This window comes from Ascaphus truei, chromosome 3 (assembly GCF_040206685.1).
Source record: "Ascaphus truei isolate aAscTru1 chromosome 3, aAscTru1.hap1, whole genome shotgun sequence".
NCBI classification, from domain to species: domain Eukaryota; kingdom Metazoa; phylum Chordata; class Amphibia; order Anura; family Ascaphidae; genus Ascaphus; species Ascaphus truei.
Window position 1 is genome coordinate 206,933,064 of NC_134485.1, and position 121,896 is coordinate 207,054,959.

At 42.7% G+C, this 121,896-nt stretch overlaps 3 protein-coding genes across 7 annotated transcripts in view; 1 reads left to right on the forward strand and 2 right to left on the reverse strand.

Moving 5' to 3' along the window:
- The window catches only part of CASTOR2 (cytosolic arginine sensor for mTORC1 subunit 2), a 256,646-nt gene extending 243,185 nt beyond the window's left edge, over window positions 1-13,461 (forward strand). For all 3 annotated transcript variants that reach the window (XM_075589965.1, XM_075589962.1, XM_075589963.1), the window contains 6 exons: window positions 363-495; window positions 900-1,023; window positions 2,182-2,292; window positions 3,769-3,851; window positions 8,160-8,254; window positions 12,600-13,461. In XM_075589965.1, the coding sequence (XP_075446080.1) occupies window positions 363-495; window positions 900-1,023; window positions 2,182-2,292; window positions 3,769-3,851; window positions 8,160-8,254; window positions 12,600-12,665 (612 nt within the window). In that variant the 3' untranslated portion in view covers window positions 12,666-13,461. The remainder of the gene's footprint in view (window positions 1-362; window positions 496-899; window positions 1,024-2,181; window positions 2,293-3,768; window positions 3,852-8,159; window positions 8,255-12,599) is intronic.
- Window positions 13,462-46,054: 32,593 nt separating this feature from the next.
- Window positions 46,055-76,021, reverse strand: RCC1L (RCC1 like). 2 transcript variants are annotated; one of them, XM_075589967.1, is made up of 12 exons: window positions 75,885-76,021; window positions 72,611-72,927; window positions 66,459-66,588; window positions 64,540-64,668; window positions 63,515-63,581; window positions 62,407-62,458; window positions 59,994-60,078; window positions 57,891-58,072; window positions 53,467-53,554; window positions 52,223-52,396; window positions 51,475-51,560; window positions 46,055-49,254 (listed from the first exon to the last, which is right to left on the reverse strand). In XM_075589967.1, the coding sequence occupies exons 2-12, from the start codon at window positions 72,890-72,892 to the stop codon at window positions 49,177-49,179; spliced, it is 1,353 nt and encodes a 450-aa protein (XP_075446082.1). In that variant the 5' UTR covers window positions 72,893-72,927; window positions 75,885-76,021; the 3' UTR covers window positions 46,055-49,176. The 2 variants fall into 2 exon arrangements, with proteins under 2 accessions (XP_075446082.1, XP_075446081.1); XM_075589966.1 differs by having other exon boundaries at window positions 75,811-75,994.
- A 15,096-nt stretch (window positions 76,022-91,117) lies between these two features.
- Window positions 91,118-120,883, reverse strand: NCF1 (neutrophil cytosolic factor 1). Of its 2 annotated transcripts, XM_075589968.1 has the most exons (11): window positions 120,413-120,883; window positions 118,305-118,385; window positions 115,476-115,551; window positions 105,819-105,984; window positions 104,776-104,834; window positions 103,019-103,141; window positions 100,525-100,632; window positions 95,322-95,439; window positions 94,544-94,651; window positions 93,055-93,188; window positions 91,118-91,524 (listed from the first exon to the last, which is right to left on the reverse strand). In XM_075589968.1, the coding sequence occupies exons 1-11, from the start codon at window positions 120,482-120,484 to the stop codon at window positions 91,400-91,402; spliced, it is 1,170 nt and encodes a 389-aa protein (XP_075446083.1). In that variant the 5' UTR covers window positions 120,485-120,883; the 3' UTR covers window positions 91,118-91,399. The 2 variants fall into 2 exon arrangements, with proteins under 2 accessions (XP_075446083.1, XP_075446084.1); XM_075589969.1 differs by lacking the exons at window positions 118,305-118,385; window positions 120,413-120,883 and adding an exon at window positions 106,084-106,191 and having other exon boundaries at window positions 115,476-115,541.
- Between the last annotated feature and the right edge of the window lie 1,013 nt (window positions 120,884-121,896).

A 121,896-nucleotide genomic window follows, 5' to 3' on the forward strand; every position in this document is an offset into this window, starting at 1 on the left:
AAAGTTTAGTACTACATTTGTGCTTTACACCGGGTTTTTGTTACGTATTTTGGGAATATTAACTGATAATCCAAATATTAGCTTGTTTTATAAAACTGATTAACATTGTTCTTTTATTTTCTATAAATAAATATGGAAACTGCATGTATAAATTAAACATTTGCGTACAACAGATCTGGTAAATATTCTGATCAGAATAAACATTTCAACACGGCTTATAAATAAAATAAATGTGTGTGTGTGTGTGTGTGTGTGTGTGTGTGTGTACATGAGCCTCGCTGCATAGCTGAACAAAACTGGAGGTCCATGTGAGCAAAGCTACGTGACACTGAGACCTTTTGCAACCCTTCTCTCTTTCTCAGGTACGCGAGCGGGATCTGCCGTTTGTGATGCACACACTGGCGGCCGAGTTTACCATCCTGCAAGTGGTGAACGGAGAGGCTGTAGCTGCTGATAACCTTGTAGTAACAAATGGATTTGTGAAACCCAAGCTCGGTACGAGTCATGTGGCCTTACCATAACATGCCAAGCGCTTTCAGCTCAGAAGAGTTTACATGTGATATAGCGCTATGGAGCGGTCAAACATTTAAACACACAATTTGAATGATTAGTATTCATGCACCTCTGCTAATTATGTGCAACTGTTTGTGTAATAATATGATTATTTTACAAACAGAACAAAAAAATAAATTCCTGTAGATTTGACGACTGACAAAATCTTATCACCAAAAAACATTACATAGAGATGGTAAAAACCCTTTAAAGCATTTTTGTTAGCCATGGGAATGCGGGTATTTATGTACTTTTACTGCGCTTGTAGGGACTGCTCCTTCAAATGACATAAACATGTGAGTGTTTTAGAACAGTAAGTCTAATTGTTATTCTTCTTTGTCTTGTAGTTCAGAGGCCGGTCATTCATCCGCTCTCCAGCCCCAGTAATATGTTTTGTGTTACTAGCCTGGATCCCTACACCCTTCCGACTGTGGCGACACTCCTGATGGATGTTATGTTTTACTCCAATGGGTAGGTTTAAACAACACAGGAGCCCATGCAGAGAAAACCACACATCCCCTGTCACCGGCGACGCAAGTCGTAACAGCCCCTCTGCAGGCCACAGGGCTAGAACCTCAGCTCTCCTTGGCAAAAAAGTGTCTAATTAAAGAGTAGAGATACTTTGATGGCCTGGGCGCCGGATGATATAAGCATGATCCTGTTAAACATTGTAACACCACATTTTGTGAGCTCCATTCTCAAAGGAATTACACTCTGTTTATTCTTTAACATAGGAAAAGGAGAGTCACATTTTAAAATAAATCTTATTTCCTTTCCATAATATTCACATATGTATATATGTAAATAGAAACGTAGTGGTACTCTGTTTCCACTGATGCCATGACACCAGAACTATAGGTGAAGCTACCAAATATACTGTACCTACCTGGTACAATGCCGGTTGGCACTGGTCTGTAGAAAAGCCCAAGCAGTGACAGTAGACAGTATAAAATGCTATTTTAAAATCGCCAAAATGTTATTTTCTTTAAAAAAAAAAAACACAGATTGCATTTTTTTTTAGCAGCTCTCTACAATATATTTCTCACTTGTGTAAACCTGTCTTGGTGGAAGATTGTAAAAAGGTTCAGAGTAATTAGTCTAATTTCCATATTTCAGATACCAGAGTAACTTACTTTGAAGCGCCAAAACACGCTCTTGTTAAATGTTAAGCATACTCCTATTGATCTTATCCTGTACCATGCCTAACAAACTCGTCACAAAACTACAGCAAAAGTAAAGCACAAATCATAAGTACATATTATTGGAAGGAGGCGTGGTGTAATGGCTTAGGTGTTGCTGTTCATTACATCACCGTTTGATTTCAGCCACATCTACTTACACTCCGTGCGATCTTGGGTAATGCTTTGGTCACCGAGCTGTATCTTAGCCGGCACAATGTCCGGCAGACTGAAATGTCCGATACTTGTCGATTTAGCATTCTGGCGTATGAGTATTTCTGTAGTACTGTTATGGATTGCTATGGAATTTGGGCTCATAGCAGAAAATAAATACATTCCCCAAAGAAATCAACACATTTAGAAAACCGGTCTGTCCTCCCCATTCCCCACTACATGTCCATCCACAGAGAAACTATTGCATGTTACAGAGATGTATGTTTTGTTTTTCCAGAGTAAAAGATTCGGTGGTGGGCAGCGAGGAGTCTGGTCATATACGCTTCTTCTCCTTTTCCCTCATAGAGGGTTACATCTCCTTGGTAATGGATGTGCAGACACAGCAAAGGTGAGGCTCATTTGAGCTGATGTGGCCGCCGACCCACATTGGTCAAGCATCCAACTTCTTACCGACTAGAGATGTGCAATGCTGCCGACATTCACGTTCCAAAACTTACTGCAAAAGGGCCCAAAAAGCTCAAAATTTGCTATCTAGCTTTTGTAAAATAGTAACTAGCGTAATAATGTCAAATAATGTTAAAATGGTCGCCTGAGACTTTGACACTTTTTTTTTTGTTTGTTTGTTTCATTGAATTTTGAAAGTGGATACGTTTTAGTAGAATACAGAATAAGTGCAGAAAGCTGATCTGGATGGAAATCTGCAAAAGAGTCGAGGTGTTGATGTCTTTACCAGCGCTTTTTGACACGTTTCCGTAAATTATGCATTTTTGCAAAAGTTCACATTGCTCAAAAACAAGCAAATTGTCACCAGAGTTCTGATGGCACTTGTGGTGCATTTGCATGTCACAGACAGGTCTGCAACCCTGTCTTTCCCCATTATCACTTAGCATACAGTGCTTCCACTGCAGCCAGGGATTCTGGGTAATGACATGCTAATGAGCACACACAGTGGCTCACCTTTTACTTTTTATCCATTTTAACATGAACCCCTATAAGCTTATGCCTGCCGTATTACACAGCGTTACAGCACCGGCAGGGTTAATGAAGGGGCAGTTTATAAAGGGCCAGGTGACCATGCTGGCCCTTATCATTGACTTTGAATGCTTAGGGCTGGGACCGGCGGCGCGAGCGGCCGCTTGAGCGTTCCCCACCAGCAGGGGAATCCTCCCGAGCAGGTCCCAGTCCTCCCTCGCTGCTGGCTCACTACGCGCTGTGACGCGTCAGCCGCCAGGGGATGCAAGAAAATTGTGATCCCGAGCGGTGACGTGTCACGTGGTGCGCTGATGAGCCAATCAGCGGCGGGGGCGGGAGCGGGAGCTGTCATCAGGCAGCTTCCTACACAAGGTAGTGTGTGTGTGTGTGTGTGTGTCGTTTGTGGCAGAAGGGGGAGGGAGCTGCTTACCTTACAGCAGCCCGCAGCAGCTCCCTCCTGCAGCCCGAGCCCGTGGAGGGAGGGGGGGGGGAGTAGCGGGTCCCTCTGCTCAAACCACGCCCCCCTCCGGCTCCCGGCTCACTACAGACCGCATATCGCGGTCTGTGTCTGTCAGCGCCTGTCTGCAGTGCGGGCGCGCTGACTGAGGGAGCGGGGCCTTAGCCTTAGTGAATTTTTAGACAAAGCGTGCTGATTTTATGCAAATATGTTCCCCCCAAAAATGGCAGAATTCGTCAGGTTTGCAAACCCTGGCAAAAGTTTTGCACATCTCTATTAAGGAGATAGTTAATTGTCCCTTTTGATACTGTTGTAATCAGCAGAAGAATAAGTCTCTTGGCTTTCCCATATGCATTTTAAATTTGGTCTTCACTTGAGTTAAACAGAATCAAGTGCTCTTTTCTTGCCATTGTAAGTTTGTTTTTTTGTGTTTAGGTTCCCTAATAATTTGCTGTTTACAAGCGCGTCAGGAGAACTCTGGAAGATGGTTCGTATTGGTGGGCAACCTCTTGGATTTGGTATGTATCTACAAACTGCTGTTTGCACTTAAACTTTCAATGTTCAATCAGTGGGCTATAATTATGTTAACAGTTACCAGTCACTGCCTGACTACAGTCATAGCTGCTGTCATCAGGTAACTCCTCATTGTTATGCCATTGTTAGGGCACACCTGCTTCTGCATTGCCCTGTCACAATAGTAGTGTTTTGAAGTAGTAATAATAGCCGATTTCGACTTTTTAAAAACTCTTGTTGCACAGTGACAGCTCTCTGTGATAATCCAATATAATTGTTGTGTTGTTTTGATGTTGAAGAGTCATCCTGATTTCTAAATCAAATAACTTGTTTTGTACGCTCAGTGTGTTAATTGTGTCATTATTATTTAGCTGAACTAAGGTTGCAAAGAAGATAGGAGGGGGCAAGAGATGTCTAAGCAAATAGGCGCACAACAATTGTGGTGGACTTGTCATGGTACAGTAGGACAGGGATTTGCTTTTCTACGGGGGGGGATGCGGCGCTTACAGAGGCCCCGCGCTCTTTCCGAAGGCATTTAAATGAAATGCCGGGGGACTGCACGAGGCCTTTGTAAGTTGTCGTGTCGCCATGGCCGCGGGTTCACGTGACGGCAACGTTTCATTTGACGCCGGAGACAAGGTAAGGGAGGGGGCAGAGCAAGTAGGTGCGCGCAGACTGAAAAGTTTGCGCACTCCTGCAGTACGGGATGTGAGGTTTTACAAAAAATGGAACACACACAAACTTTCCCAGGACGTTACATGTGCAAAAGCATTTAGGTCAAAAATGGGGAATGGTCCAAAAACTATAAAATTCCCACTCACGTGGTCTATGGGAAAATTAGAGGCAATTTAAACAGCTTCATTTTTTTTAAAATTATTTTTGTTTTAATATGCAGCCTTTGATTACCTTTTATTGAAAATTAATGACCTAAACTGCCGACCGACTGGTTCTCCCGCGATCGATCAGCAAAGATCCTGCTTCCCAGGGATCACTAAATAACTGCCTCTCAGTTTCAATCCTTCCGTCAGCGTAACTCAGCAGCTACAATGTATTTTTATATTACTAAGGAAACATTATCTATCGTTACAGTTTGCAGCTCAAACTTGTTGGAAATATTGGCAACAAATGATCACAAACAGGAAAGTGTTGCAAAGATCTCGCACTGCTGGGGAGATGTGCTAAATGACCTGCTATAGAAATCCAAGGATGCTCAGTATGTTAAAACTCATAAAAAATGGCATTAAGAGAACAATTTTAAAATAAAAATGTAGTATTATCTAATTTTATTTAAAATAACACACGTAAGATATTGCTTGGATTGCTCCCTTAAAGCGTTTTCCAACACAAAGTGGACTCCAACAGAATCTTTATCTTTGTATGGGTGCAGGGCAGGATCTCCTGCATATGAACGTGAGATACAGTATAAATGAACAGTGGAAAGGCACTCGAATGCTCCCAAGGGATGAAAAGCATATAGACAAGCGGTGCCCAAACGGGGGGGGGGGGGGCGCGAGACTTTATTGGGGGGGGGGGCACGGTTACAGAGGCCTCTGTAAATTTACTTACCGATTCCTGACCACGCGTCTACGTGGCAACGCCGCATCAAATGACGCCCGTTACCATGGAGACGTTATTTCAAATGACGCCGTGGGTCACATGATCCTGCAGCGAAATTTGATGCTCCATTGAAGGAAAGGGGGGCGCGATCGTGAGAAGAGCAGGCAGGGGGGGGCGCAGCGCAAGAGGTTTGCGCACCCTGATATAAACAACCCAGGGTCTGAAGCCTGTCTGTCCGTGGGTTCCGCTGCAGCAGGTACCAGCTCACTCGTCCTCCTATCTCAGCGTGCAGCAGGTACTAGCTCACTCGTCCTCCTATCTCAGCGTGCAGCAGGTACCAGCTCACTCGTCCTCCTATCTCAGCGTGCAGCAGGTACCAGCTCACTTGTCCTCCTATCTCAGCGTGCAGCAGGTACCAGCTCACTCGTCCTCCTATCTCAGCGTGCAGCAGGTACCAGCTCACTCGTCCTCCTATCTCAGCGTGCAGCAGGTACCAGCTCACTCGTCCTCCTATCTCAGCGTGCAGCAGGTACCAGCTCACTCGTCCTCCTATCTCAGCGTGCAGCAGGTTCCAGCTCACTCGTCCTCCTATCTCAGCGTGCAGCAGGTACTAGCTCACTCGTCCTCCTATCTCAGCGTGCAGCAGGTACTAGCTCACTCGTCCTCCTATCTTAGCGTGCAGCAGGTACCAGCTCACTCGTCCTCCTATCTCAGCGTGCAGCAGGTACCAGCTCACTCGTCCTCCTATCTCAGCGTGCAGCAGGTACCAGCTCACTCGTCCTCCTATCTCAGCGTGCAGCAGGTACCAGCTCACTCGTTCTCCTATCTCAGCGTGCAGCAGGTACCAGCTCACTCGTCCTCCTATCTCAGCGTGCAGCAGGTACCAGCTCACTCGTCCTCCTATCTCAGCGTGCAGCAGGTACCAGCTCACTCGTCCTCCTATCTCAGCGTGCAGCAGGTACCAGCTCACTCGTCCTCCTATCTCAGCGTGCAGCAGGTACCAGCTCACTCGTCCTCCTATCTCAGCGTGCAGCAGGTACCAGCTCACTCGTCCTCCTATCTCAGCGTGCAGCAGGTACCAGCTCACTCGTCCTCCTATCTCAGCGTGCAGCAGGTACCAGCTCACTCGTCCTCCTATCTCAGCGTGCAGCAGGTACCAGCTCACTCGTCCTCCTATCTCAGCGTGCAGCAGGTACCAGCTCACTCGTCCTCCTATCTCAGCGTGCAGCAGGTACCAGCTCACTCGTCCTCCTATCTCAGCGTGCAGCAGAGGTGGAGCCCATTGGAAAACGTTTTAATATTCCCATAGACCACGTGAGTGGAAATTTGATTTTTGAAGTTTTTGGGCCAATCCCCATTTTTGGCCTAAATGTTTTTGCACTATATCTTTTCTGTTTTTCCATGTAACATCCTGAGAAAGTTTGCACTTTGGACCTGTTGCTGCTCTGATGTGAGGTTTTAGCATGCAGAAAATAGACTGGATATGCAAGGTAGGTGTGGGGAACTCAGTGTGCATATGTAGAAATCTTTCTGCACACATTCATGGACATCACTGACTTACAGAAAGTATAGTCGGTGAGAGAACTCAATGGATGCCTGTTACCATCAACTTATCTGTCTTAGGCTAAGGCCCCGCTGCACACGGCCGCCTTGCTTGGCGGCGGCACGTGCAATTCACTGCACCGCGATCTGTGGTCTGCAGTGACATTTTTCCGGCGCGGGGGGGGGGGCGTGGCCAAAACGGGTGGGGGGTGCGGTCATGACGTGAGGGGGCGGGACCATCACGCAGCACTGCAGACAGCCCCTCAGCCCCTCAGCCCCTCTCACACACACAGGCACTTTCTCTCTCACACACACACGCACTTACACACGCACTTACACACACACACACACACACACACACACACACACACACACACACACACTCTCACACGCACTCTCTCACACACACACAAACACACAGGCACTCTCACACACACACACACACAGGCACTCTCACACACACACACACACACAAACACACAGGCACTTTCTCACACACACACACACACACGCACTCTCTCACACACACACACACACACACACGCACTCTCTCACACACACACACACACACACACACACACACACAGAGGCACTCTCTCACACACACACAGGCACTTACACACAACGGGAGGGGGGGATCGGAACAGGGGGATCGAGCAAAGAGGGAATCAGAACGGGGGGATCGGAGCAGAGGGGGGAATCGGAACGGGGGGGGATCGGAGCAGAGGGGGGAATCGGAGCAGGGGGGGATCGGAGCAGGGGGGGGAAATCGGATTGACTGCTGGGATCCAATCCGTGATTTGTTCTCTTGCGTGTCACGTGACGCAGCACTCGCCGAAACCACAAGCTCCTTGTAGCTCTGGCTGGCTGACACTTCCCAGCACGCAGTCAGTCACGCCGGAAGGAGCCAGCGGGGACATCCAGACCGGAGGTAAGGAGCTGTTGGCCCGCGGCCGCGCGCGCCGCCAGCCGCAGCGGGACCAAAGCCTTATGTATACAAATAAAAGCACTGCTATCAGCAGATGTTACACCAGCTATACAATGGAGTAGTTGAGGATACAGTAATGCCATCAATAAAGATATGAGTAGACTAAGACTAAACCTTTAACCTCATTGGCTACCAGAGCAGCCTGCAACACCTCCAATGGTTAATGAGGCATCTTAAGACACTACCATTGCACCTCTGACACAGTAATGTTGTTTCTTTTGTGTAGATGAATGTGGAATAGTTGCCCAGATCTCAGAACCTCTAGCTGCTGCTGATATCCCGGCCTACTACATCAGTACTTTTAAGTTTGATCATGCACTGGTAAGTTTGATATCTGCAGAGCCATGGGAAAGCTCCCTGTAATGGAAGGGAAGTTTCCAGCCTAGATTTGCTAGTACAGCTGTGCTGCATGTGATCTGATGTAGTGTGAAGTGAAGAACCTAGACTGAGTCATATTCCAGTTACCAGACATGGTGCAAATCTTAAACAAAGGCTGCCCCGTGCCCAAACACTGGCTGCTCTCATCCATTCACTGATTTTTCTTTTAATGGTGTATTTATAGGGAATATTCCAAAGGGTCACATGTAATTATTGTCAGGGCACGTCTCATTCACAGTTGATTTATAACCTTATTACATGCAATCTTCTTTACGCTGGTGTCGGTCTCAAGCATCAGTTGCCCTACATTTGTAGCAGCCCACAGAAGAAAAACGCGAGGAAAATTGCATTAAAAGCCCTATATCCCATCATTATGCGTCTTCAATTTACATATAAAAATGTTTATGGCAGATGATATCTTCCCCCTTCTAAAATATTGTGAATATGCATATTGTTGCAGCCACCCAAAGTTCATGTAATAGATCATTTGTTCCCTACAGAAGGGTTTTCTCTGTCTGATTGTGGATTAGATTTGAGTGTATTAGGTGTTGGTAGTTGGGATAAGACGTCATACTGTGTCTTCTTCCTGTAGTCTCAATTGTCTAAGTAGAGGATAGTTAGTAATGTGCGCTCAAGCTCAGTATTGCTTTTTATTATTTCTGATCACCTTCATCTGGATGGTACCATCCAATTTAATTAATCTTTCAAATTCATATAGCCTGATATCTCACAGTTCCCAATTTCCTTTTGTTCCTCAATTTATCTTGTGCATAATAGTAGTTTCAGAAGCATCAGATAGGAAGGAAACTGAGCGGAAGGCCCAAGGGTTGTCTTTATTTATCTCTTCTTCTTTTTTCTTTTTTTTTTCTTCTTCAGACCAGTCCCCTTTCTGTCAGATACCCAAAACTTGGCTACCGATCTTTCACTGCAGTAACATCAGCAGTTTAATTGTGTATTGTATCCGTTTGGCTGTGTTTGGGGATGGCTTGGATTAGGATGTTAGTTTTGCTGTGCTTGCAAATATATTTCTTTTTTCTCTTTCTTTTTTCATTCATTCTTTCTCATACTGTATGTATATATATATATATATATATATATATATATATATATATATATATATATACTGTATATATATATATATATATATATATATATATATATATATATATATATATATATATATATGTATCAAATTGAAATATTACTGTATGCTCAAAAAAAAGTGACAAAAACCCTCCACAGCAAAGCATATAGCAAATAAAAATATTACTGTATGCGCATGTCATTTCCCAGAATCCCTTGCTGCAGTGGAAGTGCTTGGTGATAATGGTGAAAGGCGGGATTGCAGACCTGTCTAAGACATGCAAATGAGCATACATTAACATTTCCATTTGCTAATGCTTTGCTGTGGAGGGGGTTTGTCACTTTTTTTACCCACCATAACGTGGGTGTATATATATGCCATACTACACACCCAGAGCCCATCCCCTGAAGAAGTCAGTCCATCTGATGAAACGCGTAGGGAAGGTGTGCACTGTTAGTGCTACATTTACTCCCCAAATACTGGACATATTTGTTTGGACTCTCTAGGACTATCTGCATTGAGCAGACAAAGGAAGGTTCACAGCACCACGTATTTTATTTATATTTTTATTTTTGAGTTGTTTGTTTATTAGACATTGATTTTTATGCATTTTTGGTATTTATCCATCATATATTTTATCAAATACATATTTTCATTAATTTATATTTATTTAACATTTAATTATACCATTAATTTCTGGCAATTCACACAATAGCGCAGTCCTCTATTGTACATATTGCAAACAGATATATATATAGATATATATATATATATATAGATATACAGATATATCTATATATATATATATCTATAGATATATCTGTGAACAAAAAACAAACAGAAGCGCAAGCTCCATAGCATGTAACTGATTAAACAAAAGAGTACATTTATTAAAAAAAACTGCAGCCCAAAGGAAATGCACATACAGGATTAAAAAAAAAGCAACCATACGTGGGAGAGAAATCTCTGTGTGTAGTCATCTGCGGGGGTGAGAGGGTCCCAGGTAGGTAAGGTACATCTGCACAGCTTGTAGCCACCACCAACTCCTTTCACAAGTTGGCGCCAGGAGACTGAATCAATCAGTGCCTCCACGTCCTCTGCTCCTGCATAGGATAGTTGCCAGCGCTTGAAAATGCAGCTAGTAAGATCGCAGGGACGCCCAGGACTCAGTGTAGACACACCATCAGCGCGATGACGTCACCAACCCTACGCGTTACGTCACATAATATTTTAACTGCACCCCAGCTCTCTCTCTCTCTCTCTTTCTATCTTTCTCTTTAATCATCCCCACACTTAAGGGGTTATTTCTTTTTCTGCAACAGTGCCGATTGGGGCACTACCACACGGAAACGCCATTGAAATCAGTGAGTGTTTCCGTGAGATAGATATGAATAAATATAGATAGAGATAGATTTGAATAAATATCCCACCTTAGAGTCCCGCTTGCAAATGAAAACAGCGAGACCTTTTCATTCTTTCAAATATGATTCAAAAGAACTTATATTGGTTATTCTTTTTTCATCCCATTTAAAGATGTCACTGTCATGAGTTCAATTTGGGCTACGTGAGACATGCTAACAAATATTTTGCTTTTAAAAGTTTCTCCTTGGAATTCGCGGAAATCAGGACATTGATTTCCTCCATCATTTTCTGTGGAGGAAATCTCCGCTGTTTTTATTTATTCTGCAGAACGCAGTTTATTTGGACTAAAACTGCACACGAAAAATACAGAAGTTACTGGGTAGAGACTGAATATGTTCATTAAGAGTTGATGCTTCTTTAATTAACTACCAGAAGAGCCCGTAGTGCTGCCAGTTTTCCAGGTTCACGACTGGATCATTTGTGGTATCAATCCCATGTTGGCGACCAGCCCCAGTGTGAATGGAGGTGGAGTGGTGAACGCAGTCACTCACTAGAAGAGGAGCAAAATGAGCTTGAAGTTCCCTGAACAGTGGTGAATTTAAAATGGCGCCCTTAAGCACTTACCTGATGCCGCCCTTCTGTTCTAGCACCGCACCGTCCCATTGCCATGGCAACATGACATCACATTGCCACCCGCGCTTGCACAGAAGCAGCCGGCGCCACTCGTGCATGCACACAAGCGGAAACCACCGATCATGCATGTGCGAGCGGCAAGCAGGCACGCCAACTCCAAATCCTGCCGCCTTGGGCCTGGGCCTAAGGGGAAATCTGCCACTGGGGCCCCTAGAGTTCAGACCCTTCAGGGAACATCAGAAGGAAATATGTGACACTGATGGTCGCTTTCTAGGAATCTTGTTGGCACAGTGATTTATAAAACCTGTTCTTACATTGTTGCATTTAGTCTTAAAAGAAGGAGGTCACATGATGTTTGCAGGCTGGCAGACTCCAAAGTTGAAGTCAATGGGGACCTATGCTTTCCCTGCCAGAGGCCGAAAAATATCACTTTTTTTTAATTGCGTATGACTCCGAAAATACTTATCTTGCATTATTTAGTTGAAGCCGGTACAAAATTAGGCCTTTAAAATATAAGTAGAGGCCAGCCTTTCGGGTCTATAACCACTTCACATGCAGTATCTCAAACAAAAGAGTCAGCCATCTTAATATTCGTACACATGCATATGTGTAGACCAAAAAATGTAAACACTGAAACTAATGTAATATAAAAAAAATTGCATTTTTTCCCTTAAGAACAATTTATCTTCTTAATTACTTTGAGTGAATCCCTGTAAAGCTTCCTGCAGTGTCATTAAATTGTCACTGATGTCATCATCTTGTTAAGTCAAGTGTCAACATGAGGCCTCGTTGCATATTTCCTGCACTCAAATGATCCTTGAAAGCAATGATATTATTATGTTATTATATTTACAGTGGTATTCTCATTTATTTATAACGCGCCAACATTTTTCGCAATGTGTGGTAGGCAATAAATAGTAGAACAAAAATGAAAGATTACAATGATTTGATGCAAAATGGGAAGGAGGTGGGAAGTAGGAGTTGGTTACATGCAAATGGGAAATATCCATATGTTTCTTTTAATACAGAAGTATCCTCTGTTCCTGCGCTGTTATCTGTGGTCACGTCTGTGTAGTTTACAGTGATTTGTACTAAACAATACTGTATTGGTAATAAGAAACCATTGATTAGTGCATCAAATTTGTTTTCCTCAGCATCTCTGAACAAGAGACATTGCCAAGTTTTTAATATTCTGTTTGGTTCCTGCAGGTACCCGAGGAAAACATCAATGGTGTAATCAACGCTCTCCAAGTCAGTCAAGCAGAAAAACATTAGAAATCTTTTTGGTTGACTCCATTTTCATTATCTGCGCAGTATTTCATGAGAAGCTGAATCTCGAGATGTGCCATGAAGGATGAGAGATACTGAAGTGGAGACGGGCAGAAATAGCTCCAGCAAGTTTTGTTTTCTTTTATTCACATACATTTCCTTATGTTAGTTTCCAAAGTGATCTGTAGCCTTCCTGCTAACTTGGTATATATAAAAAAAAGAAAGAAATGTATTTGCACAGTCGCATTGAGATGTTACCGAGATGCAGTGAAGCCTGGAGTGGTCACTGGCTGTAGATAAATGATCTACATCTTACAGATGTGTGAGAGTTTCTGTAATGTCATTGTGGAAAGCATTGCAAGATAAAATGAATGAACGTCGCACAGAGGTAAAAGATATTGCACTGTACTAACCATTCGAATGGCATCAGACTACATAAAGATTGTAATACAACAACTAGTTCTGCATATTTGAATAGATCTTCTTTTGCTTCTTAGCTGTGTCTGTTCTGGAGAGGCTCACAACCTTTTGCAGGCTCCTCCTGGTTCTTAAAAGGATTGAAGGTGTTGATTGAAACATATTCACCCGTGTAAGTTGGTTTCAGTGCAGTCTTCATGTTGAGATGAAAGAGGGCGTCTTAGCAGCTTTGTATAGTTCTCTGCACCTTGACCCTGCTTACCCCTTCTTTTTCTTTGAGTGGTGAACTGTGTTGGTTTACTCTTCTTTGCCTTGCTCTAAATGCTGTCTCTAAGGCCAAAAAAATGCATCTTGTTACAAAAATAAAGAAGCTGATTGATTTTAATTCCGGAAGGAGACAGAACTGCTGCTTATTAAGGGTTCATCATTTTAATTTCCAGCTTGGTATTTCAACTTTTCAGATTCATCAACCAGAACTTTTACTGTCCTACGCACTGTTACACTGCAACAAGTACAGACTGGGATTTGGTATGCTGTATAAAAGCCTTTATTTAATCTTGTGTAAACATCTTCATTAAAGCTGCTGTACCACTCATTTGGTAATTTCAAGTTAAGACGCAGAGTATATGGAATTGCCCTTAGATATCTTGAGAACCTGAGCCCAGTATATACAAGGGCTCCTGCACCTAAGGTCCGGCTTTGACATGCTACATTTTCATCTCACTTCCACAGTACTTAGCATAAGTACGAATAAGATGAAGGAAAAGGGGCCACAGGAATAAAATAAAAATAATAATAAATGACCTGTGCTTATGTCAAACTGCCCAACAATGACTGCCGTATAAGCAAAAAACAAGGATAAGAGCTCTAGGTATAAAATAAACTTTAATGACAAACGAAAGAAATGTACAAAATAAATACTGGGAGAGTAAAGTAAAGGAGGGAAGGAATATCACCCAACGCGTTTCTCCTGGGCTTTCTCGGGGGTTCTGAGCAATCCCGATTGGTGGACAGATGGAAGAATGGAGGCACTTTAGAATGTTGCTGCTCACAGGTCTATTAATTTGGCCTTTTTGCTGCCATATGGCCCAGAAAACCATTGCTTAGCATTGTGCTGTGGGCCATGTGTTGAAGAGGAGTAATGGCAATTTTCTGTGAACCACAACAAGTCACGGACAATTCACATGTTGATAAGCTTTACTCAAAGTACATTTTCAACGGGTTCATATGCAGCCCCTACACTTTAACTACACGTTATAATAATCTTTTATTAGATTAAATTGGTATTTTACTGGAAGAGCACAAAAGCCATATAATACATTTAGCAGAATTATAATGCAAAATTCACAATGGTGGCCATGAATATGAGACCATGTAAAAAAAAATTTTAGATCAGTATTAGGATACAAATGAAAGGTGATATTTTAATTAAAAATTATTTTGAACCATCTAATTAAGACTTGAGTTGTATTCTCCTGGTTAGAAGTTTGCTTAAACCAATAAGTGACTTAAAGATAAAGACATATTTCTGTTAAAAATCTTATAAAAATTCAAGAAGTTCACTGTCAAAGTTTAACCCAGAAGCATGTATGAAATTCTTAATACCCACGAGTTCACTCCAGGTTAGAAGTATGATAATGACCATGGATGTTTTTTTTCAGCTCATGCTCTCTCTCATACCAAAATTACTAGAGCAGTAAAAGGGAATATACAATTAGATCATTATCACGCTATTGACCTGGATTTAGTTGCGTCAGGGTTTCGGTTTTACCGACACAACAATAAAAGTAAATACTGGATAAAGTAATGTGCAAATACGAGCTTTAAGTGGGACCGTTTGAAGCAGCGAGATGCTCTTTGGCAGATGTTCATATGATGTTTCTACAGGTTATATATATATATATATTTTTTTTTTTTATATATATATATATATATTTCATACAATCACACCTTAAATGTTGCACATACTTTTGCATGGTCTCTAATAGATTTGGGATGTTTGCATTTAAGGAGTCCTCGCGTTTTCTAAACTACAGCTTCCTCGCCAGGTGGGGCTGAAGGCTTTGCTTGCACGGGCAGAGTTAAATGGAGAGGGGAACTACTGAAATGCTAATGATTTTCAATATATATTTTTCTTTCCCCAGAGGAACCTTTCTCAGATTTTCCCTGGTTTCATAATTGAGGATGATGGCTATTAACTAAGTATTTTTATATTTCCCTTTATTGATGTTTCTGTAGTTCATATATGTTTGAGTAGCTGCCAGCTGGATTTTCTAAGAGCACTAGAAACTCGCCAAGATGATGCCAACTCTTAAACGTTGTGCCTTGACACAACTACCGTTGTGGATTAATGTTGCACAGTACAGAGAGGTTTTCATAGATAATAATGAAATGTTTATTTGGCGATCTGACCCCCTCTCCCTCCTCTTTATTATAATTATGCAATATGCACTGGTAGCACAGAGCATGCCTTGAATAACATATTTCTAAGATACAATTAAATGTCCATAGATGTACATGGAGCCATGACAGGAGTGGTCAACTCCAGTCCTCAAGGGCCGCCAACAGGTCAGGTTTTGAGGATATCCCTGCTTCAACACAGGTGGCTCAATCAGTGGCTCAGTTGGCGACTGCACCACCTCTGCTGAAGCTGGGATATCCTGAAAACCTGACCTGTTGGTGGCCCCTGAGGACTCGAGTTGGCAACCCCTGATCCATGACATTTCAGGGCAGCATATTTTGCTGTGCTGAAACCTGCTCTTGGGAAGGTTTGTGTGGGAGATACCAGAGGAACGGTAACTGTTACATTTGTGTCCCAGCAAGCAGCTTGTCTTCCTCGTTAAATGCCACGGCCTTGAAGGACCATGAAATAGGGGATTACTTGAATCTGGCAGCAACTTTATGGAACCTGAATGAAATGGGGGGGGGGGGGGGGAAACCTGATCGCTTTTATATTTGTAAACATTGCACTCAAGCCATCTATTGATGCAGAATGTGTTTGTTACAGGATGCTGAACTGTAGGTGGTTTTTCCTCACAAGGTTGGACAGCCATTTTGTTTCCCTTGGGAACAGTTTTTTTAAAACCATGAATAAATACCAAACACCAATAAGTATCTGAGGAACCCCAGAGATGAAACTAGCACAGTTCAGCTCCCGAGGAGCCCCTGGCTCCCATGCTGTCAAAAACAAATGGAAAAAAAAAAAACTCTGAAAAATGAACAGCTAGGATTGCCGCTTCAAAGTCAATGGCCGTTTCCGTGCGATAGTGCCGATCAGGGCACTAATGCAGTCTAATGAAAACACCCCCCATAGACCAAGATTTATTAAACAGTGCAAAGGGGAAGGCTTAGTTCAGTATAGTAAATCTGGGCCATAGCTTATTAACCCTTTTTAGAAATATGGTTGAAATGATATAAGGAAGCCATTTGGATATGATGTGCAGGGACATAGTATATTAGCCATGCATCAAGTTTCAGAGGGAGAATTCCAGTGTTGTGACGATATGATTTGTAGGTGTAGGATGTCCTGTTTAGGTGATATAGTAAACTGCAGCGCTCTCGGTGTGCTATCTCTGCCTATTTCTGTGCGTGGTGTCCAGGGGTAAAGTAGTGTATAAAGAAATACTCCAGGTATATTCGCAATAGAGGCAGCGTCATAGAAGCGCCGTCTCATTCATGGGTCAAGTAGTATAGAGAATGAGTTTTGGTGTTCTGGGTGTATTATTAACTAGCTTAGAGACCCGGCGTTGCCCGTGAGTTAAATTTGCCGCTAGGAAAAGGTGGGGGGAGGGACAGTGGACAGGAGGAGGGGAGGGACGGGGACAGTGGACCGGAGGGGACGGGGACAGTGGACAGGAGGGGGGGTAGTGGACAGGAGGGGGGGTAGTGGACAGGAGGGGGGCAGTGGACATGAGGGGGGGGCGGGGGACTGGACAGGAGGGGGGGACAGTGGACAGGAGGGGGGGACAATGGACAGGAGGGGGGGACAGTGGACAGGAGGGGGGGGACAGTGGACAGGAGGGGGAGGAGAGTGGACAGGAGGGGGGGGCACACACACTGTGTCCCCCCCCCACACACACACACACACACACTGTAACACACACACACAAAGTGTCACACACACACACACACACACAGTGTCACACACACACAGTGTCACACACACACAGTGACACACACACACACACGTCACCTCTCCTTCCAGCCGCCGCCATGTTACTTAGTCCGCGAGGGAGGAAGGGGGTCCTTCCGTCCACCACCATCTTAGGTGCCGCGTGGCAGCGGCAGGCTGCCCTGCCCACTGCCTGTCCCCGCGCCGGGGAGGGAGGTGAGTGGAGCGGGAGGGAGTGGAGCGGGAGGGAGTGGAGCAGGAGGGAGGTGAGTGGAGCGGGACCTCTCCTTCCGGCCGCCGCCATGTTACTTAGTCCGCGAGGGAGGAAGGGGGTCCTTCCATCCGCCGCCATCTTAGGTGCTGCGTGGCAGCGGCAGGCTTCCCTGCCCACTGCCTGTCCCCGCGCCTGGGAGGGAGGTGAGTGGAGCGGGAGGGAGGTGAGTGGAGTGGAGCGGGAGGGAGGTGAGTGGAGCGGGAGGTGAAGGGAGGTGAGTGGAGCGGGAGGGAGGTGAGCGGGAGGGAGGTGAGTGGAGCGGGAGGGAGGTGAGCAGAGGGGAGGCGGGGAGGTGAGTGGAGCACCGGGGAGGGGGGGAGGTGAGTGTGATGGGGGGGAGAGGACAGCGAGAGAGGTGTGTGTGTGTTTTTTTTTTGGACCTTTGGCCCGTCACTCCGCCTCAGGCCAATGAGAGGTGTGGGGGCGGGCCAAGGGGGTGGTGTGAGTGTGAGAGGCCAATGAGAGCTGTGCGGGGGCGGGCGGGCCAAAGGACCAATAAGATTGCCGCTAGGGACAGGGAACACAGTGAAACATACATACATACAATGCTTTCAGAAATATATAGTAGATTATGGGTCATGTCAAGGCCACTGCAGTGTTCTGTTTGGCATCAAAAGGTATAGACAGATTTCCTAGACTCCTGAATGTGCCTCAAGTCTTAGCACCTTTTAGTAAATCTGGGCCAAAGTATCATGAAGGAAGTAGTTTTGGTGTGGTATCCACCGTGACATTACAGGGCTTTGAATGTGTTACCCACAAATAAAGTGGCATACAGGAGGCATTTCTGTGTCTTTGATGTGGAATCCTAGGACTGTGCGTTATTGAATTGTTCAAGGTCAGGGAGCCATGGGTGGCATGTTTATTTTTTAGGAAGACTGTTTTACTCAACTCTGTTGCCGTCTCCAGTTCGGTGGATCTCCGTGCTGGATGCTTTGCAGATATGTCATAGATAATGGTAGGTACGGACACAAAAGCTTTTATGTATGTAGAAAACAAAAGCTTTTGGGAATTGTCAGCCCATCTCGGTTGTCACAAAACATAGAATTGCTAGTGTGCTTCTGCATTTATTCTTGCAGAACATTGTCTGTGTTATATTGTCAGCTTGCCCAGCAGCAGAGATGGTTAAGGTACAAAGGGGACTATATTTTATGGCAATAAAAGCGTATGTTGCCGGCTCTTTTAAGTTATTTACAATTTGTGTTTTGCCGTTGCAGCAGCAGTGTAAGGAGCCTGTTAATCATGTTCTAACACCAACAGTAGAGAGGTTTATGTCACCTGGAAGACATTGTGGATGCCAGGGGAAAATAAAAATAAAACCTAGATCTTGTTAATGCAACATATAATATATGTGTCATGATTATCTGTCTTTTATTTTCATATAGACTCTTACCTGTAAAACCTTAAATACTAGCAGGGCAAGGCCCACTGACCTCTTTCCCATGACTGAAGTCTTGACCTGGGTCCCGGGTATTTGAGGGTTCTCTGGGTTCCTGCGGTCTCTTCTGAAAAAGCATCATAGCCCAACAACCAGGGCTGTTGGGTAGGGTTCCATGTGGACGCGACAATGGAAGGGGCCTGGCCGGCTGATCAAGGAAGTTGCGCCCGATTTCCATCCTGGCTAACGATCGGACGCCCCTCCGATGCCCTGCTTTCCCCCTTTGTATTTGCAAGGCACCTTGATAAACTGATGCTGAACCTTTTTTTGGCATCAATTCAGTGGAAAAATTGACTCCTATGAGGGAATTCACTAAACTCCGCTAAGCGGTATTGGGGATTAATCCTACGTTAACTGGCTGAAGTCTTTGGCAGTTAACGCCAGCTCAAGCCCAGATTCCTCCTATCATAGCTTGGTAAGTCCTGGCCATAGATCCCTATAACCTTCCTCTTGCATGGGGTCTAGACCTTTTTTTTTTCTTTGTAATTTTATTAAACAAATTTGTGAAATTCAATTTTAAATCCTGTTATCTTTATTAAAGAAAAAAAACAACTTTTTTGTTAATTTGCACGAGACGCGAGTCATCGAAAGAAATTACGTATTACTCATTTCACAATAAAGGCAGAGCTTTCTCTGAATAATTAGTTCATTCTCTTCGTATTGGTGCCTGTCTCATACCGCCTTTTGAAATGAAGTGTTTTTATCTTTAATCAGACTCCTGGACACAGTTGCAACGTGTAGGATTTCTGAATGATCAGATACTTCAATTTTTTTTTATGTGTACTAAGATTTTTACTGTATATGTTGTACACACACCACCTACCTGTAATGTGTATTTCAGACACGGTACACCATACCTATAGGTGTAGCCACTGGAAGATGTACTGTATGAGGTATCCTTTCATTACATATTTAGCCTCACTGTATAGTCACAGGACTAGGAAGTGCTTTTGCAGCTGAGAAACACAAGTGTGCCTAGATCTTGACATCATCCTTTTCATGTATGCGCCATCAAGTATTTCCAATACTCACTTTGCAATAGCCAACTTCCAAAATGTACAGTACTTATGTCTGTTTCTACAAAGGCAGGTCCATTGGATAGCTAGAGCAGTGTTAACTCTTGCAAATGTTGCCTGATAGGAGAAGCGATACCATGAAATGCCATCTACAGTCTAGCTGCACACTGCTCTCACGATGGCATAAAAGCCTTGTAGAAACGTGTAATCACAGATGGCACGAAAACCAAATCGCAAAAGTGCCTCTCCATCATGTCAATTGCAACAAATAAGCAACATTTCCCCACCGTCGGCTGAATAACCTGACCGCTTGCTCAACCCCATTGTGCTTTCGGAGAAAAAAAAGAAGCCGAATTCTGTCGTCGTCTTGTTTTTTTTATTTTGTGCGTGACATTTTGGGGACGGGTGGAAGAATAGAATTAGACGGTGCACTGCTTGACGAGGTGAATGGGTAGTGGGCGGATAATAACGCAGTGATGGGCTGTGTGATTTGGTACAGAGGGGTTAAATAACCCACTCGCTTATCTCGGGATGCGGCAGAGCTGTTGAACCAAATAACAACAGTCGCTCTCATTATGACATGTCACGCTGGGAAATATCTCTGTGCCATCTGTCTCAGCGCAGCGTGTGTCTGCAGAAAAACAAGAGGCCGCTTCAGTAAATTATCAACTGCTGTTTAACCCTTTCAGTTCACAGAGCCACTTCTGTGGCCTTGGTCTATTTATTTCTGACATGTGAACTTTCATTACATTTAGGAAAAGGTTGCCGCGCTGATGATGGCAATAAGAAACCACAGGAGATGGTGAAGCGTTTGTCAATCCTTAAAGGAGCAGAACATGTTTTCTTTTAACAGGTGGTAAGCCGGGGGTCTCCGGAGCTGGACCGCATTCACTTCAGCTCAGAGGACCCCATGCTCCCCGAGATACCTACCTCTGTAGTGGCTGCCAGGAGCAGCTCCTGAGGTTTAAAGGTTCTGGGCACGCGGGCCAATAGGAAGCCGCAAGGGGTGATGTCACAGCTTCCTATTGGCCACACACAAACCTGCCAGAGCTGCTATCTGCACCCCCTACGCAGGTACGTATCTTAGTAAGCAGGGGGTCCCCGGAGCTGAAATTAACACCGTTCAACTCTGGAGACCCCCTGCTTCAAACCTATTTTTTTTTTTTTTTTTTTTAAATAAAATTAAAAAGGAAATTAGGACTGCTGCTTTAAATAGTGCTAGACCCCTTGGTATCAGAAGATTGTCTATTCATTAAACTCAAATAAGTGCATTTCCAGACGCAAATGGACATTTTCACACACATTTGTATCCCGCCCTTTTTCTAGCGATTTGGTACTGTGCAGTATGCAGGGGCAGCAAACTTGCAAAAGGACACATTCATGGGCACTAGGTTGCGAGTTTGCAGATCGCACGGAAAGTTAGACGCCCTTCTTTGCATACTTAAGGGAGGTGAGATGTCTGTCAGGTTCTGGCCAGTACTACAGCAAAATCTGGTGAAAGCTGAATGCAAAAGAGATGGCAAACAGTGCGATTTTTATGCATCGATCGTTTTTAATGTACATGATGAAAACTGGATTTAAAAAATATTCATTTGTGTAGCATTTTTACCTCAAAAATATGCAATACATTACCTTTTATTTATTTTTTTAACTTTTCAAACATATCGCCAGTGTAATTTGGTGCCAAGGTGATAAAATTCTAATGTGAAGGAGTTCACACTAGATAATTATAACATCTTATATACTTAAACAATCAAATCAATACATGCTTAATACTCGTGCAAGTCTAATAATAAGACACTGTTGGTACAATAGCACCTTTATTTGTTGTGTCTCTAGCAATGTAGCTAGGGATGTTTTACTATGGTTCCCCTTAGCTGCTTGTCACTTGTTCAAAATGTTCAGAGCTCAAGTGGATTTTTATGATTGCTGTGGTTTCCAACCTTTTTTTGAGGTACTCTATAATTATGTTGTGAAACTCTGCGGAACCCCAACCCTCTCTAATAGCGCGTCTGAGATCAGATGCATTGTATGGACACTCAACCTTCTCTAATAGTGTCTGAGATCAGATGTATTGTGTATTCTGCATTGGGAACCATTTTCAAATGATCTGAAAATTGCAGGGAACCCATTAGGGATGTCCGGGGAACTCAAGACTTCCCTAGGAACCCCGGTTGAAAACACTGTACTATTGCTTGAAACCTTAGCTAGTTAGAATTGTTGGATTAGGACACTGTATATCCAAATAATTGCTTTTAAAAGAAGGATGCTTAACCACTAACGTTTGTTTAGTGTATGTACATGTTTTTGTATCCAGTCATCTAGGTTGTGTTATGAAGGAATATGTTGCTCCCTTCCTTTTAGGCTGAGTCCATAGAGACTTCAGCCGTGCGGAGGCTGAGGGAAAGCGGGTGCTTTCCCTGGCCTTAGTTCGTGCGCCGTCCGGGTGCGTGTCGGGGGGCGCGCCAGTGACGTCACGGAGCTGGTTCGCCCTCATTGGGCGAACCACTCACGTGACCGGTCCTGCGCTCCCGTGATGGCTTCAACTAAAAAAAATTGTTGGCTACGCTTCCGAACGCCTGCAGAAGCGTGCGCGAGCCCCTGCTAAAGCCGCTCTCATTGCGGCTGCAGGGGCTCACTGCCAAGTGTGAGCGCGGGTCAACGCCTAAGCGCTGACCATGCCCGCGGCATTAGAAGCCTGCCTGTTCCCTTAAGTTGGCAACTATTTTGTTACAAAATAAGTGGGACTACATTTATGGAGTACAATTGCTGGTACCATGACTGCAGATTACCAACACTCATTGGCTCTATTCATATGCTTTGAAGCCACTCTCCCTTTGCTCGGGAAGATTTCAAATAAATGGAGTCTAAATATTCCCGAACAAGCGGATGTCATTTTTACAGCATAATGAATAAGGGGCCTTGTAAAACAGACCCTGAAAACCCAGACATTGTTTCTGAAGTTCTGCCTTTCCTGGCTACGGCAACCAATAGAAGATGCTCTATAGCTGCCTCTAGTATTCCTTTTAGGGCCTATCTCTAAGATGACAGGGCTGTGCCTTGTGTGTAGAGCACCACCAATGTCTGAAGGCTGTCTTGTTCACTTAGCAAATTAACGCAAAACTGCTGAGTGCGTGTCACTGACGCTTGGCTTCACTTCATGATTTGCTGTAGGCCTGAAAAGGTATCCGTAAGAAATGTTAAATGGAAAGTAACATGGACACATGCTGCTCTCCCTATTTAAATATCCATATTTGGAGTATAAAATGCATTTGTTATTTCCCTTATCCCAATGCTCATAAATTGAAGATTTATAGAACTCACTCCCAGACTCCACTGTAGCAACTCAAACATAGGCATAAATGCTAAGTTAAGACACTGAGAATTAAGAATGAAGCCCCAGTGCCTGCGTTGCCTGTGAGGCTGGCGGCGCGCGCAGCTGAATTCCCCGGTCTTCAGAGAGCTGCAGGGGGAAAGACATGGTGGGGAGTGACGAGGGTGCGGCCGTGACATCACCCGGCAGGTTCGCCCTCATTGGCTGAACCGCCGGGGGGCGTGGCCTAACGCTCCGTCGCGACTCCTGATCTCAATTTTCTTGAGCACGAGTTTCTGTCAGCGCAGCACGGCGGCCCCCCTTGCAGCGGGCCTGGCCTATGAGAGGGACAAATGTACTAAGTGGTGCTAATAACAAGCCACTTTATGCCCCATATGAGAGCTTAGCACTGCTTATAATATAATCCATTGTCCTTCTTTGCATGCCAATATTGTAGCCCATCTGGCCCCTCCGTAACACGGCTGCTGAACATTGTATTCCTAGTTTATAACAGAATGGGGAATAGTTGCAAACGTGAGCCTTCCAGTCCACATTAAGCTAATTGCTAAAGTCAGTGTAAGGTAATCCGAAAGGTAATGGATTTCTATGCAAACAAACTACATTATTAGAGAAAATAAAGAGAGCCTGTGGTAGCTTATAAAGAGGGCTTTCTAGATCTGCTTCTTATCAAGAGAGAAAAAAAGCAATGAAGCCACAAATTATTCACAAGAAAATAATCCATAAAAATCCCGGCAATGGCTTTCAGGGAGGGAAGAAAAACACCCCTGCAATGTTTGGTAAACGACTCCCCTGGAATTCTAAGGCCCGGGCCATAGAGGGGTGGGGAGAGCGGAGGCGCGCTAACGCTGAGGCTCGCCTGCTTCAGTCAGCGCGATTGCACGGACTTGCAGGCGAGCCAGCGTGCGCGAAGGGAGCCGGGGGTAGGTGGTTGTAGGCGGGGCAGTGACGTCGCTGGGCCAATCGCCCGCGACTCACTGACGTCAATGTCACGGCGCCGACGTCACGGCGCCGTGACGTCGACGCTGCTGTGCTGTGATTGGAGGTTTTCAGCCGACAGCGCGCTGAAAAACAGCTTGGCGCTCGGCTGAAACCTCCAGCGCCTCAGCACGCCTGCGGACGCTCGCGTGAGCCCCCTCTCAAGGCATCCTCATTGAGGATGCAGGGGCTCAGCGCGGAGCGTCCGCACGCCTCAGCACGGCTTCCCCTGCTATGGACGCAGCCTAAGATGTGCTTTGATGGAGGCCCAACTAATGCGCCGCAATGTTTTGTTTTTTTTATCGTATGAATAATACACTTTGGACTTTTTCAACATTTCTATGCTGGGGTTTTCCTTGGGACGGTCCTGCTATATGCCATGATTAGCAAATTAACGCAAAACTGCTGAGTGCGTGTCACTGAAGCTTGGCTTCACTTCATGATTTGCTGTAGGCCTGAAAAGGTATCCGTAAGAAATGTTAAATGGAAAGTAACAGGGACACATGCTGCTCTCCCTATTTAAATATCCATATTTGGAGTATAAAATGTATTTGTTATTTCCCTTATCCCAATGCTCATAAATTGAAGATTTATAGAACTCACTCCCAGACTCCACTGTAGCAACTCAAACATAGGCATACATGCTAATTTGAGACACTGAGAATTAAGAATGAAGCCCCAGTGCCTGCGTTGCCTGTGAGGCTGGCGGTGCGTGCAGCTGAAGTCCCCGGTCTTCAGAGAGCTGCAGGGGAAAGACATGGTGGGGAGTGACGAGGGTGCGGCCGTGACATCACCCGGCAGGTTCGCCCTCATTGGCTGAACCGCCGGGGGGGCGTGGCTTAGCGCTCCGTCGCGACTCCTGATCTCAATTTTCTTGAGCAGGAGTTTCTGTCTGCGCAGCGCGGTGGCCCCCCTTGCAGCGGGCCCGGCCCCATTGTGGGAAGGCTCTTGTCCCTGCAGCGTCCGCCACAGCGGGCGCTGCAGTAGCCTGCGAGAACCTGTCCTATGAGAGAGAGGGACAAATGTACTAAGTGGTGCTAATAACAAAGCCACTTTATGCCCCATATGAGAGCTTAGCACTGCTTATAATATAATCCATTTCCCTTTCTTTGCATGCCAATATTGTAGCCCATCTGGGCCCTCCATAACACGGCTGCTGAACATTGTATTCCTAGTTTATAACAGAATGGGGAATAGTTGCAACGTGGGCCTTCCAGTCCACATTAAGCTAATTGCTAAAGTCAGTGTAAGGTAATCCGAAAGGTAATGGATTTCTATGCAAACAAACTATTAGAGAAAATAAAGAGAGCCTGTGGTAGCTTATAAAGAGGGCTTTCTAGATCTGCTTCTAATTAAGAGAGATAAAAAAAGCAATGAAGTCACAAATTATTCACAAGAAAATAATCCATAAAAATCCCGGCAATGGCTGTCGGGGAGGGAAGAAAAACAACCCTGCAATGTTTGGTAAACGACTGCCCTGGAATTCTAAGATGTGCTTTGATGGAGGCCCAACTAATGGGCCGCAGTGTTTTTTTATTTAATCGTATGAATAATACACTTTGGACTTTTTCAACATTTCTATGCTGGGATTTTCCTTGGGACTGTCCTGCTATATGCCATGATTAAGGCAAGTCAGAAGATCTGAATATCTTAATGAATGTGCCTAGGAAAATGTAGGGACAAACAAATCTGTCTTTAACAACATTCAGATTGACCATGCAGTACTGCTCTGTATCCACTTATAACCAATTTGTTGCATTGCGTCACTATAGGAGGAAGGTATTTGAAAGCATGTCTATGGTTAGTTTGAGTGTACTAGTGAATACTATGAAAAGATTGATTTCAAATGATCATATGTTGTTTATAGGAGAAGGGTAAATAAATACTGCACTACAGCTATGATTTGTTTTCTGCTATAGGGACCTTCCTTCTTTTTTAAATTTTTTTTTTAACCCTGATCTGTGCTGAAAAGGCCAGAAATATATTACCAAATCTATGAGCAAGGAAATTATAAACTAGTATTTTATTAAAAAATAATGTAAACAACTGCTAATTAAATTTAGATTGAGATAACAGTATGGATTTTTAAAATATTTTTGGTTTATTAATTTTTCCATTGAGTTCAGAATGGCCATCAGGAAATTAGCCATTTGAAGGTCTCTATATCAAGGGATAAGAGGTGCAACTGTAGTGAAAAAAACATTTTGCACCAGATGTATTGAAGAGAAAAATCCTATAGCTTTTTGTGAGGACTTTTTTCCTTGATACATCTGGATCGTTTACATTTTTTTTTAATTTTTTTATTTTTTTTTTACACTTCTTGCCTTGATGTTTATGTCCTTATAAAACCGGAGTGACGCCATATTGTGGCATGCTTTTGGTTCATACTATGAAGCACGACTTGTGACATCACTGCCCTTGAAAAAGAAGTACATTTTTGAGAATATCAAATAAACCCCTTTCTACCGACTACTATATCCTGATAGTATCAAAGTGCTTCTGCCTTCAGATAACCTCCCTGTAATCTGCAAATGCTGCCACATAGGTGTGTTACAATGTTTGTAAAGTACTTGGCACGCATTCAGCACAGAGCGATATTGATAATGTTGAACTTGAAAAGTTCATAGAGCGGACACCAAGAGTTGGCAGCTGCTCAATGACAGAGTTAACTGTTATGTCATCTGCGTAAGCCTAGAGCTGTTGTCTGTGCCTGATGGCCTGTCAAAAGAAAGGTTCGTTTGATATCCTCCCCTATTTTACCATGAAAACAATATGTTGATCTGGAGATCTAGGTTTAGAATATAAATGAAGGACACATTTCCGTGGTACTTAATTTATCAAATCTGTAAAGATAACAATAGTTGTCTGGGATTTGCACGTGAGTTCAGTGAGAAGATGACGGTCCCTAATGGTGGTAATTATACAGTGGTAATCTGTCGCAGTTAATTACCACAAAACTCAGGGATGATGTGTTTGATGTCTCAAAATCCCCTGATCGCTAAAAGATATGGAGGTCTACTGAAGTCTCCCCTGCTGCAAAGCTGTGCAAAAACAATTTATCAAAGCAAATTAATCCAGTTGGAAGCAATTTGGGGCAACTCTTCTGCACTGGTTTAGAGCCGAGAAACTTTTAGTAAATAACCCCCTTTGTTGTTTACTTTCTTTTGCTTAGTTTGGCCAGTTGCCCACACACGTTAATCTTTGGAATTTCTTCCATGACCTTTTGTCAGCTGGATAACATGCATAGCCACTGGCAAATGAAGGAGTGTTCTGTAACTACAGATGTACAGCTACTGTGAACAACATATTTATACTTGAGGGGAAAGCCTTAGCCTTCTAATGTAATGATACACACAGGAAAAGATTATAAAGATAACACAGACTACTACTTGTGCTTATACGGCCCACCATATAAAAGCTGCTTTTAGAGTGATTTGGGAGGGGGGGGAAAGGATGTTTCTTAATATGCTATTGACTTGCATATGGCTGAGGAAAATATGATCAGGAAGAAAAGTCAGCGAAGTATTTCTCAGTAAACATCGTGAGTTGCCCAGTATGCACATGCTCATATGCAAAATTGTAACCAGAATCCTTTGTGTTAGGACAAGTGTTCTCTCATTCCCTGTCCAGTTAAACTGGGAAATATTCAGGTGGATACAAACAGCTGTTTAATAGGCTGTATTTGTGGTGCCAAAAATTGGGATCCACTAGTCATTTCATTGTTTTATAATGGGGTCAAGGTGGAGCAGTGTTCTTGCTTCTTTTAGGGAATTTCTTAACTACTTCAATACATGTCAAACTCTGCATCTCATTCGCATACAGTGGCATATCAGCGATTTGTCTTTTCAGATACCCCACCTGGCTGTATGGAGAGATCAAGGCAGCCTGGCAGCATTCTCAGGGTGACCATGCTTGGCCCTCTGTGTGCTAATCCTTCAATGCTTTTGGGATCATCATTAATATTATGTAGTTAGGACTGCAGTCAGTGCTTTTAAATGAGAAAAAAGATTGTTTACTTGTCCTAGTCCATCTGACTTTCTTTTTTTAGATGGTCTTACTGTACAATTTGGATTAACAATGTGATTTCCTTAACCAGCTTAGAAGGATCTAGGTTATTCTTAATATTTTTCAGAGGATTACAAGTAGAAATGTCAGGATACATTTGTTAACATAAATGTGTAGTAATGTTTTTATCCATGTTCCACACCAAAGCAACTAAAAAATGCTGTGTGTGTGAGTGTGTATATGAAAATGAATGGCTAGTTTTCTAATTCAATTTATGTTTCCTGTATGTTTCCTCGGTCTGTAATATTTTGGGCCCAGATTAATTCAAATTAGCATTCAAGGCCATTTAGAGTGACATTAACCTCAATTAGAGGCCACGTTAATGTTAACGTTGTAATCACTAAATAAAGCAACACCAGAGTTTCGTTTTGAATTCGTATTGCTTTTTTAATTAACTCTTTTAATGAAAAGGCTCCCTATGGCACTGTTCTATATGGGAAAGTATTATGTGAAGGCGGCTCAGAGTAGTAATGTGTGCTCCATAGGGGCAGCAGTCATTTGTGAGGTAATATAGTTTTAAACCTGAAAAACCATGTATGATTAAAAGTATGTACAAACTTTGCCACAACATTATAAATTGTAGGTGTGTTCTCTCACTGGATGTACCGTGGAGTAGGTTAGAATTAAAGGGAGTGCTATTGGGAACAAGATGCTAGACTATTTTTCCTTCTGGAGTTTAACACATTTTCCTATAGTGTGACATATCTACTAGAATAAATTGTCATTAATTACTTTACTCCTGGTTTTGACAACTACAAGACTAAATAGTCGGGAACTATAGGGATATGAACTGCTCGATCATGGCCTCATCATCCGAGCCCTTGTGTGATGATGTATGACGGCGACTAATTTTAGTGATGATAAAACAAATTTTAAGCAAGAACCTGTGAGTTTCTTAAGTTAATTAGAAACTGAAAACAGCTGTGACCTAGAAATCACTGATATAAGCACACCAAGCTGTTTTCATTTCTAGGGCAACGTTCGTCAGTGTGGACGGAGGTGCTTCCAGGTTTTTAGTGCACTCATTACTCCCAGCATTGAGAGAGATGCTTTCGTTAATTGCTGTAGGTTGTGTAGTTCAGCAGTTTTGTGTGCAGTGTTCCCTTTTCTAAGGGTAACTGAATGTTGCTGCCACACCGAGAGGAATGCCAGACGCTCCCCCAGAACAAAGCCCGGCTAGCAGCAGAATCACCCGATGAATAAAAATGAAGCCCATCAATATTTGCACAAATCCTTGCAGCACTTCTCTAGCATGTAGCAAAAGGGTCTTGGCAAAGTCTGCTGCCAGAATACGTGAAAACATCTAAAAACTATAAATGGGGTTGAACTTTTTATACCTTGTTTTTGTTTGTTGCATATTGCATTCACATATTCATCAGCAAAAAGCAATAGGCTACAGGGTCTATGTTCTTGCCTCACTAACAAAAGGGAGCAATATTAGAGGAAGCATAATGCCACCACGTCTCCTACATTCCCATTACCACAGTAAAGATGGAATTTCAATGGTTGTTAGCCACAAACCTATAGTTAATTTGTTAATTACATTCCCAGACATCATAATAACTTCCTTTTTGTTGTGCTCTGTATGGACCAAATAGATCATCATAAGAGAAGATAAAGCACAGTAAGTTAATAATTACCCTTTCTAAAATGATCCAAATAATAAAATGTAGAACTTTAACCTTTTTGTAGGTGGATACTGCTTCTCATTGATGTATTTAGTCAGAGTTCATGTGCAAATGGCAAAGGTCTCGCTTTAGTGTGAAATGCTTGATTAGATACTTGAGGTTTTACAAATGTAGAGACCGTCTTGGAGAGAATTCCGAATTCCTCCGGGATTATTATTCTGTTTGCATGCATTACCAAATTGCCAAACATCCATCTGCATAACGTACTTGTGTTAAATGTGGCAGCTGTCAGGTCATAATAAATGTCCGTACAATACGATCATCCTAGATGGGTAAAAAAAAATCTAAGCTAACACTTAGATGTCAAAAATTCTTCCTTGTCACGTATATTTTATTGTACAGTCCGAGACAAAAACTAAAACAAGAAATGTTGGGGGAAACCATACATTGGGCTGCAGATCGCAGTGAGATGGTGGGAAAGTTGACATACAAGTCAATAGCAGTTTTCCTACGATCACATTATAGATCAGCATTACTCCGCCATCAACGGTGTCATAATTTAATGAATAAGTGCTATTGAGTGAAATAACCCAAACGGATATCTTTTTAGAAGAGTAGTAACTAGTAAAATACATTTCAAATAAATATACAAATTGTGAGAAGCAGCAAGTACAGCAGCAATGAGCAGCAAATACATAAATAGTGAGGAGCAGCAATATATGTAAATAGAAAAAAAATAAAACATTTGCAAGCGTTGTGAAATTGTTGTCATCTTGCCATAATGTGCTAGATGGCTCTTATTAGAACATTGCGCTTCCTACTGAACCATCTTGATTGACAGCTGAGAGGTCAACTATAAGGCATAAATGAGTGATGTTTGGCAATTCTGGTTCAATAAATGTAATTTTGATGTGTGATGGTAAAAATCAGTGAGACGGAGCCCAAATTAGTGAGACTCGGATAACATCAGTTCGAGCTGGCAGGCCATCTCCTTTAGGTCCTTGACATCTTCGTAGTTATTCAAATGAAACAACTGTCAACTGATACTTGGATTTACACTGTTTGAGCTGATGCACAATTATACTTTGGTAATTTAAACCTTTAAATAGGAGCTGGGGATGGTCCATTGGATGCAAACGTGGGAGGTGGAAGGTTGCAGAAAAACCTCACTATAAGTAGATTGCTCCTTCAGATAATGCCCTGGAGATATTTCATGTATGAAAATGGAATACAGTAGTACATAAAACTCCTTCAGCATAATTACTGACCTTGAGTTAGGAAAATGAGCATGCTGGTTCAGGAAACTGCTGAATTTCTGTATGAAAATTCCTGAACTGCCTGAGCGACATTGTAATAAAGGTGCATAGAGCCCCAAATCCTATTCACTGTCTGCGGGGGAGGGAGGGGTGTTAATCAAAATCTCCACGTATCAAAACCCTACAGGCCGAGATTTATAATAAAAGATTCCTATTTAAAGTGGATATATTTTTTTTTTAAATGTGTTGTCGTCGTTTGTTTGGTTTTTTTTTTTGCTGCAGTTTTGTAGCGAAGAGATTTTGAAAACGATGAAACAGAAATTATTTCACTCCATGCATGATTATTGGTCAGTTATAGGAATACTGGGACTTGGGCGCCTCCTCTGTCCTTTGACCTAAAAAAAAAATACATTACAAATCACAAATGACTTGTTAGAAGAACTCGTACCTGTATAAGTGCAGGCATTACCGTTACATCTCAGCCTAAGGTTGTCTCAGGCTGACTTGAAGGGTTGTTCAAGCGGAGGCAACATGTCATATGATTTTAGAGAATTGTTGATGGATATTGTACTTCACATAACAATAATATATGTACTGTCTATAAACGCTGTCATTCTGCTAACACCGCTGTTGGAAATGTACTATGTTTTCCTTTTAGTTTCTTACCTGTTTTATAGGCACTTTATGACCATTAGGTCATATAAGTTGGTAGGAAAAAAGGTCAAAAATCTCTGTGCTGAACTATCTGACAACAAGGGAACCAAAACATAATGTGAGAATACATCTTCAAATAAATTCCTGGGTAACAGAGAATACACGACAACTGAGAGACAAATTGGAGAACTGGCTTATTCGTGTTTATTTAATATTGCCCGCAAATCTTCTGTTTAATCCACTATCACTGATATACATACTTTCCCTATATTTGACCTTATTTGCATATTATTTTGTGATTTCTATGGATAACACTACAAAAGATGTCGATGTTTTTCCCACGGGCAAATGGTTCAAGTTGTAAATTAGCTGCTAGGTTGTCGGTTTTACTACTTAGAAAAAAACCCTGCTCTAAAAGGGCATTTAAAATCTTTACTCAATATATAAACACTCATAACTTCATTTCCCCAATACTTAAACGCCATCTGAACGGCTGCATCCGTGCTCTCCACACACCCTGGGTGCACCTTAATTTGACAGCGTAACAGCTATTTTCCCAGGAGAAATAATTATCTGTCTTTGGAACCTCTTACTCAGGCAACGTGTGGTATGATTTGGTTGGTCATATTGCCACAATGCCGCATATGTAACTATTATTATGCAGAATTGATGATGTCACATGACATTCTCATTTTTAATAACATCCTCCAACTAAGCATTGACCTGTGGGGGACTTCTCTCTGGGATGTACAAGTGATCATTCAGGAATGTGTAGTTTCCTTTGAGGCTGACAGACTGGTATCTGGTTATCGTGTATTGCCTTCTAAATGGCACATACTTCACTTTTAGTGATAATTAGGTCCTCTTTGTAGGTCTGCACAGTCCCAGGAAAAGTTTTGACCTGTCAAACCCAATATCTTGTATTTTTATTTAAATCAAACTACAGCTACATTAACCACTGAAGCACCGGATTGATTAAAATACTTAATCTCATGATATTATCATGACAGACGGAAATATCTTCGTCAGCGTTGGAACGATTACCAGTATTTTCATTAAGATGTAACAACAAAAAATTGCGATCTTGTGAATCATATAGATTGTTCACATACACACCTTCGAAGTCATTTACTGACAGAGGAGTGCCAACTTTCTGAAATACTTCCCACCATATCATGAGAAATCAATTAGGTTGACTTAACAAATTTGTTTCCCATCTGGTTACTGTCGGAGCTTGATGTAACATATACCATCTTTCTGATGCAGCCAGATGCTGTAAGGTCTACGATTCGTCAAAGCTTTGTTGACTTTACAAAACGTGCTTTGCAAATCTCTTCTCAAGCTCGGGTGCTGTTGAAAATACAACATGCTATTCCAGTTTTATTCAGATGTTTCAACATCCGCCAAACGTGTCTGTTTTTGTACGAAGAAAAAAAAGCCGCACCAAGTATTAAAAAAAAAAAAAAAAAAAGAAATGTAGACAAATACCATAAAACCTTTCATTGTTATAAAAAAATATTTTTTTAAACCTAAGCTACACTTTTTCAGGGGGTTGTAAAACTGATGCAGTGTATTCACGAATCAGTCATGTTAAATATTGCCTGTATCGTTTGCTTGTCCATCATTTATCTTGGTAGTGAACTTTTCCAGCCAATGTTTGTCTGGAATCAAGGGATTATGAGAACGCAGGCTGAGATTTGCAAAAGCGTGTAAAGCTGTGTGTGATGAACAGCTCCACATTAGATCATTGGTGGCCTCAGTACAGATTACTGTGCTGTTGTCACAATTGTATATGGGTTACCAAGTGAAAAAGACTTCTTGTATTACAATTGCAGACTGTATGTCCCATTATTTAGCACATTGCATAGTGTTGAAACTGGCCAGCAACATATATCCACACTGGAGGGAAAGAACAAGCAGAATCAATAGCATTGTGGTTAACCTTTATATGCTTTTACGTCAGGGTGTGTGAAATATAATGGACTTTTGTGTGAGTGAAACTTGACACTTTTCAGTCCACCAAATAATAAAGTTTGAGGAGCTCCACTGATTGTGTTGCATAGAAGTTCTATATAACTGCTAGATCCTTTCTGCAAGTGGTTTCCATGTGCAGAGTACGTGACAGAAGCCTCTTACAAGATATGCTCGTTAGGCAAAAAATATGTTTTTAACTTAAATGTGGCCCATGTGGTTTTATAGCACTGTAAACCTTTTTAGTGCTTGATGGTTTTGCACCATAATACTTTGCTAGCTGCTCCAGGCCCGAAGGGCTCAAATACCCGTGCAAGTGTACAAGCAATTACATTCTTATAACCTGTGATAGAGCAAATAAGTCATTTGTACAAGTGCATTTGGGGGGTATATGAATATTAACTTCTTGATGCTTGGCCATGATAGTAAAATATTTTTTCATTGTTGTATCCTTGTCAAGTGCACGGAGCTTGTTAATAAAGTTTCTGATATTTTGCTAAAGATCTACTAGCGTAAAAGGTTTCTGCCACCTCTGACCAAGAGTAATTTTGAATGCAGAACACAAAATGATAAAACTTGATAAGTCCCGATTATTAAATGCAAGTCCGGTAGCTTTTCTCTAACTCTTTCTATTGACATCCTGAATAATGCGTTATATATACACTTTAATTTAAAGGCAACACAGGTGTAATCGATGCACTTCTAGTCCAAAACATATCTTTTACTCTCTGAGGACAATTCTAATTTGCAAACTGTAGGTACCTAAACAAATGACTTATCGTTGCGTTGTGATTCAGGTTACACTCAAGTGTCCTTTAAAGTTGTGTGTGTGTGTGTGTGTGTGTCTCAGTTAAGTTATGGTGGGTAAAAAAAGTGACAAAAACCCTCCACAGCAAAACATATGGAAATTTTACTGTATGCTCATTTGCATGTCTTAGACAGGTCTGCAACCCTGCCTTTCACCATTATCACGCAGCACTTCCACTGCAGCAAGGGATTCTGGGAAATGACATGCAAATGAGCACACAGTGCCACCTTTTGCTTCAAAACCATTAAACATGATTCCCGATAGGCTTAAGCTTCCTGCATTGTCTCAGCTTTGAGCACAGCCAGGGTTAAGATGCCAGTAAACCCACCCACATATACATATACACATATATATATATATAGTATGATAAAATCAAAAACTAATAGACGATACGGTTCTGTGGCTAACAATATGCTTTTATTTGTGCGAGTTATCGAGATACACTGATCTCTTCTTCCGGCGATGTTACAATGGATAAAGCAAGAAAGGTTTTTACTTAAAAGCAGTGCATATTGGAATGGAAACAAAAAACAGCGCAAACCGCATAGTGAAGTACATCAAAATTATATTTGATTCGTATAAAAGGTAAGTATTAGGCGTACATCAGGTATAAAGAACAAACGCATTGAGTGCATCTAGCACAAGATGTTACCGCACTGCAGGTAGTAGTAGAGGTCACTGGCATTTACAGATGAGTCGGCTCATAGGAACAGCTTCACATCCCCTGTAGAAGGGATTACTGGGACCCCGTCTGTCCGGTAGCCTCGATTTCGTCAAGGGACTCCTTCTCTCCTCTCCGTGGAACCGGCATGTGTGAACGCACACCATAAGCTTGCGTCGCCGTCGGATGGCGTCAAAGATGGAAAGTCTCTTCCGCACACGTGATGTGTGGGTTAGTTCAATAGGCACCGAGTCCCAATCACATTAGAATAATGGAAGCACAGCTAATATCGCAGGTGCAATGATGCAGTTGCCAAGAATAATGGGCTAAAAGATCGTAGTATTGAAATATGTAATCCTACGCGTTTCGTAGCTCACGCTACTTCATCATTCCCTGATTACCTGCAATATTAGCTGGAGGGATGAATAATAAATATGAACCACAAAAAAGAAAAAATAACCCTCACATAAAGCACTGAGACATAATGTACAATATAAGAAAATAAATTTATTAGATCAATTAAATCAAAAACTCAAAACAAAACATATCACACATACACATAAGCAGACCTGAAACTGACTAAAACTAGCCTACCTACTGAACTTCTAGTTCAGTAGGTAAGCTAGTTTTAGTCAGTTTCATGTCTGCGTATGTGTGATTTGTTTTGAGTTTTTGATTTAATTGATCGAATATATTTATTTTCATATATTGTACATTATGTCTCAGTGCTTTATGTGAGGGTTATTTTTTCTTTTTTGTGATATATATATATATATATATATATACGCACACATTGATTTGGTTTTCCAGAAATTATTTTATAAGCCTGTTCACTGTGCCTCCTAACTGGTGCATATGTAGGTCACGCTGTGTACACTTTGCATGTGATCAGGCTCCATGCGGCAGAGTTCTTATGTAATAACATCATGCAGAAATATCTTAGCTCGCCCACTACTGCTATACAGCAGAATTCTGTCTTGAAAATCTCGTTATACATTTTGAACTACTGCGTTATCTTCTGTGACACAATGTCAGAAAATAGGCTGCCCTTTAGGTTTCTACAATACAATAAATGCATTAAAAAGTGCCAATGGGAACAAATGCCGGTTTACTTCCCAGAGGACTGACTTTCTGTGCCAGTAGAGATTACTGCTAAGGTCAGGAAGAAATAGAAAAGTGTGCTGCTGGTTTCCTCTACAAGCACAGTCGGCTTATCTCCGGCTCCTGTGTTAAATGTTTTTTTTGCTGTTGGGAACAGTGGGAGCCCTGAGACATACAGTAATGTCACAGGTGACAAGTAGTAGCTTCATTTCAGCACCTGTTTTTACAGAAGCAGCCAGCTGTATTCTAAACCAGTGTAAATTGTAGTAATATGGACTAGATTGTTTGTTTGAAATCATACCGAGGAAATATGGACTTTCTATAGTTTCAGTTGGTTGATGTGGATCCACGATGGGAAGTGTACTATCTGAAAGGGTTTGTATTATTCCCATTATAAAACGCACTTTCCTCACTTTGATACAAGTTATACATCCTCTGGGGATGCTTGTTTAATTGCATCTTTAGTCCATGAGAGCACTTTCACGCTTCCACTTAAGGACAGACCTCACCTGTCTGATATTTTCATTGGTGCATGCATTTTATCTTGCCTCCTTAAACAGATTTCTCGCAACAGGATACATAGTTCATACAACCTGTAATCTAAATGTTCAGAGGAAGTGTGCACCAAAGTAAGCTATCGCGCAGAAAGCCCCATTGAAGTAATTTGGGCTTTCCATATGATGAAGCCGGATTGCAGCTTACTGAATAAGGGCCTTTATGTACTCGAGGTTAGGACATGTATCTTGCTCTCTGCAGTGGGTTGAAGGACCTCGAGCAATGAAAATACATTTCTCTTGGAATATGGTGAGAGATACAGGTATATACAGTAGGGCTGGTTCAAACCTCTGTATTGTTAACGTGTAGCAATACAGGCAGTCCTCGTTTTACAACGCTTCGCTTTACAACGAATGGCTTATCCAACGCTATGCAATGCATACCTATATTCATTTTTACAACGCCAAAATGGCTTATCCGACGCTCTTACGACGCTTTGCAACGTTGTGTATGTGTGTATATATATACACATTCACATAAACAACGTTGCAAAGCATCCTAAGAGCGTATATATATAATATTATACTATATAATATTATATTATACTATATAATATATTATTTATTATGTTATATTATATATATAATACACTATATACACTATATAATTTATGTGTGTGCTGCATATCTTATTGCCTGCATAAAATATTTGGTGTATTTTAGTGTTAAAAATGCCTTCAGGAACGGAACCTTTCATTTAAACAGTGTTCCTATGGGAAAACGTGTTTCGCTTTACAGCGTTTCGCTTTACAACGCCATTTTGAGTAACGAAAATTGACAAGTAAATGTTACATGTACAATGTCACCAGTGTGATTCTGCTTACTTTATAGCAGATTTTAGATTGGGTGCCATCTTTCACTCAATATCCCTTTATGGGAGCTCAGCCATTGTACCTCTTTTCATCATATACAGGAGAATGCTGGGACATAGTTTGATTCTTCTGTAGAGAGATTAAACATTTTGATTTTTTATAACCATTGGTTTTTTATAAGTGTGATTGGAATTCTTGCAGAGATTTCCCCAGGCTGGGTCAGTCACCATTAGTTTCATCATGTTTCTTACAAAACCATATCAGGCTTCTCTGCTGCGTGTTGCAGGCTCTGTTTGGGTAAATGTATTTGTTCAATGTGTTTGTTTGGCTTAAGCTCAATGAATAGGCATTTCTTAAACTTCATCTTAAATGGTAAATTCCAGCAATACAACATGTTGTACTAAAAGGAATGCTGTTGTTCAAACACAGGAAAGTCGCTTCAATAAAGACATTAATGGCTGTAAATATACATAATAAGGTCATACTCAACATTTAGGGCAGGGTTCCCCAACCCATTAACCACATTATCATTACCTACTTTCTACACTCGAAGACTATCCCATAAATACATCAATACTACATGGTGAAGTCTGCTCCGTCTCCAAGCGAGGGAGATTGTTTCTAGATGTATGGTGAATTATAGACGTATCCACTGCAAAGTATTCATGTTTCAGATGCCATATAACATTTGAGGCTTCTTTGTTTTAGAGGGATACTTCCTATTGACAATCAGTTGTGGGTTTATATGAATATCACCATTTGTTTATGCAGTGGTGACGTGGTCAAGTGTTTTGAAACTATCCTGACATGACACTCTGACAGGCCATGCAACTAATAGGGTAGGGCAAGGCAAGGCAACTATTTTAATGTTGGAAACCCATACAATGACATGGAACAAACTAGCAATAATAACTTTGGTCGCTTGGACAACTACCACAGAGAGGCAGGTGACATCTTGTTACATGTAATTGTCGCATTAGAGTACTTTCTATGGGCCAAAAATATGTCATATTATAGATTCTGCTCTACTATATGGATTAGAAAAGGCAATTCCCGATTCTGCGGCCTGTTGATTAATCAAATAGGCAACCCCTTCACGGCTAGAGAATTTAAATGCACTGCAGGTCTTCCTAGCACAAGTAATGTTACACGGGAGTGTAGTATTGGTCATGTTGTACATAGGACATTCAGTTGTGCCATCTTCTACCAACATTTTACAATTTCAATTTTCTTTATTGGGAAAATAAATTACTTGGTGCAAAAGTCCTCATTTAATATTTGACATTTAAATGTTGTTTTTTTTTTTTTAAATCTATTCATTATTATTCGTAGCTTCGACTTTTCAAAAAAGTGCAAAAAAAAATATGTACGCTGGTTTACAAAGCAATTTCAATGCTCAAGCAATGCTGCCCCAGGGATGTAAATCAATCACAGAATTCGGTTATTGAGACAAAGCAAAGGTGGGTCCAAGTTTGATATTCCTTTCATTAACCCTTCGCTGCCATCTGCTTTGATACTAGTCTGGTGTTGAAATGGTAACAATCACACTAGGCTGCTGAAATTATCCTCACCCAAACTTTTCATACGATTGCTGCCAAAGTGAGTTCGTTCGGCTTTACCCTGCATTGGATTTCTGACGTGTGTGTGTGTGTGTGTGTGTACATGAGGTTAAGGAAATGTAAATATATTGAATCTAATTGGCAAAAACTTTAATTACATGATTTTTTTTTTTTTTTTGTATTCCTTTACCGAGAATGGTTAAATGACTCAATGTACACACTGGCCGAAGATTGTGGTTTCATTGAAAAATAGGCATTTCAAAATCAGACTGCAAATATTCTGCATTACCCTCTCTCCTGATCATATTACTTACGTGTGTGCTGACCGCACTCAGGAAGAGCAGCCTCTGCGACCTCAGAATGGCTGCAACAATTGGCACAACAGTCCGTAGAAAAACTGGCATTATCCTTAACGTGGATTGAAAATAGTGAGAAACTGATTTTTACCCTCCGTACCTGTTAAAAAAAAAAAGCAACATTGTCCCTTTTTGTGCAATATGTTTTGAAGCCACTTCTCTGTGCTGGGGAAGAGTACAGCTCCATCCAAATACATGGGAGTAAAATCTTGCAAGGGTGCTTAACTTAAGGGGAGCAGCTTCACAGCATATTGAATACTGGTCTTCGTTATGAAGTGCGCTTCCGTTTTGGATTCAGAGGGTGATCGCCCCATGACTTGTGTTCTGTACGATGCTTCGCATGCACAGCAGATACATGGAACATAGAGCGGCTCTGAAACCTGAGTTGGGATTCACACAGTACAGAATGCACGGGCTAATTTTCTTTTGCTGGTGTTATGCTGAAGCCTGAGATTTATATACTGTATGGAAAGAGGAAAAACAAACAAAAAAAACCCCTGATTGTTCCACTACAAATTACAGCATATTTTGTACTTTGTCAAGTGTTAATTAAACTAAAAAGAATTAAAAATTCTATATGTACATTTATGCTCTCTGCTTTTGTACTGATCAAACTGATTACAATAAAGCAGAGCTTGGCAATGTCTTCATCAAATGTTTCTTTTGTACAGTACACACACACACACACACACACACACACACACACACACACACACACACACACACACACACACACACACACACACACACACACACACACACACACACACACACAACAAAGGTAAGTAGATTGTCAAACTAGTATTGTATACTTCATTCTGAAACATTGAAGCAATGACGAATAGGTATGGCCAGGGTTTAAACAACAAAACTATTTTAAGGATTTTGTATCAATGATAAAATAACAAAGCAGCTTGTGTGAACCCATTCACTGCTGTAAGGTCCTGCAACATTCGACGTTTGATACTCCCCATTAGATGTGTGTTACGTAACCCTTCTTATTGGTGTGAAAAAGCCATTCCCAAATTGTGAGTGGTGAGGCAGAATACAGTGTCGCTTGATGGATGAACCTTTAAGTTGGTGTCCTAGCATCAGATTGCCAGGTTAGCAGGCAGATACATCAGACCTTGGGATGAGAAGTTTATCAACATACAAAGTACACGGATATGGCAATACAGCTTTTTTTATTTAGTTTTTTTTGTGTGTGCGTGTTTTAATAGATGCAGCAGTTGCTTAGCTTTAAAGAAATGTAATTACCTAAGTTGCCAATCGATCCGTTCTCCTGTGATCGATCGGCAAAGATCCTGGCTTCCAGGGTTCACAATATGGCCGCCTATTTTAAAAGAGTGCTTTTGTAAATGGTTGCTATAGCAACCCAAGGAAGCTTAATATAGTAAAGCTCATTAAAAAGGGAATAAAGAGTAGGAGGAAAAGATGCAGTTAGTATTATCTAATACAACACAACTGAGTATTTAAAAAAAAAAAAAAACAACAAAAACAGTAGCTTAACACATGAAAACTTAAAGGCATAAAGAGAGGGGGGGGGGTAAAAACAATGCAGTAAGCATCATCTAATACTACATAGCTGACTTGTAAAAAAACACAGGATTTTGAATGTGTTGGTGCTTCTGAAATGGTGTTCATGCTGGCTGTGTTCAAGTCCCCCTGTTTGGCCTCGAGCACCATATGTAAGTTAAATAATAGTGGTCCACATTACCTGGCTTTGTCAACAGTAAACACTTCAGCCTTTCGTTCCTGATTAAGAAAAAGCAAAGGAAGAGACTACCCTATGCACAAACTCTGATGTATTCTACAACCAATTATGATACTTAAGCCCCTTACCTTCCTAAATCCTCTAACCTCTTCACAAATGAAAAACTGGCACAAGGAAATTTATGGAGGTCTATGTATTTGTTTTCCGGCTGCAGGGGCAACAGTTGAGGGAAAAAAGTTGCACCACAGATGTCAAAGCAAAAAAAACCAGTGTATCCTTTGGGACCTTAAGGTTTGATAAATCGGGTGAAATGTTTTTGCTCCACTTTTGCAGCCGTGAGACTTTGTTACATTACCCCTAATACACCAAGAAAACACTTCGGAAATTTGTAGCAAACATAATTGACCCCAGATGTGTTTAAAAAAAAATATATAAATATATATATATATATATATATATATATATATATTGTACCTCTGGTGCACTTTTGGTCTCTCCATTGAACCACTGACTGATCCCAAGATATATTTACCACATACTTTAGGCAACATTTCTAGGTCAGGCGGTATAATCCCAATGTTCTTTTTGCGATTATAATGTATAAATTGTCTAGACTTGTTGCAGCAAATAAAAATATCACTTGTCGGCACATTCACATTTGACAGGTCTGCAATCCTGCCGTTCGCCTTTATCTCTTAGGGCTGGGACCCGCTGCGCCCGGCGGCGCGGGCGGCCGCGTGAGCGTTCCCCACCAGCAGGGGAATCCTCCCGAGCCGGTCCCAGTCCCCCCTCGCTGCTGGCTCACTACGCACTGTGACGCGTCAGCCGCCAGGGGATGCAAGAAAATTGTGATCCCGAGCGGTGACGCGTCATGTGGTGCGCTGATGAGCCAATCAGCGGTGGGGGCGGGAGCAGGAGCTGTCAGATAGCTTCCTACACAAGGTAGGAGGTAGGGGTGTGGTGTGTGTGTCAGCGTGTGAGTAGGGCATTTGTGCGGGAAGGGGAAGGGAGCTGCTTACCTTCCGGCAGCCCGCAGCAGCTCCCTCCTGCAGCCCGGAAGCCTGAGCCCGTGGAGGGAGGGGGGGAGTATTGAAGACAATGTGTTGATTCTATAGGAAATGGGAACCTTTTTATGTGAATGTCTGTGTGCTGGGGGTCTGCCTCTCAGGTGGTGCCCCGCTGGGGAGTGATTGCAGGACTTTAGGGACAAGCAGTAATATTTTCTTGCATTTCCCTAGAAGAATATGGCTTTACACTGAGCCCGTGCAGGGAGGGGGGAGTAGCGGGTCCCTCTGCTCAAACCACGCCCGCCCCGGCTCCCGCGCTGACTGAGGGAGCGGGGCCTTAGCCTTAGCATACAATACTTCCAATGCAGCCAGGGATTCTGGGTAATGACATGCAAATAGATGTGTGGAATTCTTAATCATTAACTGCTACCACACACATTTTGGATGATATTCTTTTATATGACACACTGAATAGTGTATATGGTACAAATAAGTGCTTTGTGCAAATATATTCAAAGGCCTTAAATTAGTTTGATCTTAGTAGCTTTTCAACAACCTCTTAGGATCGAAAAATATTTGAAATTCAAATCATCCCTTTTAGAGTCCTTGTAAAAAAAATGGCCTGCATGGCAGTGACTAACAGACAGTCTTACACGCACACTGGCAAGGGTGATTGCTCCAGAAGAATATTACTGATGGGTTTTGGAATTCTAAATACAAGCAATATGATTACAATTTGCAATAATCACATGGTACTGTGCTTCCTTTGTTAAATGACATCAATCAGAAGGTTTAGGGTGGCTACCTCCTGACTCCAAAGGCCATGTGATGTCAGTTTAATCCCTTGGCTTCCACAGCGCAATACAAAACGGGAGAAATCCTGGCGAAGGAGAGTTTTTGGAAACTGGTTTATTTTACAATCAAAGTGAAGTGTCTGTGTTTAGCTGAAAGGGGCAGTCCCGCATAGAAGCAAAATAGACTAGTGGCGGTGGCGTTTTTAATAGGTTAAATATACGAGACTGGCAATTCTGTAAAGAATAATCAGATAAGTATGTATTTTAAAGCGGCAAATGGTGCTAGCTGAGGTTTTTTGTTTATTGGGGTGGGAGGAGTGGTTAATAATCTGAACCAGAGTTCCCCTAGGGTTGATCTGTAGTACCCTGACATCTGGGGACCCAGCCCGGTTCCTGAGAGAGTATTCATTTTGTCCAGGGGGTGGTGGGGACATTAAATACTATATCATGCTCAATCCAGGTTAGCCAATACAAAGCTGAAACATTGACATTGTAACTGGCCATTAGTGACCCAGCAGCCATGTGTTTTGCTGCTTTAAAATAAAAACATTTTTTAACACCATTTTTAAGTCTCTCGAACTGCACCATTTCTTTATTGCCTGTTGGGAGATGAAAACAAAACGCACCACGATGCATGAAAAGTGTCCTCCAAATTGTCACTTTCCTACAGAATCTATTAACAAAGATACTTAAAGTAACGGAGATTGAAATATACTAATCATCTGTGTGAAAATAAAAACATGACTCATATTGGAGCTGCTACAAAGTGTCCACAGCTACACACGCGCCTCACAAATAGCACGGTTTCCCCAAAGCATCAGCAAAATTGACTTAATAGGGGAGGGGGATTGAAAGGTGTTGCTTAGAAAACAAGATCTTTTTTTCATTATGGCCTAGGGGTAACCTTCTGTTATTCTGATGTATTCCCAAGCAACTGTGATGAAAAATGTCAGTGTAAATTTTCTTTGCAGCGGTGACGGCTGCTTCTCTCTCTAGAGAAGCCACTCACGTCACGTTCAGCAGGGACATGAGCAACCGCGGTACCCACAGTGGCAGCCTGGAGTGTCACATGTACATTTCTATATCATGATTTTAAAGACATAGTTCGGCTTTGAACTAGCATAGCGGGCATCGGGAACCTTTTGATCTACACGAAGGTCCCATTTGCGGTCCTCTTATTATAAACTTTGGTTACCCACCTCTGCTCTTATATTACCCATAATTTGTCATAAAGGAAGAGTATGATTGCTTTTGTTGCTTGCCCCTCCAGCAGGAAAGTGTTAAGCACAAGTCTGGAAAATTGTTTTTACTTTTCTATTTTACTCCTGGTTACATGTGACATTAAACAGTCTCCTTTCTCAGTTTAGGAGAAATGGATTTAAAATATTTTTGTTAATACATATGGCCACCATTTGGCTTTTTCTAGTTTAAAGTGTCTTATTACTCCAAATGACCAAGGGATCATTGCCCCTTAAATTATCCATATTTTCTTGCTTCATTTGAGCTGGCCGTTTTTACGATGCAAAACGGATGCTACCTTATCAGGGACCGCACAGTTCACAAGTCTTAGGCCTCGGCCATGTTAGTTGCTTGCTGGCGCTCAGCACTGAGCCCCTACAGCTGCAATTAGAACGGCTTTAGTAGGGGCTCACCTGCGCTTCCGCGCGCTTCTTAGGGGAATTTAAAATTCTCCCGCTTGTTGGCGAGACAGGCCGGTCACGTGAGCGGTTCGTCCAATGAGGGCGAACCAGCTCCGTGACGTCACTGGCCCGCCCCCGGCCAGTGACGCGCCCGGCCCGCTGACGGCGCGTGCGGTAAGCAACCAACCGCAAGGCCAGGGAAAGCACCCGCTTTCCCTGAGCCTCAGCGAGCAAGCAGCGAGCATGGACTAAGCCTTACACTGGTGGTGAGCACTGGTCACGAGAGCCAAATGGTGACTGGAATGACTTCATAGAATTGATTCCCTTACTGATTGTGTCATTGGCTCACTAGCCATCAGTAGCTGTTTTCACTTTATCCTTTAAGAGGCTGAGACTTCAAGTCATTTATTTTGTATACATTTTACACTGTGCTCTTGTGCATGTCATTACCCAGAATCCCTGGCTACAGTGGAAGTATTTTATGCTAAGAAATAATAGGGGAAAGGCAGGTTTGTAGAAGACGTGAATGTGCTCATAAGTGATATTTTTTTATTCGGTATACATTTTATAACTTGGCTAAAAATTTTTTGCAGCAGCCTGGAATGACACTACAGCCCAGAGTTTCTCTCGTTTTGAGATATATTATTATTTTTAATTCCAGCACTACTGGACACAATTACATGACGCATTTTAAGCCATTGTCTAGAATAGCGGTGCGCAAACTGGGGGGTGCGGGGTTTAGAGGCCCAGCGCTTCCCGAAGGCACTTTAAGTGCCTGGGGAGCGGCAAAGGCCTCTGCAAACCTTACTTACTTCAGCGGCTTCTTAGACGCGTCGCCATGGCAACGTGGCGTCAAATGACGCCGTGCTGTCACGTTGCTATGTGACATCATGACGCCAGAGCCGAGGTGAATGTGGGGCGCGGAGAGAGGGGAACTGCCAGCAGGGGGGCGCAGGGAAAAAAGTTTGCGCCCCCCTGGTCTAGAAGGTGCCATACTGCAATTTATGGACATTCATGGCAGCTTGCACGAATTTCCATAGGAAACGGTTCACTGGTGTCAGCAATGCAGAGATATCAACCTCCAAAGCCCGACATTTAGGTGTTCTGGCATTTCAATTGGAAACACACCGACTACATGCAGTCACCCACCACTGAATCAATGGGACTCCGGATACGATCAGCGAGACTCATACAAAATCAGCGAAAGTTCACAGGTCTCACAAAATAATAAAATAAAAAGGTAAAAAAAAAAAACACTCAAATTTTTTACTTTTTATTCGAGCAGCATTTTATTAAAAAGTGTTATTACTTTACACAATCCAGCAGTCTCCCCCGTTATTAAACATTGCAGAGTGATCATACTGACCAACATTTGAAAATGGATTTCAGGGAAATTATGCAAATTACAATTTACAAATTAGTCTTTAATTTGCATACATTTACATTTTTCGCAGTCAGCAAAGCACAGAACACTGAAAGGTTGCACGGTCTCTAGTGTCTCTCTACGGATAATCCTTCCCCTGCAGGCTATGTGCATCTCCAACACCACTCAAGAGTTAAACGCCATCACTGAAAAATAGAGGTGCATAATAAAACCCCTTAACGGCCTGAGGGGCTTACTGTACATTGTATTGATAAATTATTGTAAGACCACAGTAACTAAGTTTTGTCCCACATTTTCTTGTATCGTCCCTTTATAGCCCCTGCCTCGTCCTTTGTGCGAGCTGGGCACATAAGAGTGACTCAATGTGTGAAGGTGTTTATCTCTCCTCTTTCTATGCTGACCGACCTGCACTGGGTTATGGCTTCTTTCTGCTCCCTCCCTGTGATGTTGGCAGCATCGGGTCATCCCTGTGACCCCAAGCGGGGCTACAGACCTGAGGTTAGGGATCCAAGTTGCAGTCTTGAAATCATTCTCAAGAATGATTTCATTGGCTGCCGAGGTCCCAGTGACGCTGCTGCCGTCTTCAAAAAACAACCTGGCTTGTTTATTGAAACTGTAGCCAGCGTCAACTCCGTACTTCGGAGACAGGGCAGCTGCTACCCTGACAACCACAGTTCACTTTAAATACATTGTATCCCACGGCCGCACGCATGGCAGCACGCCCTCCCTCAGAAGCCAGCACCCTGAACGAGGCCTAAGGCTGCAGCCAGGGTGGGAGAGTGCTCGCTGGCACTCGAGCGCTGTGACGTCAGGCGCTGGGCGTTTCATGACCAGTCAGTTGCGCGCTTGAGAGGGCGTGTCGGGGTGTGGCCTTTACGTCACAGAGCTGCTCAGCGGCACCCGGGGGGGGGGGGGGGAAGGATATAACATTTTGTGTATTGAGAGGGCGAGACAAATAATTTAGGGGCGGCAAAAAGGTATGGGCCTATGGGCGGCAAAATTGTAAATCCGCCACTGTGCCTCTTACAAGTACAACATTATAGACCTGTGGTAAATATAGGGTAGTCATATGGTGGCGTTTGCTCCCTACTGGCATTCACTAAATCATCCCCTAGGTCTACTGCAAATCAATGCATTGCAGACACTTCACCACCAAAAAGAATTAAGAAGTTGGGTAATTTAACAAACCTCAAAGGCTTATATAGTTATTGGAAACAGAATTTTCAACTGAAAATCTCATAAGGACACCCCCATATTAATTGAACCTCGTTCATTGTCAGAATGTCTATCAAGAGTGCTCCAGTGCCAAGTGACTGTTAGAAAAGGACTTACCTACCACTGCTATTGGCTGACTTTGGTGCTAATATTGAACATGTTGAATTCTGGCCTATATGCACACTCTTGTTCTGGACACTTTTCTGCACTGCGGTTTCCAAAATCGTCACAATAAACCGACTGCACTCTTATCTCCAGTCAACATGGTGCTAGAATATTATTGCTAAAACCGTATTTATCCTTCATCCCCACCTTCAAATTACAGACATGGGAGTTACCTACTCATTTTCAGGAATCAATTAACCCCGTTGGTGCTGGAGAGGCATGAAGGACCAAACCCCAACAGGCCAAGCCAGTTCTCATTATTCAGGTGGCAGGCTGTGCTACAAAAACTGGTCTCCAGCTGCAAAAAAAATGTTAAAAAGGAGAATAATACATCGAAATGCACTCAGAAACTTTCTGAATGTAGTTTACCTTGTCCAACTGCCCCTTTATGGAAAGCCACAGACACTAGTTGTACAATAAAGTCCTTTTTGTTTGTTTTTTTTTTTACCATTGTTCAGGCTGTGCAGCTGCGTCCCAGGAGCTTATAAACTCATCTGACTTCTGATTAGCTTGCTTTAGGTAAAGACACAAACATTCAGCAGGGTTAACCATGTTATTTTATTAAAACCAGTAATATCTGATAAGACTAAATCAATATCCCCCCGCCCCCCCCCCCCCCCCCTCCTTCAAAAGGTTGAACAACTGTATAGTAAGCGCATGGCCTAATTGTTGTGGTCCACAGTACACAAACGGTATTTGGCCATATTTATTAACCAGTACCAAGCCATAGGGCTCCTCAGGAACTACAGAAATAAAGGTGTCTTACTGCTTACAAATGTTTAAATCAATATCCCAATGTCTGTAAGAGGTAGCATTAATCTTGAATTCACATCTTCAAGTTCAACTACTTCACCACTAGGTCGCCACTTCCACCGCCCTGCATTCCGAGAGCACTGCAAACTCAACGTAGCAGCATTCCGAGAGCACTGCAAACTCAACGTAGCAGCATTCCGAGAGCACTGCAAACTCAACGTAGCAGCATTCTGAGAGCACTGCAAACTCAACGTAGCAGCATTCCGATAGCTATTCCAAGTTTTTCTACTGATAGAAAGTGAATAAAGAATAATGGGCCATATTTAGTAGGCAGTGCTATTCCATAGGACTCCTACCAGCAATAGGAAGACACCTTCTGGCCCATTAACGTTAATGGGCTGGAAGGTGATTTATGGCATAGCACCGTTTACTTAATATGGACTAATATATTTATTTTCTTGCCATAACAATAGTGACACACTTCTGATGCACAGAAACATTCTTGAAATTGTCACATCTTCGCCTCACAGGAATTTTGTCTGCTGGAGAAAACTAGGAGATAGAACCAGTTTACAGTCTGATTCATTTTCTGAGCCGATTTTCAAGAGGTAAAATATGCTACTTGTCCAGTCCTAAGATCATACATCTGTGTTTGTAGAATCCAGGTACCAGCCTTCAGATATGCAAGAGTTTTCTGCATAGTGATGGATAAAAGTATTTCCTACACATATGCATAGAGCATATACCCAATAACTTTGCTGCTGGAGTGAGAAGTAAACGCTAGCTTGAGAATATTAAATAGCACAGTCAATTATTTTCTGTATATGTCGTTTAAAAAAAATAAATAAAAAAACATGCTTAGGTAAACGATTTCACCAGAGCCATCATATGGTCAACGCCACAAGCAACAGCCACTACTTCCCCAGGAACGGTGACCTGCAAAAACACAAAACAGAACTTACACTGTGTCCTAGGTGGGCATGCTCCACTTTGCATCAAGGGGCTCACTTCTAGCATTATTTGTGCTTACAAGTGGTATTGAAAGTGCTAAACTTAAGCAATAGGACATGTTCAGGAGAGAATAACTTGATAAGTACGATAAGGGTCTGTATCAATTTAATCCACTTTCTATATTCGGTATTAAGTCTGCCTGCCTAAGAACATTTCAAATGTATACATTAAAAAGTACAAAATCTGCCTTACACATTAGAGGTTAGAGTGGCTTCTTCAATTATATCCTATTTGGAAGCAGCCCACGTAATAGGAATCCCTTTACAGTGTTAGGATTACAAGCAAATATGGTGACCCAACTGCTCACCTAATACTTAATGATTAAACATGTATGGATATTCTGATAATCAGGATGCAAGTAGGAAAAACATGTGCCTATGTACAAGTATGACCCCAGAAGGGTCAAAAGAAGGTCCTACTATATGCACTCACTGAGGAGATGTGGAAAGGGACCATGAGTCCCAGAGAAGTCGGTGTCTCTTCCACTATTGGTGGACACAGTCTGGGTAAGCTACTGACTCAGTAAACCTCGTAAGGAGATCCTCAAAGGACCATAAAATGAAAACAATAAAATTGGAATTGCATCAAGAATGATAACAATAATAGTGAACTATATACAGTGATGTGATATTAAAATCCTCCATGGGGTGGCGGCCCAGAGCAGAGTATTGGATCTGGTGTATCTGTAACAGTATCAAGAACAATCCTATGAAATCTATCAGAAGAATTTTCTGGACATATGGTCACATGGTAAAGGTGCGGGGTGGGTATAGGTAGATAACCCCATTCTAGTATACTGTAGATAGGATATATGATTGTAACAAGGCACCACTGATTGTGTGCATGTAATGTGTAAGGTATAATCACATGCTGAATCTAGGTATGATGGTAGAGCAATAACAGTCCCTTCAGGGGAAGTGAGAAAACATTCCTAGGTGTCGGAAGACAAGACATGTAATACCACATAGAAACTGAACACAACAAATCATATAACCAGATCAAAGTATGGCCAATCTATAGAAGGCTCTATCCGCTATGAACCAAGGTATCACGTGAAACAGGTGTAGGATGATATAGGTGAATATCCCCACTCTGGTATAGGTGGGATATATAGTTGTAACAGAACACTTCTCAATTCATCACATACAGTGTCTAGGAATAAGGGTGAAACAGTAATATTCCCTTCACAGAAAATATGAAAACATATTCCTAGGTGTCTGAATGAGATATGATACCACAAGGGATATGATACCACATAGAGCCTGAGCATATACGTTCACATAACCTGTTCACAATATAGCCAGCCTGTAACAGGCTCCATCAACAGTGAGAGCCGCAGGCTCGTGTATCTGGCTCAGGATTTCAAAACGCCCCAAAATACATTTTTGTTGATAGCATGAGAAAAGGAGATACTCTGTGCATGCTAATTATAGAGACATACGAATGAACGCATCTGTAAGTGTATAGGGCCATTGCAGCGAGACGTAGGCAGCGATACTGGCCATGTGATGAAGAGCCAAAGATCCAACATGCACGGAAGCCACCGTTGTGACGTCATAAAATCCCTGACGTGGCACGCTTCATCAGGGGGGCGGGGCTGGGGATCAGACTGTATCCACAAATAGTGGAAGAGACACGGACATCTCTCGGACTCATATAGCCCCTTTCCACATCTCCTCAGCGAGTGAAATTAGTAGGGCCTTTTTTGACCCTTCTGGGGTCATACTTGTACATACATAATGTTTGGATTATACCATGATTGGTGGCAGCAAAATCCTTAACAATTGCCATAGATGTTACGTGCGAGAGTAGTTGTGGTAGTCAGTAAAGGAAAAGGATAACGTCCTTTTCAAATAACTATCGGCCTAAAATTCCTTATGAAGGAGAAAGGGGAAAAAACACCAGAATTATTATTGGTTTTCACAAAGTTTGGCCTCTTGGTAATTCCAGTGGCACAGACACCACAAATCACAACTGGCTGCCTCTTAATGTCTGTAAAAGGTCAAACTAAGATTTAAGAACTAAGAAAATGAAGAAGTACGGCTTATGAGGGTTTAAAAATGAATCTACAGAAAACTTGGTTCATAAAGATGTATCACTACCTGAATTAGTTTTTTTGTGATATTGACTTGACTGTTATCTTACCCGCCAGGGAAAATATTGATCTTCATTTCTCCCAGTACCTAGGCAGCCTCGCAAATTTTTACCCCAAACAAACAGCTCTCCTCGATCTGCAACAAGAGGTTTCCAAAACAGCTTTTATACCATTTGTTTCATGTTGGCTTTAAAAATCTGAACTCCAAAAGAGCAGAGCAGTAAATACCACTAAATACAGTATATTATCCATCCGGGCTACATATGGAAGGCATGCGCCACCAATTGCAAAGTTGCTGCAATCGAACCAGATTTATATATTACTTCAGAGGTGTGCGAGAGCGGGACAAGGAAGACAGGGGGCCGCAGCAGGAAAAGTTTGCGCGCCCCTGTTAGTTCATCATTTCAGGATACCAGTCTACCATCACATGGAACCGTGTACGAACTTTACCGAGACCCACATCATCATAATACATTACTGCCCTCTCCTGGACGCCAGGCAATGGTGCACAGACCAGTGAAGGTACTATAGGGGCTTAGTCTACAGACCTTGGCATAGATAGACCATACAAAACAATTACAAGAAAACAACACAAATGATAACAAGCAAAGTCAACACGGGCACACTGTTTAGCCCATCTTGCTGAATTTAGATCTAGGAGACATGGTATAAAATCCAGTTTTAAGTCACTGTCTTTGTATATCAGCAGACATTCAATATTGTATGCAACTGTGTGCACACCTTGTATATCCACTGCTATACATGTACAACTACCAACAGCTGTGTTTTATAACTTACTATTAACTGCGGCAAAGTGCCCGAGTCCCGAGTAGATCTGGGTCACCCTGACGTCCGGGCTGAAGTCAGACAGACCGAATAGAGTGGGGGGGATCATTTCAGGCGTTTGGGTTTCCAGGAGGTTTGGTCCTTTCCCAAGGATACCATAACCCCAGACAAAAACATTCCCGTCACCTGAGATAAAAGAAAAACTTTGTGTGACCTCAAAAATCATGGCACTATACTCCTGCTCATTAATAATTTCCTCTCCTGTGTACCTTCCCCTAAAGTCAACATTCCCTGTAGGCTCACATCTAAGGGTGTTCCCTCTCATCTAACTTACTGTTGACGTAATTAATCTGTCTCTTAAAACATCGGCCCCCTCTAATGTTGCGGTTTTATTCTTGGACATTGCTTGCTACTAAACCAATTGACTTGCACAAAGATTTTACTTAAAATGACAGCTCCTGTGTCAGTTTCCAGTTTATTGTGTTACTACAGGCGTTCCCAAGGATCCTCACAAAAATAATAATTTCCTAGGTAGTGACCCCCTATACACACAGGTTTTCAGTCCTGCGTACCTGCCTGGTGGAAGATTCATTTGTCTCAGGCGCCTGGCGGTAAAGAAATGTGGCCAGAGACGTGGAGCCGACCCTGGGAACTGAACTCTGTCTCAAAGGCAGTGACTTGACCTGAACACTACCATTCCTTTACCAATTTTCTCGAGCAACCAGCACCACTTGACAACAGCATATGGCTCAATCACTGCCCAATCCAGTTATATTCATTAAATGCTATGGCTGTATTACTGAGCACTGACAGACAGCCTAATACCCAGGTCAACCTATGTATTGCACAGTGGGAGATTATACACCTCAACACAGAACCTGGCAGGTTTACGAAGCCTCCCCAGCAGTGCATGTGCATTTTGTCTTTAAATTGTGCTAATTTAGTACTGCTATTTTAAAGTAGCCGTTCCACTTTGGCACCGCCTATAAAAAGCCATAGAAATGGCAGAATTATGTGATCTATTATGCTTCTCAGGATTCAAGTTTTGAGTTTGAAAAGCTATGCAATGTAATTGTCTCCCGGTGTCCAGTTGAATCATCTTTAAAATCCCATCTTTGTCTTGCATGTGATGGGATTGCTCCTTTAGGCTGCAGACATTAGACATTCATGTAAAGGGCAAGGAGATGGCCATCTCTATACTAAAGAGAATATAGCCCTACAAGTAAGTACAGGGCTTCCAGTTGTTTTGCTCTCACCATTTAAAGCAGCACAGCCGGTCCCTCCACATGCAACCTGCTTCACCGTCCCAACATGCGGGAATGGTAAGTGTCGGGGAACACTGACCTGGAAAACAAGTCGTGATTACTAGAAACAGAACCATGCACTGTGAACGGCAAGCGGACACTGGCTGGCCTACTGCAGCCTTATGTATAAAGGTAACAAGCTACTGCTATTTTGGAAGGTACAGCTCCCCTATATGATCTATTTTGAAAGTGTCCTCCATGTGATGCCAAATAAAGCAGATTCATTAAAAAAAAAATATATATATATATCGTTTTTTTTTATTATTATTTATTTATTTGGAGCGAAACCTGTAGTAGAGTGTCTACATGACAACTCCTGTTTATTCTCAGTTTGTACAACTTCAATAGGAAATACAAAGCGGTTTTCCATGGAGATATGAAAGTGTTTTTTGAACATATGCAAGAATAATATTTTCACAGTATTTCTATGCATAGCTATAACCAGGCTTTTGTTTTCCATACCTATATAAAGAGTCATGATTTGTGTTTCATCGTGTTACGGATTAAGTGAAAATGTGTGTAACAATTTATTTCCTTCAAACTTTCTTTAATGCTGAAACTGTAATTTCTTTGTTAAGTTGGGCCCTTGTCTTATCTACTAACTCCCCCTTACAGTCAGATGTACCAGCTGTCGGCCTTGAGAAGAATGCGTTAGCTTAGTACCTGAATTTTCCTTTTTGCTTAATTGCTAATATACACATATATATATATATATATATATATATATATATATATATATATATATATATATAAATATATATATATCAAAAATGTTTAACAAGTAACCGCAAGAAAAACCAGATATAAAGAAAAGTAAGATGTCCAATGAAGTCATATGAGCTGACATTGTGATATTAAATATGCCCGCCCCTTTTTCTGGTATAAAATAGCTTACGTAGAGCCTATAGAGCAGGGCCTTTGTGTTAAGTCAGACAGCATGTCTTGAGTTAATGTTAATGTACTCTTGTGAGTGGCCGCTGCAATGACATTTCTCAACAGATTGCTTTTGTCTAAATAATAATAAGTGTGGACTGAGTTTTTTCCCCACAACTAACACTTTGCCATTTTGTTAAGAAACAGAAGAGAAAAGAAAAAGATAAAGTGACATATTTTAACAGAATAACGAACACCAAATTAAATACTTATTTGGGGGTAGGAGGGAGAGGAGAACATTGGATAAAACCCCTAAGGGACTTCTGATGTATTTTAATAATTCCCACTTGGGTCAGAACATTGAATGTAAAAATTGCTAAACTATATAGATAACAAGGTGTGATCAAAAAGGCATGAACTGAGATCATCAATCCGCATCAGAGGGATTGCATCAAGATTCCAGATTTTATTAAATTGTATTTGGGAGCCTTATCTGTAATAATCTAAGAAAAAAAGATTTGGAGTCCTCTCTAAATGATAGGTCTTTACCCAGACACCCGACAGAAATTCCCCTACTCTGGTTATCCTTGCTTCGTGCCAAGCAACAAAAACAGTATCCTTTAAGCCTGAATTAAGGTTTGGATTAACCCAGACTAGGTGTGCTATAATTGAATGAGGGGTGGGGGGGTTAATTGCCTTAAGTAGCAAATATTTAAATCCGATGAATTTACATTCAGAAGCTTTAATATCCACCCATCTCTTAGTTCCAGCTTTGGTGTGCCAGTGAGGTGATTTTACCTAGTTGTGCAGCTCTAAAATAGATCTGGAGGTTTATTCCTTCCATGCCTCACGGTCTCCCTAAAGGAGCAGTCCCTCCTGCTTGATTAATTATATGGATGGGAAGCAGGTGGTCCTGCAACTGAACCGCATTAATAGCGCCGGTACTGTCCCCTCCAGAAGAAACAAAATTGTGGTTTAAATCTCCCACGTTATGCGGGCCAATAGGAAGACGCAACGTCATACCTCGCGGCTTCCTATTGACTGCCTGATGAAGGGCAATTAAATATGCAGAAGTACAGATGCTACCTTTCTCGCTATGTATCTCAGAGGTGAAATGAACACTGTTCCCACCTATGGAAGGCACCTTCAAATCAGATTTGCTTAAACCTTTGGTTTCTCCCCCTGCCCGGCAAATTGACTGAAATTGGTAGTGTACTAAACAGAAATTAATTTATTACTGAGAATCTTATCCGAACCAATTCTCCCCAGACAAGATGTGTAATATTTCAACCAGCATTCAACATCTTTATTAAATATTTGTATTAACTGGGAATAGTTTGCATTATATAAGGTTTCAAAATAATTGGTTCCGCTGAACCCCCGATACGAAAATGCAGCTTTATTCCATTTAAAGTAAAACTTTAAAGAAATCCACTTAGTCACCTGAGGCGGAAGATTGATATTTAGGCCAGATACACACAGGCCTCTTATTGATTTAACGAGGCATTAACTTAAGTTAACGCCTCATTAAGTGCCAACAGGCATCTTCACAGCTCACTATAATGCGTTACTATAATGGACGTTTGTGCTAATGACAGGCAAAAACATTGCATGTTCACAGAGCTCCGTTATAGTTAACACATGGATTTAACAAGACGTTACTTACAGTAGGTCACACCAAAAGGTGGTGTTAACTCCATCCAGACCCTAAAATATGGTTTTTGCGAGTTGGTGCTATTGTAACATGATACGTTTATGCTTAATGAAATAACTTACCACTGTAGTTTTTGCATAGAATTAGCTTTGTGGATTTGCACTAAACCCAGGGAGCATAAAGTACATTACTAAAAAAATACCTTATAAGCCCTGAGTTAACAGAGCTCTGTAGATCGGGGCCTAAGAGCCTCATATTTATAATAATTTATTTTCAATCCAGATAGTCTTTCAAACTTCTCAAGGATATTCAACTAATTTGGGAGGAATACTAGAGACCTGGTCAGAGAAAATAAGATTTCATCTGCAAAAGCGATTTTATATTCTGCAGGACCCATTTCTAAACTGTTGACATTTTTAATATTACAAATTGCAAAGGCTAATGAATGAATGGCAAGACCAAACAGCGAGGCAGGGAGTGGACAGCCCTGCCTTGTGCCATTTTTAATTTTAATATACAGATGTAGCCAACCTCAATCTCAGTATCAACTCCCTCAAGGGCATCAATGCGGACACCTTCATTCATTAAACTACCTGGCTGCAATATTCCTGACTTCCAGTTTGTGTTTGTAACTATGGGTGTCTGAAATCGATATACATGTATCCCTCATACTGAGGGGATTGGTACAGTGGAAAAGAGCCACTCGATCAAGAATCACTGGCACGTCCTCTCCAGTGATGAACAACTGCACCAAGTATTCCATTCCAGTCTTTGGACACAAGAAAAGATGGAATCTGCGAGAAACCCTGGTAAAAACAGATCTTACCGAGAAATTCACATCAGTGTCCTCCTTCCCACCAGCCAAAATCAGTCAACTACAGCTACAGCCACAGCCACGACCGTGTGAATTTTAACAGCCTAATCCTGGGAAACACTTTCACCATTGAGCGCTGTTAAAAGTATTCATCTCAAACAACAAAAATATCTTGCACTTTGCCCTCAGTAGTGTACATAATAAAGTGCCCACATGGCCACACACCATTCCAATATCCAAATCAAATATTGCATATTGGCAAAACCGACCAACCAGTAACAACATTTTTCCTACAGATGGGACGCATAGTAGCAGATACATATATCAGAGTGTGTGTGTGAGGGCACTCACTTAAATGACAGCGACATCAGCCTGGGTGCCCTAAACAATACCGTTTGTATTATAAATCAGGACTCGACAAATGCACTTGCCCGGGGCGAGCACATTTTGCCCGCTGGCGAGTCTTACCTGCCGCTGGGTGCGGCGCCTCACGGCATTCTCCATCTCTATCATCACGACGCCGTGTCGCATGACAACGGGACGCGGCGTCAAGTTGCCATAACTTGACGCTGCGTGACGTCACGTAGCGTCCTGTCGTCATTTGACGCCACGCAGCCATTTTCCCAGGAGCTGCAGAGGAGACACTCATAAGTTGCAGGGGAGAAGCAGGAAAATGGTGGGAGACGCCGCACCACGCCGCCGCCTTTGGTAAGACTGGTGAGGGGGGGTGACAGTTTTTTTGTGGGGGTGAGTGACTTTTTGTTTTGGCCGAGTGTTTTTTTTTTTTTAGACTTTGTCGAGCCCCAATTATAAAAATCGTGATAAAGTTCCTTGTAAGGACCGAAAAGTCGATCCACTTTTGTGTTTCACCAATAAAACTCTTTTTATTAACAAGTCCTTCTGAGAACCTATACCGCTACTTTTCTATAGCTATCTATACACACACACTTTAGAAAAATAAATAATCCAGAGCAGTGATGTCACTACCTGAATATTACTGTCCTAGTTGGCGGTGACTGTCCCTGGGTTTCTTACCTGTGTGGCATCAGTGATGGATGCGAGCTGCAGGTATTCAGAGTTTCCCCAGCCAAATAAGTCTCCTTCTTCTGAAACAGCCAGGCAGCAATCTCCATAGGTGGCCACCTGGGAGATATTTACCCCTGCCAAATCTCCACTCAACTTCGTAGGAACACTGCAGATGTTGTAATGACCAAGTCCTGTCAGAGGTCGTATGAAAGGGTCAGTCCAGAGCTATCCATGCTGACATATGACAACCCCACATAGTTGGACAATTTTATTTCTTAGGGGCATCTGAATGTTTTCTTTAGCCTTAACCCCCCCCCCCCCCCCCCGTGTTTATCAGAGAACCAGTGATGTCAATGGGAGGTGGGGAGGGGGAACTCTTGTTCTTCAAGCACTTGCTGATCACACAGTGACAAAATGGAGCAGCCAGAGGAAATCAAACCCCTCCCAAGTTTATCTTTAGAAAATAAATGATAAATACTTATAGGTCACAGATGAGATAAAGAAAAAAAAAAAAGGTATAAACTACCTAGATGAGACCCCATGTAATTTTGGTCCTAAGAGGGATTACCCCTTACATGGTTCAGGCGCAAAGTAGTGCATAGGACACTATCTACTAAGGTGTTAAAATGTATCTTAGATGGCCTTAAATTGCAACAATTTTGTTGCCTAGACATAGAAACTTCACAAAACCCACATCTGACCCACAAAACATATTCAAAACGAAAACAGCCATAACCACAAGGCACGATCTAGCAGCAAACAGGCCAACTCAAAAACTGGAAAAAGAGAAAAAAACCAGCGCACCGCCAAAGTGGGTCCCATCAAATGTATTGTAAAAAAGCTGTGTGTGCTGAGCACGCGCATAGTAAGTGAAACTTCTTTGACTTTTGTCACAGAAATTGTATTTGTATTGGTGATGTTTTAATTAAAAATAAAAATACAATTTCATTGACAAAACGCAAACAAATTTGACTTATAATGCGCGTGCTCAGCACACGCTATTTGCACTAAGTGTGAATTCCTTGTGTGTATGTGTGTCAGTCAGTGTGTGTATGGGTATGTGTGTCAGTGTGTGTATATGTCAGTCAGTGTGTCAGTCAGTGTGTGGGTGTGTATGTCAGTCAGTGTGTGTGTGTGTGTGTCAGTCAGTCAGTGTGTGTGTGTGTGTATGTGTGTGTCAGTCAGTGGGTGTGTGTGTATGTGTGTCAGTGTGTGTGTATGTGTGTGTCAGTCAGTGTGTGCGTGTGTATGTGTGTCAGTCAGTGTGTGTGTGTATGTGTGTCAGTCAGTGTGTGTGTGTGTATGTGTGTCAGTCAGTGTGGGTGTATGTGTGTCAGTCAGTGTGTGTATGTCAGTGTGTGTATGCGAGTGTGTGTCAGTCAGTGTGTGTGGGTGTATGTGTCAGTCAGTGTGTATGTGTGTCAGGGTGTATGTGTGTCAGTCAGTGTGTGTATGTGTGTCAGTCAGTGTGTGTATGTGTGTCAGTCAGTGTGTGTATGTCAGTGTGTGTCAGTCAGTGTGTGTGTGTGTGTGTGTGTGTGTGTGTCCCGCTGCAGCCAACTATGGGCGTGTTTGTGACGTCAGTTTTGGTGCGAAAATAGGAAATGATTATGTGTATATAAAGGTAGTGATGTATATGTATTGCATACTCCTTGATAAAGTGTATGTTTACACGAAACGCGTAAGAGGGTGTTAACCTCCACTTTCAGATGGATTAAATAAAGAAGATTTTTTACCATACATTTGCTTGGGACCCACTTTGGTGGTGCGCTGGTTTTTTTCTCTTTTTCTATTTGCCTTCTGAGACCAGCATCTCCCTACCAGGCTGCACACCTCCACAGGACATTGGAAAAGGGGATTTTGTGAGTATCATTCATTACTGAATACTTATTGTGAGTCCAGGAACCATCCCAATGAGGGCTTGATTTAGGTTAGGTTATTTTAGCCTTTTTCTTGCCCTTCAGGGATTATTGGTTCTTCTGGGGACTTTACTTCAATTTTCTCACATACCCTCATGTCCCATATTGTTCATCTGTTTATTGCAATCATACAAGGGATCAAGCGTTAAGCGCCTTTATCACTTCAATTGTTGTTCTCAACTCAAAAACTGACCTGTCTGCCCGTCTGCTCCCCAGCCACATGAATACACTTCCCCTCTCTCGGTTCTGAAAAGACTGTGATCTTGTCCGCAAGCAACCTGCAAGACAGAGAAAGTGGCACCATGCAAGAGGCTGCTACTTAAAGATATAGTGTATCACTTTAGGCAAGCGTAACTTTGTATGTATGTGTAAAACATGGACAAAAAAGGGCCAAATTCATCGCACAATTACAAATGTATATTTAGTTCACTTGTTTTTAATTAAATAGCATAATTTACAAAAAACATTTGCAAGCATCTACAATGCCATTGCTACTCCCCCCCCCCCCCCTCCCCCCTTGTTTTGACCTCTGTAGCACTGATGATTAATGACTATTTGGAGTTAGGAAGATGAGAATCAACAGCCCAAGTACAGTCATTTCATGTGTTCTGACGGAGTGGGACACACACACACACACACACACACACACACACACACGAGAACGATAGACAGATACTATAAATGATACCAATAGATTATATCATCGTTTAATGCTGTACGATTGGAAGTAGGTTTTTAGTAGGAAGTAGGAATTTAGTTTTGCAGTCATTTTGATTTGGCTCTTAAAGGAGTAATTCATTTTTTTTTTAACATAGTGTTGTAGCAGGGGGTCTCCGGAGCTGAATCCCAATAGTTTCAGCTCCGGGGACCCCCTGCTTCCCGAGATACAGAGCTCCGAAGGGGGTGCCGGTACCTCGGCAAAGTTTAAAGCACCCACGTCACGCGGGCCAATGGGAAGCCACGCCGGATGACGTCTCGGCTTCCTATTAGCCAGCAGGGCACAGGAGCTTTGAAATGCTGCCATTATATGAACCCTGCTAGCCGAGCGGTTACCTGCAACCCTACGGAGATATCTCCGGAAGTAGGAGATCCCCAGAGCTAAAATCAAAGGGGGTCAGCTCCGGGGACCCACTGCTTCAATCCGGTGCTAAAAATGAAAACTATTCTCAAAACCCCCCCAAAACATGCATGTTTAGATTGCCGCTACATCGACACTACTGTAGCACAAAAAATAATAATAATATTTGACGGTGTAATGCAGAATCTTTTAATGCGATCCATTTAATCAAAGTCTTTGGATTCCTCCATGACTAGAATATTGGCATCAAAATGTTAAAACTGCTGTAAAGATCGCTATAAACATTTGTGAAGTGTCTGAGGGAAAAATGCATTCCCCTCCCCCCCCCCCCCCGTGAACGTTGATTGGCAATTTCTATATTTCCTCCTATTTCCAAATAGGCCGATTTTGTACCATCTGATGTCTTCAGAAGCGAAAAATAACGAAAAATAACATTCACTCGATCAAAATAATCCAATGGATTTTGCAACTCTAGTTGTTTCCCGTGCCCAGAGGCAAACTCACAACATAAAATTACAATTATGAGGCAGTGGGAGTCCGATCTTAACGAAAAGTTTAATGGAGATGATATTTTTGATACAGCGGCTAAAAGCTCTAAATGCACCACTATTAAGGAGAGCGCGTAGAAGGTCATGTTGAGATGGTGTCACACCCCTTTGCCCCAAGCGGTGTGGTGAACAGGCATGCTGTCTCCACATGTGGCTGTCTTGGCCTCAGGTAGCACACCTTTAGAGAGGGGTGAGCAACTGGATGCAACGGATCTCGAATATAGATCTCCCCCGCTGGATCAGTGGCTCTCCCTTTTAAATAGGCCTCTCCAGGATATAACCATGGCAGAGAACAAGTTAATTTCCCACATAGCAATTGCAACAAGGTGTGAATTAGCGGCATTGTGGAAATAAAAAGAAATAGATCGTCTCTTTCTAGAATTCGCAACAAAATAAGGTTCATTTGCCAAATGGAAAAGATGATTCGCTTTATGAACATCACACGTTTCAAACGTCAGAAAGTCTGGCAACCTTTGCTTTCCCGCACAGGTATCCCCAACCTTAATCCTCTTTCAATCCTGATCGGACTTCACATTCATGCTAGATGCCTCTGGGCGGGCCTCCCTAGAGATGGCAATGTAGCCTTGTGCATGTTCTTCTCCTCAGACTGTTTTCTCCCTGTAAACTGAAATGTGGGCCTCACAGCTGGGTCCTTATATCTGATGTTCAAGTATTCATATACGTTTGTGTATTAAGGGAATTAATTCTCCAACATTTCTATCAACTGACTGTGAATATGCCCTTCCCTCTCTCCTTTCTCATATCTATAACCCATCCCCATGGTTATTATCTCATGATAAAATTCCACACACACAGAAAAATGGAAGGTAATGAAACTTTTTCTGCCACGGGGTGGGAGCTAAAGGAATGAAACATATTCTAGTGATATGATTACATGAACGAGTTCTCTTAGCACAAGGAGTGACTGCACCCTTACATGTCGTGTTGCTGTGCCAAGGTCTCACACAGGTTTCTCTTACCTGAACAACCCTGCTGTCCAGTTGCTTGATCCGGTGAATCAACTGGCTTTCACTAGCACATGGAAGAAGGTGAAATAAGAAAAGATTGTCACTATAGTACTTGGGGCTGTGTAGTATTAGCAGTGATTAAAGAAAGATCCTGCTATATAAATTTAATTTACTGGGCCTATTCACCCCTTTTCTTTTTTGAATCACTCACCTATAGTTAGGTGGCAGTAGTACAATAACTATGGAGTTGGAGTAATATTCTACTTTGCACAGCCTTATTCAGTAAGCTCTTAAGCCACATGGAATCTAGGACCCGTTGTCTTTCAATTGCAAAGGAAAGACAGAACAGAATGGAAAACCGTATGCAACTAATGTAGCCTACTGTAGGAAAATTATACTCAGATGGTATTCACTTAGTAGTAGTGATACAAAAACAATAGGACCGTCTCAGCCTAATCACCCCTTTACTTGATATTATTAGCACCCTCTGTTTTTACTCTCGCTAAACTAGCGTGGCATCTAATGGATAGAACATTTTCTTCTGGGTTTCTGAACAGTGCTGACAATGACGTTTTGGGGATGCCAAGTTCAGCAAGGACCTAAACTGATAAATGCACAAGATATAATCTTGATATCGAAGTAATATTTTCTGAAATAAAGTGATGTTTGCGGACTTGTGAAATAGTAAATAGCTCACACAGTATAATTTGTGTGTTTGTATAAAGTGTATGTATGTATATGTAAATATATATATATATCACACACACTATCACACGGTGATCAGAATACAAGCACAACACGGTGTAAAGTAACATTGGAATTGATTTATTAATCCATCACCAAAACATATCCCAGGGATACTTTACCCTGTGTCGTGCTGGTATTCTGATCACCTTGTGATATAGATAGACACATACACATATACGTACGTATGTGTGTGTATATATACATACGACATATTTTTTATTTTATTTTAATAAAAAGTTCTCTTGATGGTTTACATGGAAAAAATAATCATCTGTTTTTCCACAATATCACATGAATTAAATTCCCATTTCTAGGAAACCATGAGGATCGGCTAATCACGCACTTTCAGAGGTCACTGCTAAATATTTCTTACCTGTAAATCTCTCCTTCAATAATCTTTCTCCCGCACTGTCCATACGAATTGTTTCCCATACTGAAAACTGGAAGGGTAATTTATATTAACTGCTGGCTGTTTTAATACAATGGGTTTCAGCGTTTTTTGCTTAGGGAACCCCAGAATTCAATTGTGAAATTCTGGGGAACCCCAACCCTCACCTCCCTCCCTCCCCCTCTCAGCTCTCACACTGATGCTTCCTCTCCCTCCTGTCAGCCGGATGTTGATGGCAGAAGCAGGGAGAGGAGAGATAGCAGTGACCGAGGGCTGCTGCTGTTGAGCTCAGTAACTGCCGGGTCACTGCTGCACACAGTGGCCGCGGGGCCCGGGACAGCTGGGAGAGTTGACCCAGCTCTTCCCCCTGGCGGTCGCAGAACCCCTGGGGGATGCTCGCGGAACCCCGGTTGAAAACCATTGGTCTAATTATTCAAAACCACTATGAGAATGTTACTTGTCACTAATACACTGCGTTTTCAGTTTTTATTTGTAAAAATAAAAATGACAGGAATTTTTGGGGCGTCTATTTTCCAAACATGGATGGAAATTGGGTAGAAAAAAATATTTTAAATAAATGGTTCACTCTCTCTACTTGAAACAAAGTAAGTGCACCAAAGACATGTACATTCAGCTCTACAAAAGCACAACCTTCTGATGAGATTTGTGTGTTTACCTCAATGGAGTTATTGTGATCTTGGAAATGGAAGTACAAATCTAAATCATACTTATAACTTTTATTTCGCTACCTGCTGAATAGGTTATGCAGATGCAAATCAATAGATGGCACAAATTAGCAATATTTGTTTTAAATGAATGAACATAACCACCACTGATTACAGTACATGGCAAAATAATAAGTCCCCTCAAACGTAATTCTTATGGGATACCAAATCTTAGCATATGTTTTTATGATCACATTTTGGAGCTTAACAGAAACATGGCAACTATGCCCAGCATATCATATTGGAAACAGATCTGGGTGTTAAATGTGGTATCACATAAGTCACCTCCTTCTTTATCTGTCAGGATGAGGGAGTGTGCCCTCCCGCAGGACACCTGCAACACTCGTGTGTCTCGGGGCTTGTCCAGCGGTAATGGAACAGGTGAAGGTTCCAGGATGTACTCGTACCCTTTAGCTGCAAAGGAAATACAAGTGTCAGAGCATTGTCGCATCTAATCAATACCCCTACTTTTTTGAAGTCTAGTTCCAAGCTTCTTCCAACTAATACACAGAAGAGGTCACAAAGGTCCCTTCTTCAGATGTAATGCAGCTGGGGGCACCTCTAAGAGAAGGCTGTGATCTCGATAGCTCATGTACAACTACACCCAGGTATTGTTTCCTGTGAAATGGATAACATCCGTATACTGCAGTGACTAGAAGCGAGGGGAAAATCCTGTGTTAGAAGCCAGATTATTTAACTGCAAAATTGACTAAATTGTAAATTAGAGATAGTAGGGGAACCCCTGCTGCGGCCGCAGTGAAATAAAGATATGAACGGTGCTTTGGGTGTAAACACTGTAGTAGATATGGGAGAGAAGGAGCCCAATGTAGCACTCAGGTTCACACTCTGGGGATAAATGAATGAATTAAAAACATAATCTTTATTATAACAACATGTATAAAATATTGATCGAACGACGTACTGAAGGCGAGTTGATCCTAAATAAAGATAGCCATATTGGCTCCGGATCAAAAACAATGACACAACGCTTTGTGGAGAGAGGGTATAGCCGAAAGAGTATAAAGAAGGCCTATAAGAGAGCTAAATACACCTCACGCCAGTCCCTTATCATGGACAAACCACCTAGCCTACCAGACAAAGTGATTCGTTTTGTAGGTACATTTAACCGCGAATGGCCTCAGGCAAGAGCTATTCTGGAGAAACATTGGCACATCCTAAGAGCAGACGACCTCCTAAAAGGTGTCACCAAAGACCGCCCATCCATGACCAGTAGACGAGCCAAGAATCTGCGAGACCTGTTGGTCCATAGCCACTTTGAGGAGGAGAAACCAAGAACATGGCTACCACCAAAACCCACTGGATCATATACTTGCCAGCGATGCAAGGCATGCCAGTACATGAACACCACAAAACAGTTCGGAAACTGGAATGACACCAAGACGTATCCCATACGCAGCTTCATCAACTGCCTTAGCACAGGTGTCATATACCAAGGCAAATGTGTCTGTGGCAAGGTCTATGTGGGGAAAACAAGCAGGTGTCTTAAACAGAGGGTGCTTGAACACATAGGAACCGTGAGGAATAAGACGGACAAACCCCTGTCAAGACACGTTACCTGAGTGCTTCATTGGGCTCTTTCTCTCCCATATCTACTAAATTGTAAGTTAGCAATTTTTTCATCGAAAGCAAGACCGTTCTAAATTAATTTTAAATCTTGCGTGCTAAAACAGAAAGTGGCCTTCATGAAAAGTAAAGTGCTTAACATAAAGGACAGACAAATAAATATGAAAATATAAAATGACACGTGGAAAATAGTTATGAGGTATGGTTCCTTTACTGCAATTGTATTGACCTCAAGGGTACAAATCGCATCCAGACCAACTTTCTCTGTGATCAGGTTAGATCAATGTAATTCCTTCGGATTAGCTCTGCCCACCTCTAACCTGCAATAAAACCTGTTACCATTTGCCATGTATTTGGTGTGCACCACTCTTCAGTATTTTTGGTCATGTAGTAACTGCAATTTTTATATTCTTCCTTTGTCCTGCAGAATTGGACTTGATGAATAGAGGGTTTTATTATTACCACTGTGCACAGTCCTAAAAATGCAACCCTCCTGTGTGTCAGTGTGATTAAAACATCCCTCTGCCCTTTCCTTGTGGAGGTAGTCATGCATTCATCCATTAATGAACCATCAGAAATACAGGCGTTTATAAACAGAAAAGAAGAATTGTCGTGCTCACTTCGATCTCTTCTGCTCCGGTGAAACCCGATCTGAGAATCCTTATTCAGCCCCATTCCCCAAACCTTTGTAATATCGCCTGTTTTGGAGGATAAAAGTGTGAATCCATAACCACAGGCAGCTGCTGCGATCTGCAAGATGGAAACAAGCATAATGCACCTTCTTGTAAACATAAAAAACATTACACCATTCTAGCCCCTGTCACTAGTTGTAATTATTTGGGCATATGCTTTGACTCCCATTTAACATTTGGGCTGCACATTGATACTCTGACATCCAAGACCTATGCCAAACAAGGTGTACTTTATAGGAATAAATCCTTTCTAAGTCTGCTGGTCAGAAAGCGCATCGCACAGCAGAGGCTAATGCCAATTGTAGACTATGAGGGCATAGTATGATACAGCACCCCAAACTCACCTTTGCAAACCCTCTACAACTCAATATGCCGCTTTGTCCTACAATGAGCATTTCACAGTGATGTGTTTTGTAGTTAAAAAGAACTAGATTGGCCATCACTTGAGTCTAGATGCAAAGCTCATCTTTCCTGTCTTGCCTTCAAATACTTTCTGGGCAAGCTACCCGTCTATCTGAACAAGCTCCTCACCCCTACCACATGCAAAAATTATTACCCGAGATCTGACTCCAAAAGACTGTTCATGGTCCCAAGGCTCAACAAAGTATTTGGCCGCTCCTCCTTCTCTTACCATGCACCTCACAACTGGAACAATCTACCGGAGACTCTCACAGCCACCACCAGTCAAGAAAAAAAAAAAAAAACTTTCAAGACTAAAGCTGTCTCACATCTTAATCTGGTCTGTAACTGTTATATATGCCTATAACATATTATCTTTAGCTGTTAATGAAATGTCTAAATATAATGTATAACCCTGTTCATTTAATGTAACCTTGTGTTATCATAACTCTGTGCCCAGAACATACCTGAAAACGAGGGGTAACTCTTAATGTATTACTTCCTGGTAAAACATTTTTATAAATACGTTTGCATAGAGCAGTGCTTTTAATCCTGTGTTCCTTAGATCCCAGTCGTTCAGCAGGAAATGACCACTGATCCATGAATAAAAATGTAAATACTGCATAGTCAACTCGGCAAGACAACACAATGTTTTTTTTCCCCCACCAGATCTTTAATTGAATACGTTACAGAAGGTATCTCTGCAAGTTAGGTTGAACTTGATGGACGTATGTCTTTTTTCAATCTCACATACTTACATAGTTACATATTAGATAATTTACATTATCCAGAAAGATTCATAAACAAAATATACATTTACCTAGTGCAGTAATACTATTTTTAGGCACATAGAATCAATACTCTGTGGTTTCAATGAATACGGATGAATTGATCAAAATGTACCACAAGTCCAAAGAATTGCAAACCACTAGCATGGTGTAAAAAAAACACACAAATATACTCTAGAGAGTTTAAGCAGCAATTAAAATATATATATTTTTTAAACATAGGAGCCAGACAGAATTTGTAGGAGCCAAAGTCGGTAGCCTTGTATGTCAGTGTGTGTGTGCGTATCTGTAACAGTCACCGACATCCGTCCCCTCTCCTCCCCTCCTGACACTGTAAGAATTCAGGAGGGTTGGGCACGCTCCCCTCGTTGCTACACTAAATGGTGTTGTTCTGACTGACCTGTGAGACACCAGTGTGGCTGGTCACAGCGCGACCTATCCTGCTTTGCGGTCGCACTAGTAAAGAATGATAGAGTGAGCGGTTACTGACCGCGTTAGTGACTGGCAGGTCAGGCGGCCGGAATTTTTCTATTCCTGTCCTACATACATATTAGAGACTGGGGTTTTTTGTATTAGAAACACAAAAATCAGATATAGATACACACACACACACACACACACACACACACAGGAAGATCCCCCAGAGCTGAACTCCATTCCCAAGATAATTACCAGTGAAGTTACCAGGTTTAAATTTCTCTCCAGGGGGAACAAGATGGCCGCCAAATCTCGGGCCAATAGAAAAACCACAAAGTCAACAGTTGATGCTTTCTATTGGATGGTCATTTCAATCCCCTATAAAAACTATGATGTAATGCCAGTAACTTCACAGATAAATCTCTCAGGAACTGACGAGTCCGTGTATGGAAAATAGGATGATCCAACTCTCCCACCTGATTTCAATAGTGCAATTTTTTTTTATATATAATTAGATAAGGGGGATAGTTATGGGGGCCTGCTACTTTAAGTTAGCATTATTTTATAACATCCCAAGCCTTTAAAGCACCAATACGCTCTGATCAACTCAAAACTAGAGGTTTTTATTTTTTTAAATAAATTATTTCAGCTTTTTTATGTCCTATTTCCAGTTTTGAAATACTAAACAAAATAGCCATTGGGAGGGATTAAAACGGGCAAAACAATAATAAAGGGTCGTGCTCGGTTAAGAACACTAGGATTCACTAACCTTCGGTATGGGTTCTCTCAATGCCAACCTGCGTTAACTCCCATCAACTGGAACGGCAGTCAACATGGGATAAAGGTGTGATAACCCGGGATAAAGGTGTGATAACCCGGGATAAAGGTGTGATAACCCGGGATAAAGGTGTGATAACATGGGATAAAGGTGTGATAACCCGGGATAAAGGTGTGATAACATGTGATAAAGGTGTGATAACATGGGATAAAGGTGTGATAACCCGGGATAAAGGTGTGATAACCCGGGATAAAGGTGTGATAACCCGGGATAAAGGTGTGATAACCCGGGATAAAGGTGTGATAACCCGGGATAAAGGTGTGATAATCCGGGATAAAGGCGTGATAACCCGGGATAAAGGTGTGATAACCCGGGATAAAGGTGTGATAACCCGGGATAAAGGTGTGATAACCCGGGATAAAGGTGTGATAACCCGGGATAAAGGTGTGATAACCCGGGATAAAGGTGTGATAACCCGGGATAAAGGTGTGATAACCCGGGATAAAGGTGTGATAACCGGGTCACCTCTGTTGGTTAATCCCCCCATAGTTCTAAATCTGCTTTGAGTAGGTATTGTATGTTAGAGGCTAATCCAGTTACAAACTGGTGAATCAAACAATTACACTGAAAATATGGGGAATATACGGAAGTTTTACATTTCCCTCCAAAACAAGTGCCATTCAGGTCTTTTCAGGAATACAAATGCGGTATATGTCACCAACCTCTCTATCACAATTTCATGACACGTACACCAAAGCTTGACAAAGATGTTAGGCTTTCAGATTTCCTACAAAGTGTTGTATTTTCCCAATTTTTGAGCCAATTCACATGTTCAAAATATGTTGCGACACAATGTTTTGCAAATGGTCAGTGGTAAGTGAGAGAGAAGTGATAATGAGATGAATGTGTGCAATTTAAGACAATAAGTATTTTTATTTTAAAATTGAATCACCACAACTATCAAGAGACTAATTTGGAGTAAAATTGAGTGAGCTGTGTTAATCCAGCAGCGATAGTGCAGAGTATATGAGTACTTCAGTATTAGACGAGAACTTTTTTTATTGGAACCAATTGATCTTATAAGACGAGCTTTCGAGAGTTCTCTTTCTTCCTCAGGTTGGCAATATTGATTTACAAAAGATTCCCTGAGTTTAACCCAGATGTAAAATCCAAGAAAACAACCTAAGAAAAAGAGAAATTGGGCAGAGGGAAAGTACATTACGGAGTTTGACAAAGGGACGGTCAGGCCCAAAACCTTGCCCGGTTTAGTGCATTACGTACTTTTGTCCACTTTTATGGATTGAATATAAAAAACATTTTATCTTCACCTGGAATGCCTTGGACATTCCCTATTTTTCGTATATGATCCTGGCCTTTTCTGGTAGACTACACCCCAGAAAGATAGTATAATATTCTCATCCTACATACCTACCTGGAGTGCCTCTTGTCACTGTTCCATATACCTATATGGATGCAAACAGAACTCACAGACTACATCTACAAGAAACTGATCTATGATCCAACTCAGGAACATACAAAGCAACTCAGAAATCTCATTAAAACATTCACAAAATCGCATGCAACCATATTTGGAGCAACTAAGACCAATCAACTCAGGTGTTGTTACCTTTTACATGCTTCCACATAAAACCCAGATGGACCAATTATAACATATATGGATACGCTCTCGGACAAATATCAGGCCTAGTTAAGGGTAGCCTAAAACCACTAGTCAAACAACTTTGATACAAACCACCACAGATTTCCTCAACTAACCGAACAACATTAAACAACTACCAACCAATACAACTAGTAATCATGGATATGCAACATCCTTCACAAGGATAACATTGATGCATGCATCAAATTCCTTGCAACATCTTGCCTCAACCAGACATACAGTACTGAAGTCAAACCAAACTGATACAATACACACACACAAACACACAGTACCTTAGCTTTAACAAGGAAATGTGCCTGCAACTATTGGGGACTAAAATGGGCAGTAAGATGGCACCACAACATGTCAATCTTTTTATGGTAGAACTTGACCAGAGATTCCTGTCCACACACCATCACAAACCTTACAAATATCATTGATACATTGATATATTTATAATATTGAGAAAGGAAAAAGACTATATGAAACGATTTTAAGTACTTCAACTAATTTCTTCTATCAACTAAGCTCAACATAGTTCACTAGGTTTGCCGAGTAATCCATCGCGATACTACAGTAACACTGAAAATTGGGATACTCCACACATCCGTACACAAGAAGTTACCTCCATAGCTGCAGCTTTCAACCCACTCAAACAAAACAAGCCATCATATTCAGATACTGATACTGATCTGATACTTAATACCAGAACATACAATGCATAACCCAGACAATCATTTAGACAGAAGAGAGAAGCAAAAGACTATTACCAAACAATCAAATCTGCACTGAAATCATCACCTGCACAATAATAATAATAATAATAAAAAAACAGCCACACACATACCACAAGTCAGTGGCTACATACAACCCTGTGCTAGAGGAAATGTAAAAAATGATCACGAATCTGCAAACCATATTCAAAGAGAACACATTAAAATAAATCTTTCCCAAACACCCAATGGGTTGCATTCTGAAAACCGCCAAGCCTCAGACAGAAGCTAATCAACAGAAAACTTCCTAATGAGCTCAAGGGCGCTGACAAAACGGTAAAAGACCACGCAACATAACATGCTGCAAACATTAATGCGAACATCCATAGCCAGTCACAAACATAGACAATTCAATATTAAAGGATTATCCTGCTTCCCCATCCAGGAACATGGTATAGATCATTCAAATGCAAAGATGCTATATTAGTGGAAAAACTACAAACCATAATACACAATACCAGACCAAAGAGGAAAGATACCGCAGTCCAGTCGGATGTCACTTCTCACAGCCAGATCGTTCCATAAATTATCTCAAAATCCTGAAAGGAATGCTCCAAAGCACCCAAGAATGAAAAACATTGGAAATCAAAATAATGCTCCTTCACTCTAAAAATAGAGGACTTAATATTGACGTGGGGTTTCTAACACTATCAGGCCTTTCTATCATTCTTCTCTCTTCCTCTCTGACACTGACACTAATCTCTCCCCCCCCCCCCCCTTGTCCGACTGCTGCTGGATGCATCTCTCACTGTCGCTTTCATCCATTTATTGCCCTGTCTGTTTATATACCATTCCTCTAATTCCACCGCTTCTCCTTGTTATGTGGGGTTTTAAATCCGTGTTTAAAGTCAGGGTAACTTTTGTAAATCAGTATTGCTTGACCTGAGGAAGAGAGAGCTTGTTCTAAAACATGAATGGTTAGTCCCAAATAAACAAAAATAAAAGATATCACCTAAAACTGAAGTATTCCTTGTTATGCACTCATTTGGAGGAAATCTGGCTTACTTGCACGGCAGTTTTAAAAATGTTTAGCCCCTAAAAACTTTGAGTCTGTCTTATTTATCAGATTTTCCAATCAGTTCCTTTGCTGTGAAAATGGCATGCAACGGCATACAAATCAATACATTTCAGATCCTCCTGTCAGCAAGAGTCAAAACCACCATTCAAACCCCCCAAATCTCCCTCACGTAGATGCTTGACCAATGACCATGCTAATAATATATCATGCATACTGCAACACCATTGTTCACCTTTACACTACTAACCTTCTCATCCATGTCCAACCTGTAAGGGGTCAGCTGAAATCTCTTTGGTTTCTTCCTTCCTGTGTCAGGCAGCACAAAGCTGGGGATCCCCAATGCTCCCGTGTATGAAAAGCCCCAAACAAACACACGGTCCTTCCTCCGGGACCTCTCACCCACATACTGAAACACGGGCAACTCATCTTCTACACGGCTCTTCCCCGTTGACACGGACAGATGCCTCGAAGGCAGTAGTCTGGGATTCAGGATCCTCAAGCTCCGGACTGCGGGAAATGACGGCCACATGCTTCAAACTCAATGCGCGGGGACAGCTGCTTCACCTGCATACAGGAATACATAAGTATTCAGCTGCATTTAATCTCAACACCCCCAGTGTACATCTGCATTGCCCCAAAGGCGGAAAGCCTGATGGGGCTCCCCAAGAGCTGCTCCACTCTGCACAGGGCCAGGTTGCCAAGGGTTAACATTTGCTTGTACTTTGTGGAACGTCAACCCCACCCACTGGAATGTTAATGAGCCAAGAAGACAAAGAACTTTGTGTTCACAGCTGCATTGAATCTCAACACCCCCAGTGAACATCTGCGTTGCCCCAAAGGTGGACAGCCTTTGGCGCAGGCGAAATGCCGCTAAAGGGTGTGAGTGTTTGCTGATGTTTGGTGATGTTAAGCTGCTCTACTTCAATCTGAAACTCACAAGCCCGTTTATCCCTTGTACCCAATTTTCCAACTTTATCGGTCCATGAAATGCCATGTTTAACCCTGTTCTTTTAATGTAACCATGTATTTTTTATAACTCTGTGCCCAGGTCATACTTGAAAACGAGAGGTAACTCTCAATGTATTACTTCCTGGTAAAATATTTTTTATAAATAAATACAATTTATATGCAAACAATACCTGTAACCTGTATATTTATATGCAAGTATTCCTCGTGTGCCCAGCGATACCCGTATATATTTACACGTAACCATTCCGAGTTGCCAGCAATACTCATATTTACAGTATACAAGGTTTACATGTGCATAGATTATATACAGATATATATGTGCAGTGTTCGACAAACCTATACATTTGCTCGCCCCGGGCGAGTGGATTTAACATCGTGGCGAGCTCCTATTGGCCCAAGCAGCATACGTTTTGTACTAGGTGGCGAGTAGATTTTTTTGTGTGGCGAGTAGATTTTTTGGTGATTTGTCAACCACTGTATATGTGTATGTGTGCGTATGTGTGTTGAAGGAAGCACTCATGACTTAATGCAGCAGGTTAAGGGGCAGGGTGCTGGCAGTACAACCAAAAGGTTGTTAGATAAACAAAATGTATCAAACAATGCTATTGGAAGGATATGTCTACAAATGACAACCAGTGGTGTGAGATATTCAATTATGGGTACAGTAAGATCATCGATGCAGGAATATTGCATGGGTCAAACTGCTGTTTAGCAGATTAACTAATGACAGTAAGTATTTATTATTTATTTATAAAATGTTTTACCAGGAAGTAATACATTGAGAGTTACCTCTCATTTTCAAGTATGTCCTGGGCACAGAGTTATGATGACAAATAATACATGGTTACAAATACATGGTTACATAAGTGAACAGGGTATACATTATATATAAGACATTGCATGCACAGTTAGAGATAATATATATTATAGGCGTATGTAATAGTTACAGACCAGGTTAACATGAGACAGTTTTAGTTTTGAAAGAACTTAGACTGGTGGCGGCTGTGAGAGTCTCCAGTAGATTGTTCAAGTTTTTGGGGTTCACAGTAAGAGAAGGAGGAGCGGTCGTATAATAGTCAGTAGTATACAGTCAAGTAGTCATCCAAAATGAAAAATGCCTCATTCGGGGGAAAATAAATAATGATACAGACGCCTATAGATGGACTAAATGTGCTGATGTTTACTATTTGAATGGACATAGTAGAATTCATAACAATAACTTTTGGACAATATCACGTTTTGTGCTCCGGTTTGCACCTTATGTTAGTGCCAGGAATATGCTAAATCCGTTATGCGATCTTGAGCATGTGCTGTCAGTCAGGCTGAGTCCCCGCTGGCGCTGAGCGCGCTCCAAGCATAAGCGCTGGGTGTCCTGCTTGTACGCTTGGGGGGGGGGGGGTGCATTGCGGGTAGTTGAGCGCGCGGGCAAGTATAGGTTTTTTGTTTACCTAAGCACCGATCGCGGGTGAGCCCGCACATGAGCGCTGCGCGCACCGTGTGAGTGGGGACTTACATATATTTATATATGTAAGTAACTGCCGCCCACTCAGCGCTAGCGGGGACTCAGCCTTATGTGGTAACCTATGACTGGAACATCACAGGATTGAGGAGATACCGGGAGCTCCAGTTTTTTAATTGTGGTTTATTATTTTTGGCACACTCACACGTAATATTGGGGATATGGCACATTGACCTCAAATTGATCATATTTTCTGACACGGATGATGCGCTCTAGAGCGATGTCACCTGAAAAGTGGGTGGTCCATGGACAACTGGCATTCACACCTTTTTCTTGACACTAGGGTATAAATGTGGGCCTTCATGGACTTTTAAAGTAGTCTTGAGAAAGATCCTACAGGGGATCGAAACATTGACATAATCCTATACATTTTGCATGGATGTTTGCCTAGCACACGCACAGTGACGCTGTGTAACCTCTACGGTTCCAGTGCTGTAAGTTTTGATTCCGGAGACCCGGTGCACCAGGTCCTTGCAGAATTTGACCTACGGACATTTCCTTCCTCTCACTGGGAGATCGTGAAGCCTATTTTTATATTTTAAAATGTAAGTCCATGCTATTTGTTTGTGTGTTTTATATTACACATATTTCACTTCCGGAGCACTCTTTTAGGTTTTGAGATGTATGTATGTGTGTACACCGTACACCACACACACACACAACACACACACACACACACACACACACACACACACACACACACACACACACACACACACACACACACACACACACACACACACACACACACACACACACACACACACACTCTCTCTCTGCTTATCATGTGCACATATGCATGGCATTGCACACACAAATACATACATTTACCCCACATATTTGTACTAAAGCTGCTTCATATCTACATGATTATATCTATAACTGCTTCAGACTACCAGTAACAATATATAAATATGTATATACATGTGCACACTAATGCTGCACAGCGCTATACTCACGCTAATACAGTAAATACACAACGTTATATCCACACTTGTGTGTATATATCTGTTGTCTGTGTAGCTTGTCAGACCTCATGGCAGCTGCGCAGTGTTGGGCGGAAGCCTGTGCACGCTGCCGGGTCCCCAGCACGGGCGCAGCCATGAGTCTGACCTCAGCACTTTGCACTGCGACCTCCGCTCTCTGTGCTGCTGAAGGAGAGAAAACTACAACTCCCATCAGACACTGCGACAGAGGCAGCTTTTGTCACATTTGAGTTGATGCATGTGGTCTAATATTAGAGATCTGCCCCCTAATGGTAATACTGTAGACTGTAGTCCACATGTTTGCTCATTCAGTTTCATTATTATCTTCTAAAATACATTATATAAATGTTGTCATTCAGTTACATTGTATATTAATAATAATTACATTGTATAAAGCTTTTTCTCATTCAGTTTAATTGTTAGATACATCATATAAACGTTTGCTGACTCGGTTTCCTATATTAGTAAAAATGTATTAATAATTAGAATTAAATGTTATTGGGCTAAACTCAGTTCTAACCCATTTGACAACAGAAGATGAAAGCATTGCAATGGTTTGCTGGCTCCATTGACAGCAGAGCGGTTAATAATAATACTGTAATTATAATAATAATATTAATAATGATAGAAGTAATCGTCATCCAATCTCAATGTGCTGCACTTTGAGTTTTAAAAATATAAAGATTAACATGTATTTATTAGATGTGTGCATTGCTGAGACTTGGCTTCTAAGAGATGAAGGTATTTATTCTCAAAATTATTTTGTTATGTTTACTTCATTTTGTGCAACAGCAGAAGCAGTAGTGTTGGTTGTCTATTTTGGTTAAAACATCTAATAGAAATACCCTACAACATTTCCCAGATGAAAATAGCTGCACATGCATCTATAACACCCTCACATTCTTCATATACACCCCCACATCACTCCTATATAACCCCCACATATACACTACCCCCATCACTAATATACAAGCCTCACACCATTACCCTGATCACTAGGGCCAGTGCTACCACTAGGCGACTTGTGGTCACCTGGGGCGGCACATTTTGGAAGGGCAGCAGCAGTAGAGGACAGCAGGAGCAGAGGAGGAGGACGTCAGGCGGAGGTGGGAGAAGAGGATTGAGGAGGGCGAGAGCAGAGCAGGGCGACACAGGACGACGGCCGGGAAGGAGCACGCCCCAGCGGTTCGACCCGGAAGTCTTCACTGACTTGTGGTGTCTGCCACTGCTACAGCGCAGCTCCTCCTCGGCCATGCTGTGCCGCCCTGCTCTGCTCCCACGCTCCTAAAACCTCTTCTCCCACCCCTGACATCCTCCTCCTCTGCTGCCCGGCTCCCACCGTTCTCTTTCCTCTTCTCCCGTCGCCTGACGTCCTTCTCCTCTGTCCTATTCTCCCGCTTCCTCCCGCTATCGTTCTCCACCGAAGCCAGCTAGGTGAGAGGAGGAGGTGGAGGAGCGGGTGAGAGAGAAGGAGCAGGTGAGAGAGTACGGGGTAGGAGATGAAGGGGTGAGAGAAGAGAAGGAGGGGGGAGAGAGGAAGAGGAGGGGGGAGAGAGGAAGAGGAGAGGGGGGAGAGGGGGTAAGAGAAGGAGGGGGTGAGAGAGGAAGGAGAAAAGGAGGGGTTGAGAGAGAAGAGGAGGGGTGAGAGAGGATGAGAAGGAGGAGGGTGAGAGGAAGAGGAGAAGAAGGAGGGTGAGAGAGGAAGAGGAGAAGGAGGGTGAGAGGAAGAGGAAGAGAAGGGGTGGAGTAGAAAAGGAGATGGAGGGGGATGAGAGAGGAAGGGAAGAAGAGGGTGAGAGGAAGAGAAGGAGGGGTGAGACAAGATGAGGAGGGGGTGAGAGAGAAGAGAAGGAGGGGGTGAGAGAGGAGGAGGGTGAGGGGGTGAGAGAGGTGGAGTGTTGCAGGGTACATGCAACTACACACGCAGGTTCTTTGGATAAGGCTTATTTATTTTAGCCTTAAAACATACAGCACACCAAAAACAAATAGCTTCTCATCAGCAAACAAAAGAAAAATAGCTTATCTTCAGCATGTAAACAAGACAGGTTTTCTTCAGCGTGCAGGACACAACAGTTCATCAAAATGTACTTTGCAAACAGACCTTAAATCAAGCTGTTCTCTCTCCAGAGTTTTCAGGGTATTTCCCTGCTTCCGACAGCATACAAAAAGACAGACCTTGTATCAGTAATCTCCTCAGTAACTCACTCCTGTTTGCTGACCAGCTAGCAGCATGTGTGCACATCCTGGGGTTTTTCTGTATCAATTTTTTTATTTGAGAACAACATACATTTAGCATGAGTACAACAATGTCATAGGCACACGACATGTATCTTGACTATATAAAACGTGTTGAATTCTCAATGGGGGTGTGTTTTCCTAGGTTGGTAGGGATAAAGTGAGGGAGGGGTGTGGGGGAGAGAGGGGGGGGTTGGGGGGGTGACGTACTGGGGGGGTGAGGGGAGGAGGGGGGGGTCCGTGTTTACGGGCTTCCTCGCCATTGGGTTTGGGGGGGTCTAAGACAGGCCTGTTCCCGTCGGGCCATCCCAGAGGCCCCAGGTATTCCGAAATTGTGGCAATTTCTTATGTAGCATTGCCGTTAGTTTGTCCATGGATCTCACCTCTTCTATTCTTCTCAGTACCGTGTTTTTCGCTGGGGCTTTGGTGTTTTTCCAGGCCGCTGTGATTGAGCATCTGGCTGCGGTTAGTATAGCAGTTATTAGTCTACTCATGGGCGGGTCTAGGTCGTCTATTGGCTTGCTCAGCACATAGGTCAGGGGATCCAGGGGGAGGAGGAGTCCCGTGGTCTGTTGTATGAGCACCTGGATCTTGGTCCAGAATCTCTGGATCTCCGGACATGACCACCAAATGTGGGCCATGTCCCCCTTTTGACCACATCCCCTCCAGCACAGATCAGGGGTGCCGGGGAAGATATGGCTCAGTCTAACTCGAGTCAGGTACCACTGGAAAAGTATTTTATATATGTTCTCTTTTATCACTGTGCAAATTGATGTTTTTGTGGCCAGCTCCCAGATGTCCTCCCACTCGTCTATATCTATCTGGACGTTGAGGTCCTCGGACCACTTCTGCATATACTGGTGGATTGGGGGCACTGTTGCCGACTCCATCCCCCTATAAATCTCCGAGATCAGTCCCTTCTGATAGGAGCCTTTGCGACAGATGGTTTCAAACCTGGGTAAAGGGGGGAATTTGGCGCTCGGGGCTAGAGATAGGAGGAAGTGTCTAATCTGCAGGAACTTGAATAAGTGGAGGGTGGCCGGCTCGGCGTGGTGTGATTCGATCGTCAGCCAACATGTGGTGGCTGGGTCATAGTTCCAGACCACAGCCTGTTTCAGCTGGGCCGCTGAGAAATATCTGGTCACGTCGGAGACCCCAACTCCCCCTCTTGTTTTAGGGGACAGCATTACTGATCTAGGTACTCTTGGCCGTTTATCGTTCCAAATAAATTGGGACATGAGGGCCTGGATATTCTTTAGGGTTGCTATGGGGGCGGGGATAGGGAGAGTTTGGAAAAAGTAGAGTAGTCTCGGGAGGATGTTCATCTTAATTGAGACAATTCTTCCGAACCACGAGATTTGGAACTTTTTCCATGTCTCCAGGTCTTTTTTAATTTGGTCAAATAGGGGAGGGTAGTTGTATTGGTATGGGGAGCCATATGTGTTAGATATTCTAACTCCTAAATACTTTATATGTGTGGTGCTCCATCGATATTTAAAGTTAGTTTGAAGGAGCTGCCATTCTTGGGTTGGGAGGGATATGTTGAGTGCCTCTGATTTGTCCATATTGACTTTATAATCAGAGACCGTGCCAAATTGATGGAGTGACATTTGGAGATTGGGGAGGGAGGTGTGGGGGTCCGCGAGGGTCAGTATCACGTCATCCGCGAATAAAGATATTTTGTATTCCATTTTGCCAATTTGAATGCCCTTAATGCTCTTATCCTCTCTTATTGTAGCCGCCAGTGGTTCAATTGTGAGGGCGAATAACAGAGGAGAGAGGGGGCAACCCTGTCTGGTCCCGTTTTTTATCTTGATTGGGTCGGAATATCCGCCCGAGATTTTGACAAGTGCTGTCGGGTTTTGATATAGGGCTCTGACCCCCTGCAGGAAGGGACCGCTGAATCCAAATTTCAGCATTGTTTGGTTTAAGAAGGACCATTTGATTCTGTCGAACGCTTTCTCTGCGTCGAGGCTAAGAATCATCGCCTTAGTTCCCGTGAGGTGCACATGGTCTATTATATCCACAATTTTGCGGGTGTTGTCAGATGCCTGTATGCCTGACACAAAACCTACTTGACCTATATGAATGAGTCTCGGGAGAATTGGATTGAGCCTATTTGCTAGGATTTTGCTGTAGAGTTTAAGGTCGGTGTTTAATAGGGATATTGGTCTGTAGTTGCCGCAGAGGAGGGGGTCCCTGCCTTCTTTATGGATGATCGCAAGGTTTGCCGCTGTGATTGTGGCGGGGATCGGCTCTCCCTGCAGAAAGGAGTTGAACATTTCTATGAGGTAGGGGGACAGAGTCGGCAAGAATGTTTTATAGTAGGCGTTGGTAAAGCTGTCCGGGCTGGGGGTTTTAGCTAATTTTAAGGACCCTATTGCTCCTGACAGTTCCTCTTGGGAGATCTCTTTGTTTCATAAGGGACGGTAGGTTACACTGCTCTAAGTAGTTCGAGATTGTTTCTAGGGATACTGGGTCATGGCCCGGGGGGTGTAAATTGTAGAGGTTGGAGTAGAACTCCGCGAATTCCTGCGCTATCTCTTTCTCCAAGTAGGAGATTTGTCCATTTTTGGTGTGGATTTTTGAGATTTGGGATTTAACTCGGGCTCCTCTAACTTTCGTGGCTAAGAGCTTATCCGCCTTGTTTCCCTTGTCGAAAAACTTCTGTCTAGTCCATCTCAGAGCACGCTCCACCTCTTCTAGTTGTGTATGTTTGAGGGCTGCCCTGGCTAGGTTTAATTGTTTAAATACTTTTTTGGAGGCTGTGAATTTATGCTGTTGCTCAAGTTGCACAATTTTATCTGTTAGTTCTTTCTGGAGTTTAAGTTTCTGTTTTGTTTTGTAAGCCGCAACTGAGATTAGGTCTCCCCTGATAGAGGCTTTGTGTGCCTCCCAGAGCATTGACGGGGCTGACACACCCCTTATTAATTTGGAAAAAGGTAGACAGTTTTTCTTTAATTGCTAGCTCTGTTTCTGGGCAATGGAGTAGAGAGTCATTTAACTTCCATCTATATGAGTTATTTTTTACAAAGGGAAGGGTGAGAGTAAGTTCGATGGGGGCGTGGTCGGACAGGTAATTGGACCTATGTTTGAGTGGGAGGAGGCCTGGGCGATGTTGTTGGTGCCTAGAAAATAGTCGATCCTCGAGTAGGACTGATGAGGGGTGGAGAAGAAGGTATAATCCCTCTGACCCTGGTGCTGAGCCCTCCAAATGTCTATGAGGGAAAATGCTGCCATTATGTCCCTGAATTTTTTGGCCTTCTTTTGGCCTTGGATATGGTAGCTAGTGGGAAGACGTGCTAGGGGTGGGACTCCCGGAGTTGCTGATTTATCCTGTGTGTGGGAGGCTACCATATTGAAGTCCCCTCCTATGATTTGCGAGGAGAGGGCTTATTGCTCCAGGGAGTCAAGTATGTTCTGTAGGAACGTGGTTTGGTTGTCATTTGGTGCTTATATGTTGAGCAGTGAAATGGGGGAGCCCGCTAGTGAGCCTTGAATGAGCAGGTAACGCCCCTCTGGGTCCGCTTGGGCTTTAGTTAAGATAAAGGGTACGTTGTTCCTTATCAAGACAGCGACCCCTCTTTTTTTGCTTGGGGAGGACGCAAAATATGCCTGGGGGAATATACTTTTAAATGTATTTGGTGGTGTAGGGGAGTTGAGGTGTGTTTCTTGAAGGAAGATGATATCTCCTTTTGATTTTTTTAAACTCTAGGAGTGCTAGTTTTCTTTTCCTAGTTGAGTTGAGGCCCTTTACGTTGAGCGAGACTAATTTTATAGTAGCCATTTGTGCTCTAACAATTTTTCCGGAGCTAGCAGCTCCGAGGCTCTTGGATTTCCCATGACAAGAGCCGGGGGACCTGGGACTCCCGAGGGGGGCCGAGAGGGGTGGCATAGTGTGTGGGAGTCTGGTCCCTGGGTGTTAGGGGCTTAGGGAGTTGAAATGAGCTGTGGGTACAGTGGCGAACCAATCCCTCAAGAAGTGGAGGAGGAGTGGGGGGGGGGGTGACACATGAGGGAAGAATGGGGGGAGCGGGCCTTCAACAGGTCCTAAAATGAGAACCTCTCTCGTTGAATCGAGAAAGGTAAAGGGGATAACCACCCCTGGGGAGGCTTCCGGGGCACAAAACATGGATTGGGCACGGTCAGAGGATCGAACACCCTCACTGGTATGTGATCTGAGCACCGCTTACATGTGAGCAGAACTCGGAAAGGCATTCTTGGGGAGACTTTTGTGGTGCTGGGTGTTGGGTTAGGCTCACGGACTTGATCCCGGTGCGGGTGAGGGGGGGGAGGGAGGGGGTGGGGAAGGAAGGGGGGGAGGGAGGGGTGGGATGAGGTGGTTTAGGGTGTGTAGGTGTATTATAGCAATACAGGGAGATTTATACCGTAGTGACAGTTGTTGCTGGAGTGTGGTTTGCACTCCGTCTCACTACGTTCCTTTGTGTTGTCTGGCTATTTGTGTCTGTCTTTTTTTCCCCCGGAGGGCTTCGCGTTGCCCCTGTGTCTTTAATGAAAAGGGGGGTGGGATGGAGCGGGAGAGGGGGAGGAGGGAGGGGGGAGAGGGGGAGAGGGGAAGGAGGGAGGGGGGGGAAGTGGAGTAGGGTGCGTGGATATTTCAAAGCATTATACAGGCGTTTATACAGTAATGACATTTGCTGCTGGGGTGTTGTTTGCACTCATTATCCCTGCAATCCTGTGCCTTACAGGGCTGTCTATTCCATTCTTTTAATTAGAGACTTACGCACTGCCCTTGAGTCTTAGGTCATAGGGTGGAGAGAGGGGATGGGGGGAGGAAAGGGGGGGGAAATGGGGGGGAGGAGAGGGGGGGAAAATGGGGGGGAGGAGAGGGGGGGAAAGGGGGGGAGGAGAGGGGGGGAAAGGGGGGGAGGAGAGGGGGGAAAGGGGGTATGGGGGAGGGGGGGAGGAAGGGGGGAGGGGAGGGGGGGGAGGTGAGGTAGGATTTTGAGGCATACAAGTATAACAAGGCAGTTTACATACATTTATGTTCAAGAAATAGTTGTTGTCACAGAGTGGTTTGTGCACCCTTATTATTACTTGTCGTTGCATTATGGTATTTGTCCAAACATTTCTTTGACTTCAAGTCCTGATCAGTGCTTGCTTATTCTAGACCTCTGAGTGAGGATATGTGGGGGGGGGGGGGGGGTAGGGATAGAAATCTAGTGGGGAGGTGGGACGTGGTGTAACGGGCAGGCCTGAGCGTGGCCTTGTTCCAATCTGAGGCCCTTGCTGTTCCGTTAAGCAATGAATTTGTCCCTTTTGGACACTGCTGTCCTGGGGGAGGCTATGAGAGTGTGATCGAGGGGTAGATCGGGGGGGATAGCTAGGGCAAGGGGGGATCTGGGACGGGGGTACTCGTTCTCAGTAGCTCTGCAGGTGTGTGCCAAGTGGGGGTTCTTGGGGGGGGCACAAAGTGAACCCTAGTGCGAGGGGGGGAACGACTTGTGGGTGCGCACGGGGGGGGGTACATACGACCTTACTCTCCCGGTCTTCTGGGAAGCAGTCCAGGGGGGTTTCTCGGTGGGTCCCGGATGATGTAGTGTGGGCCCCCTCCAACAACTGCCGTGGGGGCCGTCCGTCGATGTCCGTCCTTTCTGTCGCTGTACTTGCTCGATCAGCGGCAGCTCTGCGAGGGACCATCGCTGAGGGAGGGGTGAGGCAGATATATTCCGCCCATTGCCACGTATCACCGGGTGGCCCTCCAAAGCCGTCGGGGGCAGCTGTGAGAGCGGATCCGGGCCCTGGGAGGACGGCGAGCGGGAGACGTCCTCGACCAGGAACCAGGTAGGTCTCTGGGGATGGAGCTTCCATAGCTCAGAGAAGGCCGGGGGGGGGGGTGTGAGATAGGTATCGGGGTGCCAGAGGGATGGATGGGAGGGAGGGTGGTGTGGTGGGCATGTGCTTTAGGGGAGAGGAGGGGGGAGGGGGTCAGGAGGGGGAAGGGGGGAGGGTCAGGAGGGGATGGGGAGAGGGGGGGAGAGCACCGGGGAGGGGGGGGAGAGCATCGGAGAGGGGGGGGGGAAGGTGAGAACTGATGTTCTCTGCTGGTCGTGAAGTCATCTATTCGGCGTTGGTTTCTGCAGCAAGAATGGGGGCAATCAGACGCTACGTCGTAGGCACAGTCGTCTTCCGTCTTAGGTTGAGAGAAGGCGGCTGGGTGTCTGTCACCGTCATGGGGAGATGCTCAGTGGTATCGGTTGCGGCTCTTCCTCGTGGTCCACGGGTGAGGGCCAGATGGGCGGGTAGAATCCTCGTCGGGAGGCTCTGATCCTGGTCTGGGGCGCTGGGAACCTTTTGGTTCGCTATACACTCGGAGGCTCGGGGTACCTCTGGAGGCTCTGATCCTGGTCTGGGGCGCTGGGAGCCTTTTGGTTCGCTATACACTCGGAGGCTCGGGGTACCTCTGGAGGCTCTGATCCTGGTCTGGGGCGCTGGGAGCCTTTTGGTTCGCTATACACGGTGGGGTTAACCCAAGCGCTTTGAGGAAGGAGGGGGAGTCCTCTAGTCTGGAGATGGTGTGATGGCGGCCATTTCTTAAGACGATCAATTTGAAGGGAAGCCCCATCGGTAAGTAATGCTGCGTTCTTTCAGAATGTTTATGAGGGGCTTCATCTCCTTCCGTCTAGCCACAGTGACCCTTGAGAGGTCGCTGAAGATCTGAATTTTATTGTTATCTATGTGGAGATCTCCTGCTTTTCTGCTCGCAGACATTATGCGTTCTTTAGCAGAGTACATGTGGAATTTGATGATTACATCCCTGCAACGGTTTGGATCGGGGGATTTGGGACCAAGCGCCCGGTGGGCCCTGTCCATTTGTATGTCGTGCTCCGAAAGATCAGGCACCAACAGCTTGTAGAGGTAGGGCTGGAGGATCTCAGGGGTGATTTCCTCAGGGATATTTCTTAATCATAGGTTTTGTCTTCTATCCCTGTTCTCTTGGTCCTCGAGGGTGTCTTTTAGTTCTTCTATAACACGCCCCAATCTTATCACCTCTTCCTCTGTGCTGTTTTGGGACCCTATTATATCTCTTATTTTGTGCTCTATCTTGTCTGTGCGTTTTGTGAGGCCGTTGATATCAGATCTCAGGTTTTCTAGGGCAGCATTCACATCTTCTTGGACTCCTCTCCTCATCTGTAGAAATAGTGCATCAAAGTATTGCTTATTGAGGCCGAATTCTGGCGGTTCGCGAATTGCTGTGTCTGTCTCCTGCTCCGCGCTTGAGGCTTGCATGGCCTCCTCGGCGCCATCTTGGGAGTCGCAGTTCGGCTCCGCAGGCGCGCTGCGGGGGGTGAAATATTTGGTAACCGCTTGGTTCTGCGTTGCCTTGCCTTTGGATGGCATCGTCCCCTGTTCTTGAGTGATTTGGGGGTATGTTTGAGAGAATTTTGGTGGCGGTGGGTGCTATATTTGGCGAGTTATCAGCGAGGGTGTTCAGGAGCTCCTCTACAACCCGACCATGCTCTGTGACGTCACCGGAAGTCTTTTTCACATCCTGGGGTTTTTAACACACCTTGATTAGGCAGCTGGGATTCAACTAATTGCCATGAGCTTCCCTGCTGAAGTTAACCTCATCACTGCTGCACTGCAGACTAAACATATGTCTGCCAGGCATATAGCTGGTGGCTTTTATTCACCCTGTCACATTCCTCCCATGTTAGTGTGTGGCCAGGGCTACGCACGGCTGAAGCCCAACCATCCACCCCTTCTCTAGAAAAGAAATCAGCATTTTCGTTCTCTTTTCCCGGCCTGTGCTGAATCTCAAATGAGAAGGGTTGGAGGGCCATATACCACCTAGTTAACCTAGCATTGGAATCTTTCATACTATTTAACCACTTCAGTGGAGCATGGTCCGTCACCAAAGTAAAATGGACTCCTGCCAGGTAATGCCTCAATTGCACACTTTACTGCGAGGCACTCCTTCTCAATCACTGAGTAGTTTTTTTCCCTCGGGAACAATTTCCTACTCAGGAAAATGATAGGGTGTTCAACTCCCTCAAACTGTTGTGACAACACTGCCCCTAGCCCTATCTCTGATGCATCGGTTTGCACTACAAAAGGCCTGTTAAAGTCCGGGCTTCTAAGGACGGGACCCTCTGATAGAAACCTTTTTATGTCCTCAAAGGCTCTCTGACACTCCCTTGACCATACCACTTGTGTAGGGGCACAGAAGCCAACATATAAAACATTTTCTTTAGGAAGAGTTGGTAGGAACATGTCGTTGATTTCTTGATTTTGACCGACACCTCTTTACCTCCACCCCGGATTGAAGCACCTATCAGGCCCCCGTGAAGACTTCCTGCGGCTGTTGGTCGCCTTCGTGGGAGGGAGGGGGGAGGGAGAAGCCCCCTACACACAGTGGAGTAAGGGGGGAAGCGTCAAGACTCGGCTCTCCAGCCTCCCCACCCCGTTCGTGCCCGTCAGCTTCCTACCTCCCACCTCAGATCCGTGGGGGAGCGCACGCCGCGTGCACGCGCCTCCATCTCATGAACAGCAGACGGAAGGTTCCGGGGGGGGGTGAACGAACGACCGGCCAAAACAGCGGGGAAACGGCCGGACGGGGAGCCCGTCTCAAAGCCCCCGTGCCGACGTCCTCCTCCCTTCAGCTGTGGCTGTCGCGGCCGCCTCACAGCACCCGCGCCTCACCACCCTTTCCCTTCCCCGGCTCCTACCTGCAGCCTCCACCGCTGCTTCAGGTATGGGGACAGCAGGGGGGAGGGAAGAAGAGATGCAGGGGGGGAGAGATAACACATCCACTCACCCACCCACTCACCCACCCAGTCACTCACCCACCCACTCAGTCACTCACCCACCCACCCAGTCACTCACCCACCCAGTCACTCACCCACCCACCCAGTCACTCACCTACCCAGTACTCACTCACCCACCCAATCACTCACCCACCCACCCAGTCACTCATCCACCCACTGCCCTCTGAAGGGGGGGGAATTGAACATGTGAGTGGGGGTGAGGGTGGGGCCGGAGCTGTGAATGGGGGGGGGACCCAGCTGTTAACACGGGGGCCACATTCATGTGCAAGGGGGCCATGATTGCTGTTAATGGGGGAGAAAGGGGAAGGGGGAGGAGAGAGGGCAATGGAGAGAGACAGAGGGCAATGGAGAGAGATGGCAATGGAGAGAGAGAGATGGCAATGGGGGGAGAGAGAGAGGGGGGAGCGGAGACAGAGGGGGAGCGGGAAAATTCAATGCCGGGCAACGCCGGGTAGATCAGCTAGTTTTTAAATATCTGAAAGCTCAGGGGGGAGGGGGTCGCAGAGCTGAATGGTCACCTCGGGTGCCGAATACCCTTGTACCAGCCCAGCCCACCACTAATATAAAACACTCTCACGCACATCCCTTATATATACCTCACACTCCTTGAATACAACCCTCACACGGTTAATATATGTCCCGCACTCATATATAACCTCCCCTTAAAGTCTTGAGAAAGGACTTCTGCCAGAAACGTCGCCCCCAGGATGCCCCCTTTGTGTTTATAATGCTATTTTGCTGGATTTTTTTATATTTACTATGAAGATTGAGTAAAATAATCTGTATTTTTTTGTTTCTCTTTAAGACCATTGAAAACAATACTAACGGGTGCATTCTCTCCTAAATACACACAGTATTCTCTGCATTTAACCCTAAAACACTGTTTGGGAGCTTGGTTGACAAATCCATAACTGTTTTTCCTTAAATGAGTGTACACCATAACATATAATTGATGTCTGACATTCTAGTTTGCAAACATTATTTCAGATACTTTAATCAATGAATATAATTAGCCAGTATACCTTTTTTGCTGATAGAGGGCTGACAATGCACTGCAAAGGGATCCATCGGGACAGAGAGAGAATACAGACAAGGTAATTAACACACTGCTTTTTTACCTTGCACTCACATGTACAGTACAACCCCCATGTGGAAAACCAGTGTACAAAACAAATGTGATTTCATGTAAGTTCTTATATAAAATGTATCGATATATTGTTCCTGTGATGAAGCGCCATTACATAGCGAACTGCGTCAGGTGCGATGCTTGTGGACTTACCCTCCCACCATGGCTATGCCATATGATGAAATATACTGTTTATTGAATTATAAAGAAATTATATGTTTATGGGCTTTCTGTGGAGTACTTGAAATGACGTGATAGATTTTGCAGTAGCTTCTCTATTTGTTTGCTTAGCACTACAACTATAGGGCAATGTTTCAATGTCCCTTAAAAATCATAAGCCGTTAGCAGATTCCATTTTACAGTGTTTTTAGAATCTCATTGTGAGGGTGAGCACATCTTAAAGGCTTAATCTGTAATTTCTCATATAGCATACATCATTTTTGCTGCTTTCATAATTAAAAGGTTAGAATGTTTTATATAGAAAATGCAAAAATAAATGTGGGACTAAGAACGGTGCCTGAAAAGCTGTTAGGGAGCAACTGCTTTTGTAATAATTACATTCAAACTACTTGTTTCCTTATAGTGTAAGCAGAGGTGGGCGCCAAAAAGATTCCAGCATTTGTCTTAACTCCTTTTATAAAGGAACATTCCCCCCATCTCTTGATTAAGCTGTCCAGTATTGGCCCATGTTGGTTATGTCTACATTACTCAGTGAGGTAACCTTTGGACCCTTACAAAACCTGAGGCTTCCTGTTCCTCAAGCTCTTGGAAAGTTTTGCAAGTGATCTTGGCTAATACAGTTTGCAAGCAACTGTACCAAGGAGGAAGTTCCACATACAGTACTTCTAGAAATTAATGTACCAAACTGAAATCAAATGATTGCATACAACAGTCCTCAAACTGTTTAACTCTGGATACCCCTTTTTCTTTTTTGTGGATAATTAAACCAGAGCCAATTAGACCCAGATCTACTAAATGGTGTTAAGCATTAAGACACCCATTGGCCTGTTCAAATAAATGTGCCAGAACATGCCCTAAGTCTTACCAACTCTGTTGTGGGCCCTTTTCTCTTCTTCCTAACATTTAGTTAATAATTGAACATGCACTTACAGTAATATCTTAGCTTGAAAGCTGCATTCTGATTCAGAACTTTTACATGGAACATTCCTAAAAACAAAATGTGCTTTTGCTGGAAGAAGCCGTTCTCAAACACAGGAAAGAAGATAACAGTGGTAATAAGGATGTAGAGATGAGGATAGAGTTATCAACTAGCATTAACATATGTGCTAGGGTCATACTGGACAACTCTCCCTTTGTATGAGGGATATTGCCCTTGTAATTCACTGAAAATTTTATAATCTTTCAACCTTTTCCTTGAAAAAGATTCCCTACACCCAATGCAAATCAATGGAAGATGCAGAAATCTCCCACTGATGAAGTCTATTTGAAATGCGTGAGGGCTAGTCTCACCCGTGGTATATTAATATATCAGGAATCAAAATGGAGATATATGCTGCACACCAATAGAAAATAGAAAAAAGATACAGTTACCTGTGCTCCTAATCCCAGGGAAAACCTGTCAGTGATCCAAATTCTGATACAATGAAAAGTGAATCAAGGCGCTGCGGATTTGCTTCAAAAGCATACATTTATGGAGTTATTAAATACGAAGTTTCGACCGCTACAACAGCCTCTCGCCATTGTAGCAAGAGAAACGCCATTGTAGCAAGAGAAACGCCATTGTAGCGGTCGAAACGTCGTATTTAATGGCTCAATAAATGTATGCTATTCAAGCATATCCGCAGTGCCTTGATTCGATATATCAGGAAGATCATTTAGGATTCACTGTTTGTGAACCTTTTAAAATTTATAAATGAAAAGTAATGAGCTCCTACAAATATTTCTAAGAGGTGCTGTGCACTCACTTTTGTTGTATTGCAGATTTATGGCTGTTGAATAACACATGTAGATGACGGCCGAAAGTGGGAATGGCAAAAGTGTGATGTCACGAAGAGCGACGGTCCAGGTGGTGGTAAAGAGGTGTCGGACAAAATCAAGAAATCAACGACATGTTCCTACCAACTCTTCCTAAAGAAAATGTTTTATATGTTGGCTTCTCCAGTGGGCCACAAAGTATTATTTCAGAATATTTATCTCCAAGATACAACATTAGAATGACACGGGAGCGTGAGGAAAAATGTTTCTCTTTGCAATCACGTCTTTGCAAGAGCCTCAAAGAAGCTACAGGATAAATACTTACATTTTATCTCCGAGGTTTGGACATTTAATTTATCATATAGTCTGCATCAAGAAAGTCGACCTCACACCCATTCTTATGAAGTACCTTTCTTTAAGTTAAAACACTTGAACATTCATTACTGATAATTTCCCACAACAGAGCTTGGGCTGTAGCAGTGGGATCTTCTTCTGTGGTATCTTTTCTCCCATAGAAGGACCATTGCAAAGCAATGACATATATCTACAAACAGAAATACACTTATTTCTCACTGAGTCTCTTCAGTTGCTGCAACTAACCTGATAGAGAATGGCGAGACTTGGATGACATTTGAATGATTACTTGGAATATTGGCAACAAATGATCACAAACAGGAAAGTGTTACACAGATCTCGCACTGCTGGGGAGGTGGGCTGAAGCCTGCTATAGAAATCAAAGGATGCGCAGTATATTAAAACTCATTAACAAGGGCATGGAGTTGAATTTTAAAATAAAAAAGGCAGTAAGTATTATCAAATACTACAGAACTGATTTATTTTAAAAAAAACACACATGTAGGATATTGCTTGGATTGCTCCTTCAATATTCATATTTTTATTTATGTAAGAAATAGTAGGTCAAGTAACATAAATGCTTAATCTTTTTACAGAAAACTGCAATATTTGATCAAGGGCACTCTAAGTTTCAAAAACTTGCTCTCTGAAAAAGGTACGTCAGCCCATACGGAGTGACAAACTCTCGCCTTTTATGGGGAGTCAAATTTAAGCTGATTGAAAGAAGAAAACATTTTGCAAGGAGCACTATTTAATTAGAGGCAAAGGCTCACTCTTAAAAAGGTCTGTCCCATTTAGCATGCCCAGAATAATTATTTAAACAACTTATCATAAAACCGGCTTCTTTAAAAATCTTTATTTGTCCATTATATGCATTAACACTTTGAGTGCTGAGGGTTTTTGTACCCGAGTGCTGAAGACATTTGAATCTATTGAAATGCTACTGGCATTCATTTACTTTTGGTCCTAGATGTGGCTGCCTCTGAGCTGCATATGCTGTAAAACACAGTGTAAACATAGCTGCTTTAATTAGCTTCTCCAATGCACATTACATGGAATGGGCCATGCGGCTAACAGCTTAGCACTGCTTAGTAAATATGACCCGGGATAATTATTGCTTCTTTCAGTTCACGGTTTGAACCATGTTCTTTGTGCGCTCTGAACAGCGATCCAGAATGAGCTCTCTGCTTGGCCTTGGCGGGATGGCAGGCTGCGCTTTAGACGAACTTTCCATCAGTGTATTCTCATCTGCAAAGAAAAAACCAAGACAATAAAAACAGACGTCTATTAACCCTGTGGGTGCCCTACAGATGTGGCTGCTACATCATGGGGTCATGAGGAAAAAAGAGAGATCCAGTGCTACACGGATTTCAAGATAATGAATTTATGTAAATTCATTATCTTGAAATCCGTGTAGCGCTGGATCTCTCTTTTTTCCTCAGGGTACTTTGGAAATTCCTGGCAGGTACTTCCTTGAACCAGCAGCACCGGTAAACTGTATGTTTTTGTTTATATATTGTGGTGTGCAGCCTTAACCCCCCTTTACATTGACATCATGGGGTCAGGCACTCCAGTAGCTACGTCATAATCTTACTGCTCGTTTTTGTAGGGGAGATCACAATCTTACAGGAAGAGGAGGACCTCGGGCGCTTAAAGGGTTAAAGTATTGCCTACTGGTATATTCAGGACTTGCGAAAGAAAACCTAGGAAATATTAATATTACTGCCGCAGTGAATGTTACCTGCTCTGCTTTCGAAGTCCTACTGACTGAGGAGTATTAGGGCTGGTACAGAAAGGATGTAGAGGGGCTTGGTATTCCTGCCTTTACAGAACACATCGCTAAGTATTTACATAGGAACGCTGTGTGTGTATCAATAAGATCGCAGTCATCAGATCAGATATATACTATTTATCTTCACAATGATGTTGAGCAAAACAAGAGTGTCAGAAGAAAGAGGTGCTCCTCGCGGTTGAAGAATTGAGTTCATTGTGACTTATACTTTAGATGCCTGCACAGGTCAGCATGAATTACAAGTGTTCGCCTCTTATATGGACACTTGTTTCTGCATTTCTTTCAGTGACTGCTGATTCTACTGCTCAGAAGATTGACTGATGTCAGAGAGGATTATGGGCAGAATTGTGTCTCTTGGCTCTTGCTCCCACTGGGTGAAGAATGGTGATCCCAGCTATGGAGAGAAGGTGGAACTATCCCCTGGAAATGTCATCTGTGACCAACAGCTGAAACTGCAAGAAATTAAAAAATATACATACCCCTTCTATATAGATGGGAAATACAATAACAGGAAGCTTTAGTATACAAAGGGACATTTGCTCTCCTCCACGTTGCCCTTGGGAATCACATGCAATTAAGACATTAGCAAATATCTTTCTCTAATTTACCAACAAATTACACTGTTTGCAATGCTCAAACCATTGTTCTATATATTTCAGTGGCTTTAGTGTCTAAAGTGTATTATGCTGGGGCGATACCTTTTAATCTCACAGCAATGATATTAAAGCAGTCTGCGGTGATCGACATTTTTTTGCATTTGATTAATTTTGTACTCACATTAAGAGATCTCTTCTTGCTTTTTTTCCAGTGCTGTTTGTATTTTTAGTACTGTATGGGTGAATGAGACACTATAGGCCTTATTTACTGAGCGGTTCTTAGCTACAAGGCCCTTTAAGACCCATTCAAGTGAATGGGTTGTAAGTTGTCTTGTGGCTTTGCACCGCTTAGTAAATATGGGCCTGTATATTGTACAGGACAACGCATACCTATAGTTACGGGTGCATTCTCTATGATGGACTGGCGCTGCTTTACGTATTTCTTGCTGTTCCTCCTGTAGGTGTCCTGGCTAATCTGCTTTCGTTCCTGTTTGTGGATACTCTGAGCGTTGGAAATTGTGGCTCTACAGTGGATAAGAAACACAATGTTATTTAATCAGAGGGTACAGTCAAAATAAAAAGACACATATAGTTATTGCCTAGAATTATATTCGCTGTAGTGGTCTGCTCCATTGCTGAATATTTGCACCCGCTGTTAATAGGGAAAAAGCAAACACTCCTGATTTGTGTGCACTTCTTACTACAGTCTTTTTTTAATGCTCATATTTGTCCGCACCAAACTTAAAACTTAGGACGGGTGGTATTAAAACATTGGACTAATTTTAACACTTTCCTAAAATCCCCAAGGTAATACTAATAGAATGTTAAACAGTACACTGTGCACACACAGAAAAGTTAAACAAATACACCACACTTACAGTCATGGAAAACATGGGCAAAACCACGCAGAGGCTGTGAAGTCACCCGCGTGAAGCGGGTACTTTCCCTGTTCATGGTGGACAGGCCGTGAGGGGCGTTCCTAGGGGCATCATGGAGCTGGGTCGCCCTCATTGGGCAAACCGCTCACGTGATCTGCGTGTCGCGCCAATAAATCAGTTTCAACTGATTTCTTGCGCCCCCCTCTGCCCCCGTGTGGCCTATGGCGCAATCGATGCCTTAAGGCAATCTGATCACGTCTCAGTCTCCCACACCATGGACGTCGCCTTAGGCTCGGGCCATGGTGCCTTCACCCAGGCGGAGGCTGTGAAGTCACCTGCATGAAACGGGTGCTTTTCCTGCCCATGGACGGGCCGTGGAAGGCGTTCCTAGGGGCGTCACGGAGCTGGTTCGCCCTCCTTGGGCGAACCGCTCACATGACCTGCGTGTCGCACCAAGAAATCAGTTTTAACTGATTTCTTGCGCAACGTGTGCCCCCTCCTGCCTCCGCCCGTCCAGGCTATGGGCGCAATCAATGCTTTAAGGCAATCTGATTGCGTCCCGCGCGGACGCCCACACCATGGACATCGCCTTAGTCATTTAACAGCCCATGCTTTTCTTGCATACTGTATGCAATTTGAACAGGTCCACACACAGACTTCTCTAGGGCAGGTCCTTGACTCTTAGCTCTTCTTCCCCGATAAATGTAACAAAGGGTAGAGGGAGTGCATTCAACGTGGTCTTGTGACATTCTTTAATAGATCAACAAGGAGGAAGTTCTTCATAGAGGTGATGGACTGCACAGAGCTTTTGAAAGTGCACAGGTCCCTTCTTCATGTGCACGTCATTTATGCCCAGAGGCATTGCACTGACCTACTGTAGTACTTAAGCAATTGGAACAACGTTCAGAAGAGAGTACGTTACCACTAGGCCACTCAGTAAGCTCAAACCTTAATACTGTCCTATTCTATTTGCAATGTCATTATTTTGCACGTGCTCTCACCTCCGAGGGGGGATGCCTTTGTTCTTGACCTGGCTCCCCTCTGCCCTGGCCATTTCTCCAGATTTCTGCAGATACATTGAAGGGAAATAGCCGGTGACGCCGTCCTTCCTGTGTCAGAGACAGAACAAAGTTAGACAAATCAAAGGAGTACTCCTTCTAAACTACCACCCAGTACTACTAGCAATTATTACTATACAAGTTTTTCTTTTAGTTTTTTTTTTTAAAGCTCTCCAATTGTTACTCAGGTGCAGGATAGATGCAGATGTAAAGACTAGAAAGTCATTTTCAGGGCAACCATAAGCCGATTTGTACACAACATTTCCAGACCAAGTAAACTGAACTGCTCTGATTACCACCGTTCCCTCGTTTGAGAAGCACGTTGCTCACTAATACCTTGCTGATCCAGCACTTCTGTGTGTATTGAAAGGATATCATTGATTTGAAATCTCCAATATTTTTGATGCTCACAGTACTTGCTTGACTGGCCCCTTTAAACTAAGTCTTGACAGGCACTATATGTATCCCTAATAATTTCATCCGCATATGGAGTTTCTGATTGATCTCTCAGTTCTGGTCACTGGAAGAAAGTCAGAGTTTTTAGTTTATTTGCCACATTTCTTTGTTTAGAACGGGATAATTGATTGCTATAAAGTCATGCTGTTTGCCTGTTGTTCAAGCACCATTTAAACTTTAACTAATAAATGTTTTTACAGAAGAGCTGTATCCCCTCCCTGCCTCTTGAAATCTACCCTTCGTGTTGCACTTGGCTTTTTCGTACCTGACGACCCACCATCCGTCGAGTAGTTTGTGGATGACTTCTATAGTCTCGCCTTCTTTTAGGGTCATCTCGTCATCCAGATCTGCTGAATAATCTTTTGTGGTGATATACAACTCACCTGCGTAGGCATAAAGAGACGACTAAGAACAAACAGTCACTGCAGCTGGACCACAAACAAAACATTAGAGTAATTATTGAACGTTTCTATGAATACCAAATTACAGAGATTTGCTGGCCAATTTTGGGCCTTAAAAGGAGCAGTTCCGTCTAGTCTTGTCAGCAGGGGATCTGCAGTTGAACCACATTAACATCAGCCCCCTGATACCTGAGATACTTACGGGGGAAGGTGCCGCTGGTAAAGTCCCTCCACGGGAAACAAAATGGAGGTTTAAATCTTCCCTGTCACACGGACCAATAGGAAGCCGCGACATCATCCGTTGTGGATTCCTATTGGCCAGCGTGACAAGTGGATTTTAAGCCTCCATGATGTACCGATGGCACCTCAGAGTTATGTATCTCATAAAACAGGGGGTCCTCGGAGTTGAATTAAACATGGTTCACGTCCCCCTGCTTCCCACCTACATATTAAAAAGGGGTTGGGGGTGTCAAGGTGGGATTGATCCTTTAAGCAGAAAAAGTACTCACAACATCAATGCACTTTATATACAGTTCAGGAATAAGAGACCTGCAATGTATTGCAAAGCAAGCGTTAAGATACTAATCTGTATACTTTATTTGTATAGTGATATCATCATTTATAGTTGCTAACCCTGCAAATACCAGCACTATGTGCGCTTTAAAGAAGCAATACTACTACATTTTCCCCTATAATTCTACATTCTTCCCTAAACTGGCAATCGTTTGGGGCTTCTGTTATAAATCTGTAAAAATCCTGATTGTATGACTAACTTTATGACCGCCTTTCAGTTTCAATCAATCCTTCAGCAGCTACAATAGATCCTGATATTACCAAGGTAACATTATCGATTGTTACAGTTTGCAGCTCAAACTGCTGGGAACATTTGCAACAAATTATCCCAAACAGGAAAGTGTAACACAGATCTTGCACTGCTTGGGAGGTGGACTAAAATCTGCTATAGAAATCAAAGGATGCTTTAAAACTCGTCAAAATGGCATTAAGAGTTGAATAAAACAGTCACTATTATCTAAAACAGTGTTTTTCAACAGGGGTTCTTAGGAACCCTTTGATTTTCTGGGCATCCCTCAAGCGTTACCTGCAATTTTCAGGTCATTTGAAAATTGTACCAAATACAGAAGAATTTACAATGCATCTAATCTCAGATACGATATTAGAGAGTGTTGGGATTCCTTACAATGAATCTGATCTCAGACGCGCTATTAGAGAGGGTTGGGGTCCCTTACAATTAATCTGATCTCAGACACGCTATTAGAGAGGGTTGGGGTTCCTTACAATGCATCTGATCTCAGACGCACTATTAGAGAGGGTTGGGGTTCCTTACAATGCATCTGATCTCAGACGCGCTATTAGAGAGGGTTGGGATTCCTTACAATGAATCTGATCTCAGACGCGCTATTAGAGAGGGTTGGGGTTCCTTACAATTAATCTGATCTCAGACACGCTATTAGAGAGGGTTGGGGTTCCTTACAATGCATCTGATCTCAGACGCACTATTAGAGAGGGTTGGGGTTCCTTACAATGCATCTGATCTCAGACGCGCTATTAGAGAGGGTTGGGATTCCTTACAATTAATCTGATCTCAGACGCGCTATTAGAGAGGGTTGGGGTTCCTTACAATGCATCTGATCTCAGACGCGCTATTAGAGAGGGTTGGGATTCCTTACAATGCATCTGATCTCAGACGCACTATTAGAGAGGGTTGGGGTTCCTTACAATGCATCTGATCTCAGATACGCTATTAGAGAGGGTTGGGGTTCCTTACAATGCATCTGATCTCAGACGCGCTATTAGAGAGGGTTGGTATTTCTTACAATGCATCTGATCTCAGACGCGCTATTAGAGAGGGTTGAGGTTCCTTACAATGCATCTGATCTCAGACATGCTATTAGAGAGGGTTGGGGTTCCTTACAATGTATATGATCTCTGACACGGGTTCCTTACAATGTATATGATCTCAGACACGGGTTCCTTACCATGTATATGATCTCAGACGCACTATTAGAGAAGGGTTTGTGTTCTGTAGATTTTCACAATATAATTATAGTGTTCCATAACCAAAAAAAGGTTGATAACCACTTATCTAATACTACAGAACTGATTTAATAATAAAAAAAAAAACCATAACATTTCACGTTTTGCTGCTTTAACCCTGCTGCACAAATTCACTACTGGTACACATGCAGACACACAAATACAATGTTGAACACATCGTGCTGATGTTATGAAACTGTAAGTCAGTGCTTTTTTGCTTATATGGGTGTTATGCCCATTAACAAGATGTACATTCCAATATATATATATATATGCACTTTCCATAAAATGCAGTGTCTGTATTGTAATCCAAGACAATACTCCCCACCCATGTCACCTACATGGAGATTAGAAACCAAAGTCTCCCAGATGCAAAATGTGGGAAAACAAACAGCACCAGGATTATCACATGAAACATTCACTACAGTGGTATTCCTTTGCTTTTATAACTCTGGTGCTGTTTTTTTGCTCTACAATGTGAATACCCTATTCTCTAATGGCTTTATGGATATTATAGCCACATGGTAGAAGAAAACCCCAGTGTTAAAGAATCCTTTTTTATAACGCAGTGGTGCTAGTGCGAGTGTGCTTGTGCATCATAAGGCCTGGGACATAGTAAGCGCTTAGGTGCTGCTGCTCGCTCTTGCTTGCTGCTGCTCGCTCTACCAGGAGCTTTTTGCTGTCCTGGCAGAAGAATCATCAAGCGCGCTTGGGAGGCGGGTATCACTGTGTGTGTGTCACTTGGTAGCTGTCAGTGTGTGTGTGTGTGTGTCACTTTGAAGTGGTCTGTGTGTTTGTGTGTCACTGAGGAACGTGTGTGTGTGTATATATGTGTGTGTGTGTGTATATATATGTGTGTGTGTGTGTGTGTGTGTGTGTGTGTGTGTGTATATATATGTGTGTGTGTGTGTGTGTGTGTGTGTGTGTGTGTGTGTGTGTGTGTGTGTGTGTGTGTGTGTGTGTGTGTGTGTGTGTGTGTGTGTGTGTGTGTGTGTGTGTGTGTGTGTGTGTGTATATTATATAATATTTAAAAAATTTAAAAAAAAAGACTTGTGAGAATAAATTATTTATTAACATTGTGCAACTTTGATAAATATATTCACGCACGCACGCGCACGCGCACGCACGCGCACACACATACACACACACACACACACATGCACACACATATACATACACACACACACACACACACACACACACACACACACACATACTTACACATACACACACATATATACATATACATACATACACATACATACACATACACACACACACATACATACAAAAACACATACAGACACACCTCTGTGCTGCCTCTGTCTTGTCTGGTAGTTACAATGCCGGACCGGCTGCAGACCCATTGGATGGGAGCGGTCACATGACCGCTCCTCCGCTTCCCCGAGCCACAAATTTCAAACTTGCCTGTCTCGGGGAAGTTTCTCAGCCTCCCTACGCATCAGCACGCATGCGGAGGGAGAAACTATAGCCGCGCTCATTACAGATGCAGGGGCTTTGTGCATCTGTTCAGCGTGGCTCAGCCCGGCTCAGCGATGCCGAAATTCACTATGTCCTGGGCCTAAGGCTGCGGTCCCAGTCAGTACTGTAGCACGCGAGCCCGGCGATCTGAGTTCTGCGGGGAGAGATGGCGATAGGAGGGGGTGTGGTGGGGATTTTGCGGGGGCATGGCCATGACCTCACTTAGCTGGTTCACCCTCATTGGTTGAACCGCCAGCGGGGTGTGGCCACACCTCCGTCGCAAACTGTAAACTCAATTTCAGTGTCTTTGGAAAATCTTGAAGTGCCGCGCGGCTTCACCTTCCACGCGAAGGTGCGTACTGGGCCCAGCCCCATTGAGGGGCGGTGCTTGTACGCACAGCACACGCCGAGGCATGCGCTGTAGAAGGCACTGGGACCGCAGCCTAAGTTCTTGTGCTCCTTAGTCAAAGCCAAAGAGTTTGGTTACAATGGGAGCTATTCATTAAACTGCTATAGTAGCGGTCGGGGCACTGCAGCACGGAAACTCCCAATTGACTTCAACAGGAGGTGAAAGGGCCCCAATCTGCACTATTGACTTCAGTGACCCCTTGACTTCAATGGGGGTTTCTATGTGATAGTGCCCTGATGGGCATTATCGCTGTGGGAAAAAAAACCAATGTCTCATAGCTATGATATAAGATCTGTGCTTGTGTTTAGTCCAGTAAATAAAATGCACTTTGTGCTGTACTGTGCGCTTCATGTGCTCTCTCCCACTCCTCGCTTTGCGTGATTAGTGCGGTACTCCATACCCTGGCGTCACTACTCTCAGAGCCTGCTTGCTATACGCAGTAAGCAGTGCTTGTGCATTGTGAGAATACGCTATGCATTAGCCCATGAAGGAGACCTGACTTGGTATTAAAGCCGCCGTGCAAGCGGACTGTTTTCTTTTATATAGCATTGAAGCAGGGGGTCTCCAGAGCTGGACCCCATTCATTTCAGCTCCGGTAACTCCTTGCTCCCCGAAATACTTACCTCCATATGGGGTGCCAGTATCTCGGCGCTGTTTAAAGGTCCTGGTCACGCAAGCCAATAGGAAGCCGCACCGGGTGACATCAGAGCTTCCTATTGGCCCGAGGGCTGTGGGAGGTTTGAATACCACCATTACATGAACCACAGCTACCCCAGCCGGAGCGGCTACCAGCACCCCTTACCGGTAAGTAGGGGTAAGTATCTCAGGAAGCCAGGGGTCCAGGATCTAAAATGAATGGGGTTCAGCTCAACAAACCCCCTGCTTCAATCCTGTGTAAACAAACTAATAAAAACGATCTGCTGCTTTAAGGAAAAGGCCAAATTATTGGCAGTTTTAACCCCAAAAGCCTTCTCAAATAGTTGTATGTATACTTTTAGCTTTCAAACTCATAGCGGTATGTTAACTCTCATTTGTTCATTTCTACAATTGAATCCATTCGCTGCCAGGTGGGCCCTGCAACGCATTGCAAAGCACAAGGGTTAATGCGATTTCCCCATTACCGGCATAGTTAGGTTCCTGCTCTTCAGACTCATCGGGGCTATCTAGAGGTTCAAGGTAGGCAGCCGGCACCCAGCCACGCTTGTTCTTCAGCTGACAGAACCACCAGCCTGTGGGAGAAAAACGTGGTCTGATTGGTGTCACTGAGAGAAAGGTTTTATTGTAGTAGCTAACATGTCAATGATCAAGTTTGAGTGTTCAATTTGTGCTGCTGACTACAGACCTATCGCCTCTATAAAAGGAACTTGTATTTATATCTCACATTTAACTCCAAAGCGATTTACGATGACTTTAGGTGGGACTTTTCTGAGGTGCGTGGTTCCAACATGTTTGTGATCCACTGATCTGAATGGTGAAATTCTCATTGGAGTGCACACAATGAAATAATGCTAGTCAGATACAAGATTAAGATAAGATTTGCCTATGTCCGGATTTATACCATTACTACGTTAATTCAAGTGTAACATTTTAACAGTTTGCACAAGCCTCGTCCCTATCCCTGAGTTTGACCCTTAAAAAATGAATTTGACTTCAAGCCTCTATAACACAGAAAGGGCAGTTTCACAGCATGTTGAATAAGTGTACAGTGGTGAATGTAAGTACACGAGTGATACTGGTGCATATATTGAGAAGGCAGGAGAATTACAATTTGACTGTATGTCATCAAAATACTTAAATACAAATAAATGCCTTCTCCCAGCAATCAGAAATGTCATACCTTCCTTTGACCCATCAATAACAGCACATTCACCTAGTAAATGGGACAAGGGGGGTGGGATATCTGCTGCTTGGTATTCACTGTGAATTTAATGTACCAGAAATCAGATTGTCATGGTTCAGATCATGGCTGTATTTGCTTGGCGTTTTTTTTTTGCTGTAGTTTGCAAGGTGCTTCAATCAGTGAAAGTCCAGGATTCCCGAGAGTGTTTTGCAAATGTATAACATTGGACCGAATCAGCAGTGTCTTCTATGCCAATGATGCCCCGGGTCAGAGTATGGTCATCGTGCCCAATTAGGACACCAGTCATTAATGGGTGCTTCTGCTTAACATTATCACCCTCGTTTTATATCACAGGCAGATATAGTTCAAACTTCTATAATAGCTCTATCAGTCCTGGAGAAGTGTTGATTCGTTGTAGGTTCTCATACCTTTTAATGAACTAACTTGAGAGTTCTGCATAACTTACATTGTAGTGTAGAGAGCTTTCACGTTTCTTCATCGAGTGTAAGTAGCACATAGTCAAAAAAGCATAAATATGCAAAGCAACTAAGTATGTGGGACGATACAGCCTGCAGTTTTCCAAGTGGCTTGGTGAGAAGATTAGCATAAAGAGGTAGGTGAAAAACTTGAGTACACTATAAAGAGGCATAACGCTCTTAGGATGACAAGCTTGGTACACTATATTTTCAAATATGAAGAACGCTCACATTAATCCACAACAAAGTGTCACAACCTCCAACACATCTACACCACAGGAAGACGAATCCACAGAGGAGATATCGATTTCTGGTTCATGTAATTTCCTGCATCCTGCAGCACAGAGCTGCTATTCTGTACCACAAAATGCAGACCCAGTTTCCGGGTTTCGCACACACATACAGGCGCAAAGATTACTGTGCTGTGTCCACAGCTGCACTACTACTAATTACTGAAGCATGTGCACAGCAGGAAAGCAGCCCCAGCAGCTTTGCTACCAAGTCACATAAAGAAGTGTGGGGGGTTTGTGCAACTGAACTCTGTAAATGAATCCCTTCTTAAAGTGAGTGCATTGTGGCTTTTTACTATAGATTTACCAAATATATTGAGTTTCACTTCACATGTTTTGTTGCAAAAATACATTTGAACCTCTATATGCACCACAATCAAAGAAATATTTATAAAATGTTATTTTACTGGTACCTCACACCTAGCAGATTGAAACAAATATACCCGGGGTTCTGATCTGTGCTGGAGGGCCCAGCTAGGACTCTCTTTGCGGTCAAAAGTAAATGCGTGATAAGAAAACAACTCCCTAAACATTATAAACCTAAAAGCTGGCGGCCCATATATACTAAGAAGTTATCTGCTGTAGGACACCTTCCCGAGCTGGGAGACACACATTGACTTGGATGGGCTGTAAAACGTCTTGCATCATCGGAAGATGTCTTATAGCAGAAAGCTGCTTAGTAAATATGGCCCGATATCTCTGGAGAGGTCAAACAAACAAATTAAAGAAGAAATTGTTGTGTATATTCAGTATAAAAACATTTCATAAAGGCAAAATAAAAAAAAGGTATTTTTTTTCTTACAAACAATATCACAGATAGATTGAATGTGACATTACAGACATTGTCTCTGTTTCATTATGCGGTGGCTTATGATTTTGACATAGCCACTGCATATACCAATGTACATCTTGTATGGTGTGTATACATCCTGTCCATCTGTTGACATACAAATACACCAGTAAAGAGATTTAGTAATAAGGATGTTCTGTAGATGGAATAATATGTTACCATTTTCGCTCTTCTCCACCACATCCACCACGTCATCAGCTTTTATAGCCAGCTCACTCTTGGAATTCTTTTCATAGTCTGCGATCGCGCGATATGTCTGCAGGATAATGGGCCCTGTGATGTCTGTGGGGAAAAACACAGATCACTTTGGCCCAGCACCACAAAAGGGCGCTAAGCTTTAGCATGCCTTTACTTTGTGGATCTCGGTTCATTCTTTTCTTTTTTTTGTATTGTAGATTTTATAATTATACAATCTTACAGCAAAGATCAAAAAGCATACACTTTACAAACAACATACTGTATGAGCCATAGTAAAAGAGTAGAAGGGAGAGAGAGAGAGGGGGGAGAAGGGAGAGAGAGGGGGAGAAGGGAGAGAGAGGGGGGAGAAGGGAGAGAGGGGGAGAAGGGAGAGAGAGGGAGGGAGAAGGGAGAGAGAGGGAGAGAAGGGAGAGAGGGGGAGAAGGGGGAGAGAGAGAGGGGGGGGAGAAGGGGGAGAAGGGAGAGAGGGGGGAGAAGGGAGAGAGAGAGCAATGGAGGGAGAGAGAGTGCAATGGGGGGGGGGGAGAGAGACCGACACACACAGAAACACAGACAGCCCCTATACAGCCAATGACACCCCCCTCCCGTAATAGCCACGCCCCCAAGCTCCTGCTCTAAAAATGTTGCAGGACAGCGATCGCTCATGCTTGGTGAGCTGGTGACATCACCGTTCTCCAAGCATGAGCGAGCTCAGCATCAGCAGTGTGGACTCAGCCTAAGGACTGAGCAAGCACTGATTTGTCCTTCCTGTTTAGTTCCAGTTAATGTCACTTGACTCAATGTAGGGCTCAATGTAAGAGGTCCATCCGGACTGCATTGTGGATCTGTTCCCAGGGCATGGACATGTTATATTTGGTTATGGTTGCTCTGCAGACGATCAGCTGTAATCAGATATATTATCTTATGTACATTCAGTAGAGGTGGGATGTTATCAAACGCTACATTTATTCGAGCAGCACATTAAGAATGTATACATATTTGCTAAAGTCTCCTGGGTGTGAAACTGTGGCAAAACAAAGGCAACAAAACATGTATTAAAGAAAAGGAATTCCACTGTAAGCAATTTGAGGTTTTTTCCTTTGATCACTCTGGTGCAATTATTTTGCACTGGTTTTGCTTCAGTTTTGCTACTAAGATACTTTAGTAATAAACGTGCCTGTAGTCTTGTATTTCTCTACTATATAGTGTACAATGTGGCCGCTTTATGTAAAATAATGTATGTTTAATATTGGTCTTGTCATTGGATCAGCAACTTTGTGGACTCAATACAACTACAACAGACTGAAGCCCAAAGGGATTATCATGGAACCTGGGATAAGACAAGGCTGCATTGCTTCAAGGGAAAAGGAAAGATACTGGCAGCTAATGTGGACACAAAGCATGTGGTTCAAGACGAGGCCCATGCATGTCAAAGTATCTTCCTGGTTCATAATTCCCAAATTACATTGCACATTTTTTAGGCTGGCTGAGACCCCAGACTATTGTGTTTTAGGGATAAAACATTATAAATAACAATGGGGCTAATTATCAAATTCTCCTTTCTGCCACATTGGGCCAATAATGTTGGAAATTCTTTTTAAAAACAGCAGTCACAAACCAAAAATCCAATTCCTCTCATTTTGGATTTTTTTTTGTACCACGTTTGCACCAATTTTTGTAGCTCACAGATTTTGACAAAATAGCCCCCTTATACACGTAATACTGAGATATTTCCTTACCCGAAGCATTGTTTTTCGTGTTTTCTGCCTTCAGCAAAAATGTTTCGGGTCTCCGAACACTAAAAAAAAAATATATATATATATTTTAAGCTACTTAGTGAAGATCAGAAAACCAGTTAATCTGGTGTATTAAAATAAACAAACTAAAGCAATATTTCCACGTGTGATGATGGTATGTTCCCAATATAAAATATAAAGTGCTAACCGTCTAACACTAGATTAGATAAATGCAAAGTAAATACACATCTCTACTAATACCATTAATTAACCAAGTAACTCCCTAACACCATTTATTCTCCAGATTGCGTTGATGTATATTTCCAAACATAAATAACTTATTAAAGCTTTGTTTACCCCCAGTTATAACGCAGAGAAATCTATATATCAACATAGAGAAAAGTCTCTTTAGACGCACTGCTCTGTTTTAGATATACGCAGAGGCGGATTTACAAATCCGCCGCCCATAGTCACTTACCTTGGTGCCGCCGCTGCCTCCTTCAGCGTCAAATTGCGTTGTGTTGGCATGGCAACGTGACGTCACATTCCCGTGCCAGCACAACGTCATGTGACGATACAGCGACGCCCAAGAAGGAGGAGGGCGGCACGAGGGAGAAGGTAAGAATTTTACAGAGGCCCCAAGTTCTTCCCTGGTAATTAGTGGGGAAGAGAGAGAGAGGTGTCTGTATATGGAGGGGAAAAAAAGGGAAATTTGCCGCCGCACAATTTTGGCGCTCTAGGCCCAAGCCTAATGAGAAAACCGCCACTGGACGTACGTCACTTCAGATGTGAAGGATTTTTTGTTTCAAATACAGTGTAACTCCTCCACAACTCCTTATAGAGCAAAGTTAGGGCAGATGGAGGAAACTTGGAGCAAAATGTTTTGAAACATAGGTACAGGATGAAAATGCCTCGGTTTTGCTCCAAAATTACCTTGATATATAGATCCCTGAAGATACACAGCATAGTCCTAGAACCTGAAGCCCAATGTATCATAGTACTTCACACACCGAGTGCCCGTCAGAAGTAGACTGCAACATACTCACTTGTTATTGGTAGCGGGGCTCACATCATCACCTCTGACTTTAAAGAAAGTCAGAACATGAGGGCAATGAGAAATCTTAGAGGGCAGATTGAGCAATGTAGAGCAGTAATCGGACAGGGTGACCTGTCTGTTCTCTGTCGATCTGAGGCCGTCAAACCACTTTGGAGCTGAAGAGACAATAGCAGTTGTCAGACTTTGCATTGGGTAATTTTCTAAAGCCGATCAAATTGCCACCAAGATAGGATATCGTAAAATATGAGACATACCCATAAACTGTATGGTCCCTATTCACTAAACTGGATTTAAGAGGCAGAACTACACAGGACAAAACTGCAAGTGATATGCTCAATAGGTTATGACTTGGTGATTGAGGCCTGGAATAGAAGACAAGTAAAGTATAAGCATTTTGAAATCATTTTTAAAAGGGTACACAGACATTGTTTGTAAACATTGTAATCTGAAGATTGGGATTACTCTTTCTTATCCTGTTATAATGGAAAAAAAGACCATTTCAAATAATTAATTAAAAAGTATAAATAGAAAAACCTATACGTGTCTGTTTTTTTTTTGTTTTGTATTTAAAGTGCATTACAAGTTTAATTTAAACATTAAAACTTCTTTCCATTATTACCAGTTCGCTGTAGTCCTGGGTGGGATTGCACTGGTATATCATAAATAATGTTGTTATTGCAAATGGTTATTCATATTAATCAACGGTCACATCATTGATTTAAAGAATATCCATCACAATAGGACATTCCAGTTCTATCATTGAATATTTCTTTCTTTCCAGCATATTATACTTTAATCCTTCCTACATATGGTTAGATAAGCTTCAGCTGTAGGGCAGGGATGGCAAACCTGTGGCACAAGTGCCACCAAGAGGTGACATATAGAGGTTAAGTGCCTTATTTTACAATGTGTGATAGCGCAGTTTTAGCGCTAGCGCACAGAAAGCACCATTGACTTTAATGGAGATTCCTGTCTGCTGGCGCTGCCGGCGCTGCCGGCACTGGATCAGAGCTGTTGCACTGTATAGAATGAGGCCCTACGGGGCACATGCATCAAGTTCGGGTTATCGAACCCTTTCCAGCATTGACTCCCGTTGGCTTGAACGCGGGAACGGGTGCGATAGCCCATACTGGCACCTGATGCAGGTGCCCCTAGGTGAGGAAGTTCGAGGGTGACTGAAGTGAGAGGAGAAAGAGCGTGCTGACATCAGCTCAGTTCAGAATGCATTCTGATTTGTCTTACAATATTTATTACAATATATCGCATGTATCAAGAGTCCAAACCATTGAACAAAAAATGCTGGTGCAAAATGATATAGAACGAATAGGAAAAAAGAATACATTGTGTATATGATGCCTTTTATTTTTGCTAGCGTTGCAGCAATGTACAGTATAAGTAGACTGCATTGCGATGCCAAGAGTTTGTTGAGTTCAGCATAGTTCCCAGAAGTGATTGAGTAGCTTGCACAGATGTATGTGCACAGATGTATGTGCACAGATGTATGTGCACAGATGTATGTGCACAGATGTATGTGCACAGATGTATGTGCACAGTTGCACGGTGATACATGGACTATGTAAACGGATGTTCTGTTGATTGCATTTATTCACAGGGCTGATACTGCACACATTGTATGTTTTAAGTTTAGTGTATTTATTTGTCATTTGTATTGTTTGCTATGAACTATCTCGTTTTCACTGGAAGCAGATTCACCAAGCAGTAGCTGCATTAGGCACTTCTGCACATGTGCGGGGCTTGCATCAGGTGTTTTGAGCCTCATTGATATGGACACGTATAAATATATGGACATTTTACTCAGTACCCATATACCCCTGACGAAAAAGGCGGAAGCTTTCGAAACGCGTAGGGTGGTCCCTGATACTCGGCTGCTGTTTGAGAGCCCACTCGCTGTTTTTTGCCTCACACCTTCTGGTGAATCTGCCGATCCCAATCTCCAACTCGGAACCGGCTTTACACTGGCCGTGTGGAAGCGAGAGGCTTGATCACGCTCTCGTTCCCTTAGCAGGAAGCGTTCTGAAGCTGGCCCTTCTGCATGGTCATGAATCACCATCTTGGACGTTTTCTCAGCTACACCGCGGGGTCCAGCAACTACCCGGGAGGTCTCTAGCAATACAGATGAGAGGGAATACTCTCCAATATATCCACTGTGCATTACCACTTTCCATCTGGTAAGTGGGTATTCCACCTACAGCAGCTGTGGTCTCTATGGGACATTTCATATATGGATATTTTATATATATATATTTTAAATTTGTGTTTTAAGAAATGTCACTTGTTTGTGCTATTCACCTGTCAGCTTCCATTAGTATTGTAGATCTTGATAGTTCATTGTATTGTGTAGTGTTTGTTTATTATAGTTAGTTTTTCTGTTATAGTATTACGCTATGTTTTGTGTTTGTTTTTATTTTTCATATATTTGATCTCATTGTATACGGAGCACCTCCAGGATCTTGGCTGATTTCTTCAGGCCGGGTTGTATACCAATTTATTTATTTATTATTTTTTATTTTCATATCACCGTTTACATTGCAGTTATTATTGCTTTATATTACATATAGCTTCTTGGGGCGCCAGAAATATCTTTTCCACTATTGTCACTTTTCTCTGACCAGGTGGTCAGAGTTCTATTTCAGGTAGCCGCCTGATATCTTATATTTAAGATTATCTAGGCCTTTTTTTACATTTACTATTACACATACTTTTTAGTAATATTTTATTTTATATTTTATTTTATAGAATTAACGCTACCTATCTGTTTTTTTTTAAATTTTATTTTTATTGTGTATATGATGCCTTTTATTTTTGCTAGCGTTGCAGCAATGTACAGTATAAGTAGACTGCATGGCGATGCCAAGAGTTTGTTGAGTTCAGCATAGTTCCCAGAAGTGATTGAGTAGCTTGCACAGATGTATGTGCACAGATGTATGTGCACAGATGTATGTGCACAGATGTATGTGCACAGTTGCACGGTGATACATGGACTATGTAACCGGATGTTCTGTTGATTGCATTTATTCACAGGGCTGATAGTGCACACATTGATCCATACAATGAATCCTATAGTGAAAGTTCAATTTATCTTTCTGTGATTGAGGAAGTAAAGAACAAGCCTACACAGGGGCAATAAATGGCTCTGCTATGTTTCATCTGCCCCTCTAGCACTAATGGGAGCGTGCTCACCATGAATCCCTTTAGTGCCAGAGCAATGTGTGGCAGTCTTCTCTGGCAGAGAAGGGGTTACAAAAAGAACAAAATTGTATTTTGATCTTTAGTTAACGAGGTGCAACCGTCCCTAATCTTAATCGTACTTCAACTCTTCAACTTGCAGCAGTGAAAGGGTTTAATGTTAGAGCAGTCCCTGGGACTCTGCTGGGATGACTTACCCCAGTTACTGCTGCATCAATCAATCTATGTACTCCCCAAAGGTTTTGCAGAGCAGATCACTATGGTGAGCATTTGTGGCTATTACACAAATGCTTCACAGAAGGGTATAGACCCACATTAATTTCCTATGTGATCCTTACAATCAGAGGTTAAAAAGGACTGGGACTAACAGGTGGTTCCATATCAAACAAATTAATCATAACAGTTTCACTTCTCCTTTCCCCTCTCTTTTGTATTCACCATGTCTAAAGAGAAAGATGGTATGAATTTATTTTTTCATGTGGGTTGGGTCTTTTTTTTTTACAACTGTCTGGAAGTCTTGTTTGTTTAGTGCTTGCACAAGAGCAAATTCATACGTAAAATTCACTTCTGAAGCCCTGGAATACATTTTGTGGATAGTAAATATATAGATATAATATGAATATAACCATTTATTCAAATATACAGATCTCCTCTAAGGCTCTTCGCCCACCTGCTCTTCCATATATATCTCTGTTCTCAAATCTCAATGTGACCCAGATCAACAAATGATAATTATACGCAAAATAGACATTATCCTAACATTGCATATCCACAAAAGTCCATGCTGGTAACGCTATGTTAGTCAGGTCATAACTAACCGTGGAGTTACTCCCATTCAGACCATGAAATACAGCTTCTGCGCTCTCTCCTCCAGAAGCCGTAGATAAGGATAATGCAAAATAACAACAATATTACAATAACGTTACGTTAAGCCTATACAAGAGATGTAAAACACGTGTCAACGTCAGGGGAAATAACATCTGTTACTGTTTTATGTAACATTACGTTATGAGCCCTGATTTCCAAAGCTTTGTGGATCTAAACTTCTGGAAGGTTTATTTATTAAGCTGTGTTAGTGCCAATTGGGGCACTATTGAAGAGAAACACCCAATGAAATCAATGCGATAGTGCCCTGATCTGACTTGATGTGCTTTGGTTGCAATGGGCACCCCCCATAAGAGCTTTGAAATTCTGTATTTCTGAAACACCTCTGCAGGTAGGCTCTGGCAAATATCAACCAGCCTCACTGAATAATTCTACAAGCAGAAAGAGGAAGGAAGTGATGCAACTTTACAGATAAGTATGGGACCGGAACGGAAGTACTGTGTCTACTGGAGGTTAGCAAAATCTTAATTTAGGAAAAAACTTGGGGCACAAAAATGGTTAATGGGGGAATAAAACCTGAATGTGTGATATATTATATTATAATATATATATATGTGTTTAAAACAGCATGCATTGGCTTGAGGATTGGCTTGTGTAATACGAGCTTGAGACAAAAGGTGGCACTTTGTGCTCATTTGCATGTCATTTCCCAGAATCCCTTGCTGCAGTGGAAGCGCTGTATGCTGGGTGACAATGGGGAAAGGCAGGGTTGCAGACCTGTCTAAGACATGCAAATGAACATACAGTAATATTTACAGTTGCTATATATATATATATATATATATATATATATATATATATATATATATATATATATATATATATATGCACTCCCTTGAGAAAGGTCCTGTTGTAAGGACCGAAACGTCGGTTGAATGTGCCTGTCTTTAATACATCTGTTGGACATTATATTGAGTGCTGTCTCCTTTCTTGCTGCGTGGTCTTGGATTCTCTGGTCTGCCTGGTACTCAAGTTTGACCTTACCTGTCTTTCTAACTATCGGCCTGTCCCCTCTTGCCCTTTGCATTTAAACTCCTTGAACGACTTGTATTCTGTCGCTTGCTCCATTTTCTCAACACCTACTCTCTCCTAGACCCTCTACAATCTGCCTTTCGCACTGCTCACTCCACTGAAAACAGCCTTCACTAAAATAAACAATGACCTCCATGCTGCCAAAGACATGGGTCATTACACTGCTCATATTACTCGACCTCTCTGCAGCATTTGATACTGTGGACATCAACTTCTCATTTACATTCTCCATACTCTTGGTATTTGTAACAAAACTTTATCCTGGATCTCCTCTTACCTCTTCCATCGTACTTTCAGTGTCTCTTTTGCTAACACTTCCTCCTCCTCTATTGATTTCTCTGTGGGGGTACCCCAGGTCTCTGTCCTGGGACCTCTTCTCTTTTCTCTATACACACTCGCTCTACATCTGCCACACTGACTGAGAATATTACTGGCTGGGTGGAAGGCATTCTAAAACCACTTGCCAGGAACACACCCAGCTATATCCAGGACACCACCGACCTGCTAAACAAACTTAATGCTATTTCAAACAGGAACACTACTAGCTACCATGGATGTAGAATCACTTTACACAAAAATCCCCCACGAGGATGGGATTTCAGCCTGTAGATACTTTATGGGACCGCAAGAGCCACTCACAGAGACAGTGACTAAATGCATCAAATTTATTCTGACCCATAACTGCTTCACATTTGGAAATGACACATACTTCCAGACAACCGGGACCACTATGGGCACTCAGATGGTGCCACAGTATGCCAATCTGTTCTGCACAAAACTGGAAAGTGACTTTCTTTCCACCTGCCTCTTGAAACCACTTACATAACTTTGGTACATCGATTACATCCTCCTGATTTGGACCACTGGTGAACAGGACCTCCTACAGTTCAATGAGAACTTCAATACATTCCACCCGACCATCAACCTGAAACTCACCCATTCCCCGGACGAAGTATATTTCCTAGACACCACCATTACTATAAAGAACAACCAACTACAGACTTCTGTATACCGCAAACCTACAGACAGAGCCAGCTATTTGAAGGACAACAGCTTCCACCCAACACACACTAAGCATGCAACCATCTACAGTCAAGCCATACGATACAACTGGGTATGCTCCGGCACAGCAGACAGAGGCCAGCGGATTACAGCCTTGAGATCGGATTTCATAAACCATGGATATAACCACAGAATTGTAGACCAACAAATCCATAAAGCCACCAGAATACCAACAAGTGATCTCCGTGAATACAGACAGAAAGAGAAGCGACAGGGTACCTTTGGTGGTCACATATAACCCACACCTAAAAGCCCTAAGCAAGATCGCCAGGAAACTACAACCCAATCTCCAGGAAGATACAAGACTGCAACAGCTCTTCCCTGAAACACCCTTATTATCATACAGACAACCTCATAATCTCAAGAAAATGATGGTGAGGAATAAAGTATTCAGCAGTACAACTGAATGTGGGATAAGACCATGCCAGGACACAAGATGCAAAACCTGCGCAATGCTCCACACAGCGTGCACAATACAAATACCACACAGGAATCTGGAGAACAAAATCAAAGGAAGGTTCACTTGTTCTTCCAGCAATGTCGTGTACCTCATTATGTGCATGAAATTCTCAGGCGGCTGCTACTACATTTGCATTGGTGAGACAGGACAGGGGCTAAACAAGAGAATAAATCTGCATCACCACAGCATTACACGCGGAACAAGAGACAGTCCTGTCGGCGAACATTGCTCTGACTCTGGCCATAAGATGAACGATCTGAAGGTGGCCATACTCAAAGGTAATCTTAGAACCCCGAAAGAGAGACGTTGCATGAATACAAATTTATGCAACTGTTCGGGACACTTAGCGGTGGCCTAAACCGAGGCCGCAGTTTCATGAGTCACTACTGACACAAGAGAACTCTCTTCCCATGAGTGCTAAAGGTCATGTCTATACATACTGCGCTATATTAATGTACACACAGCTGTCTCTGACACATACAAATACATAATGTATTTCCATCCCTATATACCAATAGGGACCACATAGTATCCACACACACTTACAGTATTGCAGCACCCTCTTACATTTCTACACCTACGGACACCATTGGTATACACTCTCACTCCAAACACACATTTTGTAAAGTGCTGTATACACTATGGGTGCTTTATAAATTTATATTTACATACATACATACACACATACACTCTTAGATCAGTAACATTCAAGGACCATTTAACACCTCAAGTCATAAATCGCATAAAGCACAGGGGGGAGGGATAGGTTCCAGTCATAGATAACATTCCACTATGCACAGTTTTTAAGTTAAACCTTTCTTGCTTTATCCATTGTAACACCACCAGAAGAAGAGATCAGTGTATCTCGAAAGCTCGCACAAATAAAAGCATTTCGTTAGCAACAGAACGGTATCGTCTATTCGTTTTTTATTTTATTTACATATATATATATTTTTATATATATATATATATATATATATATATATATATATATTCCAATAAATAAAGTAGAGTTCAACTTACAAATCATTTAACATTTGATTCAACTGAACCAAATGTTAAATTATTTGTAAGTACAGCTCTACTTTATTTATTGGGGGATTTACCTATTTGTTAAATTTGTGTTATTTGTTATTTGTGGAGGCTACAATAACATTGGCAAGTTATAGGTAGTATAGAAACATACGTATTATTAAAATGGTACTCTTTTCTTACTATGTAAAAATAACTACAGTATATAGATATACAGATATTTTGTCATGAACACTAGAGATTGAAAATCAGACACAGATGAGTAACAGCATTTACCAGGCATTTCAATTAATGATGCCAACTCCCATCCCTTGCTGGAAAGGAGACAGATCATCTCCACCAAAAGCCTTAGGCTAAGGCCCTGCTGCCTCAGACCCCGCGCCCGCACTGCAGACAGGCGGCGCGTGGAGAGGCACTTGGGGCTTTTTCCGGTCCAAAGGGACCATTTTTGCAAGCGGGGGGGGGGCGTGGCCAAAATGGGTGGGGGGGCGCGGCCATGACGTGGGGGGTGGGACCGCCCCTCAGCCGTTCAGCCCCTCAACCATGTATTGATAGACACTAAGTTGTTTGATGTTGCATTTATTTAATGAATGTACATGTTGTATACAACCACTCCATAATAGCTCAACTGCTCAGCCCCTCAGCCCCTCAACTGTTTAGCCCCTCAACTCCTCAGCCGCTCACACACACAGACAGGCACTCACGCACTCAGGCACACACATACACACACACAGACAGGCGCTCACGCACTCAGGCACACACATACATACACACAGACAGGCACTCACGCACTCAGGCACACACATACATACACACAGACAGGCACTCACGCACTCAGGCACACACATACATACACACAGACAGGCGCTCACGCACTCAGGCACACACATACATACACACAGACAGGCGCTCACGCACTCAGGCACACACATACACAGACAGGCACTCACGCTGCTTTCCCCCCACACTCTCCTCCCGAAGCCTCCCCTCCTCATTGGCTCACAGCCACACCACGTGACCCATCGCCGCTTGGGATTACAATTTTCTTGCATCCCCTGGCGGCTGGCGCGTCACAGCGTGTAGTGAGCCAGCAGCGAGGGGGGACTGGGACCGGCTCGGGAGGATTCCCGTGCTGGTGGGAAACGCTCGTGCGGCCGCCCGCGCCGCCGGGCGCAGCGGGTCCCAGCCCTTACTTCAGGCTCTGGTTGGGAGTTGGCAAAACAGTAAATTGATGGTGGAAATGTGGGATTTCTGAGAAACTTTCAGCCCTTTAAATGTTCTGCGAACAGGTACATCAGGAATCGATTTGGGGTTAAAAACAAAATAAACGTGAACACATTTGAAAATGCATTGCACATCTCTATTGTACGCCTTGGAGAAAAGGAGGAGGATTTCACTATGTATATTGTGGGCTTTTATTTTCAATAGAATGGGAGGTTATGGAACAAGAGCTCACCACTATTTATAGTCTGCACTGTGATCAACTGGGCAGTGTGCAATATGCACGAGAAGAGTTCCACTCCATTCAAATTATTGGGCCTAACATCTTCTCCAACATGGGAACACAGCCTCACAACAAATTAAATAGGGACCTAAACATTTTAAAAGTCATTGGATATTCCCATTGATCTGTTCACTGTCTATTTTCCACGCATGCAACACATACCGCAGTGAAAGAATGTTATGTCTCCTTGCATGAGGAAGTGGTCAAGTTTATCAGTTATAAAAAGTGACACCATGACTGTGTATGCAAGAGCAACAAACACAACACTCCCTCTTATTACGTGACAGTCTATTTTAATACCAAAGAAGGCATTTGAAACTGGTGAACAACCTCAGTAATATAAAAGAGTAAGAATGCACTCACAACCGATCCCACTCCACACTAAAAGGGTGACGCTGCTAAAAATGAAGATCACAAAACATGCACTGACATTTTAGCTAAGTGAACTCTAAAAAGGCTTTTACCTGGTAAGTGAGGAATAGTCCTGTGCTCTTTATTTATATCTCCCGATTCAATAGGAAACAGTTCTTTCAAGGTTTTCTAGAAATAAAAGGGAAGTCAATAAATACTTTAACTGATCTGGCTCCACTGGATTCAGTTCTCATGTGAACTATAATAAACTGTATCCATGTTGGACTGCATCTCGTTCACAGAAAAGTGTCTTACAGCATCGCTTAAACAATCAGGGCCTAATGTTCCCTGATTTCTTGCCCATGCACGTAGTTTTCCCTAAATCTTTTTTAGTGCTCATTTATATTGTGCTGGTGTATTTTTGTAGTATTTTCTTCATTGTTCTACTAGGTGTTTTTTTTCCTTCCTCTAAAAATAAACTCAATGAAATGGGGAAAAAAAGAAAAGGGAGACAGGTGTGATCACTGTCACGCATAGATGTCTAATGTTAACTTCCTGGCATATACCAAGGGTGGCCAACTCCAGTCCTCAAGGGCCACCAACAAATGTCAGCTATGAGGGATATCCCTGCTTCAGCACAGGAGGCTCAATCGTTGACTGAGCCACTGATTAAGCCACCTGTGCTGAAGCAGGGATATCCTTGAAACCTGACCTGTTGGTGGCCCTTGAGGACTGGAGTTCGCCACCCCTGCTATATACTATAAAGTTGCTCAAATTAAAATGGGCTGAAAGCAGCTTAGTGGAAATGCTATATGTTTGCAGTGGAATAACTGGGTCCTTGATCACAGTTAAGTTACTGTACTTCTTTATCTTCCTTTTGCTGCAAGCACCAAAAAGTGATACTGCAAGCCATTTAATGCAGAGATACATTGTGCCTGACACATGTGCAGCTCAGTACACACTTTCAGTGCAGTATTTTTCATACTGCATATATGCCATGACTTATGTGCTAAATGCTTAATTGGTATTACACTATAAGACAACACCGAAGCACTTAATTATGATGGATTATGAGCAATACAATTATAAAGCATGTCTTAAAATAACAAAAAGTGGTCATACTTATTTAAAAAAAAAAAAATATATATATATATATATATATATATATATATATATATATATATATATATATATATAAAACAAAAAAGTGTGGCGCCAAAAAATAAAAATATAATAGTGATATAATAAATTAATTATGACTATAGTTAATGAATAAAAAGTTGTGTAAAGTGAATGATGTATGAAAGGGTTAATATCTCAATTTCACTAATGTGACCTTAGTGCATATTGATACAACACAACCAATAAAAGTGTACAAAACAGTGCATGAACGTGCTCAAAAAAGAGAAAAAGAAAGACACAAAAATCAAAAAACTCCAACCAGTCCTTCCATAATTAGTCCATGATGATAGGATGTCTGATGTTGAAAGGGGTCTTTAGGCTGCTCTCACACAGGGTAAACCAACTCCACAGATATCTACAGACAAAAAAAGAGAGAGAGCGCACGCCCCATAGCATAATACTGCATAAAATTTATTAAAACAAGGAAGGGGATGGGAAATGGGGGGGGATAGGAATCGCACTCACAGGATGCAAATGGTTAAAAGGCAATTTGTGATTATATCACCACCATCCGGTTCTGGATACTGCAACACGTCTCCGTGGACTCCTTCAGGGCTGCCAGACACGATCACCAGGGACCAGATGTTAAAGGCTCCGTTCGCTGTCTGTATAGAGTCCAAAACTCCAGCTCACACTTCCAATGGCCGCCGATCGTATTCCCGCGCTTGGTGTAGGCTGCTGCGCGTGCGCGGCGTCGTCGTGATGACGTAATCGCGCTCTCAGTACCCTAATGCGTTTCGTCACCTGACCGGTAACTTTCTCAAAGGGCTGATGGCTCAGCCCTTTGAGAAAGTTACCGGTCAGGTGACGAAACGCATTAGGGTACTGAGAGCGCGATTACGTCATCACGACGACGCCGCGCACGCGCAGCAGCCTACACCAAGCGCGGGAATACGATCGGCGGCCATTGGAAGTGTGAGCTGGAGTTTTGGACTCTATACAGACAGCGAACGGAGCCTTTAACATCTGGTCCCTGGTGATCGTGTCTGGCAGCCCTGAAGGAGTCCACGGAGACGTGTTGCAGTATCCAGAACCGGATGGTGGTGATATAATCACAAATTGCCTTTTAACCATTTGCATCCTGTGAGTGCGATTCCTATCCCCCCCCATTTCCCATCCCCTTCCTTGTTTTAATAAATTTTATGCAGTATTATGCTATGGGGCGTGCGCTCTCTCTCTTTTTTTGTCTATATATATATATATATATATATATATATAAAATCTCATAAGGGTTTGTAGGAAGGAGTCCAAAAGGTGATACAGGAATACTTCTTTCAATGCATGTTGACCATTGTCTCATGAACTGTTATTACAGTATCTTAATATGTTGGCTATGTTGCACCACAGGTCTCTGTAAGAAGGCTGGTTGTAGCTAGCAATTCGTTTTCTAATGAATGGTCACATGGAGAGCAACAGAAAGTCTCATTTCTGTGCCTAATTTCCATGATTTATATTACAATATAATCACTCCATATCCTATCACTGATGGATATCAGCTGCTTCTTAAACTACTGACTCCTTCAGCCTAAGGAAGTATTATTGAATCCATGGCCCTTATTCAATACACCAGTTCATTAGAATAGAGCTGTACTTTTCTCCAACACAGGGAATCAGCTTAACAGCATTCTGAATAAGGTGTGGTGGGATCTCTGAATGTTGCATTTCTTTGCAATGCGCCGGTAAAGAAAGATATAAAGACATTATACATTCCCTTATAATAAAACGCATCCCACGCCACGCACAGACACAAAATAACTTACATGGAATTCATAGATCTCGGTAAACTTTCTGTACACAAGCTTTTCTGTCAGATCCTGCCATTTCACCATAAACATGTAGACCTGGTGAACAAGAACATCACACTGAGCAATTACAGACAGAAAACATGTTCTCAATTTTGCACCAGTTTATCTGAACAACGTCAGTGTTCAGTAGAAGAGAAAAACTACTGTAATTGCACACTTGCTTGGAAAAAGTCCTCGGACCATTTATTAACTATACATACACGAGACCAAGATGCTTTTGGTCTCATGTATATTTAATAAATGGTCTGACGACCTTTTTTCAAAATTTGTTTTGTGATTAGTTTTTCTCTTTCACTGAACGTTTGCAATTGGGACGGTTCTAAGGGGATTCCACCGTGAAGACATTCTGCACCACCGAAAACTAAGTTCATCATTACATAACTCAACAACGGGCGTGCGGGGCAAGTATAGATTTACAACGTCTATGTTTTCAACTTCTACTACTGCCATTTTCATTTTAGCGTCCACTATCATACACGGGGGGGCTCTTCACTAACAGGGTAACAGACTATAATAATCATTAACTCGCCTTTACTACAATGGTAAATAATGATTAGTGATGTGTTAAAAAGTTTCTGGGCTTCGGGATGGACCCCATTGTGAATGAATACTGTCTACACATATCCTAACAGTGGTGGTTAATTTGATTTTGATAAAGAAGAAGAACTTCATTACAAATTTGCAAAGGAAAAAAAACTTGGGTGAGGAGATTTAACCTCTAAATACAAGTCAGCAATTTTTTTTTAAAAAGGGCATCTGTTTTAAGGAATATTTAAAGTACACCCCCCAAAAAAATAAAATAAAAAGAAGGTTACCAGACTTGCTTTGTAAATAGACACCAGCTATTACAAAATATAAGTGGTACTGCTAATTCACAATGTATTGTTACAGAATGTGTCAGTAAAGTGAGACTAACGGTATTGTATCAAGATCATTTTGTAATTAAGATACTGCTACAAAGGACATTGTTACCCTGCATCTCTTGGTGTCAATGTATCAAGGTAGTTTGTCCCTGTTTGGCCCCATGTGGATCTCTGATATTTTTATTTTAAGAGTGTCAGTAACTGTACTTACTGCCAGAGTCTATGGCAGTGTCTCTCAAACAGGGTGCCGTGTCACCCAGGGGTGCCTCAGACGATCTTTAAAGGCGCCATGTGGAAAAATCTAATTAGGTGTATTTTTAGTATATGAACCAAATTCTGCAACATTTTTATGAATGTATTGCTGATTAAAGATTTTTGCATTCCATTTAAAATAACAGAAAAACTGAATTGTATAATAACATTTACTATCCATCAATGAGAACACTGTATTTGTAATAGTAAAAGTCTATTGTAATTAGATACTTTTCAGTTGTTGCAGTTTTGTTGTAACTTAATAAGTTGACGGGGTACCCGCAATTAGAACCTCTCAAGAGGGGTGCCCTGTGGGGAAGAGGCTGAGAAACACTGGCCATGGGTTTGGCGATTCAATGTAAATGTCTGGCAGCAAAGGAATTAAGTGATGCTCATATTACAGTTGCATGTAAAACAAATCTGCTCCTCTCATTGTTTCCCCATTCAGTTTGAATAAAAAATCTCCACCAGCTCTAATTAACCGATTCGCTGCCAGAGAACGAACTGATTTGAAAGTACTTCTTGCAGGGAAAGGGTTGTAAGGTTATTTACTCTTGGCACAACCAGGTAGCAAAAAAGAATGCTCTATTCCAAAGTAGCATTGTGTGCATTGACACAGAGTATTCTGCACATTGATACGGAGTATTCTGCATTGTGTGTATTGACACTGAATATTGCATTCTGCAATCTGTATTTTATGCATTGATACGGCTGAAACAATATTTCTACATTAGAAACACCAGCTCATTGTAACTGCCCTAGGTGACCCGTTAAAGAATAGAGTTTGGTGTGTTATGATTTTACAATATACTACCCTAGCAAATATTTAGGACAGTGACCGTAGAAAAATGTATGAGGGGAGAAGTGTGTTTAATGATTTTCAAAAATAATGCATAGGGGAAATATTTCCGACACTAACATATGGAAAACGTATTAAAGTCTACTCACATAGTGCTGACTCGGGACATATCTTTTCTCAAACCCCAGTAACTGGACGTGCCTGATAAAGGATTCAGCCATGGTGTTGCCTGTAATATAGTGAGAGTGGCTGTGAAGGGATTGGATCCTTATAGCTGTGAATCGTATTATTCACTACAGATCCCTGCAGTCCAGTGCTGATCACACGGTTCCTTTATCGGATCCCTGCAGCTTGCTCAGCTCAGTCTGTGCAGGACCGGGGCTCTCTGAAAAGTTGGGGATCTGGATGAAAAGCAGGGTCGAGGCTCTGATTGGCCGGTTTAAAGATAGCAACGGGATTCGATTTTGGAACGTCAAAGTTATTAAGAGTCTAGCCTTGATTGGTCTCGGGGTTCGATTTTGGAACGTTCACCACCCTTTCAACTCGTAGTGCGATCTCGCTGTCAGTTATGGTGAGCTCTTCTCTGGTGCAGGTGCTGTGCAGCATGTTCCTGTTTCTTGCATGAACTGTATGCCCTTATAAAAGTCCCAAGAAAGCGGATTTCCCCTGGTGTCCAGCCCAGGGTACTTCCCCAATCCACCCGTCATTGAGCAAGCAAGGTGCAAAAGCACATTTATATTTGCAGAAAAAAAGTTCCATGCAATCCCCTTGCAATATGTAAAAGTAATTATTTATGTATTTATTTATCCAAACTACAAAACAGAAACTGCTGTTCAGTTCTGAATTCATTGCTTTCTCTAGTCATCGATTTTAAAACGGATTCATATACAGTACTAGTAGTTACCCTCAGACATACTGTAGCATTGCGGGAGTCGTTATGCAGTTAAGTAATGCGGTTCTCGATTTAAGGATCACTTTGAGATGCCATTGCAGGTACCACAGTCATCAACACATTGTGAACTAACAAAGACCAGGTATAGAAAATAATAACATTTTATTAAAGTATTTTATATGTAACTAAGATAGTCTTCTATCTTAAACGTTACTCCAGTTAACACCCCCCCCCCCCGCCCCCCCGCCCCCCAGATAGTCTGATTTCGAGTCAGACTAAAAGACTTGAGTGGATTCAGCACTTTTCCAATATAAAGCAATTTTCTCTGTCATTCTCAAATATCTGAAATTATTTCGGTACTATTTGACAGTATATTAATATGCCAGGAGCACAGTGGCATTCAAAATGTGCTTTAAACTCTAAGAAAACAAATGTCTTGGACCTAATTTAACAATGGTTTATTAAAAAAAAAATATTAAAGCTTTATAAAAAGAGAGAAGATATTTCTAAAACATTTAAAACGTAGAATTGTACATTTGCATTTACTGTACTAATTAGTTATACTGCGGATTAAAAAAAAAAGTACCTATCCGGGGTTTCAGTGATAAGAAGTAGTGGTACTTTGAACACTCACAAACCTATGCTCTGTCCTGTACAGTGTTAGAGATTATAACAATTTAGAGTAGGGCTCAAAGTGACAGGACAGGTATACACTGGGAAATAGTGACAAAAAGTAAGAGA

Excerpts from the sequence above, each read along its gene's own strand:
- NCF1 (XM_075589968.1), bottom strand. The coding sequence starts at position 120,484 with ATGGCTGAATCCTTTATCAGGCACGTCCAGTTACTGGGGTTTGAGAAA. Across the intron at positions 100,633-103,018 it reads GGTGGAGAAGAGCGAAAATG|GCTGGTGGTTCTGTCAGCTG; the intron begins GTAACATATTAT and ends TTTCTCCCACAG. Across the intron at positions 95,440-100,524 it reads GCAGGAACCTAACTATGCCG|GTGAGTTGTATATCACCACA; the intron begins GTAATGGGGAAA and ends ATGCCTACGCAG.
- RCC1L (XM_075589967.1), bottom strand. The coding sequence starts at position 72,892 with ATGTGGCCGTCATTTCCCGCAGTCCGGAGCTTGAGGATCCTGAATCCC. Across the intron at positions 64,669-66,458 it reads CCGGAGCAGAAGAGATCGAA|CTAAAGGGTACGAGTACATC; the intron begins GTGAGCACGACA and ends TTTCCTTTGCAG. Across the intron at positions 51,561-52,222 it reads GCACTTTGCCGCAGTTAATA|ATCGAGGAGAGCTGTTTGTT; the intron begins GTAAGTTATAAA and ends CTCTTGTTGCAG.